At 38.3% G+C, this 144,179-nt stretch overlaps 1 protein-coding gene across 2 annotated transcripts; it reads right to left on the reverse strand.

Moving 5' to 3' along the window:
• Positions 1–12,368: 12,368 nt before the first annotated feature.
• RAB28 (RAB28, member RAS oncogene family) lies at positions 12,369–110,343 on the reverse strand. 2 transcript variants are annotated; one of them, XM_005208311.5, is made up of 8 exons: positions 110,043–110,343; positions 105,468–105,564; positions 100,289–100,377; positions 86,622–86,751; positions 29,884–29,987; positions 23,129–23,206; positions 14,559–14,653; positions 13,220–13,305 (listed from the first exon to the last, which is right to left on the reverse strand). In XM_005208311.5, the coding sequence occupies exons 1-7, from the start codon at positions 110,115–110,117 to the stop codon at positions 14,564–14,566; spliced, it is 663 nt and encodes a 220-aa protein (XP_005208368.1). In that variant the 5' UTR covers positions 110,118–110,343; the 3' UTR covers positions 13,220–13,305; positions 14,559–14,563.
• Positions 110,344–144,179: the final 33,836 nt, after the last annotated feature.

The raw sequence follows: 144,179 nt of genomic DNA on the forward strand, positions 1-144,179 counted from the left end.
AGAGAGCCATTCCAGTAATAACCATGACATTTATTACGCACTTACTTCATGCCAGGAACTGTGCAAAGTGCTGTAAGTATGTCATCTCATTCCATCCTTAAAATTACCCAGCGAGATAAGTTTTGTTATCTGTGTTTTACACATTAAGAGGCAGAGACCCAGAGAAGCTGAGGAATTTGACCAAGTTTGCATAGCCAGAGAGTGGCAGAGACAGGCTGCTAACCCCAATCTGTCAGGCTCTCAAGGTTTCCCTCCGTTCCGGGAGACCATGTTGTTTCATTTCCCTGTGACTTATGATGTTCTGTGTGCTCACACATTCACTGAAGTGCTTAACGATGCGAATAAAAGGCATTCATCATTGTAATCCCTAATGGAGATAACAGAAATATTAGCAAAGGCTGAAGTGAAAACAGTTCAAGTGAGGCCTAATTTTTTACAAGGCCAAGGAATAATTTACTTTATCACGGCAAAGAATTTTATTTGACAAATGCACACTTTATCATCTCTGGTCCGCTGAAAATGTAAGTTTACATTTTTCCTAGCCATAAAATTAAAATAATTTTGGCTCCAAAAACTTAAGATGAAATCCCATTCTAGGTTCAAGCATTTCCCTGGAAATTTAAATGCTAAACATGGAGCACGAATAAGCACCCAATCCCGTCAGGCAGGGCAGACCCTGGAGTCAGTCCCCTGCACAGGGTTCAAACCCCGGTTCTGCCTCCTGCTGATGGGTGAGGTTGGACTAGACTCGTCACTTTTCCAACTCAGCTTTCTCACCAGGAAGGTGAAGATCACAAATCCCACTGCAGGCATGAGACGAGGGCTAAATTAGACACCCTAAAGCCCCTGATGCTGGAAAAGATTGAAGGCAGGAGAAGGGGACGACAGAGGATGAGATGGTTGGATGGCATCACCAACTCAATGGACCTGAGTTTGAGTTAAATCCAGGAGTTGGTGATGGACAGGGAGACCTGGCGTGCCGCGGTCCATGGGGTCGCAAAGAGTCAGACTCGACTGAGCGACTGTGCTGAGCTGAAGGAGACTGTGCACAAAGGAGATGCGCTGTAAAGCTCGGCTGTCATGAAAACCATGCACAGAGTGGCCGAGGATGGGACCCGGGACAGAGTAGCTCCTGAGTGAATCTTTGATGCCTTCGCTCTATCTTCCTTCTCTCGCTTCTCATCAACAACAGTCTTCAGGGGGCAGGCCTTCAGAGAGAGCATGAGAAAAACTATACCGGGTCCCCTCCGTGCCTGGTCACGGGAGAGGTAATGAGATGGTACCCACGTCTTGGTTTACTCAGCTTCTTGTCAGCATTTACAGCATCATCCCTATACCCTGACCCCAACACAGGGCAGCCAGCCAATCTGGAAGTGGGCCACCTGCCAACTTGGAAGACAAATCTGAGAAAGTGTCAGAGGATTGGGATAAGGGACAGAACAGGGGATAGAGGCGGGATGAGAGGGAATGGGTTAGTTAGCTCAGAGCCAAGGCTTTGGGGGAAGCTGGAAACAGACTATCCCCTGCTCTAAAGTGAGAAACAAATGGAGTGGGGGGGGGGGGTGGAGATTTCAAGAGAATCTGGACTCCCAGTGGGACAAGCAACACAGGGGCCTCAGCAAGGCATTACCTAACATAGGGGTTTTTATTGTTGTTTAGTTGGTAAGTCATGTCCAACTCTTTGCAACCCCATGGACTGTAGCCCAGCAGGCTTCTCTGTCCATGGGATTTCCCAGGCAAGAATACTGGAATGGGTTTCCATTTCCTTCTCCAGGGCATCTTCCCAACCCAGGGATCAAACCTGGGTCTCCTGCGTAGCACGCAAATTCTTTTACCATCTGAGCCACTACAGAAGCACCAGGTTTGGCTATCCAAAACCGGACCCCAAGTCACACTGAGAAAAACAGACAGAAGAGGCCAATAGTTCTTGCACATGTTTGGCATTCTTATAAGTTTCTGAGGTCCGTCCCCCTCCTCCATAATTAGAGTCTCTTTTCAGCCCCATGGAGTTAGTTGTCAGGGCACTTTCCGTGGTTATCATCCCCACTTTACAGATCTGTTAACAGAAGCCTCAAAGCTGGCAACATGTTCTTGGTCACATAAGGGAGAAGCAGATACACAGAGAGAAGTGTGTGTCCATGTTCAGTTGCTTGTTGCGACCCCATGGACTGTAGCCCACCAGGCTCCTCTGTCCATGGGATTTTCCAAGCAAGATTACTGGAATGGGTTGCCATTTTCTCTTCCAGGACTCTGCATTGGGGGGGCGGTGGAGCCCCCAAATCAGTATTTTTTTTTAAAAGCTTTCCAGGTGACTCTGATGACAACAGGTTTGGAAACCACTGATCACATCTAACAAATTAACTTCAGATAAAGAAATGGAGCCTGACAGAGGAGAGGAATTAGCCCATGGTCACACAGCCGGTCGGTTGCAGAGACAAAGTCAGTCTCTGGGCCGGCAGTCTCCAGGACAGAGCTCCTCCCAGCTCATCCCCTGGCTTGTTTCGTTGCTCATGACAACCTACAACAGAGAGAGGTTTCATTCATTCAATAAACCTTTATTGAGTGCTTCTTCAGCGCCAGGCGCCAGGGAGATACAAACAACAGGGATCTTGGCCTTAGAATCCTGGGTGGCCTGGGGGTGCCATGAGCTCAGAGCTGGTGCTTCTATCTCAGGGCCTCCAGTGTCGCTGCGGTCAGACAGAGAGCTGGAGGGTTCATGTCCACGTCTGAGCAAAAGGCACAAGACGGCTTGGTAACTGCTGCTTGGCTGGGGGCTAGGAGGGCGGAGGGAGTTGCATGGGGAAGGCATGAGGCTTCAGACAGAGGAAGGGAGAGAAAAATAAGGAAAACAAAGGCTCCTTTTATGGAAGGTGGGTTACTTTTGTTTTAATAAGCTACTTGTGTGCTGTGACTTTATTCAAGTTAGAATAAACGATGGTGAACTCAAGATTTCTAAGGCTATTTACTGGGCATATAAGAAACCATGTGACGTGACTGAAATATGTTAAGACCAAAATAGAGGCACCAGGAAAACAGCCCTGTAGGACAAGTCTTCACGACCACAGAGAGACCACATCTGCCTTGGCTCACGGTTGTTGGTGAAAATCGGTCCACACCAGGGCCAGGCAGAGGGCTGAACAGGTCAGCGAGGTCCCTACATCTGCATGAGGGTCATGAGGGTCATTGCCAAGGTCATAGGGAAGTGAACACTTTCAGTCGCCATCAGCAGGATACGTTGTACAGTATTTCTGAAGTGCGGCTTGGCAAATTTTAAAAAAATATACATAAAATACTTTCAAACTACCCTTTGAACCAGCTATTCTACTTCTAGGAATTTATCTCAAGGATAAATGTATAAAGGAAAACATAGAAAAGGATGTTCAACAAAGCATACATTATAAAAATAGTGAAAATTTTGGGGGAAAATGCCCATAGATTGCAGAAGGACTAGATAATTTAGTCTAATATCCACAATCTATGGCTATTTCCCCTACCCCATGTTTTCACTATTATTAAGGCTTCCCTGGTGGCTCAGATGGTTAAGAATCTGCCTGCAACGTGAGAGACCCGGGTTTAAGGCTCAAATGGTAAAGAATCTGCCTGCAACATGGGAGACCTGGGTTTAACCCCTAGGTTGGGAAGATCCCCTGGAGAAGAGAATGGCTACCCACTTCAGTATTCTTGCCTGGGAAATCCCATGGACAGAGAAGCCTGGTGGGCTACAGTACATAGGGTTGCAAAGAATCAGACACGACTGAACAAGTTCCATTTTCTTCTTTTCTTGAAAACTCTGAAGCCATTAAAAATGACGATGTGCATTTGTTTATGAATTTGGAAAATGTCTGTTATCACTTTCATTGAGAAAAGCAAATTTCAAAGTGAGTTATTTATTATAATGCATTTTAAATATAGCTCCTGGACATGTGTATTCACGCATATTTGGAAGACTATTTTTCATCAAAATGTCAACAATAATGAGCAGGGTGGGGGTGATTTTAGTTTATTTATTTTTCCCTACAGTAAGTATTTTATAGTGCTTCTACAGTAAGAACAACCGGTAGAGCTATTTTCATTTGGAGATTAAAACGTTTGAAGAAACGAGGCTAGTTCCAACTTGATTTAATAGAGATTGCAAATATTCATTCATTCTTTATTTTTACAGGCTCCTCTCCGTTAATATACATTCATGTAATTCATTTATATATTCAGTCATGAAAACAGTTTGTTCATTCACTTGAAACTGTTTAATAAGCACTACTATGAACGGGGGCACAGGGATGGTGTAACACTAAGTGAGGGGGACAACATGATGGCTAAGAAGTCAGGCTGCTGAGCCGGGCAGACCTGGGTTTGCATTGCTGTTCCATAACTCCCCAGGTACACCACCTTAGGATATTAAACTGCCCTGAGTCTCAGTTTCCCTATCAAAGGCAACACCAGTACCCATGGTATTAGTCACCTATTACTATAAAGCAAACTACTCCAAGACTTAATGGCTTAAAACAACAATAATGATTTATTATCTCACAGTTTCTGCAGACCAGGAATTTGGGGGGACCTCGGCTGGGTGCTTCTAGCTGGAGGTATCTGCCAAAGTTGCAGTCAGATAAAGCCAGAGGGTTCGACTGCATGCAAGGGCTGGCAAATTGATGGCAAAGATCATGGGGGCCGTCTTGAAGGCTGAGTAACCCAACCCATTCATCAAAGGAGGAGATGTTTATAAAGGGCTCGGTGTATCTGCACTGCATTCTTTATAAGCCAGAGTGACGATAACACAGACATATAACTACTCACAAAGGAGCCCCATGAACCAGCTCAGAGACGTTAAGCGGTTTGACCAGTCATACAGCCAGTGGGTTTCTGAGCCGAGAGAAGCAGCACATTTTCTAACTTGTCTCTGCTAGGGTTTATAACTCTTTCCCTACAGGAAATCCCAGTGGAGCCACAGCAGTGAGCAACCACTTGCTATAACAGAACAAAGTCGGTTACCAGGGTTGAAGATGAACAGACGTCTCAGAAGGAAGGATAGGGAAGCTGTGAGAGGATTCTGAGTATCTAGCTGAGGAAGTCATTTTCCTTTGATGGAAAAGGTCATGAGGAGCCATGGGGAGTTTGGAACAAGAGTGACTTGATTCAAACCCATGAGTCAAAGTTCAGCAGGCTTTTGGAACATTCCCGGATCAGGGAATGAAGGCAGTGGTGGAAAAGGATGCCCACGAGACACCGTGTCCAGGTGTCCTATCCACATGCCACCTGTGGATGCAGGTTAAGGAAGGATGAAGGAGGCCGGCTGGCAAGGCTGAGGTGAGAGTGGCTTGCCAAGCCAGTGCGTGCACAGCGGCAACAATAAACGCCTCTCTCCCTCATCACCAGCCCTGTGTCTGCTTCAATCTACAGTGTCAGAGGCCTAAAAACATTCAGTGCTTCCAACCCACTTGGAAGCAGGGTTTTAAAGCAAAGAGTCTTTCCTCTCATTTCCGGCTCTCCAATGTGGCAAACTGATGAAATGAAGGGTCAGGCAGGATGGGATGAATGTGGTTCCGAGTTCAGCCCCAAGGCCCTGCTCCACTGAAAGGCTGGCTTCCCAGGGATGGAGGTGCTGATAGAGTTGTCTCCCTCAAGGCCATGAGGCTGAGCATCACTTCCCTGTGCAATCTGTCTGACCACCCCATCACCCCAGCCTGCCTGGAGGAATGGAGCTGCTCTCAGCACCCTGTCCACCATTTACCACGATGGACCCTCTCCTGAGACCAGGGAGGGTGCCCTGCTAAGCTGAGGGCAGAGACCATGTCCCTAGGCATCTCAGTCCCTAGGGCCTGAACACCGCTTCTGCTCTCTGAAAGACCTTGACAAGTAATTTTCTCTCCCAGTTTCATAGGCTTCACATCCAGACACTGAGGGTGTGATCTCAAGGGCAGAATCCCCCCATCAATAGGGCTGCCATTCACATCACAGGTCTTGTAGATTCAATCACCCATTTTCCAGGATAATAAAGTGATCTGTTCTAACAAAACAGTGTGGCAGTCTTCTAAAAGAGGGAAATAAAGTGGTGTGAGAAAGGAAGATTTTTTTCTAGTTGATCCAATGATTCTATACCCACTGGCAGTGGCCTTATCCATACAGAGGTTTCATTTCGCCAGTGGAACTTTAAAAATGGGATTGGGGTGGTTGAACTCCAGGAGTTGGTGACGGACAGGGAGGCCTTCATGGGGTCACAAAGAGTTGAACATGACTGAGCAACTGAACTGAACTGAATTGAGACGGGCACATGCTCTCCAAATTGCAGCCCACTCCCTGCTGTCTTCTATTCTTACCTGCTTTGTATTACTTACCTCCTAGCCCCTGATGCCATATGCGTTTGCAGCCCTGCAGTATGACACAACATTTCATAACGCGTAAAATGGATGTTTGCAAGGTTCTTTCTTGGGCTGGATCAAAATCCTTTCTATAGCTTCTATCTATCTATCCTATATCTAGAGTTCTATAGGTTCCATATTGGAAGTTGAACCTTTTTCTAAAGCAGTTCTTTCATCAATTTGGAAACCATCATCAGAGACTGAGGCCTTCTCTTTTCCATGTTAAGCTCACTGTCTGTCTTCATCTGTTTCTTAGGACACTGTTTCTTAGGACACCATAATCAGAAAGCACCTTCTTAAAAAGGGGCTTCCCAGTGGCGCAGTGGTAAAGAATCCACCTGCCAATCAATGCAAGATGATGCAGGAGACATGGGTTCTATCCCTGGGTTGGAGAGAGCCCCTGGAGAAGGAAATGGCAACCCACTCTAGTATTCTTGCCTGGAAAATTCTGTGGACAGAGGAGCCTGGTGGGCTACAGTCCATGGGGTTGCAAAGTCAGACACAACTGAGCATGCACGCATCTGAAAAGAGGAGCACTCATAAGAGGAAAACAAATAATGCAGGCAGGCTCTAATCTCTTGCAATTCAAAGTGCAATCCAAAAGCCAGCATCAGCACTAGGATCACTTGGCAGCTTGTTACAGATGCAGAGCCTCAAATTCCACCCTAGACTTACTGAATCAATATTCTTCAGCTGATTCGCACAAACCAACTCAGAGAACAGAGCCTCTTTCTGTATTGACATAGCCTAAGATTACATGAGTCAACGTATGGACACCAAGAGGGGAAGGAAGGGTGGGATGAAGTTGGAGATTGGGACTGACATATACTCACTGCTGTGTATAAAACAGGAAACTAATGAGAACCTACTGTACAGCACAGAGAACTCTATCTGCTCAATGCTCTGTGGAGGCCTGAATGGGAACAAAATCCAAAAACAAGGGGATATATGTATACAGACAGCTGATTCACTTTGCTGTACAGAGGAGAGCAACACAACATCGTAAAGCAACTCTACTGCAATAAAAATTAGTAAAAAGATCAGTCCTGAGTGTTCATTGGAAGGACTGATGTTGAAGCTGAAACTCCAATACTTTGGCCACTTGATGCGAAGAGCTAACTCATTTGAAAAGGCTACCTGATGCTGGGAATGATTGAGGAGAAGGGGACAACAGAGGATGAGATGATTGGATGGCATCACTGACTCAATAGATATGAGTTTGGGTAGGCTCCGGGAGTTGGTGATGGACAGGGAGGCCTGGCATGCTGTGGTTTATGGGGTCGCAAAGAGTCAGACACGACTGAGCAACTGAACTGAACTGAAAAAGATTACATGATTCAATCTTTTAAGAGGCAGTTATATTGTTGACCCTGAGTCCTATTATCTGAAATCCATTTTTTCACTCACTAAACCATGCCTTGGAGAAGGCAATGGCAACCCACTCCAGTACTCTTGCCTGGAAAATCCCATGGATGGAGAAGCCTGGTAGGCTGCAGTCCATGGGGTTGCTAAGAGTCAGATACGACTGCGAGTCTTCACTTTCACTTTTCACTTTCCTGCATTGGAGAAGGAAATGGCAACCCACTCCAGTGTTCTTGCCTGGAGAATCCCAGGGACGGGGGAGCCAGGTGGGCTGCCGTCTGTGGGGTCGCACAGAGTCGGACACGACTGAAGCAACTTAGCAGCAGCAGCAGCAAGCCATACCTTCCTATGTATTGAGTTTTATGGAAGCATTTAACAGTCCAATTACATTTTGATGAGTTATACATGTGCCTAGAGGAGGATCTTAAGGACCAAACACAGATCATGTTCATCTTTGTTGTTTTTGTCAGGAAAGTGTATTCTCCTCGGTTGTGTCTCATCTCAACAAAAATTTGAAGCGACAGATAATAAAGCTCTCAGCGCATCAAAGCTCTGGGACAGTATTATAGCTCCCTCAGTTTTATTTAGAAAATAAAGGAAAATACATCCTTGAGGCATGAGGGCATGCCAACCCAAAAGATGCGAAGAGGAGAGAGAGAGCACGCACGCGGGGGAGAGAGAGACCCCTGGCCCTTTGCCTCTTCTATGTTTTTTCCTCCCCCTGGGCCTGCCCTGTGTAAATTGGGCTAGCCAGGAGTGCTGTTTGTTCTACCTGAGGTCCTCACTCCGGTCCTCGGACCTTCCTTTGACCTTCCTTTGTTCTATTTTCACGGACTTTTCCCTTCCTTGTCTTTTAGCCACCACCATTTTGGACTCCAGTTTCCTATTCTAACCACCTAACACTTTTATGTAAGAAGTAACAGAAAAAATGAACTAACATTGCCCCAGGAAGGATAAAGGAAACGATTCATGGCATGCATGACCTGGAGCCGTGTCGGGGACAGGGGCTCTCCCCACTTCTCACCTCCCTCCCTCAGCGTCAACCCTGTACTTGGGCAGGGTTACCCTCAGGGGCTACAGCTTTCTCATTCAAGCCCAGCGGGCAGAGCGTCATCTGCAAACTTCAGGCAATAAGAGCCTTCTTGTTTCTCTTTTTCAGAAACTTCAGCAAAGTCCTCTCCAGTTTCATTAGCTCTGATGGAATTAACCACTCACTTCTTAGCCAATCCCTGAGGCCAAGAGAAATGAAGATCCTAATAGGGTTTTAAGCCAATGAGAACGCACTCCCGAGAGCCCTCGGAGCTGAAAATGGAGGAGGGCTCCACCAGGGAGACGACTGTTGCTGGAAGAAGTAGGCAACGCGACGCTGGGGAGGAGGCCAACAGATGTCGGCCTCAATGCTCCGTGGGTCTGCATTTCCATTTCCTCTGAATCCTGCGAGCGTTTTCTCAGGATGTCCAGCACTGTGGCAATCACCAGCATGGGCTATGGCCAGAAAACTTCTCTATTTTTAAATGACACACACACATTATTATGCCCCATCACATTGTTTCAGTGATCAACTTTAAAGGGCCCTGGCTTACCTCCTCCTGGAATAATAAAGCAGTCACAGGAGGGGTTCTCTGGGCCACTCCAAAAACCACTCCAGAGTGGTTTGCCACACATAATAGAGGGTGCACTTGAAAGGCAGCACCCAATGACCGGTTCTGGCTGAAAACTTGTGTTCTCAGAAAGTTCAATAAGCACCACAAGTGGCCACAATGTGTTTGAAACTTTATAGCATGCGTCTTCAGGAGACAAAGTCCTAAAACCAGATGCAAAGACTTGGAATTTTTTAAATTAAAAAGTGTGGACAGGAGAGGTAACAGTCAAAGTAAAATAAGCATCAATCCAATGTTTCTGTTTCAAAAATAACACCCGAGGTATGGGGAAAATTGTAATATGGAATTCAGAAATCTGCTTTGGCCCTGTCCGCTATGGCATGTTCACTGTGCCTGCTCTCCTTGAGCCAAACGGCTCTCACTGACTGGTCAGGCTTAGAGGGGAGAGACAGAAGACCAAGGAGATCAAATGCAGGGAAGGCATTTTTCCATCCTCACCTCAGTGATCAGAGGGCAAATATACCCATTAGCCTCAAACCAGTCAATCCTAAAGGAAATCAACCTTGACTATTCATTGGAAGGGTTGATGCTAAAGCTGAAGTGCCAATACTCTGGCCATGGATACAAAGAGCCAACTCATTGGAAAAGACCGTGATGCTGGGAAAGATTGAAGGCAAAAGAGGGAGGCAGAGGATAATACGGTTAGATGACATCACCGACTCGATGGACGTGAACTTGAGAGCAAACTTCAGGAGCTGGTGGAGTACGAGGAAGCCTGGCATGCTGCAGTCCATGGGGTGGCAGAGTTGGACACGACTTAGCAACTGATTATCAGCCTCTCTCGACACACACTGCCTGCAGGTCTAGATGGTCAGTGTGAGAAAGTGGGTGGACCAGCGTTAGCCATCACCACTTTTCAAACGAGCAACGTAACACCCAGGCCTAGTCAAGCCCCAGGAAGGCCAGCTTCGTGATCTTTTCTAATGGAAGGTAACCTAGTTCGGTACTCGGCCTGGTCCAACCTACCTCAGAAATGGTTTATGTGGGTCCTGACCCTACCACTTACTGGAGGAGGGGCTTGGTATAATCACTTACTCCCTGCTTCCACATCCCCACGTGCATGAAAGGAACTGTGATATGCCTTCTCGTGACTGGTGTGCACATAAAATAGCTCCTGTGACAAGTTCTTGGATGTGTACCAGACAGAGCAAGCCCATGAAGGCCATTCAGTCCCATTCAGTGCTCTGACTTTAAAACACACAACTCAAGTATTTTGGTCTGATCACAGATCTTTTTGTCTTTTCTGTTTCCTCCAGATGCCTGTACCATCACATATGAGTGGTAAGTCATACATTTTAGTACTACAATAATGAGACTGAAAAAACAAAAAAACTCACTTTTGTAAATCCTCAAAATTTTCACATAGGTATATAAATAACATGAAATGATCAAAAGGGCATGTCCTAACCCCTTATTGAATGTAAAGCCTTGGGCAAGTTTAGTTCAATAGTAGACTTCAATCAGTCGTAGCTTTAAAATAGTAGTAACGACAACAAACATCTCTCGTACTAGATTGTAAGGTCCCTGAGGGTTGAAATCTTTTATCCCACTTTATATTCTCCTAAAGGTCCTAGCAGACTGACTGGGATATATTAGATGTTGAAAGGAAGGATAAATTGAACTATCTTGAAGGGCATGCCACCTTGGAAAAGAGCTTAAAAGATTGCTTAGTTGCTATAAAATGAATACAGAAATTAGGGAAAAAGTGAACTCACTGCCTAATAAATACAGCAGTCACAATTTTTACCTTTCATAAATTTCCAACCACTCTTGAAAAAGTGTCTCCCCAGCTGAGAGACAGAAGATCTCCTATGGGATCTACCTCTGTGATTCCATGACTTCTGGCAAATTCCTTTTCTTCTTCTTAAATATGATTATACTGGAGCAGCCCCTACACAGAGGGCTGGGACGGCAAGAAGAATCAGAAGCAGTCCTGCTCGCCCAGAGCCAGAACCCCTAGGGGCTTCCCCATCTCTGTCAAGTTCCTTTTTCTTTTCAGACTTCAGTTTCTTTAGCCACACAAGATGGAAGTAACAAGCTTTCTAAAATCTTTTAGTTGTAAAATCAGATGCCAAAATTTCTCCACACACCTCTGGCAGGTCTCCTATGAGTAAGGTGCCCTGACAGGCACTCCTGAAGGATGTGAGACCAAAAGAGAGATATGTTCTCCAATAAACTTATGGTCTATGAGCAATAAAACAAAGGACACAAATAACCGTGATCCCAGGCAGGAAGGGGGTAATGGCCAGCCAGGAGGTGCTCATGTGGAATCCGCAGCTGTGGGCACAGCAGAGGTTTTGCAGAGGGGCAGCATTCATCCTGTTTCGATGTGGCCAACACAGAGCACCCACATGCCAGGCACTGTGCCCGAGCACAAAAAAACAAAACTGTTACCAAGCCACCTGCCTTCACAGTGCCTGAAGGCTGATGGCAGGAGGGAGACAGAGAGGGGGCAGGAATTCCAGGCAGAGGGACTTGTGCAGCGCAGACAGGAAGGCAGCGTGTCACAAAGCACCCAGGCACGGCCGTGACTCCGCCGGCACAGCGGGAGGCTGTGTCCAGAAGAGCAGCCTGAGGAAAGGCAGGGGGCAGGATGCGACTGACATGGAGCCCCTGAATGTCAGGCTTTGGGGTCTGGATTTTCATCACTTCAATTAAGCTCCCTAACAGCTCTACCTACCTACCAACTGAACGTGGGTTGTGTGCTCAGTCATATCCGGCGCTCTGCGACTCGTCTGTCCGTGGGCTCTCCAGGCAAGAGCACTGGAGCGGGTTGCCATGGGGATCCTCCCCGGCCCAGAGACCGAACCCCTGTCTCCTGTGTCTCCTGTGTTGCAGCCAGATTCTTTACCCGCTGAGCCACTGGGAAGTCCTAACAACTCTAAGTGACTGAATGTTTATTAAACTTCACACAATCATTGATTTGTATCCAAATATACCTTTTCTGTAATGAAAAGGGATGTGGCTGAAAGAAAATTCTCCCCCAAAGGTAATTTAAATAAATTTATTTGCAGGAGAAAAATATCTGCCCGTCAGGTACAGTCTGATCCACAATGATCCAATAATAGTCACAGCTCATTCTGGGAGGACTCTTACACAGGCTGTAGGAGCAAGTCCGCACGGAGCATCAGAATCACAAAACCATCTAACCAGAGTATTACACAAGACATAATGACCATGATACAATAATAAAAATACACTATCAAATACTCACTACTTTGTGAGCTATAGCTAAAATATAAACAAGTTAGGCTCTTTCTTAAAAAAAATGAAGAAAATATTTCTATTACAGCTTTATTTCAAGCATTTTCAGTTAGATACCGCTTTATATATTTTTACTCACAAGAGATAGCAAAAGAATCCTTTCTTAAGTATCAGTAGATAAAATATATTACTCGTTCGGATGTTTGCACTCTGAAGCGTACTTTGCCAGGTATGAGTTCAGATAAGAGAATGAAACTGTGCTGCTGCAAAATCCTGGCTGATAATCAAGGCCTGGATAGTTTTCATATTTGTTTAAACAAAAATTTACATCACGGAAAAAAGAAGTGAGGCCATAAGACAGCCAACATTATTCTTTCTCAATGGAGCAGTCTGATTCCAGAGAATGGGCTTTCCAAGCCGAATTCAAAGTGTGTGGTCCCGAAGTTGAATTCTTTCCAGTCGGAGGAGCTGCCTGCGGCTGAGGCAACAGGCAATGATGAAGCGAGTTGAGCGGAAAGTGTTAACTGAACTACAGAGATGGTCACTGATAAAACAAGTTCCTAGAGGTCCTCGGGGCCCACACAGAGGCGAAGGGCACTCAGAACTATCAGTACAAAAGAAAAATGTGCTCACTGAACTGCACACATAGAGCTTCTAGGAGGGTTAACAGTTCTTGACATGGGTTCCTGGTTGTAGTTTACAATATCTGCCTTCACCACTCTCTGTCATAAAAGAAAACAGAGTTATTATCAGGACATCAGAACATTTAGAAAGAGCTCCTTAAAGTATATTTTTATTTTCTGAACTTCGTGAACTCCTGATGACAGACATCATAAATGAAGCAGAAGCTGATATTAAAAGAATCAGCCAGAACCAACTCATGTCAAGCTGGGATTTTCTTTTTTGGGGGGGTGGGGGGCTAAGGGGGGGTGGGGAAGGGGTTGGTTTTGTTAAGGATGTAATAGCAATTTTTTAATTCAGTCGTCTCTGGTTTTATGACATCTATGAGGTTATCACAAGTCTAATAAAAAACTGGCAAATCAATATGAAAAACTAAACCCCGGTTATAATTTAAAGCAAAGGATTTAAAATTAATCATTACAAGTTTTGATTCACAGATAAGGCCTCATCATTTCAAAGTAAAAAATATTATTTATTAATATTTCCATATACTATTATACTCAGGCATAACTCTTTTAAAAATGTTTACCAATTTGTGAGTTAGTGAGAGGAAATAAAAATGTTAAAGAGAAGTCACATATAAAGAAGAAATGTTTTGAGCAGAACTTTTCCAATTTTTAAAACTTTTCTCCTAAATCCCTGACTTACTTCCAAATGGCTCCACTACTGGGTCATGAATAATGACTCTAACAAAATATAAAATAATGAGAAATTTATATTACCTCACATTCATGTGTTTAAAACAATTTAAATCAAAAGACACTTTTAACTCTTCCTTCTTTTCCTCTAACACAACTTCAAGGAATATTTTAAACAATGAATTTAGCGACATGCCCTAACATTCTTCTTTAAGTAATAATTTAAGGAAAAACAAATCCTGAACTGTTTTCAACTCCTACTAAGTCTGCACACATAAGCAGACAAAGAAGGGTAATTCAAGGCAAACTTTAAAAATACTCTTTCAATTACTACGCTATTTCAGGAAAAACAGTAAGGAGAGAATAATGAAATAACTGCTTCAATTCTCCATTTCACTGCACATGTAATAAACATGACCATAAAGACAAATACATTTGAAAGTAAATGAAATGTTATTTTAATTTGTTCCCAATTCCTTAAGTCGTAAGTCTGGCAAAGGATCAATCTTTCAAAGTTCCAGAACAGGACTTATGCAATATTAATTCCCAAGAATGTACAATAAATCTTTGAATTTTTTATTCATAAAGAACAAGATAACATTCACCAGTTCTCCCCACCCTCCTCCCACAAATTGCAATAGTTTATCGATTAATACCTGCACTACTGTACTGAACAGATTCTGCTCTGAGCAGAGCTGGTATGTTGGTTATCTTCTTCCGAGTACTTCACTATTTCTGCCCTGACAATACGCTGTCAATTCCGTATAACAGAAACAAGATGCAGAAGAAAGGGGGAAAAAAAGAAAGAAAGAAAAAAATGGAAAGTGTGTTCAATGACTGAAAATAGATGGGAACACCAAAGTAGAAAAAGAAATACGCACATAAATTTAAACAAGCCACAAAAGAAATAGCAGAATATATGCATATAAAAGGAAAGAAAATGAACAAAGATACAAGAAACATTACAATTCTATTTAATTATTGAAATGGACATGTCTACTGAGCCTCCCAGAAAAGCTGTGGGCTCTATTTTTGATATCACAATTACATGTAACGCATATAATGCCCAGTATTTCAGAAGACAACAAAGAATTTGGGGGCTTTTCTCTACTAAAGTGCAGCTGAGGTACTCATTCAATTTCTTTTTACAAACATTACTGAGGATCTACCGTGGGCCAGTCCCTCTACACTGGGAACAAATGGTGAACTGCACAGGATTTGTTCATAAGCTGCTCTGGGAAGGGAACATGCACACAGCTAACTGTCATACCAGATAAGAAATTTACTAGTGGATTTATAACATGTGTGGAGGGAACAAAGAGTGGTTCATTTTCTTTGAAGGTAGAGGATGCATACATCAGAGGAAACTGCATGTCATTTACGGTTTTTACATTTAATCATATTCGTTATTGTCAAAGACCTCCTTTTGATGGTCACTTCCCCGGCTCTCACAGCCCTAACCTCCAAGTTTTGAAATTTCATACAGAAATAAGTAAGATCAAAATACATTTTTTATAGTTAAAAAACATACCATATTTTAAGCATGACAGCTGATGTTTTCAAATGAATTTTGCTAAGTAACAAATCAAAACTAGTCAGATTTTTTGATTACTATAACCCTTAAGATGAGAAGACCACATAAGACAAATATGACAGAGATAACACACTCCCCAAATTTTTTAGACTTGGAACTATATCCACTTTTAATGAGTTCCAATATTTTATTTTGGAAAGATCTTCCTTCACCATAGCATCTATTAATTAGCACATAGAGAAAAACATATTAATCAGGCTGCTGCTTGTGCTAATGTTTATAAAGCCTGGATAAACAACTGAGAGTAAATGAACAGGACACTAAGGTGTATTAGCCTTGCACAGGCTCTGCTCCAGTTCTCCAGCAAGCAGTATTAACTTCTGGACAAGACTCATGATTTACTAGGCACTCAGCCTGATGCTATCACAGGAGCATTGCCAACTGCCACATGACGTATGAGGGGGGCGCATCAGTGACCCGTTGAACATCATCATCTGGCCTCCGCAAACCTAACTGCTTCATGCCAAACTATGGGTTACAATAAAGAGAAGGGATTTTCATAATCAGCAAGCAACTCATTAATCCTCCAAAATGATGGTTTAAATCCTATCTTATAAACACAACCAGGTCACTGACCTATGGTCAAGACATTCTGGTCAAAGTATTGACTAACATAAACGACTTGGATTTTCACCACTAATTCTCATCAAATTAATTAAGAACTAACAAGGCAACATCTTTCTTGAGGGCCTTGGTTGTTTGACATAAAGCTCTATACAAAATTTCTGAACTGGAAGCCAGAATCAAAGTTCTACATATTCAGGACTTTGCTTTCTCTGAGTAAATAAAGCATAATTTCTATGATGTAAACTTTATGGTAGGGGACTTCACAGTAGTTTCTTGTTTACAAATCATTCAATCATTGATGTTTTCAGAGAAAAGTGTTACCTACAAAACACCAGTCTTTATGTTTGGAGCTACAGAGTAAACTCAACTCTGCTATAAACTCTGTTCTCTGCTATTAGTCAAGTGAAGGAAAACAATGCAGTGGCCCTAAGAGAAAGGGAGCTGTGTAGCTGAACACCAGCTTAACCCCTGTTTTGTCAGGGTTGTCCAAGTCAGGTCCTAGAACTGGAAGTGGGAGCTCTCCATTAGGGTAAGCAAGAAAGCAACTTAGGAGTTGAAGTGGTAAGGTATAAGCAGTAGAGATGGACTCGGGAAAGATAAATCTGGTCAATTCTGGAACTGTGCTCTAACCCAGAGAGTACAAACATATTTACCTTACAAAAGTCATAGTTGGTCACCCTCAGGATAGAGAGGAAACATACTCTAACAGCTAAAACACCTGTCACTATCACTCATTCAAAGCAAACCACGGTTCCAGGTACTGGAAACATTCCTGCAAGCAATCATGATCTCTCTTTTTTTTTGAGATGCATTAAGAGTCTAGCAAGGAAAACAAATGCATAAATTATTAAAGAATACCATGATTGATACAAATTCAAAGGGCAAAAAGTTATAGGTTACCACTCAAAGCACAGATATAGCATTTTTTAAAAGCAGGGTACCGTGCACACAGTAGGAGCTTAAAGAAAGCAACTCTCCTTTTCCTTCCATGTAATGGCATACGCATACACTGCATAATATGTCATCACAGGCTGTCAGTAACAGTCACAACTCTGGGCAAGCTACTTTACCTCTTTGGTCTTCACACTCTCCTAATCTATAAAACACAAGGTTTATCTATGTGGCAGCTAAGATCCCATTTGGTTTTGAAACTATATGGAAAAAAAAATTTTTTAAGTGAATAGAAAAAGAAAAAAAATGGAATATGATCTGACATCAGATCAGATCAGATCAGTCGCTCAGTCGTGTCCGACTCTTTGCGACCCCATGAATCGCAGCACACCAGGCCTCCCTGTCCATCACCAACTCCCGGAGTTCACTCAGACTCACGTCCATCGAGTCAGTGATGCCATCCAGCCATCTCATCCTCTGTCGTCCTCTTCTCCTCCTGCCCCCAATCCCTCCCAGCATCAGAGTCTTTTCCAATGAGTCAACTCTTTGCATGAGGTGGCCAAAGTACTGGAGTTTCAGCTTTAGCATCATTCCTTCCAAAGAAATCCCAGGGCTGATCTCCTTCAGAATGGACTGGTTGGATCTCCTTGCAGTCCAAGGGACTCTCAAGAGTCTTCTCCAACACCACAGTTCAAAAGCATCAATTCTTCAGCGCTCAGCCTTCTTCACAGTCCAACTCTCACAATCATACATGGAAAAACCATACAAAAAACATGTATGACCACAGGAAAGACCATAGCCTTGATCTGACATAGGGCTTAACAATATTTTTTTGGAACTTTCTCCTCAGGCAAGGGAACCAACCATCAACAAAATGGGTGATGATTATGAAACCATCAATGAAAGGCCACATTAAATAATCATTAAATAATGAAAAGGCCACTTACTAAATGAGAGAAGACATTTGCAAATGATATCATGAAGTTAATATACAAAATATATAAAGAATTCATACAACTCAATATCAAAAAACAAAACAACAGAAAAACAGAATTAAAAATGTTCAGAGGACTGAAATAGGCATTTTTCCCCACACAAGACATACAGATAGCCAAAAAACACATGAAAAAGATGCTCAACACTTCTAACAGTTAGGAAAATACAAATCACAACCGCAATGAGGTATCACTTCACACTTGTTAGAATAAGTACTGTCAAAAAGACAAGAAATAACATGTGTTGGCAAGAATGTATAGAGAAGGGAGCCCTTCCATACTGCTGTGGGAATGCAAATTGGCACAGCCACTATGGAGAACACTATGGAGGCTCCCCAAAACACTGAAAATAGAAATACTATATAACCCAGTAATCCCATTCCTGAGTATATATCTGAGGAAAACAAAAACACTAATCTGAAAAGATATATGCACCCCAATGTCCACAGCAGCATTAATTGTAATAAACAAGATATGGAAGTCACGTGTGTTCATCAGCCCAAAATGGGTAAGAAATATGTGATACACACACACACACACACACAATGGAATATACTCAGCCATAAAAAGAATGAAATGTTGCCATTTGCAACTACAGGGATGGACTTAGCGGTTATTATGTGTAGGGAAATAAGTCAGACAGAGGAAAAATAAACACTGTGTGTCTTCAGTTACATGCAGAATCTAAAAAATAAAACAAACAAACTAATTATATATAACAAAACAGAAATAGCTTCACAGATACGGAGAACAAACTAGTGGTTTCCAGTAGGTAGAGAGAAGAGGAAAGGGGAAAGATAGGGGACAGGGATTAAGAGGCACAACCTACTAGGGATAAAAATAAATGAAATACATGGAAATAATGTACAGTTACTATTTTCAATAACTTTATATTTAGTATTATCTATAAAAATATAGGATCACTAAAACGAACGCATACCTAGTTCAAAGCAAACAAAGTCATAATTTATTAACTGGCCAGTGAAAATGTCACTAATAGAGAAATAAAAAACGGATCTAGAGCATACTTGACATATCTGTCTGCCCTCATGTAATATGGGAGCTCCCTGAGGATAAGGACTGTGACTTATTCATCTCTGTATCCCCAGATTTCAGTGTTCTTGCATAAAGACCCTCAAAAAACATCTGCTGTCTTAGTAAACTTCATTCCTTCTTTTCTCCATCTTCTCTTCCTTGAACAGCTTGTAAAGTGTGTTTATAACTCATATATAACTCATTTTATATAACTGTCAAATGGGAATAATCTAGGTTAAAACTAAAATAGCAGAATCTCTTTAATCAGTGAATGGAATTAAGACTGAGGCCTTATTATAAATATTTGTCACAAACAAAATTACTATAGCATCAATTTCCATGTGACTGGTGAGTCTACAATCTAAATTCTTCTGTATAAAATAATACAAAACACTTTATCATTCTGTGACACTGAGTTCCTTCAGGACTCTTTCGAATGACATAAAACCACAGAACGCAGGTGCACAAGCTCTTGCTCTCTCCCTTCCTTTCTGCCCTACTCCTCCACTTTCTGTATATAAATTATATATAGAAATGAAGTTCAGATTATCTGAACTTCTTTGCTTTTAAATGAACTTTCAGAGACATCAAATGGCCAATAGGTACATAAAAAGAGGCTCAATATCACTAATCAACAAATTAAAACTACAGTGAGATATCACCTCCCACCTGTTAAAATGGCTGTCCTCAAAATATAAGAGATAAGTGCTAGAGAGGATGTGGAAAAAAAGGAAACCCTGAATGAAGACTGTAAACTGGTACAGCCCCTGGAAAACAGTATGGAGTCTCCTCAAAAAGTTAAAAACAGAACTACCATACCATCCAGCAATTCCATGTCTGAGTATTTATCTGAAGATATATCGACTCCCATGTTCATTACAGTGTTATTTACAATAAGCAAAATATGGAAACAGCAAAGTGCCTGTTGATAGGTGAATAAAGAAAATGTGGAATATAAATATATGTACATATACACACAATGTAATATTATTTAGCCATGAGAAATAACAGTCTGCCATTTGTAAAAACTTGGATGGACTTCGAGTACATTGTGCAAAATGAGATAAATCAGACAGAAAATGGCAAGAATTGTATGATACTACTTACACATGAAATTTTAAAAAGCAAAATTGCAAAAAAAAGAAAAGAATAAAATGGTTGTTCCCGGAGGATGAGGGGATAGGAAAGCTGTCCTCTAAAGGGTACAAACTTACCATTATTAGTAAATAAGTCCTAGAAATAATGCACAGTACAGTCAATACAGAAAGCAATATTGTTTTATAATCATCAAACTTGCTAAGGGATTAGAATTTAATTATTCCAACTACCAACAAAGATATTCATGTAACATGATAGAGGTACTAATTACTACTATAATGGCAAAATCATACTATAATAGATAAAGATATCAAGTTAACATGTTATATACTTTAAATTTACATAATATTTTGTGCCAAGTATATATCAATAAAAAATAATACTGTGCTCAAGATAGCTCGCAAGTATGTTCTTAGAAACATCTTTTAAAAATAATGAACTTTCAAAAATGTTTCCTTCCACTGAGAAAACTTAACTGTGAAATACATAATTTAACTGGCAAAGGCACCAAATTCACTGGTCTAAGGAATGGAGAATGAGGTTTCCCTACACAAAGGCTCTGACAGACCCAGTGAAGGAGGGCTTAGTAGCTTGAATTCATCTTCAAATGAATGCATTCAAAGTAAACACCAACAAGTCGAAAACAGAACTAAACTTCATGGCCTAAGAAGCCGGGGTGCACTTACAAACAAGGTGGAGTGTACAGGGAGGGTGAGGAGCTCTGTAGTGAACACATCTGACACGGGTTTAGCTAAAACGTGCCTAGCTGTTAAGTCGATCTCTAAAAGTTCAAAGAGTAACTTTCTGTCTCTTGTGACCAAGAGTGAGCTAAAAATACGAATCAAGCGTCCCTAGAATTCTGCCTTTTAGCAGTACCCCAGTCACTCCACCTCTCTGGAGATACCCTAGAACCTGAGCATTGCTGGGGGCTCGGGCGAGTACAGACCCCTTGTCCGGGGGGCCGTCAGCGCTGCACCAGCACACCTTCTCCTCTAGAGGGGCTCATCACTGGCTCTCCCGTTTTCCATTCCTCCAGTGATCTGGGATGACTTCTCCCTTTTATCCAGTCATTCCACAAGTCCTACTGATTCTTCTGTGAAATGTCTCTTACATCCATCCCTCCCCTTCCACCCAATTCCGGTCCTTATCACACGAAGGCAGTAACCCAGTCTCCTTGCTTCAACCTCTCTGGCACCCATCCACACACACACACAAATTCCATTAGATTAATCCCATCTAAAAACTGCTTTCGTTTATTTCCCTGCTTAAAATTATTTTCCACTGTCAATATGTGAGATTAAGATTATCAACTTGGCATTCATAAATCTCCATAATCTTTCTTCAAATTTCCTTCACACTCCAACACAAATGGTCATTTATTTTAACCAAACAGCTCTTCTCTTTCCAAAATACCATCTAAACTTTTCAACTTGCTTGTTCCAGCTTCTTTTCAACTCCCCACTCCAAACCACCCAGTGAATCTTCCCCCAGTACGGTAGCGTGGAAACATTAGGGGCACTGCCATCAGAAAGACATGAGTTCAAGTCCTGGGTCCATCACTGCCCAGCTGTGGATAAGCACATCAAGTTACTTAACCTTTCTGCAGTCTCAGTTTTCCAACCATAAAATGATGAAGTGCCACCTGCCCCAGAGTTATTGTAAGGATTAAATGATGTAACAGTAGCTGGCACATTTATTAATTTTCTTCACTGCATCTTAAACTCTTAAATCTCCTCTGGATCCAGCAGTAAACCACACTTATATGATCAATTAATCATTTATGATCGCCTGAAAATCACTGATGGACTACCTAGTTAACCAGGCACAAACATCATTTAGAAAGTGAAGCTACAAAGCAGAGGCATCACGTGACTTCTTGGATCTGCCAAGGTCTGTATAGTCAAGCAAATCACTGATTTCTCTTCTTGTATCCATCCTCCTAGGCCAAAATCAAGTAACTACTTTGGTCTGGGAACAATTTATAAGGCACAAATAGCTAAACACTGTGTCTGGCCACAGTAAGTGTTGAAATGTCTTTTGAATAGTGAGAAGTAAAGGTAGATTTCCAGAGTTCCAAATATTTAAATGAAGCTCTAGAAACAGCCATATCAGCATAACAATTTTCAATTGATATTTGCTTAAATTGTCTAAAAACATGCACACACAAAGACTAACCATGAAAAGAAGACACAGAATTAACTCAAAAAGAATTAAAGAAAAATTTAAGGATGGAGAAAGATCATTATACCTTTGTAGCTTCACAAAGCAGGGAAAAAGTAGAGAGGGTTGAGGGAAAATGTTATTTATCAATATATGTTGCTTCTAAGCAAACCACTTCTGAAGTCTAATTTTAAACTACAGGCTCTGATTTTTTTATTCAATCAAACATGTAAAGTAGTGTGCTACTGTATCTTTAAGCAGCTGACTATTGGTATTCATGTTTATTTCTTAGTCTAAGAGAACTGTCTAGGAAGAGTGGAAGAATTCAGAAATCCTCAATAATTAATACCATTATTAAATTAACAATAAAATAACATCAAGAATTAATATTACAATGCAGGATATTTTACAGAAGAACAGAGAGCAACACTATTTTTTATAGTGTTTCACCAAACCAAACATAGAAGATGCCAAATAGGGTAAACTCTTACTACTTAAGGCTAAACTTTAATAAATAGTTGGGATTTTATATAAAACATAAAAAGGATATTATACAGTAATCATGGAAGAAGAACTTAAATAAAGAAGTACAAAATAATATGGTCAGTTCCTTAGCCATTATTTAACTGCTGATGAAATTTTTATTACATTAATCTCATTTTTCCAACAAAAAAAAGACAAAATGAGGTTTCAAGGTATCATCATTTGGCAAAAACTTAACATCCTCCATCTTCTGCAATAAACAATGACTCATACACACAATCTATTTTTAAGGCTGTTAGGGATATGTACATAGAATGCACAAATGTAAAAGGATTCAGAGAGAAAATTAATGTCTTTTAAGAAATAAATTATTTTTTTTAAGTATACAGTTCAATATAATCACCTGTGACTGTTCTATTTCTGCTTTGTTTAACTTGATTCCAAGGATTTCAGCAGCAACTTTCTGAAAACACAGGAAGACCTGCATAACAAAAACAGGTTTAAATGATTTAAAACAGGCATGTCTAAGTTACCTTCAAACAAATTGAACTTTCTAAAAAATGATAAACAGCAAGAGCTGCAAAAATATGATGTACCGGGTTGTTCCAAAAATACCTTTATTTGTCAAATACAGCAACATTTAAAGTATAATAATTTTTTAAATGATTAAACCATAATTTGAAAATTCATACACTTCACTGAACTGGTCTAAATTTACACACTTATCCTGAAAAACTTACACTTTTAAAGAGTTAACATAATTAATTACAGCTATGACATTAAAAAAAAAAAAAGACTACTAGCCAAATAATAAACTGCTGTAAGTCCTGAAGAAAATGAAAGTAGGGTAAAGTTTTTCACTGCCAATTTTACACTGATCTTTGATATGGCATTAGCCTGCCTTGAAAGGTCTTACTTTCCACTCTTTCATAATCTCTAAGATTCTAATCAATTTTAATAAATTCTCTCTGGAGCAAAAAACTTAGTAAACTTTACTGTATTTTGTCAAACACAAAAGTAGCAGTATATGACTTCCCTGATAGCCTGCAATGCAGAAGACCCCGGTTTGATTCCTGGGTCAGGAAGATCCACTGGAGAAGGGATAGGCTACCCACTCCAGTATTCCTGGGCTTCCCTTGTGGCTCAGCTGGTAAAGAATCTGCCTGCAATACGGGAGACCTTAGTGCGATCCCTCAGTTGGGAAGATCCCCTGGAGAAGGGAGAGGCTACCCACTCCAGTATTCTGGCCTGGAGAATTCCATGGACTGTATAGTCCACGGGGTTGCAGAGTCGGACACCACTGAGTGACTTTCACTTTCACAATCCAGTATCATGAAACAAAAATCTGCAAAGACTTCTATAAACATCCTTTCGTACATAGATAGCTTATATGGGGTCCACTATGATTCCTGGAGCTCCAATAGTCTTTGCTTGTCTGCGTATCTTGTCTTTACCCCCTAAATATCCGAGTTTATTCTGACCCCTACTTACTCACGACTCAGTTCAGCTCAGTTGTCGCTCAGTCGTGTCCGACTCTTTGCAACCCCATGAACTGCAGAACAGCAGGCCTCCCAGTAATCACCAACTGCCAGAGTCTACCCAAACTCATGTCCATTGAGTCGGTGATGCCATCCCACCATCTCCTCCTCTGTCGTCCCCTTCTCCTCCTGCCCTCAATCTTTCCCATCATCAGGTTCTTTTCTAAAGAGTCAGCTCTTCGCATTAGGTGGCCAAAGTATTCGAGTTTCAGCTTCAACGTCAGTCCTTCCAATGAACACCCAGGACTGATCTCCTTGAGGATGGACTGGTTGGATCTCCTTGCAGTCCAAGGGACTCTTCAAGAGTCTTCTCCAACACCACAGTTCAAAAGCATCAATTCTTCACTACTCAGCTTTCTTTATATTCCAATTCTCACATCCATACATGACTACTGGAAAAACCACAGCCTTGACTAGACGGATCTTTGTTGACAAAGTAATGTCTCTGCTCTTCAATATGCTGTCCAGGTTGGTCATAACTTTCCTTCCAAGGAGTAAGCGTCTTTTAATTTCATGGCTGCAATCACCATTTGCAGTGAACTTGGAGCCCCCCAAAATTAAAGTTTGACACTGTTTCCATTGTTTCCCCATCTATTTGCTATGAAGTGATGGGACCAGATGAAATGATCTTAGTTTCCTGAATGTTGGGCTTTAAGCCAACTTTTTCACTCTCCACTTTCACTTTCATCAAGAGGCTTTTTAGTTCCTCTTCACTTTCTGCCATAAGAGTGGTGTCATCTGCATATCTGAGGTTACTGATATGTCTCCCTGCAATCTTGATTCCAGCTTGTGTTTCTTCCAGCCCAGCATTTCTCATGATGTACTCTGCATATAAATTAAATAAGCAGGGTGACAATATACAGCCTTGACCTACTCCTTTTCCTATTTGGGACCAGTCTGTTATTCCATGTCCAGTCCTAACTGTTGCTTCCTGACATGCATATAGGTTTCTCAAGAGGCAGGTCAGGCGGTCTGGTATTCTCATCTCTTTCAGAATTTTCCACAGTTTATTGTGATCCACACAGTCAAAGGCTTTGGCATAGTCAGTAAAGCAGAAATAGATGTTTTTCTAGAACTCTCTTGCTTTTTCCAAGATCCAGCGGATGTTGGCAATTTGATCTCTGGTTCCTCCACCTTTTCTAAAACCAGCTTGAACATCTGGAAGTTCACGGTTCACATATTGCTGAATGAAGCCTGGCTTGGAGAATTTTGAGCATTACTAGCGTGTGAGATGAGTGCAATTGCGCAGTAGTTTGAGCATTCTTTGGCACTGCCTTTCTTTGGAACTGGAATGAAAACTGACCTTTTCCATGCCAGTGGCCACTGCTGAGTTTCCCAAATTTGCTGACATACTGAGTGTAGCACATTCACAGCATCACCTTTTAGGATTTGAAAAAGCTCAACTGGAATTCCATCACCTCCACTAGCTTTGTTCGTAGTGATGCTTCCTAAGGCCCACTTGACTTCACATTCCAAGATGTCTGGCTCTAGGTGAGTGTGTCACACCATCATGATTATCTGGGTCATGAAGAACTTTTTTATACTCATGACTACTTACTGAATATTTATCACAACTTCAATAAGGCTATCCACTCCAGTATTCTGGCCTGGAGAATTCCACAGACTGTACAGTCCATGGCGTTGCAAAGAGTCAGACAGGACTGAATGACTTTCACTTTCAACAACTTAATTTTAACTTCTAATCAAAAAGAGATGATGTCCCCAAAAGGCTTATGTCATTTGTACCCCAAAGAGCATTACATATTATAGTTCACTGATGGTCAAAGTTCAAGGAGAAACAGGAAAGCTAGTGTGGTGAAATGGAGAGAAAAGGAGGACTGTAAAAGAAAAACAGCAGAGTGACTAAGAGCATCAGGTACGCCTAACAAATCAGGTAAGATCTGTTGGGCTATTATGGGGAGGACTTTGGCTTTCATTCACTCTGAATGAAATGGAGGGTGGCTTGATGTGACTTCTGTTTTAACAAGGTCAATCTGGTTGTTGTACTGAATATTCACTATAGAAGATGAAGGGTCAAAAAGAGAACCTGGCAAGAACACTAATGTAAGAGATGATGGAGGCCTGAAACAAAGTGGCAGCAGTGGCAATGGCAAGAAAAGTCACCAGATTATGGGCACATTTTAAAAGCAGAAAAACAGGACTTGGTGAGAGTTGTGGTATGTCAAAGACAGGAGTCAAGGATGACTCCAAAATCTTCGTGGTCTTAGCAACACATAGGAGATCTACCATTTACTGAAGTGGGGAAGACTGGAAAAGATCTGACGAAGAAATATCAAGAGCTCAGTTCTGGACCTGAATCCTGCATTAAACTGGACTGACTCTTAAGACACTTAAGCAGGAGTGCTGGGGTATATGAGTCTGGAGTTCAAAGAGGTTTGGCCAAAGCCATGAGACTAGATGAGGTCACAAAGGGAATAAGTTTAAAAAAGAGAGATATCCAAGGACTGTGCCTAGGGCAATTCAATGAAGGAATCTGCAAAGGTGATAAGAGAGTAGTTGTCAAGGTAGGAGGGAAACCAGAAGATGTAGTATTCTGGAAACTAAGTGAACAAAGTATTCCCAAGAGGAGCAAGTGATCAACTATTTTATATGCTACAACTAAATCAAGTAAGATGAGGACTAAGAACTGGCCATTGAATTGAGCAAAAAGGAGGTCACTGATGACCTTAATAAGAGCATTTTGGGGTAAATATTAGGGGCAAAAGTCTGACTGGAACTGTTGAAGACAAACCGGGAGGAGAGAACTGGAGATAACTCTTTTGAAAACATTCTACTGGTAAGTAGCAAAGAGTAAGAAACAGCTAACAATGTGGGTGATCAAGCGTTTTCTTATATTTAAGGTAAGAGAAGTCATAACATTTCGTGTGCTGATAGAATAATCCAGTAGACGGGAAAAAAAACGATGCAGGAGTGAGAATTTTAAGCCATGTTTGTTACGAGGCAAAGACACATGGGACTAATGCACAAGGGAGGAGTTGAGCCTAGCTACGAGCAGAGACAGGCCAACCCACAGGAATCTCAGAGGAGACAGAGAGGTGGGAATGGACAGTGGGTGGGAAGGAGAGTTGGGGGAGACGAGGTGGCAAGAGTATGTCAAAGTTGTCTTCCCTTTGTTTCAATATTTTTTTTATAAAATAAGAAACAAGGGAATCGGCTAAGAGAATGGATGATGAAGGTTTGAAGATTTGAGAAGAGAAGCTATGAAACACTCATCTAGGTGAAGGAGAGAGACAATGGCCTAAGGACATAAGTACTAAGCAGCATTAAGGTCCACTTGAGGTGAGCTGACTGTGGACTGTAAGTGAAACCTCCAACATGCCTCTAAGCTTTTTTCTCTCGTCATGTTCAAATACATGAGTGCAATCATATAAAGGGGCATAGTCAAGGTTTTGTCAAATAAGTCAGATAAAGTGACTGACGGGAAAGGAAACTGACAGAGTATTGCATGGTAATGATTTTGACTGACTATGAGTAAGGAAGAAAGGAAAATGAGGACATGAAAGGTCAGGGGCAAGTGTTAGGATCAATGTCATGTAGGCCCTGCTGCGGCTGCAGACTGACTGGACTAGCGCATTCAAGCTGGTCAGTGATTAGCATGCCTGATACTGAGATATGAGATAACAGAAGGGCTACAGTAATCTGTAATGACAGAGCATGGGGGTGCATGGATGAGGTGGGGTGGTGAACAAAGATACTGACACCACTAAGAATTATGACAAAGGTAGTATCAGAGAAAGTACAGTAAGACCGGAGATCAACTTCTCAAGCAATGAAGGGAAGTAACCCATGATTGGAGATGACGTAAAGTGACTTCACAAGAACAAACCATTTCAAAGTTGCCTTTAAAAAGAAAACAATGAGGATTTTTAAAAGTACACAAAAAATACTAAGTCGTTAAACACAAGCTAAAATACTGGAAGTTAAAATAATTCTAAAATGACAAGAGACCCCCAGGAAGATAAGTGAGGGTAAAAGCCCAATTCATGGATGGGTTTATCAAGGAATATTCATACTGTATACATTTTTAAAGTAGGTAGGTGTCTCACGTTAGCATTATCCTGGGTAAAGGGTTCTAACACATCACATTTTTAAATGAGTTTGATCCCTCAAAAGATTAAATAACTTTTATATTATTTAATATTTACCCTGAGCATATAAACCATCAGTGAAATCATACAGGGAAAACATGAAGAAGATTAAACCACAGAAAAATTCAAACGTCCTTTGGTTGAAAATGTCAAGAAAATGAACGATCAAACAAAAATCTGGGCAGCGGAAAGAGAATATTTGCAAAAATTATGACAAATGGCTGTTATGTTATCCCTAACACAAAAAGGTCATAGAAAATTTTAAAAAGCAACAAAAATATAATAAACAGGTAATAAGCAGAAAATCAACAATAAATAAATTTATAATAAGTACATAATATTATAAACAGATAATAAGCAGAAAGTAGGCAATAAAATTTTTAAAATTTCAAGCTCAATAGCAGTCAAAGAAATTTAAATAGTAAAATACCTTTTAATCCCTTGTCTGCCAAACTGACAAAGTTTTAAAAATAAATAAATTCTGAATGTTAAAAAAGATTACAGAGATATGGCACTCATACAATGCTGATGGTAGGATAAATTAACTTAGGCTTTCTGGTGGTAATTTGGCAAAAGGTTTCAATTCTCTTCCAAGGAAATAATCAAAACTTACAGACAAAATTTTACAATGTCCTGAACTTGGAAACAATCTATATATCTAACAATAGGGACCTGGTTGAATAAATCTGAACATTTATTTAATGGATTATTAAATCTAGTGAGATTTTAATCTATTTAGTAATATTAAGTGACACAAGAAAATTTTCTACAGATAAACATATTAAATTAAAAAATACAAAATTATTTCTATATTATGATCTCAATTTTTAAAAAAATAAACATTTAGCATGGTTAATATGGTGAACCCTGGAATGTCAATCCCTTAGGTTTACAAATCCTATCTCCACCACTTATTCTGTGTACCCTGAACCCCCACAACATAAGACTATTCTATAAAACAAAGATAATTACTTATGATTTCTAGAAAATAAATCTGACTTACATGTGAAGATATTTTAGACTAATTCAAAAATATTTTAACATCATTCTAAACTTCTTATTTAAATGGTTATGGTGATTTACAGAATAAGCATCCATTCAAATACAATTAATTAATTAACAACTAAATAGAGATAATCAAAGCAGTACATGTCCATCACAAAGTAGGCACTCAGTAAACACAGTCCACTAGCCGTGGTAGCAGCAGCATCAGAAAATGAGACTATCATATGAGGTTATGAATGATCATCTCTGGAGGGTGAGATTATGAGTGATTTATATTCTTTTTAACTTTTGTATTTTTAATTCCCTAAAAGAACCATGAAATTATGTTAAATAAATTATAAGAGGAGTATCAATAGAATAAGCATGTTGTATATAACCTAATGGTATTTTATGTCTTCAATAGGAATTAATCTAAAAGTTAAGTAATGAAAGTATACTTCCTATGAGTATCAGTAAATAAAAGTAAAACATCATTTATAATATTTAGCATTCATTATCTTACTTACAGAGTCTCCTGTCTTTGCTGAGACAAAGTGGCTACTAAAACCATTTTCCTGGCAAAATCTTAAGTGTTTTTCAGGTTTTACTGTTCGCATATGCTCCAAATCAACTAGAAAGGTAAACAAAAACAGAGAACAAAATTCAGTAATAAAGTCAATCAATAAATATTTAATAAGTTTAAATGTGACTTCTTTTCCAAGATTATACCCCAGCTTAGACACTAGTGGTATAATTTGGGGCAATTCTTTTAAACTCTTTATGCTTCAGTCTCTAAATCTAAAACCTGGGAAAAACAAATGGATCTATTATATACAAAGTTCTTTGAGAATTAATCCATGTTTAGTGTACAATGGGGCTTCCCTGGTGGTTCAGCTGGTAAAGAATCCGCTTGCAATGCAGGAGACCTGGGTTCGATCCGATCCCTGGCTTGGGAAGATCCCCTGGAGAAGGGAAAGGCTACCCACTCCAGTATTCTGGCCTGGAGAATTCCACGGACTGTATAGTCAACGGGGTCTCAAAGAGTCAGACACAACTGAGTGACTTTCACTTTTATGCACAATGACCAGCACATGTTAAGTGCCCAGAAAACTAAAAGCTATCATTCCTATTATCTATATAGTTTGAGGCACATTTGATGATACTCAAAAAATACGCATTAGTATAACGCATTTAAACATAGTGATTAATTGTAACATATACTTTCCACAGCATATTTGGTTTGAAAGTTTAATTACCTTAATATATTAATTACAATAGTTCTGTAATCTCTATAAACTTTAATGTTAACACAAGCACATTATTAATTTTCTGCCAAAAGATATCAATATTTCATTGTCTACTTACTTTATTTACAGTTATGGTTTAATTTCACAAAGACATAGCTCATTTGCTTTCCAATTCTAAAAGTGTCCATTCTCAAAGCAGTAATGGGCCAGAATATATTTTCTTGAATAGTGGTAGGTGCTTTAAAGCAAAGCATAGTACTCATATCCAATACTGGTTTTATCCAACACAGTCTAATTTTTTCAAATGTGATCTTTTATTGAACAGTTTCTCTTTTTACAACACTACAAACCCTATAAGGGTGTTGATTCAATGCTGTCAAATTATAAGGCAAATATATTCACAGGATTTAAGGACAACTAGGCTCTTTGAGTCAATATAGGAAAAAAAAACTTAAACTGATTTCCTGAGGAAGGGACCCAACTGACTTGTAAAAACTTGTAAATTTGCAAATCTAGTAAGCTTACATAATAGTGGCAATTGATTATCAACTAAAAAATGCTCTCATAATACGTAAAAGTCTTTATTTGAAATTACATTGAAGGTCTTTAGTTTGTAAGCTCAAGAGATCTTTCTCTAGGAGATTTTTGATCTACTGGGGGATTCCTGAGCCCCATTTATACTGCTTAACTAGGATAATATGCACCTTTTTTCTTTTCTGGCCACAACTTGCTGTTCCTTAAACATCACTGAGACTTTATTTACAAGAAGAGGCCAAAAAATGTCCAGATACCACAGGCATCAATTTGTTGACGACTAAAATACTAAGCTATTAGCACTGACATTTGTACATCTAGTTTACCATAATATTGAAGTTAGAATACTTTCCTAATTCAACAAGAGTAAGAACAAATCATGTCACTAGGAAAATTCCCCAGTGAAATCACTGTCAAATTAAAAAAATAAAGTCTGTCATTCAACATGTATGTACGTTTGTCTTTTCTAATGGAACACAGTCTGCCACGGTTGTGTCTTTCTTCCTTTCTTTCTTCTCTCCCTTCTCCACTTGCCTACCAGATAACTCCTCAACTACTTACACAGATAAACTACTATAAATTTATCTATATAGCACTGGGGGATTTACTAGGCAAAAGTTTTTTCCCTAACAAAGATAATCATTAGAGACTAATAACTATCACTAATCAATTGATACAAAATTATTCAGTAAGTATTTATTATATACCAAGCTCTATGGTAGGCAGTGAGAACCCAAAGAGATACAATCCAGGTCCTAAAAAAATTACCACCAGTATTAGGAATATAAAAGACCATTAAGAAACATAAAAGTTATCTTAAATAACCGAGATTTTGAGAATGACACAGCAGATATAGAAAAGGCCCTCGCAGAATTTGACCATTGTTTTCCTCTGTTGTGTTAGAATTTAGTGAGCAAAATTTAAAAGGCCTTAATTACTAGAGTCTGTTGTTGTTCAGTCACTAAGCTGTGACTCTTGCAACCCCAAGGACTACAGCCACCAGGCTCCTCTGTCCATGGGATTACCCAGGCAACTATACTGGAGTGGGTTGCCATTTCCTTCTCCAGGGGATCTTCCTGACCCAGGGATCAAACCCACGTCTCCTGCATTGGCAGATGGATTCTTTATTGCTAAGCCACCAGGAAAGCCCTAGTTACTAGAATACTTCATTCTAAATAATCCAGAAATAAATTCTGACAATGAAACTACAGTGAGATACTGGTAAATTCTTTCATTTCTTCGATTTCTGAAAGCATCCTTAAAATTATTATCCAGTATTCATCTAGCATACATGTGGTAACCATCTTACTGATATGATTTAATTTCCCTTATATCCTTCAGTGCAGGGGTCCCCAACCATTTTGGCACTAGGGACCAGTTTCTTGAAGACAATTTTTCCATGACCAATTCAAGCGCAGTAGGGTTCTCACTCCTATGAGAATGCCTGTCGCACATCTGACAGGAGGCAATGTGAGCAAAGGGGAATGGCTGTAAAGACAGATGAAGCTTCGCTCGCTCACCGGCTTGCTACTCATCTCCTGCTGTACGGCCCAGTAGCTAACAGGCCAAACACTGGTACCAGTCCATGGCCCAGGGGCTGGGGACCCTACTTCAGTGAACCAGTATTTTATTTTTTTTAATAAAATACTTACTCTTATTATTTTCTTATTTTAATACAGCTAGTTCCTGTATTTTATTTTTGAAAACAGAATTAAAATCTCCCAACAGCATTAATACATAAACATTTCCCAAATATTCAGAAAAACAATTATCAAAAGGATATAAAAAATGTCACTAACTAGAAACAACTACTGTTAAAATTTTGGTGTATATCCTTCCAATATCTAAACAACTGAAAGACATGGGCATTAACATTGTAATATGCAACATTCTTTCAGCTCTACTATACTATACCCTGCTTAAAGTATGCTTAACAATTTCAGTGGATAACCAGTTTACTGATCACTCACTCTACTCATTCAGCAAATATTTGAGTGCCTACTATGGCTAGGCAAAGAGAAGGAAATGGCCACTCCAGTATTCTTGCTTGGAGAATTCCATGGACAGAAGAGCCTGGTGGGCTACAGTCTATGGGGTCGCAAAGAGTCGGACACAACTAAGCAACTAACACAAACACATACATGGCTAGGCACTGTCCTAAGAGCTGCATATGTAACAATGAACTTACATTTTAATTCAGAGAAACAGAGCAACAAGTAAATTACAAAGTATTGCAAATGTTGATATATCTTATTGAAAAAAAATAAAATATACATGAGAGGAATTACTCTTTCAAACACGTAGGTCAAAGACCCTTAAGGTGAAGACCACACTCACCACACTCAAAGAAAAGCCAGGAGGCTAGAGTGACTGATGAGTTAGCAAGAGAGGGAAACAGCAGGAAATGAAGTTTTAAAAGCCAGGAACTATATAGGTCACTAAAAGAGAGATGCAAAGCTACTGGGAGGTTTGTAAGGAAAAAAAAAATTTTTAAGATGTCATCTTACAGTTTAAAAGGCTGGGGCTGCTAAATAAACCACTGTTTGTTGTTTTAGTCACCAAGTCCTGTCTGACTCTTTCACGACCCCATGGACTGCCCATCAGGCTCCTCTGTCCATGGGATTTCTCAGGCTAAAATCTGGAGTGGGTTGCCATTTCCTTCTCCAGGGGATCTTCTCAACCTGCATCTCCTGCATTGCAGGTGGATTCTTTACTGCTGAGCTACTGGGAAATAAACTGTAATTAAATGTAAAGCAGAGAAGACACTGCGTTAGATTACAGTAAAACTCTAGGAAAGAGAAGACCGTAGTTTGGACAAAGGTGGGAGCAAGAGAGATGATAAAAAGTAGGGTAGATTCTCAATATATTTTGGGAATAAAAAGTGAGTAAGAAATACTAATAGATTTGCCATGCATGTAGAAGATAAAGAGAATCACTTGAAGATAGTTTAACCTGGACTTTAAGCGAAACAGTGTATCGTAGGTGTTGTTCCAGGTACACACAGCTGCATGGATGCAGCTGCTGAGCAAATAAAGATTTACAGTTAAGTAGTGATGGAGTTTTCCCAATCATGTACAATTACTGAAAAGAAGGGCAGGTAATTGAAGATAAAAAATGTTAAGGAGTAGATTATATTGAAAAAAGCATGGAATTTAAGTTAGAAAATGAAAAATTGGTAAGATTAAGCAATGTCAAAGTCTTAAGTGGGTTTAAAAATTACTGAAATTGGGTTACCAAAGATGAGAGATAACAGACAAACTGGGACACAAGAAAGTGATAATTGATATTATGGAGAGAGTAAGTCTTCAGAATAACCATGTATACCTATGGCTGATTCATGTTGAGGTGTGACAGAAAACAACAAAATTCGGTAAAGCAATTATCCTTCAACAACAACAACAACAAACACTATGTTAGTGTTGATGGGTGGCAACATTATAGCAGACGATGAATTCAAGGAACTGAGAGACCAAAGTATTAAAAGGAGAATCGGTATGCAACTAAAATTGCTAATCAAGAAAGCAATAGTAATGCAGTGACTGACCCAGGAACCAAAATCCTTAAGAAATTCAAGGCAGTGAGTGATTCAGGGGTTGGCTCATGTATAATCATACAGCTTGATAGTCAAATCTAAGGGTTTTTAGGCAAGATAAAGAAGAAAGATCTGGAAAGAGCAATAACAAGAAGGTCACTACCCACCCTCCAGTACTAGTGATAAGGCAGACACAGGAGGGGACGTCAATATTTGAAAGAGCTTCAGGAGACAGCAGTACTGTCCTTACAGGAGAGCTAAGTGACAGAAGTAGTTTAAAAACTTTGGTTCAAGGAAGATGTTGAGAGTATAGGAATTTTACTGATATCTTATTTGTAAGTTCCTGAAGACCCAATAGAAGAATCTCAGAAGTTAAGAAAGGGCAGAAACAGGGGTCTGAAAAGTGAAGGTCAGAACTGTATAGGATAAGAATGCAGGAAGTAAATCAATAATAACAATGTCAAAGGCTTTCTTGTGTAGCTGACATAAACGGAGATTAAAAAAACACGAGATGAAAAAATTCTAAGATGGTGTTGGACAGACAAGAAAACCCAAATTTTTCACTGTCAAAACCAACTGCGCTCAGCCCCCCAAAAAATCCCTTAGCTCACTCACCCTAACCTGGAAATTAAAATGGAACAAAAGAAAATAAGTTATCAAGATACTAAATCTATCTGCCATATTCTTAAAACTCACATGGTACATGAGATGGAAGTCTTAGAAGCCAATTAACTTTGGCTAACAAGAATAATTTGGATAAGAAGTTGGAAAGCTGTTTGAAAAATTAATATGTACAATTTTTACTATAATTCATGGCAAATAGATGGGGAAACAGTGGAAACAGTGTCAGACTTTATTTTTTTGGGCTCCAACATCACTGCAGATGATGACTGCAGCCATGAAATTAAAAGACGCTTACTCCTTGGAAGGAAAGTTATGACCAACCTAGATAGCATATTAAAAAGCAGAGACATTACTTTGCCAACAAAGGTCCGTCTAGTCAAGGCTACGATTTTTCCAGTAGTCATGTATGGATGTGAGACTTGGACTATGAAGAAAGCTGAGCGCTGAAGAATTGATGCTTTTGAACTGTGGTGTTAGAGAAAACTCTTGGAGAGTCCCTTGGACTGCAAGGAGATCCAACCAGTCCATCCTCAAGGAGATCAGTCCTGGGTGTTCATTGGAAGGACTGACGTTGAAGCTGAAACTCCAATACTTTGGCCAGCTGATGCGAAGAGCTGACTCCTTAGAAAAGACCCCGATGCTAGGAAAGATTGAGGGCAGGAGGAGAAGGGGACGATGGAGGATGAGATGGTTGGATGGCATTACGGACTCAATGGACATGAGTTTGCGTGGGCTCCGGGAGTTGGGGATGGACGGGGGCCTGGCGTGCTGCAGTCCATGGGGTCGCAAAGAGTTGGACATGGACTGAGTGACTCAACTGAACTGAACTGATCACTACTAGGCTTGAACTCTGGTGTGACAGTCCTTACTTTCCTTTTTCACAGTAACCTATGAAGCCATCTATTGAAAATGGCAGTTCCAGAAAAATGGAAGGAGTCTGGGTTTCTGAAAGGGAGATGAGACACTGATAAGCAGTAACAGGGTTTGGTCTTTATATAAGTAAGAAATAAATTGTTATTGTGTTAAGATAGTGAAACTTCAGGGGCTGTCTGTTTATAGCATTTAGCATTGCCTTAACTAATACAGACTGTTGGTGGTGGTGTTTAGTTGCTGAGTCATATCCAACTCTTTTGTGACCCCATGGACTGTAGCCCTCCAGGCTCTTCTGTCCATGGAATTTCCCAGGCAAGAATACTGGAGTGGGTTGCCATTTCCTTCTCCAGGGGATCTTCCCGACTCAGGGATTGAACAGATTCTTTACCACTAATTACCTTAACTAACATAAAATATAGATTTTCATCACTCTTGTTAACAATAAACCTCTTCCTGAGCCTATATAGGGTCTTGAGTTATTAACTAATGAAAACTTGAAGTTATAATTAGTCAGATCATAAAATCCAGCATTACAACCATCTCTTAGATTCTGGTTATGTCATATTCAACAGAACAGTTTAAAAATTACATCAAACTTAATTATAAATTGAAAGGCAATTACATTTTTAGTTACCAGGGAAACAAATACAAACCAAATGTAAACTACTGGAGAAATGTTCTTTATTCTGCCATTAAACAGTTCAAGTAATATGTACATGGAAAACAGTATGAAAACAAAAGTGCATTCTCCTTTTGTTAATTCATTTTGCTAGAAGATACAAAATATGTGAAAAATTATAAAGTCATGACAAATCTTGTTTCATCCATATCCACATTCTTATTTTAAAGCAAATCAAAGCCATGTCATTTCAACCATAAATATTTTATGATATATTCTTAAGATGCTTTTTTTTGGTTTTAATGAAGAACAAAGCTTTGATTTAGAAGCAACACATGAGAATTCTGAATCTAAAGCTGTCACTTTCATCCTTCATTTGGTCCTGCTGATTCCAATGGGACACTAATCCCCTAAACTGATGTGATGGTTCAAACTTTACTTATCTTGATAACTTTCAGGATAAAGTGGCCTTTATATCAGGATATAGAAACAGATTTTGATGAGTAACAGAAAGTGAATGGTGTTTAATAAACAATACACAATCTTGATAAAAATGACATTATGTCAAATATCATCATAAAGTAAGTATCATTACAACAATATTTTTCATATCCCAATAGATGATCTTTGTTACTATTTTACTATCTGGAGTGGTAGATTATATATAAACACTAGTCTCAATAAAAGAAATAACTTTTCTGAACTTCTCAAATGTTTGCATTATGGCAAAAATAGAAGAAACTATGGTTCTTCAATCATTCACTATTTATTTGGAAAGGATGTAGGAGAAGTAGTAAAGAATACAGTCTGCAGAGCCAAACTGCCTGGGCTTGATGCCTTGTGGTTTCTGTTTGTGGAACCTTGAACAACCAACCTCTCTCAGTTTGCTCATGCAATGGGAACAACAATAGTACCTACCACATAATATTAATATGTAATAGATAAAATGACTAAATACATATAAAGCACACAGGACAATGACTGGTACATAGCAAGGTACATAGTATGTGACTGGCATATAATAAGTATTACTGTCATTAATGTATTTATTCATGAACTATTTATCCAGGGTCTTCTAAGTGCTAACTGCTAAGAAGGCTGAGAGGAACACATGTGGAAAGATATTATACAATGAAATTCTAAGACCAAGAGAACAGTGGTCTGTATAAGATAAGGTACAACAGGAGCAATACAGAAAACTTCTAAGACTCCACAGGGGGACAAGAAAGATCTCACAAGAGAAGATGATGCTTCAGCTAACTCCTGAAGGATGAGGAAAAATTATCCAGACAACCTTAGAAACAGAGGAGACACACATTCTTTACCAAGGAAAGTGTGCAAAAGCATCTGAAGAACCTGGCTTCCAAGAGATGGTAAAATCAGCAGGGCTGGTGCATAAGGGTCTTCTATAGGATACTAAGAGGTTCATATACATGTAGATAACAAATACACCACTACACTTTCATTTATCGTACCTCATATATTCCAGTCGACCTGAGCCAAAATATAAGCACTGAAAGGAAATCCTACAGGTGATGATCTACACTGGAAAACCTTCAACTTTCCCTTGCTGGACTCAAAATATTTCTATTAACTACACAGTGACAACTTTTGTTTCTAATTTCAGAGACTATTCAAAAGAAAACTGTAAATGATAAATGTTACACTCCTACAGATTTCAGGAATATGACACATTTCTTTCTGTTCAGGCATCTTGTATACATAAATAGTTGCCACTGTCATGTTATAATTTTAAAAATACAAGATGGCAAGGTTTATACTTATACACAAAGTCATTAGTCATTACACTGCATATTAGTCAACCTAAGATGATTCAGATTAACTATGCAGTTGCAAAAATCACAGGCTACCGAGAAAATAGTTCATGTACTTCTTTAAAAGAAAACACCACCTTAAAATTAGTTTATTAAATAAACACCTATTATGTCAAGTATTATGCTAAGTGTAAGCAATAAATTAGAGAACAAAATAGATACTATCCTTATTCTCACATTAAAGACTGAAACAAGTAAACAAATACATGAACAAGTCAATGTAACAATTATAATCAGAAATTGTGTGTGGGGGAGTTGTTGAGCAGATAGAGAGTAACAGAGTGACCAGAAGCAAGATAGCAACTATGACAATATTTTTTTTAATTTGTTTATTTATTTTACTTTACAATAGTGTATTGGTTTTGCCATACATTGACTTGAATCTGCCATGGCAACTATGGCAATTTTATAAGGTAGCCATGAAAGACCTCTTTGGTCTGAGATCTGAGAGATGAGAATAAGCAACCAGGATAGGAGGAAGTTGGAAGAGAAAAATGTTTCTGTCACTAGGACACAATGTAAAAGGGAAAATGACTGAGTACAACTGAGGAAAACAAAGAAGCATACTGAGCATGTGTGGTAAAACACAAAGATATCACTCAAACATGGCAAAGCAAAGTCCCTGGAGGGCTGTACGCAAGGACACAATGTGATCTTTGCCTTTTGGGAAAATTTACTCTGGCTACTAAGAGGAGAAGGGAGCTGGAAGGGCAGAACAGATGCAGAGAAACCACTTCAAGAGACTTCTGAAGCACCTCAAATCCATTTCAAAATTTACAGAACGCCTAGGGGCCCCATAACAATCTTGACAGACAGGTAAAGCATTAGCTAACTTCACACACAAGACACTGAGGTTCAGAGGGACTGAACCCAAGTTCCATTGCTAGCCACCTGCAGCACGGGAGAGAACCAAACCACCCTGCTCCAAATCCAGCCAGTGGCTCACAACGAAGAAGGAACCTTAGTTTTGGGGATGATCACGTAACAGTCTTTTATTCAGAGTTTTAATTCAAAGAATAAAGATATCAAACTTTAAATGCTCATTACTGTAAAAACGTGAACTATTATATACCTGGTTATTGCTTACTAGTACTTTAAAAACATTCATTAATAACAGTAAATCATAAAACTGGTCCCATCAGCATTACAAAATAAGACACTCTGCCTTAGCACTTGATTATATAAAGTCCTTTACAAAGTACTTGCAGCTGTACATACAAATTGTGAAATTACATAATGTTTAAAAATGATCCATCATGATTAGCCCACACATGACAAGTAAAATACCCTTAATAATTTATTAAATTTGATTTACATGTGCTTAAAATTATGTATATATTTTGACTTCTAATATACACACACTAATGCTAATAAGCCAAGTATATGACAACTTCTCTTTTTTAGTCCTATTTGTTTCCTGGCATCCGGGCATCCATGTTCAGAATCTCCACTGCAGCTACTTACAGGATCGTTGATGCAGTGAACAGAACAGCCTCCCAAGATACAGTCCCAAATGTAATAAATAGCCTAAAAACTATGTATCAAATATATAATAATCAGAGCTACTAATCAAACTAAATATAAAACTTTAAGCAAAATTTTTAAATCACAACAGTTTCTATATTGCTTTATATTGGCCTAAGATATTTCTATTTTCCTAAATATTCACTTTTCGACATCCATTAAGAACATATTCTATAATGAATATGACTTTTTCATTCAAACCAGAATGTATTACTTCATGTTTTTTAAAAAAGCGAAAGTACCGTACGATGCTAACTTATTACATTATTGTCTGTTCCCTGTTAATAGAAAGAAAGCATTAAAAGTATAAACTATTTATGCTTCTTAGTCCATATATAATGGCAAAAACAATAGTCTCTGTGAAGTTACTGCAAAATATGTCGCTGTCTAACTTAAAGAAGCAAAATACAGATATAGTACTTGTATGGATTTTCACAGTAATTTTTAGGTTATCAAGGAAACATCTAGAGTGTTGATCTGGTTATACTCAATTCAAACAAACTACTTGTCACATTAACTACCTCCAGGAAGTTACTCCAAACACAAAATAAACTGTTTATGCCCCTACTCAGATAGATAACATGACAGATTGTTATTAGTTGAAGACAGATGAAATACATTAATTTGATTGTGAGCATATGTTTAATTTTACCCTGCCATGCACACTCTCTAATGCTGTCTTTCTGTGATGACATAGTAAATCATACTGTATTAGAAGAATTGCTAACACAAGAAAATAAAAAATTACCAGAATTTGACTTTGGAGATTCTTAAACCAAACTTCTTAAAAAATGCAACTGCCTGAAACTGGATTCCACAAATACATAAAGAAAAAAGGTGTCATCAAAGAAACTAATTTCTACTATAAATCTTAAAAAAAGACCTCAATGCAGTTTAACATTTTTCTTATATGTTACTTTTTATAATTTCTTTGTGAAATGCTTTTTCCCTCCTTTCCCCATTTCTACTGTTTTTAATGTTTATCCTATTAATGTGTGTTTTCTATAAGAAGGACACCTGCCATATTTCTTCCAGTGTTCGTTTCCCTCAGGTTAGGATTCTCCTTTTCACGATGTATTAGATTCACAGAAATTAAGATTTTATGAAATCAAATACGCCGAGAAAATAAGCTCATTATTACTTAAGCTACGTTTCTTGGTTCTTTTATAAGCAGCTAAAAACAAAAAACAAATTTTTTTAAAAAGCACAAAACTCAATAGCCACTCAAAAATATTTGTTGAATAAAGATAAATATTTGGGGGGCTCCCCTGGTGGTTCAGTGGTAAAGAATCTGCCTGCCAAGGCAGGAGACACAAATCCCATCCCTGATCCAGGAAGATCCTGCATGCAACTAAGCCCATGCACCACAACTGCTGAGCCTGTGCTCCGGAGTCCAGGAGCTGCGACTACTGAGTCCACACGCCACCACCACGGAGCCTGTGTGCCCTCGAGCGCATGCTCCACAACAAGAGAAGCCACCACAGCAAGAAGCTCGTGCGCTGAACCAGGGAGAAGTCCCCGCTCGCCATACCTGGAGACAAGTCTGCACAGCAACAAAGACCCAGCACAACAGAAAATAAACAAATGTTTTTTAAAAAAGAAAGAAAAACATTTTTAGGGTCTTAAAACAAATACAAAATATCAAAGGTGTCTAAACTAATATGTATTCTTTCATTTTACAGGAATACTATACAGGACTGAAAAACTGAGCTAGAGTCTCACACCACAATTAAGAATGAGTATCACAAACCTGTTGAGCAAAACAGAAAGACATTCATTTCTTAATGAAATATGTGAAATTTTAAAACGACAAAATTAACTATCAGTGAAGAATACACAGATGATGAAACTAAGAAGAACAGCAAGGAAAATGTTAGGACAAAAGATAGCAGTTAACTCTGAAGGAAGAGAAAGGACTGATAAAGGCACCTGGTTGGCCTCTGGGGTGCTTGGCAATGCTCTACTTCATGACACAGTAACAGCTATTCTTTAAACTACACATATATTTTATGTACTTTTCTGTATGTATATATCATTATATTAAAAAGTCTAATAAAATTACACTAATATGACAATCTTCTCTTCAAACTGAATTTTTCATATTATCATAAAGAAGGTCACTGCTGCAAAAATATTCATAGTTTTCACAATTTTACCAAGGACTTCTTTAGTCCCTTAATTATCAAATCACACTCTTTCAACTTCTCCATATACATTATGAATCTTGTGGATTTTCTCTTCAATTATTTATTACCTGACTCCTCCAGATCCTTCAGTTCTTAATTACTTTTGATTCTAGTAATTCTCTAATATTTTTATAGATTCTCTATATTGCTGTAAGATTTGCATAATTACTTTGCACTGTATTTCTATTGCATCAGTTCAGTTCAGTTCAGTCGCTCAGTCGTGTCTGACTCTTTGCGACCCCATGAATCGCAGCACGCCAGGCCTCCTTGTCCATCACCAACTCCCGGAGTTCACTCAAACTCACGTCCATCGAGTTGGTGATGTCATCCAGCCATCTCATCTTCTGTTGTCCCCTTCTCCTCCTGCCCCCAATCCCTCCCAGCATCAGGGTCTTTTCCAATGAGTCAACTCTTCACATGAGGTGGCCAAAGTATTAGAGTTTCAGCTTTAGCATCAGTCCTTCCAATGAACACCCAGGACTGATCTCCTTTAGAAAGGATGGACTGGTTGGATCTCCTTGCAGTCCAAGGGACTCTCAAGAGTCTTCTCCAACACCACAGTTCAAAAGCATCAATTCTTCAGCGCTCAGCGTTTACAGTCCAACTCTCACATCCATACATGACCACTGGAAAAACCACAGCCTTGAGTAGACAGACCTTTGTTGGCAAGGTAATATCTCTGCTTTTCAATATACTATCTAGGTTGGTCATAACTTTCCTTCCAAGGAGTAAGCATCTTTTAATTTCATGGCTGCAATCACCACCATCTGCAGTGATTTTGGAGCCAAAAAAAAAAAAAAAAAAAAGTCTAACACTGTTTCCACTGTTTCCCCATCTATTTCCCATGAAGTGATGGGACCAGATACCATGATCTGAGTTTTCTGAATGTTGAGCTTTAAGCCAACTTTTTCACTCTCCTCTTTCTATTGTATAATCACATACGTATCTAAAACCAGACCTACAAGGATTCTTAGGGGATAATGATAAATACCATTTACTCTGTAGAGTCACCAGAATAACATTAACAGCAGGCAGAATCGAGAGGGCAGGAAGGAGAGTATGTAAAAATTCATATTATTTCAACTTATTTAGTACCATTAACTCAATTATCTAAATTCTCTCTGGTGGTAGGTAATGGATAACCACCTCTCCTGTAACTTCACGTTAAAATGTAATAATAGGTCTAAATTGCAACGTAATACCATGGAGTAAGCAACTCATGTTTCAGGCAGTCTCCATAGGAATTCTTACTGGAGAATCTCATACTGGCCAGTATTACATAGGTTTATTTGCAAAGATCAGCATGATAGCTACATAGTATAACAAGGTCCCAGTTCACTTATGTCTTTCATTAAAAAAAAAAAAAAAAAGCACCTCTTTTTTTTGCATGAAAAAAAAAAGAAGTGTATTTGTCTTTCCTAGATACCAGTATAGACTGGGATCTGGCAAGGACCAGAGGCAATAGTTAAGAACTGCTTCAACTGGCAATTATACTATGGTTATTTAATTATTTCTTATATTTTCCTCTCTTTTCTAATTGCCCTCAATGACCATATATTAGATCCACTGGGAGAGGGGGAATGATAAAATATGATTTAAAATCACAACAAAAAGTAAACAGTAAATACAAAACTGCCCAATAGCAACAGAATCCAGAGTAATAAGAATAGTTAACATTTACTGTGAAGAATGCTGAGCGCCGAAGAATTGATGCTTTTGAACTGTGGTGTTGGAGAAGACTCTTGAAAGTCCCTTGGACTGCAAGGAGATCCAACCAGCCCATTCTGAAGGAGATCAGCCCTGGGATTTCTTTGGAAGGAAATGAGGCTAAAGCTGAAACTCCAGTACTTTGGCCACCTCATGTGAAGACTTGACTCATTGGAAAAGACTCTGATGCTGGGAGGGATTGGGGGTGGGAGGAGAAGGGGATGACAGAGGATGAGATGGCTGGATGGCATCACTGACTCGATGGACGTGAGTCTAGGTGAACTCTGGGAGTTGGTGTTGGACAGGGAGGCCTGGTGTGCTGCGATTCATGGGGTCGCAAAGAGTCGGACACGACTGAGCAACTGAACTGAACTGAAAGTATTTTACAGGCACATTATACATATTAAATTATTTAATCCTCACAATAACCACTAGCTGACAGATGAGAAAATAAAGCATAGAGAGGATAAATAACATATAAGGACACATTTCTAGTAAGGAGAGGAGCCAGAACTCAAGGCCCTCGTAGTCCATCTCCAGAGTCTGCGTTCTTAACTCACTCAGCTTTCTCCTCAGGCAGTACAATCTTCTACAACTGTCATTTTCCCCATGATGCTGTTTCATTCATGTTATCCCAAGTGGAATACTTCATTCACTTTCATTTCCATATAACACATCTTTGTATGAATATACCACAATTTATATATCTTTCCTCCAAGTGGACACTTAAATTGCTTCCAATTGTTAGCTATTATCAACAATGAAGCAGCATGACTACTCTTAGTACAGGTCACCTGATACATACGTACAGCAGTCTGTTTAAGATATAAAACTGCTGAATCCTAGGGTCTATGAATGTTAAACCTTACAGAATAATGGCAAATTATTTTCAAAGTCATTATATCAATTTACAATTCACCCAGCAATGAACATGAATTCCTGTAGATTCATACTATATCTCTGTTACTTCTTAGGCTTTTTGATGTGTACATTATTACTTACGGGGGTTCCCTGGTGGCACAAAAGGTAAAAAAAATTTCTTTTTTAAAAAAAATCTTTTGGCTGCAATGTGGGAAACCCAGGTTCAATCCCTGGTTCAGGAAGATCCCCTGGAGAAGGGAATGACAACCCACTCCAGTATTCTTGTCTAGAGAATCCCATGGACAGAGGAGCCTGGCAGGCTACAGTCCACGGGGTTGCAAAGAGTTGGACATGACTTATCGACTGAACTATAACAATCCTTTCAGAAGATCTTCAATATCACTTCCATTATAACATCAAAGTTCCCTTTATATGAGGGTTTGTTTCTAGCATTTCCACTCTATTTTCTTTAGTGAATTCCTCAATGTATTTACTACAAGCTGTTTATAAAAATTTTTATCACTAGCATAGCAAATGGTCCTCACCATTTGCTATGTAATTCAGGAACATATTAACTATCCTTGGCCCTTTTTTCCATCCATACACATATTAGAGTCAGTTAGTTTAAATACCACACGTAAATAGCATTGGGTTTTAAAATTATGCTGAATCAGTAAACCAATTTGAGATGAAATGTTAGTTTTATAATATTGAGTCTTTGTATCCTTGAAAATGGGAGTTATCTTTTATTTGGGTCTTATATTTACACCTTATATTAAACTGTACACTTTTCTCAACACAGGGATTTCTGAAGTAGTTATTCACATCATCTGAGAATTTTGCAGTTTTATTTCTTCCTTTTTAATCTGTATGTCATGTATCTTTCTTCTTACTGTTTTACAATAGCTAGGACTTCAAAAATGATGTTGAATATGGTGAACAGTGAAAGTGAACATCCTTGCCTTGTACCTGGTCTTGGTAGGAAAGCATTCTCACTCATTTGCTATCAAGTATGATGTTAACTGTAGGTTTTTCATAGATGCCATTTATCAGGTTGAAGAAGTCAATCCTCATGCCTAGTTTGTTCAGTTTTTTTTTTAATACCATGAATGGATATTAAATTTTATCAAATGCTTTTTATGTATTTATTGAGATCATCATATGCCTTTTCTTCTTAAGCCTATTGATATAGTAAATTATATTAATTGATTCTGAATGCTAAAACAGCCTTGCATTTCTATGATAAACACCACTCAGTCATGATGTAGTATCCTTTTTATATACTGCTAAATTCAATTCATTAATATTTTATTAAGAATTTTTTATGTCTATATTCATGAGGGATATTAGTCTGTAGTCACTTTGTCTTTTCCTGGGCTTAGTATCAGATTAACACTGCTATCACAACAAAATGAGTTCAGAAGCGTTCCATCCTCTTTGGGATTCTGGAAGGATTTACATACAATTGATATTATTTCTTGCATGTTTGGCAGAATTCACCAGTAAAACCATCTGGGCCTGTAGTTTTCTTTGTAGGAACATTTTAAATTATGGATTCAGTTTTGTTTTGTTTTCCATAAATATCACAGTATTCAGGTTATCTATTTCTTCTTGAGTAAACTCAGGTAGTTTATATCTTTAAAGGGATTTGCTCATTTAATTTAAATTGTTGTTTATGGAAATAAAACTTCTCAGTATATTCCCCATTCTCCTTTTAATATCCACAGGATTTACGACAAATTCTCCTCTTTCATTCCTGATACTATAATTTGTATCTCCTCTCTTTTTTTATGGTCAGTTTGGCTAGAGGTTTATCCAGTTTTATCAATCTTTTCAGAGGATCAGCTTTTGATTTCATTAATTTCTCTACTGTCTTTTATTTCTGGTTTTAGCTTTACATTTTCTTCTTCTGTTTGCTTTAATTTGCCCTTCATTTTCTATTTTCTTGAGATGAACGCTTGGGTTACGGACTATAGGGATTTTTCTTTTTTTCAAATGTAAGCATTCAGTAACACTAAACATTTCTCTCTAAATAACTACTTTAGCTGCATCCCACAAATTTTTATATGCAGTGCTTTCATTTTTATTCAGTTCAAAATGTTTAATTTTCTATTGATTCTTAGGTTATTTAGAAGTGAGTTGTTTAATTTCCAAATAACTAAAGATATTACAAATATCTTTATGTGATTGGTTCCTAATTTAATTCCATTACTGTCAGAGAATATATTCAATTCTTTTCAATTTGTTTTTATTGGTCAGAATACGGCCTTGTTTCATATACACCTGAAAGCAACATGTATTCTGCTGTTGTCAGAGTAAATGTACTGTAAATGTCAGTTAGATCTAGCTGGTTGATGTTGCTCACGTCTCTACATCCTTAACTAATTATTTTCTACTTACCCTATCAGTAATGAGAGGAGCGTTGAAGTCTCAACTGCAATGGTAGATCTGTCTATCACTCTTCTCTGTTCTATCAGTTTCTTTCTGTTGGTGGCTTTATATATGTTTAGGACTGTGATGGCTTTTTATTGAATTGACCCTTTGATCATTACTGTAATAGCCTTCTTTATCCCTGCTAAGTTCCTTGTTTCTGGTATTAACAAAACTACTTCAACTTTCTTTTGATTAGGGTTTATAGAACTTATCTTTTCTCATCCTTTTACTTTTATCCTATCTGAATCTTCATATTTAAAGTGGGTTTCTTATAGACAGGATATGGGTGGGTCTTGCTTTTCTACCCATTCTGACTATCTCTATAATTTAATTGGTGTATTTAGACCAGGTGCTGGCAAACATTCTCTGTAAAGGGCCAGACAGTAAATATTTCAGGCTTTGCAGGTCATATGTTCTTTACAGCAGCTACTCAACTCTGCCGTTGTAGTGAAAAAGCAGGCACAGACAAGATGTAAACAGATGAGTGTGGCTCTGTTCCAATAAAACTATTTATGGACACTAAAATTTGATTTTCATATAATTTTCAGGTGTCAGAAAATATTATCCTTCTTTTGATTTTCTTCCAACCATTTAAAGATGTAAAAACCATTCTCAGGTAGTTGGCCATACAAAAAAGCGGCATAAGCTGCAGTTTCCTGACCCTTGCTCTACACCACTGCTCAAATCATTCTTCTGCTTAAAATCCCTGAGGGGCTTTCTACAGCTCTTAGGAGAAAATCCAAACTCCTTAAAATATAGTCTCCGTTTCTCAACTCTTCCTGCCTTACACCCTAAGCTACAGCTACAACAAAATGTGAAAGAAAGGAAAGTGAAGTCGCTCAGTCATGTCTGACTCTTTGTGACCCCACGGACTGTAGCCTATCAGGTTCCTCCGTCCATGGGATTTTCCAGGCAAGAGTGCTGGAGTGGGTTGCCATTTCCTTCTCCAGGGGATCTTCCCGACCCAGGAATCGAACCAGGTCTCCCACATTGCAGGCAGACGCTTTTACCGTCTGAGCCACCAGGGAAGCTAAATTTCCCTTAATATCTCAGGCTATATCCTAGCTTCTGAGGCTTTATTCATTCTTTTACTTGTTCCTGAACTGTCTGGTGTTTCTTGTCCTTCTCCGTATGGCACACTCCTGCATATCCCTTAAGAGTCTGCTTCTGCACCTGTACATCAAGTCCTCCTGTACACCAAGTACACTATGCTAGGACAGCACTATCACACCAACTGCACTACCACTGTACTTAGAATGTTAAAGGCACTCATTAATGAATGAATGACCGAATGAATACTTTAAAATATTGTAAGAGGAAACTGAATTGCTCACAATAGTAAGAACAAAGTCCAATTCAAACAGGTAGTTATGTTTTCATGATCATCAAAACATATTTTAACCAAACTGATTATAGAAGAAAATTCTTAAATTCTCACAAAAACTTAAAGCATTTTCTTAATTATAAAATATCTCTTAGACTTCAGTATTAAACTGTAATGTAACAAACTCTCAGAAGATGGTGCTAGCCTGATACATCAATAAGCCAATAAATAATAAGACAATGGATTTTAAAAAATGCTTCCTCTTAAAAAAAAAAGGAACTATTTAAGAAAAATCACAAATACAGATAATTCCTAACAAAAAACGTTTCAAAACAGGAAAACATCATTTCTGAACCTAAGACTAAACATAAAAAAACTTCATCAATTTTCACCACTTCTTATTAAAATATAGAATAGCTGTCAGTAATCTTCAGAGGTTAAAAAAAAAGATCTGAAGGAAAGAGTGAGCTTGGGTGCAAGCCCAGAAAACATTCATCTCCACTGATTAAGAATTCAGTTCACAGTTTCTATATATTAGCATATCCAATTATAACTCTCTATATAAATGGCAGGGGTAGGGAAGAAGTAGGAATAAAGAAGAAACTAAAACTATACAACCATTTTTGGTATTCAGTTTTAAGCCAATGTCTTATATTATACAAGTGATAAATTTTAAATAATTCAGTATGCTAATACTTGAATATGAGATATAAATACATGGAAATAAGTGTTTTTTAAAAACCATATCAAGGATAATCTTATACTTTACAAAATTATTTCACCAATATTTAATAATATATTTCTAAAAATAATAATAATATTTTTTAATGTCTCCATTTGGCATAATTTTTTCAACAATTATTTATTTCATAGTCCTTTATATATGTCTCAGAAAAAAATAAAGCATTATAATAAAATCTCATTTGGGGCCGAAGTGGCATCAATTAACCTGAATGGTTAAATAATTCTGTCTCCCTGGTGGCTCAGACGGTAAAGTGTCTGTCTGCAATGCAGGAGACTGGGGTTTGATCCCTGGGTTGGGAAGATCCCCGGAGAAGGAAACAGCAGTCCACTCCAGTACTCTTGGCTGGAAAATCCCATGGACAGAGGAGGCTGATGGGCTACAGTCCATGGGGTCACAAAGAGTCGGACACAACTGAGCGACTTCACTTCACTTCACTTCACTGCCAACAAAAAACGTCAACCTCAGAAATAAAAAATATACTGATAATAAACAAACATGTTGAAAACAAATGATACACAAATCGACTCCAATGGAGAATCATGTCAGTGAAATAGGTGATCAAACTTTAAAGTTGCCAAGAAGAAAAGTGTAAGACCTTACTTCATAATTGATCACATAATATTACATGTCTAGAGCATAATGTGAAAATAGGTCTCAAGGTTGGGTGTCAAACACCTCTCACTGTGCCTCTGCCATAGTGCTGATTTAAACTGACACTGCTGTCTCACTCTAGGCCATTTATATCCAAAAACTTCTTTGGGTTTTTGGTATACTCCCAGCTCACTGTTTTAAGTGGGTCTTTACGGTAAAAAGATTTCAGCTGTTTTTAAAAGACTGTTAACAACAGTTTGCTGCTGCTGCAGCTAAGTCACTTCAGTCGTGTCTGACTCTGTGTGACCCCATAGACGGCAACCCACCAGGCTCCCCCATCCCTGGGGTTCTCCAGGCAAGAACACTGGAGTGGGTTGCCATTTCCTTCTCCAATGCATGAAAGTGAAAAGTGAAAGTGAAGTCACTTAGTTGTGTCCGACTCTTAGCGACCCCATGGACTGCAGCCCAACAGGCTCCTCCATCCATGGGATTTTCCAGGCAAGAGTACTGGAGTGGGGTGCCACCGCCTTCTCCAGTTCAGTTTAGTCGCTCAGTCATGTCCAACTCTGCGACCCCATGAATCGCAGCACGCCAGGCCTCCGTGTCCATCACTAACTCCCAGAGTTCACTCAAACTCATGTCCATCGAGTTGGTGATGCAATCCAGCCATCTCATCTTCTGTCGCCCCCTTCTCCTCCTGCCCCCAATCCCTCCCAGCATCAGGGTCTTTTCCAATGAGTCAACTCTTCACAGGAGGTGGCCAAAGTACTGGAGTTTCAGCTTCAGCATCAGTCCTTCCAATGAACACCCAGGACTGATCTCCTTTAGAAAGGATGGACTGGTTGGATCTCCTTGCAGTCCAAGGGACTCTCAAGAGTCTTCTCCAACACCACAGTTCAAAAGCATCAATTCTTCGGCACTCAGCTTTCTTCACAGTCCAACCCTCACATCCATACATGACCACAGGAAAAACATAGCCTTGACTAGATGGACCTTTGTTGGCAAAGTAATATCTCTGCTTTTCAATATACTATCTAGGTTGGTCATAACTTTCCTTCCAAGGAGTAAGCGTCTTTTAATTTCATGGCTTCTCCGATTACAACTGTTTAAATGTTTTTAAAACTAATACTTAAGCACAATAAGGATTTTTAAATCCAAACTATTAAAGGTTTGAAATGCCACTGATAAGAAGTATTATAAATGAGAATACACAGTAGCATTGGAAACAAAAAATAAAGGAAAGGTGCCAAGAATAGAAGAGAAACAGAAAAATTTCTGGGATAAAATAAACTGGTAGAAATAACTCTCCAAATATGGGATCTAATGTTATAAATTTGTGAACCCTAGAATATCCAAGGTGTATCAATTAGGGTTCAATCAATGAGGCAGAACAGTATAGATGATAAGAAGAAAGATTTATTACAGTGGTCAGACTGCAACACTGTGGGAGCTGCTGAGCAACAGGTACAGGCTGTTGCCCCTGCATCTGGTCTTGAGCCTGAAATCATGCTGTAGTTCAGCCAGACCAGCAGTCAGGAAGGGAACTGGATAAAGAGCAAGGACAAACTGGAACCTGTCAGGATAAGCTGGAACTGATAAGGAGAAATGAAGTCTGCAAGAACTAACTGGAACCTGTGAGGATGACAGTAATGACAAACTGAACTCGCATCTCTCTCACCAACCCAAGCCTGACGCCAAGGGTGACCAAAAGGAGAAACACACAGCTTCTCTAGGGAGCTGCACATGCAGGGCAAATACTCAGAGATGCTGAAGGGGGAAATCTGACAGGTGCTGAAGGACTGCAGGTCCACCTGCCATCCCACACCTACAAGGTGAGCTAGCAAATGAGCGCTACAGTGTGAGAGCTGCCACAGCACCTGGAACACAGCACTGACCCTCAGAGAGCCAGAAAGATGCCTGCCACTTCACTTCTCTCTTTCAGCTTTTCCACAAAATGTCTTTTGTAACCAGTGCTAAATGACCAGTACAGGAAAGGAAATTCTGGAAATATATTTCCAGTTTAGCCAAGCTGACCTAGTACAATGCCACCAGAGAAACAGCAGTAAACCCACTTCTCCTTAAACTGCCATAAGGTATAAAGAGAGAAAGGAAAAACAGTTGTAAAGAGTGGTAAACTCCCCTAAGTCAGTCCAAAATAATTCCTTTCTAACATCTACAATGGACAGGGGTCTCCAATATTACCTGTCTATACACACATGTTAGAAGCCTGATTGTCAATATACTACCAATACTCTAAAGTCAGGGTACAAACCCTGAACGCTGTCCTCACCTTCAAGGTAAGAACTACTAAGAAAATCCAAAAATGACCTTCATCATAAATTTTAAAACCTAGATCAGCTACTGTGTGTGTGCTTAGTTGCTCAGTCAGTCATGTCCGATTCTTTGCAACCCCAAGGACTGTAGCCCGCCAGGCTCCTCTGTCCATGGGATTCTCCAGGCAAGAATACTGGAGTGGGCTGCCATTTCCTCCTCCAGGGGAACTTCTCAACTCTAAGATTGAACCCAGGTCTCCCGCACTGCAGGCAGATTCTTTACCGTCTGAGCCACCAGGGAAGCCCAGATCAGGTACTGCTGCTGCTAAGTCGCTTCAGTCGTATCCGACTCTGTGCGACCCCACAGACGGCAGCCCACCAGGCTCCGCCATCCCTGGGATTCTCCAGGCAAGAACACTGGAATGGGTTGCCATTTCCTTCTCCAATGCATGAAAGTGAGAAGTGAAAGTGAAGTTGCTCAGTCATGTCTGACTCTTAGCGACCCCATGGACTGCAGCCTACCAAGCTCCTCCATCCATGGATTTTCCAGGCAAGAGGACTGGAGTGGGGTGCCATTGCCTTCTCCAAGATCAGGTACTAATACTACTCAATTTTACATTCATATTTAAATAGGAACAAGCAAGAGTCTACAGATCTTAAGAAATCAAGAACATGAATGGGAGGACATAGAGCTGTTAACCCTCAAGAAAACAGCCAATATTGAAAACGAAGGACAGTGAAAACAAATGTGAGCATCCCATTCTTGTCATCACCAATCTCTTCCCACTCTGGCAGTGGAGGGTACAGCAGCGGCAACAGCTGCTGCTGATTCCAATACTTCAGCTTTGTGCTCGTAGCAATGGCTACAGCAGGATGTGGAGGGCAGGGAGGAAAGCTGGGGCTCGTCTGAGATGATAATGTTCAGTATTTTTATAAGGATAAAGGTTATGCAGGGGTGTGACCTGACAAAGTCAACACATGCTACACTTAAGACTTTTTTCATTTCACTGTAAGAAAATTTTACCACACTCCCCGCAAGCTTGACCTCTAAGTAATGATATGTATAATGAAAGTGTTTAGATATAAAAGGTACTATCTACAACTAATTTTGAATGCTTCAAAATACAGATGAACTGCTAGACTGATAGAGGGATGGACAGATGCACAGATATGTGATCAAGCAAACAAAACAGAATATTCATTGCAAACCCCAGATCGGGGTCAATAAACCACATATGGCCTGTGGGTTAAAACTGGTCTGCCACCTGTTCTTAGGACCCATGAGCTAAGAACAGTTTTCATATCTTGAAAAAAGTTGAAAATAAACAAAAAGAATAATTTCTGACTTAAGAAATACAAAATTCAAATTTTAGTGTCTATAAATAAAGCACAATCACATCCATTCATTTGTAAATTCTTCATGGCTAGACAAGCACCACAATGGGACAGTTCAATAGTTTGTGACAGATGCTGTATGTCTTGCCAAGCTTAAAATATTTACTATCTGGCTCTTTTCAGAAAAAGTCTGCCAAACTTTTCCTCTAGACAGTGAGTATATAGGTGTTTACTGTAAAGTTCAACTTCCCTCTATGTTAAAAATTTTTATAAGAATGTTAAAAAGCAAAGACATAATCATAAACTGATTCAACAGAGGCCCATTGGGAGGAGAAGGGTCAATCAGTTCTGAGTGTGGCAATCAGCTTTTCTAAATCCTACCTGCAAGAAGTCACGTGCTTGGAATTGCAAAAAGGTAAGAAAACTACCACCAAGACTGTAGCCTTGAAGACATGCTCTGTCCATTAAAAACTGGCCTAGTAACATTCTAGGCACCAGCCAGTGAAAATGTCAAGGAAGCTTGATATCATTTAAAGTCTTAGGTCAAAGAAAGAAAAGTTTTTTTTTTAAAAATCCATGAGAAATCAAAACATCAAGCCTTCCCCTATTCTCACTCAAAGCTGAAGACTGGTATCAGTTTCCAAGGACTGCTGGAACCAAACCACCACAAAATAGGTGGCTTAAGATAATAGAAATGTATTCTCCTGGAGTTCAGAGGCAAGACGTCATAAATCAAAGTATTGGCAGGACCAAGCTCCCTCTGAAGGCTCTTGGGAAGAATCCTTTCTTGCCCCTCCTTAGCCTCTTATGGTTACTAGCATACCTTGGCAAAGCTTGTAGCTCCCTGACTCCAATCTCTGACTCTATCTTTACATGACTTTCCTCCCTAAGTGTCTCTGTCTCTGTCCGAATTTCTCTGTCCTTGTAAGGATACCAGTCATTGGATTTACAAATAATCCTAATCAAGTACAACTCATCTTAACTTGCTTACATCTGTAAAGACCATATTTTCAAATAAGGTCATACTCACAGATTCTGGAGGTCAAGATTTCAATGTATTTTGTTAGGGGAAAAGAATTTAAACCACCAGGACTGTGCTTCCCATTTCACTGAGAAACTAGTCAAGAGACATTCTACATGTCGCCAGATCTACACATCAAATACAGTATAGGCAGATGTCTATATTCCTGTTGTTGGGTTGCTCAGTCATGCCCACCTCTTTCTGACCCCATGAACTGCAGCATGCCAGACTTTCTTGTCCTTCACTACTTCTTGGAGTTTGCTCAAACTCATGACCATTGAGTCAGTGATGCCATCCAAGCATCTCATCCTCCTTCACCTTCTTCTGCCCTCAATCTTTCTCAGCATCAGGGTCTTTTCTACTGAGTAAGCTCTTTGCATCACACGGCCAAAGTATTGGAGCTTTAGCATCAGTCCTTCCAAAGAATATTCAAGACTGATTCCCTTTAGGATTGACTGGTTTGACCTCCTTGCTGACCAAGGGACTCTCAAGCGTCTAGTACAGCAACACAATTCAAAAGCATCAGCTCTTCAGTGCTCAGCCTTCTTTATGGTTCAACTCTCACAACCATACATGACTACTGGAAAAAAACAGCTTTGACTATAAGGACTTTTGTCAGCAGAGTGATGTCTCTGCTTTTTAAAATGCTCTCTAGGTTTGTTATAGCTTTTTTTGCAAAGAGCAAGTGTCTTTCATTTCATAGCTGCAATCACCATACACAGTGATTTTGGAGGCCAAAAAATAAAATCTGTCACAGATTCCACTTTTCCCCTCTATTTGCCATGAAGTGATGGGACCAGATGTCATGATCTCAGTTCCTTTCAATGTTGAGTTTTAGGCTAGCTTTTTCACTCTCCTTATTTACCCTCATCAAGAGGCTCTTTAGTTCCTCTTCCCTTTCTGCCATTAGAGTGATATCATCCACACATCTGAGATTGTTGCTATTTCTCCTGGCAATCTTGATTCCAGCTTGTGAGTCATCCATCTTGGCATTTCACATGATGTATTCTACATAAAAGTGAAATAAGCAGGGTAACAATATATATCCTTGATGTACTCCTTTCCCAATCTAGAACCAGTCTGTTGTTCCCAAGTCCAGTTCTAATTGCTCCTTCTTATCCTACCTACAGGTTTCTCAGGAGACAGGTAAGGTTGTCTTAGTATGCCCATCTCTGTAAGAATTTTCCACAGTTTGTTATGATCCACACAGTCAAAGGCACTGACCCCAAAGTAGTTAATGAAACAGATGTTTTTTGGGAATTTGCTTTTTCTATGATCCACTGGATGTTGGCAATTTGATCTCTGGTTCCTCTGCCTTTACTAAATCCAGTTCATTTTCCACTGTCATATCTTTTTGTCTTTTCATACTGTGTATGTGGTTCTCCAAGTAAGTGCTGCACTCAATATGCCAGCAAATTTTGAAAACTCAGCAGTGGCCACAGGAGTGGAAAAGGTCAGTTTTCACTCCAATCCCAAAGAAAGGCAATGCCAAAGAACGTTTAAACTACTGCACAACTGTACTCATCTCACACAGTAGCAAAATAACACTCAAAATTCTATATTGAGGCTTCAACAGAATGTGAACCAAGAACCTCCAGATGTTCAAGCTGGATTTAGAAAAGGCAGAGGAACCAGAGATCAAATTGCCAACATCCGCAGGAGCATAGAAAAGCAAGAGAATTCCAGAAAAACATCTACTTCTGTTTCATTGACTACACTAAAGCCTTTGACTGTGTGGATCACAATAAACTGTGGAAAATTCTTAAAGAGATGGGAATCCCAGACCACCTTACCTGCCTCCTGAGAAATCTGTATGCCAATCGAGAAGCAACAGTTAGAATCAGACATGGAACAGAGGACTGGTCCCAAATTGGGAAAGGAGTACAAGGATATATATTGTCACCCTGCTTGTTTAACTTATATGCAGAGTAGATCATGCAAAATGCCAGACTGGATGACTCAAAGCTGGAATCAAGATTGCAGGGAGAAATATCAACAATCTCAGATATACAGAGGACACCACCCTTATGGCAGAAAGTGAAGAGGAACTAAAAAGCCTCTTGATGAAAGTGAAAGAGGAGAGTGAAAAAGCTGGCTTAAAACTCAACATTAAGATCACGGCATCCAGTCCCATCACTTCATGGCAAATAGATGGGGAGACAGTGGAAACAATGACAAACTTTATTTTCTTGGGCTCCAAAATCACTGCAGATGGTGACTGCAGCCATAAAATTAAAAGAAGCTTGCTCCTTGGAAGAAAAACAATGATCAACCTAGACAGCATATTAAAAAGGAGAGACCTTAAATTGTCAACAGAGGTCCATGTAGTCCAAGCAATGGTTTTGCCAGTGGTCATGTATGGATGTGAGAGTTGGACCATAAAGAAAGCTGAGCACCAAAGAACTGATACTTTTGAATTGTGGTGCTGGAGAAGACTTTAGAGACCCTTGGACTGCAAGGAGATTCAATCAGTCCTAAAGGAAATCAGTCCTGAATATTCACTGGAAGGACTGATGCTGAAGCTGAAGCACCAATACTTTGGCCACCTGACTCGAAGAGCTGACTCCTTAGAAAAGACCCTGATGCTGGGAAAGATTGAAAGCAGGAGGAAAATGGGACAACAGAAGATGAGATGGTTGGAGGGCATCACTGACTCGATGGACATGAGTTTGAGGAAGCTCTGGGAGTTGTTGATGGACAGGGAGGCCTGGCGTGCTGCAGTCCATGGGGTCACAAAGAGTCGGACACAGCTGAGCAACTGAACTGAACTGAATGAACTTGCCATTCTGTTCTCCAGTGGACCATGTTTTGTCAGAACTCTCCAACATGACTGGTCCATCTTGGGTGGCACTGCATGGCAAGGCTCATAGCTTCAATGAGTTACATAAGGCTATGACCCATATGATCATTTTGGTTAGCTTTCTGTGATTGTGGTTTTCGTTCTGCCATTTACATTAATACCCCCCAAATAAAACACCCTGGTATAAATCTAACAAATCATGTATATGATCTATATCTTATAGAGGAATTGTACATGTAGAGAAAAACTACAAAACTCTGATAAAAGCAAAGAAAAACTAAATAAATGATGGTATACTCCATGTTCCTGGATAAGAAGAGTCGCTATTTTTAAGCTGTGAGTTCTATCCAACTTGATCTACAGATTCAATGCAATCCCAATCAAAATTCTAACAAGTTATTTTTGGATACTGACAAACTCATTCTAAAGTTTACATGGAGTGGCATGAGGCCCAGAGGAGCCAAAACTATACTGAAAGAGAAAAACAGAGTACTGACACTACCCAACCGCTATCCTATGAAGCTTCAATAATCAAGACCATGTGGTACTGCAAAAGAAAGACAAATATATCAATGGAACAGAGTTGAGAGACCAAAAATAGACCACATAAATACAGTCAACTGATTTCTGAGAAAGAAGTAAAGGTAATACAGTGGAGGTGATAAGTAGTAAGGTAATAAGTCTTTTCAACTACTGGTGCTAGAAAAACTGGATAGCCATATGCAAAGAAAAAAAGAAAAATCAAGACACAGACCTTACACCCTCCACAGAAATTAACCCCCAAAGGATCATAGAACTATGTGTAAAATTCAAAACTATAAAACTCTAGAAGATAACAGAAAAAAACCTAGATGACCTTGGGTATGGTGATACCTTTTTATATACAACACCAAAGACATAATTCATGAGAGAAAAAGCTAATAAAGCTTTGTTAAAATTAAGAACTACCCTGGGAAAGATGATGTGTAAAAAATGAGAAGACAAGCCAGATCTCACCAAAGAAGACACACAAATGGCAAATGGAATATGAAAAGATGTTCTACATCATACTATCAATCAGGGAAATGGAAAAGAAAACAACAATGAAATGACATAACCTACTGTAATGGAATACTGACAATATCAAATTTAAGTGAGGATGCAGAGTGCAAGGAACTCTCAGACAGTGCTGGTAAAAATGCAAACTGGTGCAGCACTTTTGGAAGATAGCATGACAGTATCTCACACAAGTAAATACATTCTTATTATATGATCCAGCAATTGCACTTCTTGGTCATAAATGACTTGAAAATATGTCCACACAAAACTCTGCACACCGATGTTTCAGTCAGTTCAGTCGCTCAATCATGTCCGACTCTTTGCAACCCCATGAATTCCAGCATAATAGGCCTCCCTGTCCATCACCAACAACGGAGTTCACTGAGACTCATGTCCATTGAGTCAGTGATGCCATCCAGCCATCTCATCCTCTGTCGTCCCCTTCTCCTCCTGCCCCCAATCCCTCCCAGCATCAGTCTTTTCCAATGAGTCAACTCTTCGCATGAGGTGTCCAAAGTACTGGAGTTTCAGCTTCAGCATCATTCCTTCCAAAGAACACCCAGGACTGATCTCCTTTAGAATGGACTGGTTGGATCTCCTTGCAGTCCAAGGGACTCTCAAGAGTCTTCTCCAATACCACAGTTCAAAAGCATCAATTCTTCGGCGCTCAGCCTTCTTCACAGTCCAACTCTCACATCCATACATGACCACTGGAAAAACCATAGCCTTGACTAGATGGACCTTTGTTGGCAAAGTAATGTCTCTGCTTTTGAATATGCTATCTAGGTTGGTCATAACTTTCCTTCCAAGGAGTAAGCGTCTTTTAATTTCATGGCTGCAGTCACAGTCTGCATTTATTTTGGAGCCCCAAAAAATAAAGTCTGACATTGTTTCCACTGTTTCCCCATCTATTTCCCATGAAGTGATGGGACCAGATGCCATGATCTTCGTTTTCTGAATGTTGAGCTTTAAGCCAACTTTTTCATTCTCCACTTTCACTTTCATCAAGAGGCTTTTGAGTTCCTCTTCATTTTCTGCCAGAAGGGTGGTGTCATCTGCATATCTGAGGCTACTGATATTTCTCCCGGCAATCTTGATTCCAGCTTGTATTTCTTCCAGTCCAGCGTTTCTCATGATGTACTCTGCATAGAAGTTAAATAAGGAGGGCGATAATATACAGCCTTGACATACTCCTTTTCCTATTTGGAACCAGTCTGTTGTTCCATGTCCAGTTCTAACTGTTGCTTCCTGCATACAGGTTTCTCAAGAGGCAGGTCAGGTGGTCTGGTATTCCCGTCTCTTTCAGAATTTTCCACAGTTTATTGTGATCCACACAGTCAAAGGCTTTGGCATAGTCAATAAAGCAGAAATAGATATTTTTCTGGAACTCTCTTGCTTTTTCCATGATCCAGCGGATGTTGGCAATTTGATCTCTGGTTCCTCTGCCTTCTCTAAAACCAGCTTGAACATCTGGAAGTTCATGGTCCACGTATTGCTGAAGCCTGGCTTGGAGAATTTTGAGCATTACTTTACTAGCGTGTGAAATGAGTGCAATTGTGCGGTAGTTTGAGCATTCTTTGGCATTACCTTTCTTTCGGATTGGAATGAAAACTCACCTTTTCCAGTCCTGTGGCCACTGCTGAGTTTTCCAAATTTGCTGGCATATTGACTGCAGCACTTTCACAGCATCATCTTTCAGGATTTGAAATAGCTCAACTGGAATTCCATCACCTCCACTAGCTTTGTTCGTAGTGATGCTTTCTAAGGCCCACTTGACTTCACATTCCAGGATGTCTGGCTCTAGGTCAGTGATCACACCCTCGTGATTATCTGGGTCGTCAAGATCTTTTTTGTACAGTTCTTCTGTGTATTCTTGCCACCTCTTCTTAATATCTTCTGCTTCTGTTAGGCCCATTACCATTTCTGTCCTTAATCGAGCCCGTCTTTGCATGAAATGTCCCCTTGGTATCTCTAATTTTCTTGAAGAGATCTCTAGTCTTTCCCATTCTGTTGTTTTCCTCTATTTCTTTGCATTGATCGCTGAGGAATGTTTGTAAATGTTTGTAAACATTGGTGTAGTTTTATTTATAACTGCCAAAACTTAGAAGAAACCAAGATGTCCTTTAGTAGGTGAATGAATAAATAAACTGCACTAAAAAGAAATGAGCTATTAAGCCACGAAAAAGCCATGAAGGAGCTATAAATACATATACTAAGTGAAAGAAGAGAATCTGAAAAAGCTACACACTGATGGTAAAGTCGCTTCAGTCATGTCCGACTCTGTGCGACCCCATAGATGGCAGCCCATCAGGCTCCACGGTCCCTGGGATTCTCCAAGCAAGAACACTGGAGCAGGTTGCCATTTCCTTCTCTGATGCATGAAAGTGAAAAGTGAAAGTGAAGTCGCTCAGTCGTGTCTGACTCTTAGCGACCCCATGGACTGCAGCCTACCAGGCTCCTCCATCCATGGGATTTTCCAGGCAAGAGTACTGGAGTGGGGTGCCATTGCCTTCAGAAGACAATCTGAAAAAGCTACACACTACATGATTCAAACTATTAATATATAATATTATGGGAAAGGACCACATGATTCAAACTACTAATATATAATATTACAGAAAAGGCAAACTATGGAGACAGTAAAAAGACCAGTGCCTGCCAGGAGTCGCAGGGAGGAGACAGACACGTGGGGAGCACAGAGGATTTCTAGGACAGTAAAAATACTCGTTATGCTACCATAATGATGGATATATATGCCATCATATACTTGTTCAAACCTTCAGAATGTGTAACAAGAGTGAATCACAATGTAAACTGTGAACTCTGGATGATTATGATGTACCATTACATGTTCATCAACGGTAACAAAAGAACCACTTCCAGGGGCTTATTAATGAGGCAGGACTATGCACGTGTGGGGGTAAGGAGAATATGAGAAATCTCTGTACCTTCCCCTCAATTTTGTTGTGAAACTTAAGCTACTTCAAAAAAATAAAAGTCCCAATACTTTTTTTTTTTAATTTTTAAATATCAGCAAGCAGGCAGTCGGTTTTGGAATTAAGCTCCCTTGGCTACTACTAAAATTAAGGACTGAACCTCATATAAAACAATGTCAACAAATCTGTTTTCCTCAATACTTTAATCCTTCATGGTAATTTAATGCAGATTTTTCTATCTCAGAAACCTCAACACTAGCAAAGTCAATCTCCAGCATCATGAAAAGCACTCAAGATTCTACTTTATAGTGTTCTGCGTGTATGTGTGTGCACCCATGCCTGTGTGTGTGTTTGGAAAAGACCAGGAGGAATTCTGAGAAAAAGCCAAATTTGGTCCATATATATTGTTTTAAGATCTTGATAAATTCAGCATTAGTGGAGAATTAATAGAAACTTTTAACCTCTGACAAAGTTCTTGGCTTTTATAGGTTCTAGCAATTTCAGGAATTCTATTCAACTGTTCTTTTTTAAAAAAAAAAAAAAAACAAACACATGCACACGGAGTTCTATGGCAAGAAAGACAGTAGAGTAGTTATACTATGGAGCGGCATCAGTTCTAAACAACACACAAGTGATTATCCTCGTAGGATTATCACTTTGAGGTACTATTCCTCTTCCATTCCCTTTCAACACTTGCTTGTATTAATACTATAGCAGTGAAATAACGAAGAAAAATAAAAGCTTAAGTTAAACTTAAGATTTGATTTAAAATCTCACATTGACAATTTTAAATTTTATGACTATCATATTACCAATTTATTATCTCTGGGGATTATCTTGAGATAATGTTCAACCTGAACAGTTCAAACAGTGCACCTGATTGCTTAGTTTCAGTCTAGAGAACCCCTCTTAACATTCCTATATTCATTAAACTTGAAAAAAAGTCAACAGAAAACATTAGCTCAAAAAGAGGTAAAACAGCCAATCTTTTGGAATTAAGCCAAATATATTGTTTTTGTTTTTGTTTTAAAGTCAATTCACTTGAATGTTAGATACAGGCAAACCTCATTTCACTGCATTTCACTTTACTGTGCTTTGAGGTACTGCATTTTCTAAAAAATGAAAGTTGTGGGAAAACTGCTGTTGGGAAGCGTAGTACAAAATAGCCGTATTAGGAGAAAGTCCTTGGGAAAATGGCGAAGGGCCAGAAGTACCCCGGCTTTGTGTACTGCGGACAGAAAAACATCTCCTGCCTTTGGTTATGCTCGGCGCCAAGATTTAATAATAAATAGGGATGTTACTTGAGAAAACAGGTGGTGAGATAAGCACATGAGTCACTTAGAGTGCACTGTCCTTGAAATGTTTTTACTGATTATGTGTTAACCCCGTATGCGCTCTGCTGGCCATATAGTCTAAGCTTTTTGTTCCTGCTTCTATAAAAAGGCTTGACTGCAGAAATAAACTTATCAGTCCTTGCAAAAGACGGTCCGAGTGTTATTCTTTCAGGTTTGTTGCTTCCAAATCCTGAAGAAAAAATCCCCAACAAGTGCATTGAGCAAGTCTATTGGTACCATTTATCCAACAGTATTTGTTCACTTTGGATTTTGTGTCACATTTTGGCAATTCTCACAATATTTCAAACTTTTTCATTTTTCTTATGTTAGTGAAAAGTGAAAGTCAAAGTTGCTCAGTTGTGTCTGACTCTTTGCGACCCTATGGGCTATGACAGTCCATGGAATTCTCCAGGCCAGAATGCTGGAGTGGGTAGCCTTTCCCTTCTTCAGGGGATCTTCCCAACCCAGTTATTGAACTGGGGTCTCCTGCATCGCAGGCAGATTTTTTTACCAACTGAGCTATCAGGGAAGCTCGTTATGATGACCCATAATCAGCAATCTTCGATGTCACTATTGTAATTGTTTTGGAGTATCACTGCTGGTTCAGATGATAAATAATCTGCCTCCGTGCAGGAGACCCGGGTTCAATCCCTGGGTTTGGAAGATCTCCTGGAGAAGAGAACGGCAACCCATCCAGTACTCTTGCCTGTAGAATGCCATGGACAGAAGAGCCTGGCAGGCTACCATCCATGGGGTCGCAAAGAGACAGACACGACTGAACAACAGTATCAGTATCACAAATTGAGCCCATATAAGATTGCAAATTACTCTGGTGAATATACAAATGATAAAAAACCAAAACAGCCTCACTGCTAACATGAACAAAGTTTTTTTTTTTTTAATTTCATTAAAGTATAATTGATTTACAATACTGTGTTTAATTTCTACTGCACAACAAAGTGACTCAGTTATATACATATATTCTTTTTCATATTGTTTCCCATTATGGTCTATCACAGGATATTAAATATAGTTCTCTGTGCTATACAGTAGAACTTTGTTGTTTATCCATCCTATAAATAATAGTTTGCAAAAGATCCGTCTAGTCAAGGCTATGGTTTTTCCAGTGGTCATGTATGGATGTGAGAGTTGGACTGTGAAGAAAGCTGAGCACCGAAGAATTGATGCTTTTGAACTGTGGTGTTGCAGAAGACTCTCGAGAGTCCCTTGGACTGCAAGGAGATCCAACCAGTCCATTCTAAAGGAGATCAGCCCTGGGTGTTCTTTGGAAGCAGTGATGCTAAAGCTGAAACTACAGTACTTTGGCCACCTCATGCGAAGAGTTGACTCATTGGAAAAGACTCTGATGCTGGGAGGGATTGGGGGCAGGAGGAGAAGGGGACAACAGAGGATGAGATGGCTGGATGGCATCACTGACTCGATGGATGTGAGTTTGAGTGAACTCCGGGAGATGGTGATGGACAGGGAGGCCTGGCATGCTGCGATTCATGGGGTCACAAAGAGTCGGACACAATTGAGCGACTGAACTGAAATGAACTGAACCCCAAATTCCCAATTCTTTCCTCCCATGGCAACCATAAGTCTGTTCTCCATATATGTAAGTCTGTTTTTATGTTGTAGATATGTTCACTTGTGCCATATTTTAGATTCCATATATAAGAGATATCATATATGGTATGTCTTTCTGGTTTATTTCAGTTAGCATGATAATCTCTAGGTCCATCCATGTTGTTTCAAATGGCATTATTCCATTCTTTTTAATGGCTGAGTAATATTCTATTGTGTGTGTAGAATATACACATATATACTCACATGCATAGCACATCTTCTTTATCCATTCATCTGTCAATGGACATTTAGCTTGTGTCCATGTCACAGTTCAGTTCAGTCACTCAGTCATGTCTGACTCTTTGTAGCCCCATGGATGCAGCACACCAGGCTTTCCTGTCCATCAACAACTCCTGGAACTTGCTCAAACTCATGTCCATTGAGTTGGTGATGCCATCCAACCATTGCATTCTGTCATCCCCTTCTCCTCCTGCCTTCAATCTTTCCCAGTATCAGGGTCTTTTCCAATGACTCAGTTCTCCACATCAGGTAACCAAAGTATTGGAGCTTCAGCTTCAACATCAGTCCTTCCAATGAATATTCAAGGCTGATTTCCTTTAGGATTGACTGGTTTGATCTCCTTGAAGTCCAAGGGTCTTCTTGAAGTCTCAAGAGTCTTCTCCAACACCACAGTTCAAAAGTATCAATTCTTCAGTGCTCAACTTTCTTTATGGTCCAACTCTCACATCCATACATGACTACTGGAAAAACCACAGTTTGGACTATACAGACCTCTGTCGGCAAAGTAAGGTCTCTGCGTTTTAATATGCTGTCTAGGTTGATCATTGTTTTTCTTCCAAGGAGCAAGCTTCTTTTAGTTTTATGGCTGCAGTCACCATCTGCAGTGATTTTGGAGCCCAAGAAAATAAAGTCTGTCACTGTTTCCCCATCTGTTTGCCATGAAGTGATGGGACTAAATGCCATGATCTTAGTTTTTGAATATTGAGTTTTAAGCCAGCTTTTTCACTCTCCTCTTTCACTTTCATCAAGAGGCTCTTTAGTTCCTCTTCACTTTCTGCCATAAGGGTGGTGTCATCTGCATATCTGAGGTTATTGATATTTCTCCAGGCAATCTTGATTCTAGTTTGTGCTTTATCTAGTCTGGCATTTTGCATGATCTACTCTGCATATAAGTTAAAACAAGCAGAGTGACAATATACAGTTTTGTCATACTCCTTTCCCAATTTGGAACCAGTCCTTTGTTCCATGTCTGGTTCTAATTGTTGCTTAGATTAGATTAAATTATATAACAACAATGTATCCTGCTTGAGGATAGTTTCTCCTTCCTGAAAACCTTCTGGCTAATCCTGTTATCTTAAAATGTAAATTCTTGGAGTGGGTCTAGTAAGATCTTTACAACCTTGAGACAGTCATTTGATTTACTGTAATAACTAATTTAAAAAGTATATAACTCCCTTACTTAGACTAGACAGTGGGGCATTCTCCATCCCCCTCTCTGATGTCTATGTCAGAAGCTTTCTCTGGCCCTTTTCATACTTTAGTAAAACTCTGCTACACAAAAGCTCTTGAGTGATCTAGCCTAGTCCCTGATCCCAAAGCTAAATCTTCTTCTTCAAAGATCATGAATCTGACACCATTCACTGTAAGCTATCAGTATGCCCATTTCTGGAAGAATCTTCCAGTGTGTTGTGATCCACACAGTCAAAGGCTTTGGTGTAGTCAATAAAACAGATGCTTTTCTGGAATTCTCTTGCTTTTTCTATGATCCAGTGGATGTTGGCAATTTGATCTCTGGTTCCTCTGCCTTTTCTAAAACCAGCTTGAACATCTGGAAGTTCTCGGTTCATGTACTCTAGAAGCCTAGCTTGGGGATTTTTGAACATTACTTTGCTAGTGTGTGAGACGAGTACAGTTATGTGATAGTTTGAACATTATTTGGCATTGCCTCTCATTGGAATGAAAACTGGTCTTTCCAGTTCTGTGGCCACTGCTGAGTTTTCCATATCTGCTAGCATATTGAGTGCAGCACTTTCACAGCATCATTTTTTAGGATTTGATATAGCTCAGTTGGAATTCCATCAACTCACCTCACTTTGTTCATAGTGATGCTTCCTAAGGCCCACTTGACTTCACACTCCAGGATGTCTAGCTCTAGGTGAGTGATCACACCATCGTGGTAATCTGGGTCATGAAGATCTTTTTTGTATAGGTCTTCTGTGTATTCTTGCCACCTCTTCTTACTATCTTTTGCTTCTGTTAGGTCCATGCCGTTTCTGCCCTTTATTGTGTCCATCTTTGCATGAAATGTTCCCTTGGTATCTCGAATTTTCTTGAAGAGATCTCTGGTCTTTCCCATTGTATTATTTTCCTCTATTTCTTTGCATTGATCATGTCTGGGCTACTGTAAACAGTGCTGCTATGAGCACAGGTGTACATGTATCCTTTCAAACTATAATTCTGAATATATGCTTAGGAGTGAGACTGATGGATCATATAGTAACACTATTATTAGTTTTCTGAGGAACCTCCATACTGTATTCTATGATGGCTGCACCAATTTACATTCCCACCAACAGTGTAAGAGGGTTCCCTTTTCTCTACACCCTGTTCAGCATTTATTATTTGTAGACCTTTTAGTAACGACCATTCTAACTGACAGACATAGTACCTCAAGGTAGCTTTTTAAAATATTTTACTACTTTTTAAAATTCTTATTTTATATACTTGATTTACAATGTTATGTTAGTTTCAGGTGTACAACAAACTGATTCTGTCATACATAAACATATAAATTTTTTTTAGATTCTCTTCCCATTTAGGTTATTACAGAATACAGAGTAGAACTTCCTGTGCTATACAGTATGTCTTTATCTATTTTGTGTATACATATATATGCTGCAAAGTCACTTCAGTTGTGTCCGACTCTGTGCGACCCCATAGATGGCAGCCCACCAGGCTCCCCCATCCCTGGGATTCTCCAGGCAAGAACACTGGAGTGGGTTGCCATTTCCTTCTCCAATGCATGAAAGTGAAAGTGAAATCGCTCAGTCATGTCCGATCCTCAGCGACACCATGGACTGCAGCCTATCAGGCTCCTCCATCCATGGGATTTTCCAGGCAAGAGTACTGGAGTGGGTTGCTATATATACACACACACACACACGTATATATACACACACACACACACACACAAACACACACATATATGCTAAATCTAAACTCCTAATTTATCTGCCCCCCACCCCGTTTTTCCCGTTTCATAACCATAAGTTTGTTTTGTAAGTCTTTGAGTCTGTTTCTGTTTTCTAAGTAAATTCATTTGTGTCATATTTTCAGAGTCCACATATAAGTGACATTATATGATATTTGTCTCTCTCTGTGTGACTTACTTCACTCAGTATAATCATCTCTAGGCCCACCAGTGTTGCTGCATTATGTCACTCCTTTTTATGAACAGCATTATTTCATTCTTTTTTATGGCTGAAGTATTCCACTGTACATCTGTACCTCACTGTAGTTTCGATTTGCATTACTTTAGTAATTAGCAATAATGGGCATCTTTTCACATGCCTACTGGCCATCTCTAAGTCTTCTTTGGAAAAATGTCTATTTAGGTCTTCTGCCTATTTCTCAATTGGGTTTTTTTGTTGTTGTTGTTACTGAATTGTAGGAGTTGCTTGTATATTTTGGAAATTAAGCCCTTGTCAGTCACATCATTTGCAAACATTTTCCTGATGCAGAGAAAGTTTTAGAGGTCAATATAGAAAGTGATCCAGCCATAACATTCCTGTAAGTCAAAGCAAAATCCAAAGCAAGGCACTCTCTTCAACTAACAAAGGCTGAGAGAGGTGAGGAACCTGCAGAAGAAATGTTTGGAGCTAACAAAAGTTGATGAATAAGGTCCAGGGAAAGAAGCCGTCTCCATGGAGATGGAGCCATGCTCCATCAACATGAAAGCACAAGGTGAACCAGCAAGTGCTCATAGAGAAGTTGTGGGAAGTTCCGAGAAGAAGATGGAGCTACGTTAACTGGTGAAGGTGGCTACACTAAACAATCCAATTTGACCAGTGACCTCATAAGAGGAGACTCAAATACAGACATGCACAAAGTAAAGACCATGTGAAGACAAAGCCATTTACAAACCAACCCTGCAGACACCTTGATCTCAGACTTAGAGCCTCTAGAATTGAGAAAATTAATTTCTGTTGTTTAAGCCACCCAGATTGAAGTACTTTGTTATGGCAGCCCTGGCAAGCTAATACAGGCTCTAATATTGTTCAGTAATTTAGATCCTCCTAGCATGGGAACCCAGAGAAGGCAATGGCACGTCACTCAGTACTCTTGCCTGGAAAATCCCATGGACAGAGGAGCCTGGTGGGCTGCAGTCCATGGGGGTCACTGAGGGTCGGACACGACTGAGCGACTTCACTTTCACTTTTCACTTTCATACATTGGAGAAGGAAATGGCAACCCACTCCAGTGTTCTTGCCTGGAGAATCCCAGGGACGGTGGAGCCTGTTGGGCTGCCGTCTATGGGGTCGCACAGAGTAGGACACGACTGAAGTGACTTAGTAGCAGCAGCAGCATGGGAACCAGAGAAGGCAATGGCAACCCACTCCAGTACTCTTGCCTGGAAAATCCCATGGACAGAGGAGCCTGGTAGGCTGCAGTCCATGGGGTTGCTAGGAGTTGGACGCGACTGAGCGACTTCACTTTCACTTTTCATTTCCATGCATTGCAGAAGGAAATGGCAACCCACTCCAGTGTTCTTGCCTGGAGTATCCCAGGGACGGGTGAGCCTGGTGGGCTGGTGTCTACGGGGTCGCACAGAGTCGGACACGACTGAAGTGACTTAGCAGCAGCAGCAGCATGGGAACAAACACCAAATATGGACATGGAACTCATACTGCAAGACACTCGAAAATGAGTTCATAGATTTTTTTTTATTTTATTTTAAAGCCAACATTTAGATCTTATGTCCATTTTCTGAATGGGTTGTTTTTTCCTTTTACATTGAGCTGCATGAGCTCTCTGTATTTTTAGAGATTAATCCTTCGTCAGTAGCTTCATTTGCAGATATTTTCTCCCATTCTGTGGGTTGTCATTTTGTTTTGTTCATGGTTTTGTTTGCCATGCAAAAACTTTTAAGTTTAATTAGGCCCTATTTGTTTCTTTTTGTTTTTATTTCCATTAGTCCAGGAGGTCTCCAAAAAAGACATGCAGAGGGCCAAAAAGCACAAGATGCTCAACATCACTAATTATTAGAAAAATGCATATCAAAACTACAATGAGGTATCACCTCACACTGGTCTGGCCATCATCAAAAAATCTACATACAATAAATGCTGGAGAGGGTGTGGAGAAAGGGAACTCTCCTAAACTGTAAATGGGAATGTAAATTGGTACAGCCACTATGGAGAACAGCATGGAGGTTTCTTAAAAACTAAAAATAGAACTATCATATGATCCAGCGATCCCACTACTGGGCATATATCCAGAGAAAATATTAATTCAAAAAGATACATACACCACAACGTTCACTGCACCATTATTTACAATAGCCAAGACATGAAGCAATCTAAATGTCCATCAACAGAGGAGTGGATAAAGATATAGTACATACAGTAGTATAAAAAATGGAGTATTACTCAGCAATAAAAAAGAGGGAAATAATGCCATTTGCAGCAACACAAATGGACCTGGAGTTGACATACTGAGTGAATTAAGTCAAACAAAGACAAATATCTTATGATACTGCTTATATATGGAATCTTAAAAAAACGGAAAATAGAATCACAGATGTAGAAAACAAACCTATGTTCACCAGGGGAGAAAGAGGGGCTAGGGATAAACTGGGAGACTAGGTCTGACATATACACACTACTACATATAAAACAGATAACTAACAAGGACCTACTGTATAGCTCAGGGAACTCTACTCAACACTCTGCCATGACCTATATGAGAAAAGAATCTTTAAAAATAGTGTGTACACTATTTTATTTTATATATGTGTGGGTACATATATATACATATATATAACTGATTCACTTTGCTATATACCTGAAAATAACACATTGTAAATCAACTATATTCCATTAAAAATAAATTTAAAAAAATTTTTAAGCCAACATTAAATTCCAAATGGAGAGACATCCTTGAATTGGCTCAAGACTTAACCATAACAAGATGTATCCAAACCTAACAGTTTTGCAAAGATTCAATTCCAGTTCCAGATTCCTCTTAATCCTTTCCTGCCCACTGATAAAGTAGAGCTAAGTAATACATTGTTTTTCTTTTGTACTTTTTGCCCATTATGTTAATCTTACTTCCACAACAAGACAAGTTTCCTGAAGGCTGGATTCATGATATATGTGCCCAGGAAGCAGCCCTGTGCTCACAAAAAGAATTTGTTACTTTATAAACTGACTGTACAAAATAGTTTCATTAAGTTTGCTATTATCTTTCAATGCTGCTTAATTTCCAGGTATTTCAAATTAGAAAGAACTCAGAACATGTCTTCAACACATATATAGAATCACACAGATTTTAAAGCATCCTACAAGAATTACTTTGTTGTTGTTGTTGTTTAGTTGCTAAATCATGTCCAATTCTTTTCTGACCTCGTGGACTGCAGTCCTCTGTTCCTCTATCCATGGGATTTCCCAGACAAGAATACTGGAGCGGGCTGCCATTTCCTTCTCCAGGGGATCTTCCTGACCCAGGGATCAAACTCATTTTCTGCACTGGCAGGTAGATTCTTCACCACTGAGCCACCAAGGAAGCCCCACAAGAATTACTTAATTTAGCCTAATTAACCATCTAATTAATCATTTAAAGTAACTATTAGAGCCATACAGACCACAATATTTATTCTTGTTTTTTCCACTGTTAGCCAAATACATCTTTTACAGTATACAGTGGCTAATCTTAACCATTCCCTAAATGATAATGAGAATGTATTTTCACAGTAGCAATTGGTGACATTTCAATAAATCAATGTGCTGCAGTGATACCTAAATAAAAGCTTATTTCACTATAATGATGCTTCCAGGCTTCCCTCAAGTCAGGTGGTTACTTGCAGTTAATGATCTGTGACATGCCACACAAGTAGTCCTAAAAAGACTTATTATCCACCTCATGTGCAACAATATTTGCTTTATGGATGGCTAAATGAATGAAGACATTCAATGCAACTGTAAAAGTAAAATCAAAAGAAAACTTACAAGTAACATGTTTTCTTTAAGTAAAAGGGCTGTGACCATTTTCCATTAATACTTAACCTTTTGCTGGAGCAGTGCAACCCCATATAATACTCAGATCCATGAAGTCCAAGAGCTGTTCTGGGTTAATGCTAATTAACTGCCCCCAACCAAAAGAGCAGTAACTTTCCAAAATTGTGAGATCATCAGCCTTTATTGCTGACGTCAAAGTCACAAAGCTAAAAGGAAACAAATATGCTTTATACATAAATTAACAGTATGTCTTTCAACTGAATTTACATACACCTACATAACACAAACACACCAGGAAAAGAATTGTTATGCTGCACGCAAAATTTGCTAATCTCAAACAATACACTATCTTTTATAGCTGCCAGACTTTGTAAGCATTCAAATGTTTACCATTTATAATTTTATTTCATTTACTAGACTCGGCTTTTGTCCACCATATGTCCACTGTGGATTAACTATTCCCTTAGGCACAATTAGAGCCTTTCCATTTGTTGTAAGAAGAGCTAAGTATGAAGGACACAGCCAGAAATAACATTTATACCTCAACCAAAAACAGAAGAACATTCAAACTCAAACGATGGTTTATGTAGCATCTTTTTTTTATTAGACACATGTCTACAAAGCAAAATAAACTTGAGATAAAAAATCATGGCAACTGTACACCAGCTTTCACCATTCAGATTGAACACCAAAATTATAACATCTCCATCAACTGAATTTAAATATTTTTGCAGAAAAAAATGTACTTCTAAACTACAAGTGAAGGGTGGCTTTCAAACAATAATTATAACCAAAACTTTAATAATCATTTGAAATACATTCAAAGACATTTCACAAAAATTTTGGTATTTTTGATTTTTAAATCCTTAAGTTAAAAATCTACATGGACTGAGCAGTATCTCTTCCCATTACCCATAACTAGAAGACAGGATTCTGAGAGACAGTGGGAATAAAACAACAACTAATACATATAGCACCTATTAAATACCAGGCATGATTCCAGGAGTTTTGTATGTATTTAATTCTTTTAACAACCTCCTTATAAGGTAGGTGGTATTGTCATTTCTGTTTTACAGATGACAAAACTGAGGTACAAGAGGGTGAATAGCTCCCCATGGTCACAGGTTTAAATAAGTGAGCCCATATCTGACCTAAGTGATCTTACTTAGAAGTCTTTGTCCTTGACCACTACTCATACTGCCTTTATAATAAAGATATTAAAGTGCTAGAACACACTACAAAACAAATATCAATAAGGGGAAATAAATACAACTTCTCATCTTTTAAAATTAAAATTTTGAATGTAAATTAAGCGATTAGGGCTCAAGAGTTTAGTTTTCAAAAGAACTATGTGTGTAATATAAAAGAATTTTTACATGATCTTGTGTTACAGTAAGTCATAAGCACCAAGTGAAGCTGTTACTAAATGCCTCTTCCAAATGAAAAACCTAGCCTAGAGTTTTACAAAAGCTAGGGGGAATAAAAAAGTATTATTTTTTCTCTTTATCATCTCAAAAAGTTCCATAATTCCATCCTTTACTGAGATTGAGAATTAATAATTTTGTAGTCATTCATAACAAGTGTTAGTATTTATTGAGCACTTCCTGTGGCCAGGGATTGAACTGGATCCTAGAGAGACAGCAGTGAATAGGACAGTCTCTGCCTTCATGGAGCTTTAGTCACAGAACATCTGCATGATTCCAAAGGGAAAAACTAAACAAACTTTGCTCTAAAAAAAGGTGATACTTTTTCAGAAAAATGGCACAGCTTAAAAAGCATAAAACAGCTAATAAGTATTAAAATCAAGGGAGAAACTATCTAGTATTCTGTCCTACCTAGTCCTTTTCTATTTATTCCCCTCAACCCTCTATAAAAAGAATTGGGAAAGTTCTCACACACACCCTTCACGTTCTACCTTTTCACTTAATGAGAATCAATACAACAAACTGAAGAGTAAAGATGACATTTAAAACTATATCTAAAATCAGAACAAGTTTTTAAAAAAATTGAAACATTCATTTTACATCATCAGGTGTTTGCACAACTCCTTCCCCTCCATGTCTGTCTCTCTCTTTTCCAAGGAACATAAAGCATACAGTACTACCTTCCCTCCGTTAATGTGAGCCCTCACTCACGTCCCCTCCCGCTGCTTCCCCACTCATCACTCAGTGGCATTACATATACATGTTGCCTCCATTCTCTGTCTACAATTCATTTCCTTCCCTTCTCTCTGGAACTCACTCTGCTCAGCTTTCAGTCCCACAACTCCAGTGAACCTGCTTACCAAGGTCACCACCAACTGCCTCTGTACTGCTTAATCTAACCATCCTCAGACCTGCTCTGTTGATCACTCCTTTCTCCTTAAAAATCCTGTACATCTGGCTCCCAGGACACTTCACTCTCCTGATTTTCCTCCTACCTTTACTGGCCACACTTTAATTCCCTTGCTAATCTCTCTTCACTTTCCCAACTTTAAAATATGACTTAACTTCAGGACTAATCTTTTGACCTCTTTTCTTTTTATACTCATTCTATGTAAAGTTCATCCAGTCTCAAGGATTTATGAACAAAGCTAATGCAGGTGATGGAATTCCAGAGCTATTTCAAATCCTGAAAGATGATGCTGTGAAAGTGCTGCAGTCAATATGCCAGCAAATTTGGAAAACTCAGCAGTGGCCACAGGACTGGAAAAGGTGAGTTTTCATTCCAATCCCAAAGAAAGGCAATACCAAAGAATGCTCAAACTACCACACAATTGCACTCATCTCACACGCTAGTAAAGTAATGCTCAAAATTCTCCAAGCCAGGCTTCAGCAATATGTGAACCGTGAACTTCCACATGTTCAAGCTGGTTTTAGAGACGGCAGAGGAACCAGAGATCAAATTGCCAACATCCGCTGGATCATGGAAAAAGCAAGAGAGTTCCAGAAAAACATCTATTTCTGCTTTATTGACTATGCCAAAGCCTTTGACTGTGTGGATCACAATAAACTGTGGAAAATTCTGAAAGAGATGGGAATACCAGACCATCTGATCTGTCTCTTGAGAAACCTGAAGCAACAGTTAGAACTGGACATGGAACAAAAGACTGGTTCCAAATAGGAAAAGGAGTACGTCAAGGCTGTATATTGTCACCCTGCTTATTTAACTTATATGCAGAGTATATGATGGGAAACACTGGGCTGGAGGAAGCACAAGCTGGCATCAAGATTGCCGGGAGAAACATCAATAAGCTCAGATATGCAGATACCACCACCTTTATGGAAGAAAGTGAAGAGGAACTAAAAAGCCTCTTGATTAAAGTGAAGGAGGAGAGTGGAAAAGTTGGCTTAAAGCTCAACATTCAGAAAACTAAGATCATGGCATCTGGTCCCATTATTTCATGGCAAATAGATGGGGAAACAGTGGAAACAGTGTCAGACTTTATTTTGGGGGGCTCCAAAATCACTACAGATGGTGATTGCAGCCAGGAAATTAAAAGACGCTTACTCCTTGGAAGGAAAGTTATGACCAACCTAGATAGCATATTCAAAAGCAGAGACATTACTTTGCCAACAAAGGTCCGTCTAGTCAAGGCTATGGTTTTTCCTGTGGTCATGTATGGATGTGAGAGTTGGACTGTGAAGAAGGCTGAGTGCCAAAGAATTGATGCTTTTGAACTGTGGTGTTGGAGAAGACTCTTGAGAGTCCCTTGGACTGCAAGAAGATCCAACCAGTCCATCCTAAAGGAGATCAGTCCTGGGTGTTCACTGGAAGGACTGATGTTGAAGCTGAAACTCCAATACTTTGGCCACCTCATGCGAAGAATTGACTCATTGGAAAAGACCCTAATGCTGGCAAGGATTGGGGGCAGGAGGAGAAGAGGACAACAGAGGATAAGATGGCTGGATGGCATCACCGACTCAATGGACATGGGTCTGGGTAGACTCCGGGAGCTGGTGATGGACAGGGAGGCCTGGCGTACTTCGATTCATGGGGTTGCAAAGAGTCGGACATGACTGTGTGACTGAACTGAACTTACAGAATATGGTGTTGACTCCCAGACTTTCATCTCTAGTCTTCATCTTGTCACTGAATGATAGACTCATACATCCAACTACTAAACATCTCTACGTAGAGGCTTACTAAGTACACCTAGGGTCACAGAGTCGGACACGACTGAGCGACTGAACTGAACTGAACATGTCCAAGACCAATCTTATCCAAATCTGCTCCACCAACACTCTTCCTCATCTCAGTAAACTAAAGTTTAACCTTCCAGATGCGAAGACCAAAAATCTTGGCATTATACGGCCTCTTCTCCCCTCTATCCATAACCAATCTACGAAAATATCCATCAATACCTTCCAAATATATCCAGAAGCCAACCACTTCTCATGGATGTTAAAGTCACTTTCAGTTCAGTCGCTCAGTTGTGTCTGACTCTTTGAGACCCCATGAATTCCAACACGCCAGGCCTCCCTGTCCATCACCAACTCCCTGAGTTCACTCAGACTCACGTCCATTGAGTCGGTGATGCCATCCAGCCATCTCATCCTCTGTCGTCCCCTTCTCCTCCTGCCCCCAATCCCTCCCAGCATCAGAGTCTTTTCCAATGAGTCAACTCTTCGCATGAGGTGGCCAAAGTACTGGAGTTTCAGCTTTAGCATCACTGCTTCCAAAGAACACCCAGGACTGATCTCCTTTAGAATGGACTGGTTGGATCTCCTTGCAGTCCAAGGGACTTTAATCGTGTCCAACTCTTTGTGACCCTATGGACTATAGCCTGTCAGGCTCTTCTGTCCATAGGATTCTCCAGGCAAGAATAATGAAGTAGGTTGCCATGCCCTCCCCTAGGGGATCTTCCTGACCCAGAGACTGAACCTGTGCCCTTGAGGTCTCCTGCATTGGCAAGTGGGTTCTTTACCGCAAGGGCCACCTGTAGTTCTCACCTGGATTGTGAAAAAGTTTCTATTTACCTTGCTTCCACTTTTACCCACTATGGTATATTCTCAAATAGGAACTGTAGTAATCCTTTCAAGTTAAATCATTTCACTCTCCTCAAACCCCTCAGTGGCTCTTCATCTCGTGCAAATAAAAGTCAGAGTCCTTACAATAGCCAACAGTCCTTCCTGACCTGTCCTCCCCTTCTCTATCATCGTGCTTCAATCCTATGCTAGTCTTTCAGTTACTGTTCCCCATACACAGCTATACACACAGCTACCAACTCTCCCCACTCTCCTGTCTACTTCTCTTTCTCTCCCTCATGTACACACAGACACATGTGTGCCTCCTCCTCTTAGAAAAGAGAAAAAACAACATCCAAATACTTCAGGGAGGCCTTTTCACCTACTCCTTCCCTTTACCTGGATAACTCTTCTGCCAGGTATCTATGTGGCACTCTCTCTCATCTCCTTTATGCCTCTGCTCAAATGTCATCTTCTCAGACTTTCCCTGATGACCATATTTAAAATCTTAACACTCTCTTCTAAGAATTCCTTTTTCTCCTTTCCTGCTCTATCTATCTACACAACACAATGCCATTTAATACATTATGTATTATACTTATTTATTTATTGCCTATCTTCCTCTACGGAGAAGGCAATGGCACCCCACTCCAGTACTCTTGCCTGGAAAATCCCATGGACGGAGAAGCCTGGTAGGCTGCAGTCCATGGGGTCGCTGAGGGTCGGACACGACTGAGCGACTTCACTTTCACTTTTCACTTTCATGCATTGGAGAAGGAAATGGCAACCCACTCCAGTGTTCTTGCCTGGAGAATCCCAGGGACGGGGGAGCCTGGTGGGCTGCCGTCTCTGGGGTCGCACAGAGTCGGACACGACTGAAGTGACTTAGCAGCATCTTCCTCTACTGGAACACCTAGACAGGTATGGGCTCAATGAAAATTTGCTGAATGAATGAAATAAATGAATAAGAAAAGATGTAAGAAAGCACACAAAGAAAATAACCGCTGAATTGCTTTACTTACTGCAGAAACTAGACATTCATATGAAATTTTAAAAAACATGACAGAAAATGAAAACTAAATTCTAAACTCAAGAACAAATTTCAATTAAAAAGAAATGCTTTTTAAAATCAGGCTCCCTGGCTTCAGATTATACTACAAAGCTACAGTAATCAAAACAGCATGGTACAGGCATAAAAAGAGACACACAGATCAATGGAACAAAAGAGACAGAATTCAATACTAAGATTTATCGTTACTGTTATTTTAGGTAAATGCATCTATTCATGTATATGGAAAATGGATATTTAATAACTGAATGATAAAATGAGCCTAAAAAATCATCTCTGCAAGGGTATTTCAATTACATATAAAGTTAAACTCTCTTAAAATTGTACAGCAACAAATACGGTTAGGGTCATCATATTTTAGGAATAGAAGGTGCTTATGACTGTCTGGTAAAATCCCCTCATCTTATACATGAGGATCATCTTAAGTGAATAAATTGCCAAGGTAATGAAGTTAGGAAAAAATGACAATAGCAGTACAAAGTTTTCTGATCCCCACTCTAGTATTCTTTTAATGCATTTTGGATTTATTACATAATCACTGCAAATATAAAGCACACTATTAAAGGGGCTTAAATTACATTGATGAAAATCTCAAATCTCCTTTTCACACACAAAAAATGTTTTTATAGCTGCATTCTTTAATACTTAATTTAATTTTTAGTAATTAAATTTTCTTCTAAAAATTAAATTCCAAGAAATTCATCATAAAAGAAACAAAAGATGGATTATGCTTTCTTTAGCATTTAATAAACTTTCTATATCATGACAATGAAAGATAGAAATTATATAAACAGATTGCTATGCCCAAAATCCTTACACAGCTCCTCCCAAACAAAACAAAACCACATAAGGCAGAAGCCAACCCAATACTGTAAAGCAATTAGCCTCCAATTAAAAAAAAAAAGAAAAAACAAAACCACAAAGTCCTTAAACTTCCCAAGCTAAGTAAACCATAATACTGCCAAAATGGTTTAAAGCAGGCCATCTTAAAAAAAAAAAAAAGTAACTATGAAATGACATAATAACTGTAACAACTGTCAAGTGAAAAATGTTTCTCGATGAGTGTTATGAAAAAGCACTCATATGACATTTTCTCCCCCCCAATATATCAGTGACAATAACAGTCTGAATTTAAGCTTATGCGTTTATTTGAGGAAACTACTCAATCAATTAAACTTGAAATATTATCATAATGTTCTTAAAAGTACAGTAGTAGGGTGAAATAGCACATAAAGGAACAAGTATAAGTGTTTATATTAAATACTCTCACTCAATATACAGAATACTGATGCTACCAGTGTCAGAATAAGATGCTATCATCATCCTCCAGTAAGTACATAATCATAGCTCTATTTTAAAAATTTACATGTAAACAGAGGAGAAAGCAATATACATATAAAGCCACAGAAACAGAAATGTTAGATCCATCTGAAAAAGACACTTGGATTTGATACCTTGGGATTACTATTACTGGAACAAAAAGAACCAAAGTATTAAAATAAATGGATAAGGAGCAGACTTTTAATTTAGACTGTATAAACAGAATGAACTTTTCAAATCCTCAAAAGAGCTTTTGTTTATGCTTTATAAATTGTAAACTCTTACACAAATTTGTAATGACTCATTTGTTCACTGTCATAATATTATAGATGACAATTTTTATAGAAGTTGATATTAATTCTTCAAAACAGGAATCAAAGTAAACGTTACTTACTTCATAGTTTCACATTTCCAATCTCCAGATAAAATAAGAATTTCTGAAGACTCAAAAAAGTCACAGTATAGGCAAGTATTTTCATGTAAATTCCCATGAAGTTCTTAAAGCTGAACTTATAACCTTCTCTTACACTCCTCTATTACTAAGAATAAGGAATAGTCTCTAAAAGCCTTGTGATAATTTTATTGAGAAGATCAGTAAAATTTTCAACTTAAAATTTACTTGTTTTACTAATACATTTCCATGGAGTTCAGGGAACACAACTTACAGGGTACATTAAAATGTAACCTTTGAACCTCACAGTGTAAAACATCACTTCCTGGGCAGAGATAGTACTCCAAGAACAATCAATCACTGTTAAGAAGAATATACACTCAACATTGTTAATTAGTGTAGATGCACTCTTCTCTATGCCCTCATCTGTCATGAAGATTGTTTAAAAATCTGAGTTATTAGTCTTTATTTGGGAAAGGATCTGTTTAATATCTTTAAGAGTAGAAATCATTCATCCATTCACTCTATACTGGAGCGTGATAATTCCTACTACCAATACAAGTTACTGATAGCCACCACCCCTCCACTAACTAAGAAGCTATAAATCAGGAAGGGGGCAGCTCCTATGCAACCCTGTTAATTTCTGTTTACAATCTATCCAACCGAGAATGTTAGCTAGTCAGGGGAGAAACTAGGTGATGGATCAGATAGTAGGAAAACATAACAGCTTAAAGATAGAAAATAACAAAATGACAAATTAAACTGTCATTTGGTTATAACATGGATTGAATATAAAATTAATCTTAAAAAAATTAATATTCCTGATGTTCATTTCAATTTGAACTTTCCCTGAAACACTAAAACTAAAATTGTATTTGAGTGCAGATTATGATTTTTAAATTAAACACACAAATTTTTAATCTGTAAATTAAAAGTTGAAAGTGTACAGTTCTACCAATATGTAAAAGTTTAAAATATGAAGAAAAATCTGAATTTTTTTAACATTTATTTACTCTAAAATCATGACAGAAAATCTATGACATTTTATCTCAAACATGATCCAGCATAATATAACCCCGATGTGTTTCCTAAGAAACTCTGACATTATTAACCAGAGTGGAATTCACTAGGGCAGTTGGGTCTGAAGGCCATCTAACAGATTCCCTGTATCTACATATGTATTTTTCCTCATTAAGAAACCATTTTCCCTGAATAACATATCCCGGGCCATAAACACTTCTAATTTCAACAGAGTCTTCATGAAAAGGCTTTTATTCATTCATTCAGTATTCATTCATTCAGGCACTGTTGTAAGTGATGAGATCCTCAGCTTTCACAGAGTTTAGGCAGACAAGAAACAAACAAGAAATGATACCAGATGACAATGAGACTAGGCAGATAACTGAAACAGAACATCCTGACAGACTTTAGATTTCTTTAGATTTCATTGGTCGAGGAAGGCAACTCTGAAGTGATGACATTTAAGATGAGTTACAAATGACAAAATGGAGCCAGCCAAGCGGAGGCCAGAAGGAAAAGTCTATCAAGCAGAAGAAACCCTAAAGTACAAATTAACTTGGAAGGTTATAGGAACAGAAAAAAAGACAAATGTGCCTTACACACACAGTGGACAAGGGAGCATTTAGTAGAAAATGAGTCTGAGAGGTAAGTAGGAGCCAGATTACCTTGTGCTTGAGAAACTGGATAAGGAGTTTGGATTTCAGTCTAAGTGTGATGAGAAGGCACTAGAGGATTCTAAGCAGAAAAGTCATATAACATGATTTGCCGTTTGGGAGCTGAATTGTAGGAGAACAAAGCAAGGAGCAGGAAGAACAGTTAGGAAGCTAGTGCCATAGTTCACATGAAAGATGGTCAGGTCCACTTGTAACAAGCCTGTAGTAAGTGGAGATAAACTAAAAATCCCTAGGCTCTGCAGTACAGGCTCTGGTCAACTGAGAATGCCCTGATGTTGGGACAGCAAGACCTTCAAGGCCAGGAAACCAGGGTCTAGGCCTGGTGCATTTGGCTCCCCAAATTGTAGAAGCTATCCTAGATGGTAATATAATTGCTTCCAGGTGCTTATGTGGCTATAGTCATTGTAGCCTATGAGGCATCTCACTGCACTTGCAGCTGCAAACATCATCAAACTTCAACCGAACATAAAACACACAGAATAAGTAGATGGCTTACCCTCTTTCCCATTCTGAAAGTTACTACTTCCAAACGAAGTTTTTTAATCTCATTAAGGAAAAGTAAGGCCTTCCATGGAAATTTGAACATAACTACTTATTAATCCCAACAACCAAACAAAGCAAAAGGTCAAATTTCTAGAAAACTTGAGGATGGTATAGAAAAAGAGTAAAATTAAGACCCAGGTTAGCAGGTCCCAAACACTGCTTAAGCATTCTCTTGGGTTCTACTTTTGTGTAAAATAATAATGGCTACCTGAATACACATAGGTGGCACTCGAGAATGTCTGCTGAATGAACTGCCCTACCCAATACACAGTATGAGAACTATCACGGTAAAAAACAAGAAAAAATGGTGACAAAAGAATTCTTTAAGAACCATTTCCTTCAGGCTACTTTTGTAAAATTTCTATTTCAGCTTGTGGCTCAGATGGTAAAGCGTCTGCCTGCAATACAGGAGAACCAGATTCGATCCCCGGGTTGGGAAGATCTCCTGGAGAAGGAAATGGCAACCCACTCCAGTATTCCTGCCTGGAGAATCCCAGGGACAGAGGACCCTGGTAGGCTACAGTCCATGGGATCGCAAAGAGTCAGACACGACTGAGCAACTTCACTTCACTTCACTTCAATCTGTAATTATGGTCTTTCAAGTTGAAGTTATAGTCCATGCTTTTAAAAGGCTACATGATTAATAATAATAATTAATAGTTATCAACACTTACGTATATAGGAAAAGTATTTTTATGTAATAGCCCATTTAATCATTAAATCGACTTTATCACACAGAAACTATGATCCTTATTTCCAGATGAAGAAATTAAAGACATAAAGTAACTTGTATGATATTACACTGCTAGTAGGGGAAAAAACTGGGCTTGTAAGGAAAGTCTGTCTCAATTTAAAACCGTCTGATCTTAACCATGACTCAATACTTCATTTTCTGTCTTAAACAGTACAAAGAAAGAACATTAACTAGTATTTCATAGCCTTTTAGAATTGAATATAAAATAAAAAATTTTATTTTATGTACAGTTGACCATTGATCAACACTGGTTTGAACTGTGCAGATCCACTAACACACAGATTTTTTTCTCGGTAGTAAATACTACAGTACCTCATGATCTGAGATTGGTTCAATCCATGGATGCAGAACCACAGATACAGAGGAACCATTTTTACAGAGGGCTGGCTAAAAGTGAAACGTGAATTTTTGACTGCAGGAAGGAACTATGTCTATAAACCCTGTGATGTTGTTCAAGGGTCAAATGTATTATATACTTTTTAGTATGTACTGAAATAATTAACTTACTAATTAACACTCTATTTCATTAAAGCAAGTCCCTTCCTCTGCTGGCTATATCATCAACCTACTCTAGTTACTCTCTATATTTAACCATAATAAAACACAATTTTTACAAAAATAAACCTGTAATTCACCTTTAGCTAAGACTATCCTCAATCCTCAGCCCAAATTTCTGAGAATTTACCATATTTTAATAAAAAGCAAATGACTTTATAACTTAGTAATATAAGTTCTTACTATGGAGCAAATTCACACACACACTCTGTGCACGGAAATTTTCTCTGTATCTCATCTTTTTGCTCAACTTTGGCTAAAAGTTGGCTCTGCTGTCAGTATTTTCCTAGTCTACACATGCTTCTTTTCAACATATGTTTTCCATTCAAACTGCACAGAATAGGACACGATGATGAATTTTTAAAAGCACAGTTAGGCAGACAATGACTCTAGATAATAATCATCATAATTCAGCTTCAAATGTCTTCCTAAATTCATTGTCAACAGATCTACTTTAAAAGAAATGTTAAAGGAAGTTCTTCAAAGAGAAAGAATCTACTATCAGACTCTTGGATGTATACAGATGAATAAAAGTGTCGGCAACGTAATAAGTAAAGGTAAAATGAAATGTGTGTGTGCTATGTGTGCTAGGCTGTGTCAGTTGTGTCTGACTCTGTGCTACCAGGCTCCTCTGTCCATGGGATTCTCCAAGCAAGGATACTGTGGCGGGTTGCACTGCCCTTCTCCAGGGGATCTCCCTACCCAAGGATGGAACCTGTATCTCTTTTCATCTTTTGCATTGCCAGGCGGGTTCCTTACCACTAGCACTGCCTGAGATGCCAAAATAAAGTGCACCTTTTTCTTATCTGTAATTGTTTTGAAAGCTAAATGACTATTTAAAGCAAAAGTTGTTTACAGAATATTTAAAAATATGTCTGACAATAATAACACAAAGAATTGAGGGGGTATTAAAAAATACTACACATGAAAAGTGATACTATTATTTGAAGGTAGAGTAATTAAGGATATATACTGAAAATTCTGGGCTTCCCTGATAGCTCAGTTGGTAAAGAATTTGCCTGCAGTGCAGGAGACCCCAGTTTGATTCCTGGGTCAGGAAGATCCACTGGAGAAGGGAGAGGCCACCCACTCCAAAATTCTAAAGAAACAACTAAAAACATAATACATGAATATATAATATGTATAATAAGTTAATAAGTGAGATAAAATGGAATAATAATCAATTAAGCAAGGAAGAAAAAGAGGAGAAAAAAGAAGCAACAGACTGAACAAATATGACACTCGTGATGAATGAAAAAGGTGGGACAGAACAATTCTGAGCATCTTTTCATCTGGAACATTCTCTGAATCTGAGAGCTGCTTCCTTGACTTGGAAGACTTTCCAATGTCATGAGGCCCTTGATATAGAAACTCTTAATAAAATCTCTTTAACTAGCTTGCTGCTGCTATTGCTACTAAGTCACTTCAGTCGTGTCCGACTCTGTGCAACCCCATAGACGGCAGCCCACAAGGCTCTGCCGTCCCTGGGATTCTCCAGGCAAGAACACTGGAATGGGCTGCCATTTCCTTCTCCAATGCATTAAAGTGAACAGTGAAAGTGAAGTCGCTCAGTCGTTTGAGCAAAAAAAAAGAAAAAAAAAAAAATCTTTGCTTTTTAATATAATTATACCTCCCCAAAAAGAAAATACTACTATAATGTAATGCCTTATCTCTTAGAAGGGCTTCCTTTATAGCTCAGTTGGTAAAGAATCTGCCTGCAGTGCAGGAGACCCGGGTTCGATTCCTGAGTTGGGAAGATCCCCTGGAGAAGGAAATGGCAATCCACTCCAGCATTCTTGCCTGGAAAATCCCACGGACAGAGGAGCCTGACAGGCTACAGTCCATGGGGTCGCAAGAGTCGGACACGACTTAGCAACTGAACCACTCTCTCTTAGAAACAAATTGTAAGATCATTCACTACATGAACATATTGATCATATGAAACTGGGCCAGTGACAGATAATAGTAAACAATATCCAGATACATGTTCATCTCTAATCACTTAATTTTACATAGATATAATATTCTGTGTGATCACATACTCTATTACATGATCTCATTCTGAAACAGAGTATTAGTAATATAAATACAAGAAAAGGATTACTCCAAAAGTAAAAAAATTCTTTCAATTTTCATGCTATTAAATCTCAAACATAACACTGTAACAATTTTTGGCATAAGTTCATATAACTTATGTAAATGTTTGTTTTTAAAACTCAGAATGGCATCACCAGCACAGTCCAATAGCCCATCTAGTCTGACATCCTGACAGTGACCAATGATGGAGGCCTCACAGGATAGCATAAACACATAACATAATGTATATAATTGTGCACCACCACACCATTACTCCAGATGTAGTTAGATTATATCCTGAAAGAAATGAAAACAAATCCCAACTCCCATCACTTCCGTACTCTGTAATTTCCCAAAAGGTGATGGGAAACCTCCAATAAAGCACAAATTTAACTATAATATATGCCAATGCTTTGGTGACATGACAAATGACTAACAAATGATCTTCTAAAATGAAAAACTATACTCAGAAATAGAACCTAAGCTCATCAAAACTTATGATTTGTAAAATGAGTTTTCAATGAGTTGAAAAGCATCGGATTCACTTAGTTACATCTATAAAACAGATAAGCAAAATTTAATTAAAGCTTAATAGAAATTGTTTTCATCCATTTTGTGATACGTTATACTGTTTTCTCGAAAGTAGTAAAAAAATTTATATTTTTAACTCTTCAGAGAAATTATATTCACACCTGTTTTGTAATGGTTTTAAAGCAAGGCTTGGATTTATTAAATGTTCATCTAAGTGTGTAAAACCACATAATGAAGAAACCATGGTTTGGTCCTTCAGGAAGTACTATTTCCTAAACAATTATAAACCCCCCCAAAAATTCACTATATTTTTACTTCTGGAAGAGATAATTCTCTTGGTAGTAAACTTGGGTATTGATTTAACAACGCTTATAGTTAGGAAACAGTTTCTGACCTGAATCCTCCATGGTATAATTTAAATTCATTTCTCTTTCTCTGACCTCAAATAAGTTGTAGAAGATTGGGTCATATCATATCTATTTGAAAACTCTTATTAAGGTCCCTTTTTCCGGGTAAATGCATTGCAGGACTACAGACCAAGTAACAATCCTGTATTGAAATCAATCTTATAATTTTTACATGCTGTATATCATAGCCCAAGAGACAGATTTGAAAAATTATCCATCATTTCTACAAAGCACCACTCCTTCCCCACAATAATATACTTTCTCAAGGAAAAAAAATAATAATGTAAAAGCAAACCTCAAAAATTTAGAAAAAGAAAGTCAATGAGCGATGAGGGCAAGGAATAATACACACAGAATTCCATGCAGACACTGCTTCCTTCCCCGGAACAGGGTACCATTTAATGAAATGTATCTCTCAAAATCTCTGGGGCAGAGCTAAGGCTGCAGTGCAATATCATAAAAACGTGCAGCTGTGCTGCCATTCTTAATAGTCCACGCTGCATCCTTAGACCACAGGAAGCCAAAACACACACACTGTCAGAACACAACTTACCTTAACAAGGAACCAGCCAAAGCAGCAGAGCAGTTACGACAGGTCAAGCATCAAAATTGTTACTGAAAAGACTGTACACATCTTTATGAATTTTCTCAACTTGCTCACTCCAGAAAAGCTGTTTTTCCAAAAAAGCTACTTACGTTTTCAAACATCATTTCTTTTAAGGATAAAAACTATAAGATAGGCAAATAAATTTACTACATATAAATAAACATTTATAACTTACTTTTATTGCCCACCAAGGCAACCAGGGGCTGAGTTTCTGACTCCTCACTCACTTTCTTCACCACGGAATACCAATCTTCTAAATTCTCAAAGCTTTGATAATTTGTAACATCGTATACCAAGAGGACTCCCTGTCACAAAAGAGTTACACAACATTTGTAATATACTGCTTTAAAAAATATTAATACTAAATACTCATAAGTAATAGATACGTTGAGTATAAAAAATAACAAGCAAGGCCTGTTTGTATCTGCCTTTAATTCTGTTATTAGCAGACAGATAATACTGAATGTTTTCATTCAAGATGTGAAGATACAAAGCAAGATAAAGAATGATTATATCAAATTGTGAGTGAGTTCCCAATAAGATATCTGGGATATGCTTGATAAGTTTCAATAAATGTAAGAAAAATCTTATTATAGAGGTGGAAAAAAGCTGCAAGGTCTACAATTCTGCCTGTCACTTTCATGAGGTCAAAAATTTAAACCTTTTAATAAATAACCATCTGCTGCTGCTCTTTTAAAATATTTTCAAAAATGGAGATACTGTGACATCCCTTGATAGTCAATTTCAGCGTTTAACACAATTTTCTTTAAATGAAATAAGTCGATTTCCTCTTTTGGTCCTCTGTGCATTAGGAGAACAACATGAGAGTATCCTCCTTATAATAACCCTTCATGTACTTGCAGATAGTTAAGTCACTCTTTCACTTGAAGATAGTTAAGTATCCTTTCCAGTATAAACAAACTCAATTCCTTAAACTTGCCTCAAAGGACCTATTTTCTATCCTTCTAATCACAGTTGTTGGTTCTTCCCAAGGCATGATACATATAGTTTTTTGACATCCTCTTTAAAATGAGCAATGTAAAACTGGACATGATACTGTAATAAGAGTCTGAACAAAGCCAAATATAACAGAGGGATTGCTTCCTGTCTCTTATATATCATATTCCTTTTAATACATCCCATTATTTTGTGTGGGAAGGAAAAGTATGTACACACACAAAAATAACACTGCTACATTCTTGATTCTCATCCAATTTGTGGTCAAACACTTAATACAAAGCTCTACATATATAAGTCTGGACCCTAATGGCATTTATGTCTCCTTCTTCTTAAGTTATAATCACAAATGTTGACAACTTCTTACACCTATTATGTACCAGAGAGATATCTGGATCTTTTCATTCCTCCTCACAAAATATCATGCAAGACTGGTATTATCCTCATTTTCACTAATAAACACAAGGTCACAGGGACCCAGAATTTGAATCAAGGACTGACTATAAAGTCCACTCATTTACTCTATAAACATTTGTCAGTCAGCTATATGCCAGGCACTGTGCTGGGTACTAGGGACATAAATTCCAGCTTCAAGGAACTCAGAGCCCTGCAACAAAGACAGGCACACAAACAGACAGGTATATAACACAAAACTCATCAGCAACAGTATGCTGGTAAATATTAATTAACCAGCTTAAGGCATGGTAAGGAGAGGAAAGGATGAGACAGGGTTATTTGTAGCATTTGCCAATTTCTGTAATGTAAATACTCTCCTGTGGTCATTTAAAATCTATCAGTGTCACTTCACGAAACAGAGCTGGGTAGGACATCACCACACAGCATTTCCACTATACAGACACACTTGATACACTAGATACAAAAAACCTTGAGGGCACAAACAACAGAAATATACAGTAAAATAATCAGTAAGTGATACATTTTGATCATATAAATCTTTGTTTTTAATTTATGAGTTTATACATACATATATATTTGTAATCCCAAATATATTCAACAACTGGCTGAAAAAAAATTCCTAAAAATTTAACAATTGACTCTCCCTATCCAGATCTAGCTCACTACTGTTATGACCTTTCGGTCCTATACTCTTTTCCCCCACAGTTTTATCACGAAATGGTTGACATATATCACTGTACAAGTTGAAGGCGTACAGCATGAAGGCTGAACTTACATATATTGCACAGTCATTCGTTAAACTACATTGGCTCCCCCAAGTCATTTAGCTTCTCTGGGTCTCAGGTTATTTGCCTAAACACTCTCTATGATCCTTTTCAGTTTAATGACTCTATAATCTTTATGCAAAATCATGTGTCTGATTTATTTTAGCAACTTACAAACCTATTCCTATATTCCTAAATGCTTTGAAATAATGCTCAGCACAGAATTATTTGAAATAATAAGCATAATCCCACTTTTCTTACTAAAATTAATGTCCTACAAACAGCCTCTGAACAAAGTTACTACTCAATCCATTGACTCCACCTTCAGCTGACAGGAGTGATACAATGTATTATGCTTAAAGAGCTCTGCCCTGGAAGTCAAATCAATTTTGGATTATAGTCCTGGCCCTACCATCTACTGATCTTGGGGAATGCTTCTGTCGTCCACCTTTATAATACCTGTCATGATTAAGTGAAGTAATAAAAACAGACTTATTTAAAAAATAAGATACTATACAATCACTGGGAACTTTTTTATTATTATTCTGAATGAATATGAATCATTTTCAAGGTAACTCTGAGCTAGCTTTCACTCTCATAAATTGAGCTTTGACCTATTTGTTGTACAGTCACTAAGTCCAACTCTTTGTGACCCCATGAACTGAAGTACACCAGGCTTCCCTGCCCTTCACTATCTCCCAGAGTTTTCTCAAATTCATGTGTATTGAGTAGGTGATGCTATCTAACCATCTCATACTCTGTGGCCCCCTTCTCCTCTTGTCCTCAACCTTTCCCAGTGTCAGGGTCTTTTCCAATGAAATGCTCTTCACCTTAGGTGGGGAGCTTCAGCTTCAGCATCAGTCCTTCCAATGAATATTCAGGGTTGATTTCCTTTACAATTGACTGGTTTGATATACATGCAGTCCAAGGGACTCTCAAGAGTCTTCTCCAACACCACATTTCGAAAGCATCAATTCTTTGGCGCTCAGCCTTCTTTACGGTCCAACTCTCACATCTGTACATGACTACTGGAAAAACCACAGCTTTGACTGTATGGACCTTTGTCAGCAAAGTGATGCCTCTGCTTTTTAACACACTGTCTACGTTTGTCAGCTTTCCTTCCGAGGAGCAAGCATCTTTTAATTTCATGGCTGCAGTCACCATCTGCAGTAATTTTGACCTATGGTGCCTCTTCAACCTGAAAATTTTTAGAACTATTCGAAGTAACATATTAAAATAGTCATCACAACATGGGTCAACATCTGAACATAACAGAATATATGCAAATAAAACATGGCCAGCATCTTTTGATAATCAGTACTAGACCAGAGTCAAAGAATAAAAACTATAACTGATCTAGACTAGGAATTGCTAAACTATGGCCCCAAGGTCAAATTCAGCTCATAGCCTATATTTGCAAATAAGTTTTATTGAAGCATAGTCACACTCACTTGTTTAAGTTTTATCAATGGCTGCTTTCGCACTATGATGGCAGAGTTGTGTAGCCACAACAAAGAGAGTCTGATCTGTAAAACCTAAAATATTTTCTATCTAGTTCCTTAAGGAAGTTTGCCAATTTCTCATCTAAACTGATGTATCCTAATATTTTCCAATCAGCAATACCTATGAATTGGTCCAGGACTCATAAGAAAGATAGAAGCATGGGGAGCACATGTATACCTGTGATGGATTCATTCTGATATTTGGCAAAACTAATACAATTATGTCAAGTTTAAAAATAAAATAAAAATTAAAAAAAAAAAAGAAGGATAGAAGCGTAAACACTTTTCCATTAATCTAGCAACCCAAATATCTATCGGTTCATATATTCCTTTTTCAATATCATTCAATGAAAAATTATGATTTTTATCTTTGCTCCTAACATGACAACTTTGCACCAGTTTTGAATTACATCAATGTGGTGAAAAACTGAGAAAGAAAAATGAGAAAGCCAAAGACATTAAAGCAAAAGAAGTTCTAGGACTTTTGGTTTCAGCTCAGACATGTAAAGAGTTTGAAAGTCATCACGTTTGTCCTTACATTAAGAAAAAAGCTGGACAAACGGAAAATCAAAGACTTTTTTTTAGACAAAACAGAGACCTGAGTTTGTAGGGCAAAATGACATCCTGAAATCCGGAGAAAGAGGAGTGAATCCAGAAAGTCACCATCAAAAACCTGCTTACCTGGAACAAAAGTCACTAGAACCAGTAAATAGTAGAAATACTTATATGGTAATGTTGGCAAACTGCTGAAGGCTGAGCATGGTCTAGCCTGAGGATCAGAAACTCCTGGGGATACCCTCATACTTTTGGGATACCCTCATACTTTCATGGGTTTTACCTATGGTGAAGAATCAAGAAAAACACCCTCATAGCTCTGGTAGGAGGAAAGAGAAAGTAACCACTGTAAAATATGCCCAGAGCATTGTCCAAAAAAAGGCATACTCTCCAGGAAAAAACCTTAATCAGAGTCTTCTATCACATGCATTTTCCAACTTCAGCCCCTTCTAGCCCACCTATCTCACATAAATGAGAAAAGCTAAAAGATACCTATTAAAGTCATAGACCAAGGACACAAATCCTGAAGTCATACAAGGCGGTGACTTAATCATAAGAGTACAGAATGTTTCCCTCCCTCTATACTTTGCTGCTGCTGCTGCTAAGTCGCTTCAGCCATGTCCGACTTTGTGCGACCACACAGACAGCAGCCCACCAGGCCCCGCCGTCCCTGGGATTCTCCAGGCAAGAACACTGGAGTGGGTTGCCATTTCCTCCTCCAATGCATGAAAGTGAAAAGTGAAAGTGAAGTCGCTTAGTCATGTCTGACTCTTAGCGACTCCATGGACTGCAGCCTACCAGGCTCCTCCGTCCATGGGATTTTCCAGGCAAGAGTACTGGAGTGGGGCGCCATTACCACACATCAATAGGGCTCCAGGATAAGAGTGGAAGATTACATTTGAAAGAGCTGCAAGACACACACTCCAACTAAGGAAGAGTTCAAGATGCACAAAAAGACAGGGGAGGGAAAAAAACAAGGACACTAAAAGAATTGCATGTCTCTGGCATTTAAAGCTTCAGTAAGCATTAAACACAGACCAACTCCTGGCCAAATTAAGATAAAACCTCAAGTTAATTAAAAGGCTATTTATTTCTGCTCTTATCCTAAAGAAAGGCAATGCCAAAGAATTTTCAAACTACCACACAATTATAGTCATCTCACATGCTAGCAAAGAAATGATCAAAATTCTCCAAGATCGGCTTCAACAGTACGTGAATTGACAACTTCCAGATGTTCAAGCTGGATTTAGAAAAGGCAGAGGAACCAGAAATCAAATTGCCAACATCTGTCGGATCACAAAAAAGGCAAGAGAAGTCCAGAAAAACATCTACTTCTGCTTTATTGACTATGCCAAAGCCTTTGACTGTGTGGATCACAATAAACTGTGGAAAATTATTAAAGAGATGGGAATACCAGACCACCTTACCTGCCTCCTCAGAAATCTGTATGCAGGTCAAGAAGCAACAATTAGAACTGAACATGGAACAACAGACTGGTTCCAAATGGGGAAAGGAGTACATCAAGGCTATATATTATCACCTTGCTTATTTAACTTGTATGCAGAGTACATCATGTGAAATCTTGGGCTGGAGGAAGCACAAGCTAGAATCAAGGTTGCCAGGTCAAGTATCAATAACCTCAGATATGCAGATGATACCACCCTTATGGCAGAAAATGAAGAGGAACTAAAGAGCCTCTTGATGAAAGTGAAAGAGGAGAGTGAAAAAGCTGGCTTAAAACTCAACATTCAAAAAAACTAAGATCATGGCATCTGGTCCCATCACTTCATGGCAAATAGATGGGGAGACAATGGAAACAGTGACAGACTTTATTTTGGGGGGCTCCAAAATCACTGCAGATGGTGACTGCAGCCATGAAATTAAAAGACGCTTACTCCTTGGAAGAAAAGGTATAACAAAGCTAGACAGCATATTAAAAAGCAGAGACATTACTATATCAACAGAGGTCTGTCTAGTCAAAGCTATGGTTTTTCCAGTAGTCATGTATGAATGTGAGTGCTGGAACATAAAGAAAGCTGAGTGCCAAAGAACTGATGCTTTTGAACTGTGGTGTTGGAGAAGACTCTTTAGAGTCCATTGGACTGCAAGGAGATCCAACCAGTCCATCCTAGAAGAAATTGGTCCTGAATATTCATTGAAAGGACTGATGCTGAAGCTGAAACTACAATACTTTGGCCACCAGATACAAAGAACTGACTCACTGGAAAAGACCCTGATGCTGGGAAAGATTGAAGGCAGGAGGAGAAGGGGATGACAGAGGATGAGATGGTTAGATGGCATCACTGACTTGATGGACATGAGTTTGAGCAAGCTCCAGGAGTTGGTGATATACAGGGAAGCTTGGCGTGCTGCGGTCCATGGGTTCGCAAAGAGTAGGACACAAGTGATTGACTGAACTGAACTGAATAGTCCATACATCTTGTCTAGTTTTCAACAAAAAATTAGGAGGAAAACTAAAGGGCAGTTTGAAGAGAAAAGCAAGCATGAGAACCAGAGTCAAACATTAGACAGATTTTGGAATGATCAGACCAGGAATTTAAAATAATTGTGAATAATATTTTAAAGACTCTAATGGAAAAGATAGAAAACTGAAAGAACAGGTGAGTAAAGTACACAAAGAGATGGAAACTCTAAAGAATAATTAAAAGGAAATGCAGATATCAAAAATACTGTAACAGAAATAAGATAACTGATGGGCTCATCAGTAGACGAGACACAACCCAGGAAAGAATCAGCAAATTTGAACATAACAGAAACTTACAAAACTGAAATGAAAAGAGAAAAAAGAATGAATAAAATAGAATATCAAAGAACTGTGGGACAACTCTGAATGTGTATCATATGTGTGACTAGAATATCAGAAAGAGAAGATGGAACTTAAGAAATATGTGAAGTAATAATAGCCAAGAAACTGCCAAAATTAATTAGACACGAAACCACAGATTGAAGAATCTCAGAAAACACCAAGTTGGATAAATACAAAAACATCTACACCTAGGCACATCATATACTTAAGACTCCACAAAACAAAAAACAGAGGGAAAATCTTGAGAAAAGGTAGAAGGCAGAAGCTGAGGGGAGCAAGGGAATACCCTATCTGTAGAAGAACAAGGATAAGAATTATACAGAATTTCTCATTTGAAACCACACAAGTAAGGGAAGAATGAAGTGAAATATTTAAAGCACAGAAAGGAAGAAAAGGACCAATCTAAAATTTCAAATGTAAGATTATCTTTCATAAGTAAGGAAGAAAAAAGACTTACTCAGACAAAAATTGAGAGAATTCACAGCCAAAAGACTTGCCTAGGAAGAAATGTTAAAAGAGGTTCTTCAAGAAGAAGGAAATGATACACATCAGAAACTCAGTTCCATATAAAGAAAGGAAGCATATCAGAGAAGCAACAAGAAAAGGTAAAATAAAATCACTTATTTGTCTTATTCTTAATTAATCTAAAATATAACTATTTAGTAACAGTAATAATGTATTGAGTGATTATATTATAGCATATGAAATGAAAGACACTGATGTCAGGGACAGCAGAGATGAACTGAGAATATTCTTTTATGAAATATTTTATGAACTGTGCAAGAAGCAATGTAATATTGTATGAAAGTGGACTTAGATTAGTTTAAAATGTATATTGTGAATGCCAGAGCAATTACTTAAAAAAGAATGCTTAAATATAATTGACAGGCTAAGAGAAGAGATAAAATGTTCAACTAAAATGAGAAAAGACAGAAAGGAGGGGAGGGAAATAAGCACAAGGTCAGAAAACAAACATGAAAGCTATGAACCCAGCTATGTCAATCAACACTTTAACTGTGAACAGTCTAAATCTACTAATTAAAAGACATTTTCAAGGACACAAACGCTTAAGTCACACAAGGCTGTGACTTAATCATAGGAGTACAGAATGTTTCCCCTCCTCCATACTTCACCACACACCAAAAGGCCTCCAGTATGAGTAGAAGGCTACATTTGAAAGAGCTGCAAGACACAAACTCCAAAAAACCAAGACTCAACTGTATGTTGCCTATAGGAAGCACACTTTAAATACAAAGATACAGGTTAAAAATTAAGGGAGAAAGAAATATTGTGGAACACAAGCAAAAAGAAAGCTGCAGCAGCTATATAAACTTCAGACAAAGCAGACTTCAGAATAAGGGAAATCATGAGGTTTTATAAAGATCAGCATAATGATAAAGGGGTTAATTCTCCAAGAAAACATAATAATCCTTTGTGTATACACACTTAACAACAGAATATCAAAATATGGAGGCCCAAACTGACAGAACTGTATGGAATTCAAAACCCACAGATCCATTAGTACAGTTGGAGATAGCAATACCTCTTTTTCATTAATTGATACACCAAGCAAGCAGAAAGGCAGAAAGTTGACCTGAACAACACTAACAATCAGCTTTATCTAATCGCGTCATTTATAAAACAGTCCATCCAACAGCATTAAAATGTACACTCTTCTCAAGTTTATATGAAACATTCATCAAACATTCACATTCTGGGCCATAAAACATACTTAACAAAATTTATAAGAATAGAAACCATACCAAGCATGTTCTTAGATTACAATGGAATTAAACTAGAAATCAATAATAGAAAGATAGCTGGGAAAACTCAAAATATTTGGAAATTAAACATACTTCTAAATAACACATGGGTCAAAAAAAAGAAGTCCCAGGAGACACTTAAAACATCTTACATAAAATACAATCTATCAAAACTTGAAGATACAGCAAAAACAGTGATTAGAACAAAGTATAGAGCACTGAATGTGATACATATATCTTGTGACATATATATCTCTTGTGATGTATAATCACAAGAAGAAACATCAAAAATCTAAGCTTCCACTTTAGGAAACTAAGGGAAAAGAGGAATTTAAACTTAGCTCAAACAGAAGAAAAAATAATAAAAATTAGAGCAAAGATCAATGAAACTGAAAAGATGAAAACTATAGAGAAAATTAACAAAAGCAAAAGCTGATAACCTCTAGCCAGGCTAACCAAAAAGAGAGAGACTGAGAAAGAGACACAAATTAATGAGGGATCATTACTGATTCCCATAGACATTAAAAGAATAATGAAGGAATAATATGAACAACTTCACAGCCAAAAATTTGAAAACACAGATGAAACGAACCAATCCTTTGAAACACACAAACTGCCAAAACTCATACAAGCTGCCACTGACTCCCAGAGCTTCTACCCACCAGCTTCAGCACACCAAAGCCAGACCTCTAAGTACTCACCTCTTTGGGAGCCTATAATACAAGCACCTCAAAGCCCTGAGTCTCTCACCACATCAATCAATCCAGCCCTCTTCCAGAAAACTATCAGAAAGCACAACTCCCTCAGAAATGTAACACATTTTGGCAACAACTGAAGTCTGAGAAGAATCTCCAGGGAACTGCTGGAAGTAACTGTCTCTTGGCAACCTTGCAGCCATCTAAACCCACCACCATGTCTCATGTCCCTGATACCCTCTTCTATCAAACATCTATCCACCATTTATCCTTCTGCTATTTACGTCTTCATCTCTATCCTGCCCTGTGCTTCCTCTTCCTAATTGACCCTCCAAATGCTCCTCTTCTTTCCAAATCTTTCTGCCATGACTTTTGGAAATCACACTCTTAAGTGATTCTACATCTTAACAAACTCTTGATAAAATCCTTCTACAAACAAACAATCCTTCTACATCTTAACAAACTCTTGATAAAAATTTCCTCTATTTTCCATCTTAACTTCACCATTGTCAAAAAAAAAAAAACAAAAACTCTTCTCTTTATAAACCTTAAGACTTCTGGTAGATAACTACAATAATATTAGATAGCACTTTGTTTTCATGGGCTTCACTTATCACTATACCAAATAAGTATGATGAGTTGGTAAATCAAATGGACACCATTTTCAAAAGAATAATGAATAGCAATCTTGAAATAACAAACACTGTGGCAGCACTTAACAATATTATAAGGTATTTCCAAACTTAGTTCTAAAATTTAACAGATACAATACAAACAACTTAATGAAAGGTTGCTCACTTCCAAAACGCAGGCATTTTTTTCTTGCTTATTTGTACAACAAATAATCTACTTTAGATTTTAAATATAGAAATGAATTAAATCATATAGATTATACAATAGTCATAACGTACAACCTCTAAGAAGGAACACTAACAGCAAAGAGGGCTGTAAATATAATCAGTTACAAGTTGGCAAATATCCAACTGAAAAAAAATTCAAAGTAAAAGACAGCAGAGTCTCAGGGAGTCCAAGTTCGAGATCTGCTGTCTCCCCAGCTGTCATACGAGCACCATATCCTTTTGTTGGTGGTTAACAAGGTGGCTCATCTGCATGGGGCAGTGGCACACAATAGTAGTTATGTTCTCCTACCTCACAAATGACTACACTTCATTGAGTTTATACTCAGTAGAGCAGTGTTTGCAAACCACTTAGATTCCAGGGCGGAAAGAGCTACAAAAACGAAACATCCAGTCCTTCTGTGAGGTTTGTTATTAGCCTCTGTTAGCCACAGGTTACACGGCACTAAACACTATGTGCTGTGTGTTTGCTTGCAACCACTATGAAAAATAGCCTATAACATCTTTCTGAAGACTCCTAGAAAATTTTAAGTTAATTTAAAATCAGGGAATTTAACTGGGACATACAATTCTTAGAACTAGTTTTTGACAAAACACCTCACGAGTTCTTTCTTGGATGTCAATTCGATTTTGTTTTAACCAACACTATTCAATACACTATCACTAAAATTCAATGCTACTGGTTGAGAAAAAGTGAAGACGGTAAAAAGTGAAGAAGGTAAAACAATCGGTTTGATTTGAATCTAAGTTAGTTCCTAGCCTACAAAGAAACTTCTTCCTGGATGATAAAAAATGCTTTAAAAAAAACAGATTCATAGCTTAATAACCCAATTATGTTTAATTCTTTCCATACACATTACATAAGTTAGAGAACCTAGAACATAAACCTAAATAATACATTATACTGATGCCCTCAAAATAGCTTGTCAAAACATTTCTCAAAGATTTCTACCCTTTAGCATGTGCAAAAAAATCTGAAGTATTCATTAGATGCACAATATACAGGATCCACAATGATTCTAAACACAAATCTACTTTGAAGACTAGTTATATAATTATATAACATTATTAAACACTATTAAAATGTTTATGAAAGCATTGTTTTTAAAAGTAACATTTCCCCCAATTTATAGTAAAGAACTATAGTCAGAGCTTCTCTGGTCTGGGTAAAAAAGTTTACATATATTTTAACAAAAGAAACTACTGTACTTTATTGTATTTTTATATAGCATTTAACTTAGAATCTCTGGAAAGCAGAAAACATTTATGACAATTCATTTTATCATCTCAGAATTCCTACTTTCCTGGAATGATTTCATGAAAATGTTCATGTACTTCCTAGAAATACTTTACTGCATTGTTTTAATAAACCAAGGTATATGCTTTACAGAGATTATAATATATAAACAATGTAAGGCACTGTCAAAAAAGAAAATCAACAAGTACCTTCAAAATAGAAATCTCATGTAACATTCTCTTTCTCCCAAAATATGAATTACATTAGAAATGAATACAGACATTTTATTAAACTCAACTATTCTCGAAGATGATGGAGTTTTTAAAATTTCTACAAATTTGCCCATTAATGTCTGCTGACTTTAAACAGCTACCTGATAGCATAAAACACACACTATAAAGAACTATAAAGATTTGAGGGGATGGTCACACAGCATCGTACATGTACTAAATATCACTGGTTATACACTTTGAAAATGTTTGTTTTTATACTACGTGAATTTCATACCAATATTGATTTTATATAATAATTTTATAATATTAATAAACTTTAAATTCCTATAAATCAAATTACAAATTTGATAAATTTTGTTTTAACCAACACTAAATACATCAAATTTTTTAATGATTTGGAGTAAGGTAAAATTAAGAGAGTCTAATCCACACACATTATATTCCCCTAATTTTTAAATGAAAAAAAATTTATTAATTGAATGTTATATTATTTACTCTGAGATGCATAAAAACTTCCCATTCTCCACTAACTCTGGATATATCTATGAACCATAAAAAGTTATTCTATTTTACATTCAAATATCATTAGAAGCTTAACTAATCTAGTTCTCATTTTTTTAAATCAAATATGTATCTATGTAGATAGATTTTAATGGATCAAAGAGAAAAGAAACTGTCATTTTTCAAATCCTAGTTTACCAACTAGGTGAATGAAACAAGGACTGTGGCTTTCCACAAACCTCTTCCCAATAATTTTTCTTTACCTTACTATCTACTTTAAATATAACCAGTTTAAAATAGAAAGAAACAACAATAAAAAAAGCCAGACACAAAAACTTGAGACATATTTTTTAAGAGGAAAATGAACAGGCATAAAATATTAAGTCACATGGTCACAGGCGAAATTTTTTCCAGGAGACAAAGAACATGTAGAAGAGAAGGTGAAGAGGAGTCCTAAAAGCCTAATCTATATGTCAACAACGCAAACACACAGCTCGAGGGCCTTCAGACATCGTCAAGAACCATGCGAGCCTCAGCCTTCTCTGCATATTTCAGAAAATAACTCAGAATCTATTTTCCACCCAAAATTAAGGCAATGGTATTTGTTAAGGACCAACTTCATACAGAAGAGTGCTTAAAACTCTGCCTTCATTTTCTAGATTCATTTTTTTATGAGCAACACAGTTCCTCAAAACCAAGTTATGATTCTCCACATAAAGCATCAAACTCCAACAAGGAACTAAATGAGGATCATGAATATTACCCCCAACACCTCACGATGAAATGAAAGATACACACCAACTCAAAGTGGAGAAAGAGCAAAAAACAGAATGCCAATAATTAAGTACATTAATTACTATGCATATTTCTATTAGCATAATTTAATTTTAAAATCTATATATCTATATAAGCTCATGTTGCCAATGATTTTTTGTTATATAATTATTCAAGTAGTTTTCCTTACTCTACATAGACTTTCTTCTGAAAACACACTACACATGACTATCATGTTAAAAAACTGTATGTGCTTCATATATAGTCATACTTAGTTTCCTGATATATCTATTAAATCTGAGCACTTATAAATATTTAATAAATTAATTCATAGCATAAAAAATATATACATATATATGTTTTTGTCCTTACAATTTAAAATGAAATTAAATTTTCCTAATAATTTTCATTCAATTTATATATTCTGTAAGTGGTGAATGTGACCAAAATCAGTTACTACGTATCAAAATATCATTTATTACTACATGTATTAAACTTCTGACAGTAATATTAGTAATACAAGTAGCATATGAAAGCTATTAAGATATACCCAGTTCCCTGACCCAAATCATTCCAAACACGACTTTGAGGGAGGATGAAATAAAAGGATTAGCACAAATGTAAAATCCGGCCCCCTACATATGATATAAAAATCAAGGTAGAAAGAGCCTATGTGTGTGTGGTCTGTGTATGTACCTGTCTATGCACTTGTAAGCTGAGTATATTCAGTATTGGAATAATCATAAAATTCATTTCATACCTGTGCTCCATAGATATATTTATCCAACATCTTGCCTCCTATTGTCTGCCCTCCTATGTCCCAAACTTGAAGAGTAACATTCAAGCTTCCTAGAATATAAAATGGAATATAAAAATAAGAAAAACAGGAACAATTTAACAACTCAATACAGTTTCACAGAACATTAAGTCACAGTGATAAACTCTGAACCTAATGTGCATGTTTATTCCGCATGTTCACATAAGTGGGATTGTGAAATAATGCTGTCAAAAGAGATTAACAGTGGGGAATTTAGGTTTACACTTTACCCCAGTTCCATGCAACCACATTTATAATCACCTTCAAAACAAAAGAAAATAAATAAAGTTTTAATTCACAAACATCTTTTTTTTTCTTTTTTCACAAACATCTTAAACCTTAAATTTTTTTTCTTATACAGAGACTAAAACAATAAAGCACTTGAGTGTGGAGTAAGATATATAATTTAAAAATTAAAATTGAACTTTACCTTATTGCATATAATGAATTTTGCTGTAACTTCTAAACTCTACAGGTTCTAAATAAAACTCACAAATTACCAACACACTACAAAAATGGTCTCAAGGTTTCAATTCGAATGAAGTTTTAAATTTGAATGTCAGTTACTATATATGATAGTGAACATAATTTTAAAATTACATGTTTTCAAATTTAACTTATAAAATATAAATATTTTGACAGCCATATTCAGTACTGATGTAGGATACATACCCAAGATATCACAAATTATTATGATGCATTTATATCTGTTCAAAGCATTACACTGAAACTAATTATAATATGTGCTTCAAAGCCCTCATAAAATAGAGTAAATCTATTTGATGATTTCACAAATCTCTTCCCCATACAAACATTATAAAAGCATTCTAAATTACTAAAAGGCAATCTTTAAAATTCTTTCATCCATTTTGCAAAATATTTACTGGATAAAAAATTTATAAGACGTTATTCTCTATTATCAATGCAATTAGTGACTAGACAAAATTTAAAGACCAAGTTCAATATGCTTTGTATTTTAACATTTCAGACTGTTTCTCCTAATAAAATTACGCTGTTTTCTCCAAAGGTGGACAGAATTTTAATCAGCATCTCCCACACCAAAAACGTATCTTTCTGAATGATTTGCCAATCAGGAAAACTCAAAATCTTAGATACTAAAAGACTAGTCTCACTTCAAAAACAAACCAAAAAATGTTATATAGATATGAATTTTTATACCAATGCAAAACACTAAAATTGGAGAATGTTAGTCACACCATTCAACTTAGCAACTGGAAAGAAAGTACAACACTAGATTAACCAGTCAACTTTTACCCTTAACTCTAAGTTTTGTAGGGTCTGTATTACAATCTTTCCATTATCTGGATGTAGTTCTGTTCCATCTGCCAACCTGCAGGATTTACATGAGGAACTTCCACTAGCATTAATGAGAGCTACTGAAGTTTATCACCCGTCATCTTCCCACATATACACACTTCCAACACTCACAGCGTACTGACTGAAGTGTTCTTAGAGCTCTACAAATACAAAAACCAAATGTTACAGACGAAGACTCACCCAACAACTTGTATAAAGCCAGTATCTTAAAAATCTAAATTTTTAAGGAATTTAAGAAAATTTAATTGAGAAAATTAAATTCTAGAAAATTAAGAAATCTAAATTCAAAATTCACTGTCCTACAATGCTGTCTCAAATTAAGCAGGGGAGAAAGGGCTAGCTGACACCAGAAGAATGTCATATAGTTTCAGGAGTCTCTAAATAAACAGGCAGTACTCTATTCATTTTACTAACAAGACTCTTTAGTTAAATGTTTACTTCAAAAACCAGTCCTCAAACAGTGTTAACTTTTTAAAGATTTTAGGCAAACTTAATAAAGGGCATTTAATACCATTTTATTCAAGGTCAATAAACCTAACTTCATATCAAGAAATATGAAGCTTTTTTCTTTACATTCTGATATTTAGACCCTATCCTATCTATAACTTTAGAAGTATCATCTTCACTACATACTCAAAATTCTGACAACATAATTTCAAGACTTAAAATCATTTATTCAACTCTCTCCCACCTGAGAGGTTTATATTCCTGTATTGAAGGAATATTTGTTAAATCCATACCTTTCCAAATAAACACTATTTGTTGTTCTTGGCTTGTTTTTCTTTAATATACATATTCTAGTGCCTCAGATAAAAATAGCTGTGTATTACTAATAACCCACTAATATACAATGTTAACCAAAAAACAAACAACTTTTCTTGTTACAGCTTCAACAAATGATATTAACTTCATGGTTATTTCATGTATCAAGAAATGTATTTTCAACTTCCACATTTGAATTTTAGGCTTATTAACACATAAAAATAAATCAGAGTTCCTCCTATTTGGGAAACAAAATAATACAGAATTCAAATTAATATTCCCTTTAGTTCTAACAAGCAAAAACATATTAAGTCTTCTAGTATACTTTCAAAGTGACAAGCCTATAAAACTATTTAAGAATTTGCAAATAATCAGCATTGCAAAATTTTTAAAAACCAAGAATCCATTAAAATAAATTTCTAACTAATAAAGAATGTTAAGGAGGAAACTGTCAGCAATCTAATCCTAAATGCAAAATGCTACTCCTGCTCCTCTGTAAGAAATGACATTTAACTAGGGAAAAAAATAAATAAATGAGGTGACAAAATACAGGTAAGTTGCTTTTGGTATGAATCAAAGCCACCAAGAGGATTCAACAGTGACCTTGTAGAAGTACACTTGGTGCCTTGGTTAACCTTACTTAAAGTGCTGCACAGTCAAGATGGAACTAAAAACACAAGTCTGCCCACTTCTTGTACTAAAGACTTAGAAATCCTTTTCACAGTAGAACGCTGTTTACTGGACTGTACCCACAAGCTTCCTGAAAGTATTTTGACTAAGGCTCTTAAGAAGCTCTATCAGCAGAATCTCTGACTAACAGATACACTATTTTAAGCAGTAAAATCTGCACAGTGGTTGCATCCAGACTATACAGCATACCAGATCATGAAATATACTAACACGGATGAGTATTTGCAAAGTAATGACCTTGAAAACTTGCATGAAGAGAATGTCAATAGATGGACAGGAGGTATTATACCTCTAACGAACCGAATGGATAGAAGACTCACTAGAATACTAACAAATACTAGATTTGCCTCCTGTGCTGCTATACCATAAATTTAATAATGCTGCCTATAATGTTTCAGTAAATGATACAAATATTAATCACTGGGCACAATGAATTAAAATTAAACTATACAAAGGGTATACTATAAACCTTTATTCATCTTATTTCTTAATATACCTATAATATCAAATCAAGCCAAACTTTTTCCTACTAATATTTATAGAATAATTTTAAATCCACTAAACAGAATAAAACCAACTGCTTTTATATAAAAAAAAATTTTTTTCTGGAACTCTGCCCATCAAAATAAAAGCTAAAATCAGGAAAATTAAAACATATATTCAATAAGAGTAAGTACTTTCTACTCTAAAATATATTATAAATTTGGATTTCAAAAATAACAAATACTTTTTACAAAGTCATCAAAATTCAAAAATGGCTGGTATTGTGCAAAGAACTAGAAATCATCAACATGTATTACACATATAAAATGTTTAGAATCAGCATTAAAATGTTTTTAATGTCTGAATAGGTGCTTGCTCCTTTACTTAAGTCTTTGAACTCAAAAATCAGAAAAATTAAACAATATTCATAATACAGAAAGTTACTGCTTCTGCTAGTTAGCACTGAAACAAAACAGTAATTAAATACATACTGAGGTTCTCTGTGTACAGCTGGCATCTCTGAAGAAACTGTTGTAAAGTAAGTTTTCAGTAAATATATTACCTGATTTCTACATGTATTCTGCTAGTGATTGGGGTAAATATTCTATTTATATCAGCATTAACCTATCCATAAGCTAATAATAAAAAGGAGATTTTCAGTTTTTAATACATACAAAAATGCAAATGAAACAAAATACACACGTTTCTCATTAAACCTCTTTCTGAACAATAACTTAGTAATGGATAATTGGAATTTGCTTCTGAAGCTATATCTTCTTCTTATTTATTTTTCATTGGTAGTCGAGTAACAACCATCAAAATATAAGAGTATATTACTAGTGAGATATGCAGAATATGTTCAATTACCAAGAGTTTTCATTAGCTGTTCTAAAACATTCATAGAGAGTTGTCTGATGGATGGAGTATTTGAGAGACTAATATATTTCAATAATATTAGAATTTATTAAACCCCTTCCCACTATATCACTCACGTTCCAGTATATGAATCTGACACTACACTTGCAACTGTTTTTATTCACATGTGTTTCCTCAGAGAGGAGAGAGATGGACTGGTTTATGAAGTCAATCAAGACAAACTGCTTTTAATAAAATACTTTAAACACATAATTTAAGCACAAGTGAATGGACAGAGCATTTTAAAGCCCCAATTGTTCAGAAACTAACTTAAAACAGAAACCACTCTTTTTTGTTATTATTTCCCTGTATTTCCCACAAAATGTGCTGCAACTGGCATCTAAATAGTTTCTTTGCATGGTGAACTGAAACATCTTGAATGCTCAAACTGTATTTTTATGAGTGCCTAGGGACCCTAAATTTTAGTGGTCTATTAAATGCCAGCAATTTCATGCTGCCTTGCATAAAACAGCATTCACATATTAGAGCACAGAAGTTCCATAGCTACATTATACTTCTGTTCCAACTTTCTCTCAAACAAAAAACTGAAGCAGAGGCTAATCAAAATAACATTTAAAAAAATAATCCTTTCCAGTCTTCTCACATTTAGTTTGTACAATATCTGTTGATAATTATATGGCATTTGATTTTGTTTTTAAGGTTAGAATTTTATAAGCAACTATTGTTTATCCTCAAAAAACGTGCAACAGTCAAAAACAGTGTAGAGTGGGGAGTATATAAACTTTTTCCTTACACACATGAACAGTATGTCTTCACGATAGATGCTGATGAAAGAACCTCCCTAAGACACATTTACTGATTACATATATTTTCACACAGAAACAGTACCCAAATGTTACACATTTCTGCTTATGTCTCTTATCGTCAGATGTGAACGAACAACTTTCTATGTTAAGACATTTTAGTCTCTTACCTGGCAATGTTATTCTTCTCAAAAAGAAATCCAATCCTATAGTTTGTTTGTACTGTTTCCCAAAAGTTTCTTGAGCAAAACAGGTAGCTAAGGAGGTCTAAAAAATTGATGCACAGAATATCAAAATTAATGTCTTTGGCTTTAGAAATGTAAACAAAATCACTACTATATCTTATTAAGTAATCTTAATATTTATACTCCAATTATACCAACAAGCAACTTTAAGCAGTTCTAATCAACTACAAGGGGAAGAGGGACTTTTCATTCCACCAAGTACATTTCACTTGCCAACCAGCTATCAGTGGCAACAACACACTAATCAGCTAAATCTCTTTAAATCTCCTTATATCTCCTGACTGTCAACCTCCTATTCCTTGCTAGAAATTAGAATTTCTATTTATCAACAGAAAAAACTAAAACAACATGAGTACAGATCTGAATTTTATATGCCCCTATATATCAGCTCAACACAGCTTTCACAGATGTTTCATTTCTGAGGTCAAACATCTGAGTAGTTTGTATCCTCAGCTAATAAGAAGTAAAGCTAATTAAGGAAAGGAGAACCTGTTTATACAATTTCTTCTTTCCCCCTAAGAAATGTGTCTAATTTTTTTCTGCATTAAAAATGGTAAATGAAAATGATTCTATAGAACTCATAGTATTTATCTTTTAAATTAAGAAATTGAAATTTTTAAGATTAATATTAAGCAGGCAAAAATATATTCAAGAAGTAGAAAGCTTAACAGTCACAAGAATATTATAACTAGAACAAATATATATCTACATTTTTAAAATAATAATCAAAGTTACACTCAAAACTCTAGTTTCTTTACAGAACCATTTCTTACCAATGCAAACAAATAATTAATCATTCTAGTGAAATAACTCAAAAGCTCCTTAAACATTTGTAATGCACTATTTATTTATAAACATCCCCTAAAAGAAGAGAAAGGGAGCGTCATTAAGCTTTTCTGCTCTTCAAGACAGATTCTCAAAGAATAACTCTTTTTTATTTTAAAAGTAATATTAGATGTCAACTCCTAAAATAATGAAATCTAAAATTTGCAAGATAGCTTATTATAATTATGACATAAGTGCAAAAGAAAACTGGGCCAAACTTTCTTTCAAAAAAACCCTAAAATTCCTTTGACATAAGAATCATATTTTTCAGATAAATGACAATTTGCACACACTAATTCCAATTCATCTAATATTTAAATAATCAGCATTTGTAAGAAACTGCTAAAATATTTGGTCAAATATATATTGAGCACCATAAGAAAGATGTTCTGCTACACTCTGAGAAATAAACTCACTACACCAAAATGAAAATTCATTTGGCTTCCTTGATAACATAAAAACTGAGAGATAAGAAGAAAAAAAAAGTAAGCATTCCTTTTTAAAGCCTTTTTTTATTTAGCCTTGTTTATGCCAGAGAACTCATTTAACTTAGAGCACAAAACTATCTATGAAGAGGCTAAGGGTTCTAAAGAAAAATAATTAACACTACTTATACTATTACAGATATTTCAAAATGTTTAATATATGGATGGTTGAAACACTTTCATAAGTCTAAGAGAAATCCAAAGCACATGTAACTTCAGCAGAGTGTTTCTTTTCCTAAAAATAGGACTTCTGGATTTTGAAAGCCCTACCCTCACACTTTTGAGACATATAAAATTAGAATTTTCAATTGGAATAAAGTATGACTTGTCAAAAGTATAGCTCATTAGGAACAACGAATATTAAAATGGGTTCTTACATCATCTCCAGACATCTTACTACAAAAATTAAAGAGGAGCATCTGAATCAGCAGGAAAAAGGCAATTTCTCTCCAATTATCTAGATATTATGCTATCTGTCTCATTTGATAATTTCTCATAAGTCATTGTAGAAATACCTTTCTTAAACAATTATGAAGTGAGCAACCATCTATCAAATCTGATTCTTTATAGTTTTTTTTTTGTTTGTTTGGTGAACTTTTGCTAACAATTTTTAACCATACTACCTTTACTAATACTGAAAAGACACCATAAAAGGATATTTTGCCTCAAAAAAAAATCTTAATATATAATAAAATTCAAAGTATGAATCAAAGGAATCAAAACAGGAAAGAAATAGAAAAATGTGTTAATGGAAGGAGGTGCTAAACTTCTCTTGCATAAACTGTTAGTGGTCATCGCAATACTCTATTGCTTTTGTAAGGATATATAAATATGTCCTGATTAGAACTAGGCAAAAAAAAAACAACTGATGCCTAAAAACGGACTGGAGTTAAATCAGGATACAAGTAAGAATGAAAGAGAGGCTGAATTCATAAAAGAAAATGATGGTAAAAGAAACAGAATGGGAATCAGTAGCTGCCAATAATCTGAAAACTGAATATGGCATGGAAAAAAATAGCAGCTTGACATAAGAACAATGAAAAAAAGATAAGATGTCTGATGCTGGCATCCAGAAATTTCTGGGAGAAAAAACATCTTTACAATTTTAAAACAGATGAGTCAACATGACAAAGACTTAAAGAACACCAGTATCCCTTGGAGCAGAATAGTATCCCTAATTCCATAATATAGAATGAAAAAAATACACTTTGTCACATATTAGACAGAATTTTAGATATGAAAAGTCATAATTATTCACACTAAATTAGCAAAAAGAGGACAATACATGACAGGCTAGAGGAAAAACCTAGGTAGAAAGTTATGAACAGATTTCAACTGAGAAATACATGCATGATAACAAATGAGTACTGGGAGAAAAAATAAATAAAAATTTAAAGAATTATGACAGAATATAGGATAATGGACAACTTTCATCTTTTTTTTGAGGTGTATTAGTATTATAGTCATTATCATTTTAAACAGGAAATAAATTTTTATGTGTGGAGGATAAAAAGATTTAGAAAGTGAAAAATCAGAAGGCATTCAAAAGAAAATACGAATGATGAGAAAAACTATAAAAATAGAACTTAAAGTTTTTATTGTGTTAGAGACAATGTTGACTTATTTAAAATAATTCATCCACTCAAAAAGTTGTTATAAACGTACAAAAAGTCATATAATTAATACTTGACTAAGAAAAGTGATCCCAAGTTCTTTTCTTCCTCAAAACCGTTTAAAAGTAATCAGAGAATATTGAATTGTTTCTCCTCAACAGTAAAAATCAGTAACAAAATATCACGGATGGCAAGAAAGAAATGAACAGAATTCTCCAAACTCTGCCTATGAATGACACCTTTCCCTAGGAACTGAAATCTCAGCACGAAAGAAGCGAACAGCTGTGCAGTGCCAACTGCCAAGGGAAGAGGTATCGAGCAATGGTTACCACAGAAACCAGCATCCAAACTACACCAGGCACACGGAAACATCGAGTGGAAAACAGAACACTGGTAACAATAATAAACCCGCGTTTCTGGAGCTTCTGGTTGGGAAAAGGGACGGGAGAAGCAAGGAGACAAACTTTAGCAGTATGACCAGACAGCGTTGGCGCCACTGACAGAAGCGACAGGTGTGAAGGCTCCCTGGGCAGAGGCTCTGCTCCTTGTTTGGGGGGCGGGGCGGATCCAGAATCCTTCAAGATCTTACCAATGGTCTTCAAAGAGCCAGGACCGGGCAATGTTTGCTCCATTTCAGGAGCTCCACAACCCTGGGTTAAAGACCCTTGCCTCGGAGGTAAAGGGGACTGGCGGCCAGATATTCTCACGCACTCGCTTCATTCAATCAACTGTCGTCACAGGACAGATTTTAAGGCAAGGATGCCATCTGTCATGCCAGCAGCCCTGCCCTCAGCACCCAGGCTATAAGAGGAGCTCGAGAGATATTTATTGAATGAATGTTTGCGTTGACAGGTGCTGTGCTGGGGAACAGAGATGAACAGGTATGATGCTCTAACACAGAAACTAACGTTTAGTCCGTCCACTCGGTGTCCTGCAAGCTGCATGTAGATGTTTACATTTACTGTGGATTCGCACACATTACCCCTCCGAAACGACCCCTATCAACATACCCACCCTGCAGATGAAGCACAAATAGGGACAGCAATTTGCCCTCCAGTGACTCGACCAGTAAAGTGATGGGAGCCCCAACTGTCTCACCCAGGGAGCCTGATTCCAGAATCAAGCTCTTGGGAGCTCCCAGTGCAGCGGAGGCATCAGAAACGGTAAACGGGGTTGGGGGAAGGCGCAAAGTGTGACCTGGACTAAAGGAAAAACAGGTAAGATGTTTTGGCAAATCATTGCTAGTCCTCAGAGGCGAGAAGCTGGAAAGCTTCCCAGGGAGGCGATGCTGGCTCAGGTCTTGAAGAGAAGCAGGAGTTCGCGATCCAGGCAGGGATTAGGAAATGACTTTTTTTTTTTTTTTTAAAGGGAGCTGGACAGCTCTCGTCGGACTTCAAGCGTCTAATTTGTGTCGGGCCCCAAGCCACCTCCTGGCGGGCCTGAGCCCAGACTCCCAGGCACTCGCGGAAATACGGCGACGCCCGGGGGGACGGGGAGGAGGAGGAGGTTCGAAGGGCGCCGGGGCCGCGCCGGGATTCCTTGCAGGCCTGGCACGGCGGGCGCACCAGAGGACTGACCTTCCCGGAGGTGCCGTCCCCCAGCACGACGATTTTCAGTTGCCGGTCCAGGCTCTCCTCCTCAGAGTCCGACATGGTGTCCCAGGAACGAGGCCCGCCTACCCTCCCTCCCACCGACCCCACCCCCGCGAAATAGAAGAAGGAAGGGAAGGAGGGGGATCTCCGGGGGCGGGGGAGAGGAGGAACGCCGGCAGCGGGGACAGGACTCCCCCCACCCCCGGCCCCGGTGTCTCAGAGGCCACTGGAAGTATCCGGGAAGAATCACTCGCCGGCCGCCATCTTGCCCGCCGCCCCGCCCCTTGAGCCCGGCCCCGCCCCCACAGCACCGCGCGCTAAGTCGGGCGCACAGCCCCGCCTCCACCGCGCGCTACGTCGGGCGCGCGGCCCCGCCTCTGCGCCAACCCGCGCAGACCGCGAGCCTCCCTGGCGGGCCGGCCCAAGTCCCGGCCTGAGCCGAGGGGGCTCTTTGAACCGAGCGGGCGAGACGCGACACTACCCCTCGCACGGACCGTTAGCGAGATGAAGAGGGAAAAAAAAGAGTATAATTTAAACTAGGTAGAAAAAACAGGGGCAAAGTAGCGCGTAGACGTTCTGTGAAATCCCCCTGTTTCCATCATCTCCCCCTGTGGAGATCCCTGAAGCGAATGGTTTAGCCTGACTAGGCGGGTGGGCGGGGTGACACCGAGGCTGCGCTCCGCGGTTGCCAAGGGAGTTCGGACCCGGAGATGAGGCAGCGGGGCGGGGCCTGTCTCTGGGCGCCCGGGACGCCAGTTGCCAGGAGGAGCGCGCGCAGGGGAGGAGGGGCCTCGCGGCTGCATGGGTCCTGAGGGTCGCGCGCCCGGAAGAACTGCAGTACCGCCGAGGAGCAAGAGATGGCTAAGAAAGTTTAACTGCCGCGGGGCGATGCCGCGAGAGTGAAATGTTGGCTTGGCGCAGCCTTCTCGTTTTTTACTCCTCTCAGATCCTGCGTTTTCTTAGCCAAACGGCGGAATCCCATGGTTCCTTCACGAAGTGCTTAAGCTGGAGCCACAGTTCTCAAAGTGTGGTCCGGGTTACCCTGCAGGGTCCCAATAAAGACGAAACTACTTTCCTAATAATTCATTTTTCTTTCCTTTTTCACGTTCATGCGCTCACAAATATACCTAGAAGTTTTCCAGAGGATGCATAATCTGTATGGCATCACCAGTGAGAGCTAAAGGGGCAAACGTTTCTTGGTACCCATTTCAATGGAATAATGAGAATTATAACAACATAAAAACTTTGGGGGTCCACAATAATTCTTAAGAGTGTAAAGGGAGGCCTTGAACCCTAAAATTTTGAGAACTGCTATTATGGATGATCTCAGTCCAGTAGGGTAGGTAAAAAACATTATTGAACTTTTCAACATAGTCAGATAAATTACACAATATTAATGCCGGCCTACTATGTCTCCTTGTTAATTACTTTTAATGGATTATCAGGTTCACTCCTCATGGGAGCCCTATAAATTGGGTAGAATTATCTCATTTTACAAATTAGGAAGCTTAAGTCACAAAAAGCTTAGCTCAGAGGCAGTAGTTCTCAAAGAATATGGGAATTCAAATGGGAAAGCAGTAAAGAGTAAGCAAGTACTCATGCTGGCAGCCAAACTGAAGTTCTAATTACAGACCCTCACTCACTAGAGGTGTGACCTTGAGCCTCAATTTCCTTATCTATAAAAGAGAGGCACCGCTTTTTTCATAGGGTTGAGAATTAAAGTAACCACTGCAAAGTAAAACAGTACAATGGCTTGCATATAATAAGCACTCAGTACTAGTGGGTATCACCTCCTGGACATCATTAGATATGGTCCGTATTGATGTGTCACTGCTTTCTACTCACGTTACCTGAAACCCAGGGCTCCAGTGTAGAGTCTCAGTCCCTTCACCTGTAGATAGAGCCGTCCACAATAGTCACTACCCAGTTGCTATTAGTCCCCAAGCCTTTCCCTTCTCTGCTCCACCACCATCACTACGAACTGTCTACATCACTAGATGTGATCATAAAAATTAGGAGAAAAAGTTAAGTGCCATGCCATACAGGCATGGCATGAAGCTCAGTCAAAAAATTAAATACTTAGGTGTACATAAAATTTTAAATACTCATGTGGCAAAAAATACCATTAGGATCATATAAGCTTCCACAAAAAAAATAGATGAGGAAAATTAGAAAAGTTATACATATTTTAAATCTATTTGATAATATCAGAGAATTACCAAGTTATGACATGGGTAATTATGGAGCTCAGAGGAAGGAAGCTCAAAAATTAAAAACAAGCATTGAGGCCCACTCTCCCCAGGAGGTACCTGCTGATTCAAGACTAGAGTCAAGAGAGAGAATAAATAGCCCTTTAACAGTCTCATAGAGCTGGGAGAAGGGGCAGACAATGAAGGTCAGGACTTCCCTGGTGGTCCAGGAGTTAAAATCCACCTTCCAATACAGAGGACCTGGGTTCAATCCCTGGTCAGGGAACTACGATCCCACATGCCACAGTGCAACTAAGTGTACCACAACCACTGAGTCTGCATGCTCTAGAGCCTGTGCTCCACAAGAGAAGCCAGCACGCCACAACTAGAGAAAAGCCCGTAACGAAGAGACAGCACACTGCAATGAAGACTCAGCACAGCCAAATTTTAAAAAAATAAACAATGAGGACTTCCCTCGTGGCAAAACTGATTAAGAATCTACCTGCCAATGCAGAGGACATGGGTTCAGTCCCTGGGGCAAGAAGACTCCACATGCCTCAGAGCAGCTAAGCCTGTGCACCACAGCTACTGAAGCCCACCACGTATAGTCAGTGAGCCGCAACTATCGAGCCCAAGTGCTACATCTACTAAAGTGCAAGCACCCAGAGCCTGTGCTCCACAAGAGAAGCCACCTCAGTGAGAAGCCCTTGCATGACAAGAAGAGTAGACCCCACTCACCAACAAATAGAGAAAGCCCTCACAAAGCAATGAAGACCCCGTGCAACCAAAACTAAATAAATTAATTAAAATTATAAAACAGAAACAGTGAAGCTCAAGGCATATCAAAAGGAGGAACATTTGTAAACCAGTCCCAATTTTTCAAATTAAGTTCCTGAAAAGCTATATCTTAAGAGTTAGGGTGGATGAAGTGGAAATAGATCACCTCCACAGAAACTGAAGCCAATTTTTGTGTCACCTCAATTCCTCATTTGGAGAAGGCAATGGCAAGCCACTCCAGTACTCTTGCCTGGAAAATCCCATGGACAGAGGAGCCTGGTAGGCTGCAGTCCATGGGGTCACAAAGAGTTAGACACGACTGAGCCGCTTCACTTTCATTTTTCAGTTTCATGCACTGGAGAAGGAAATAGCAACCCACTCCAGTGTTCTTGCCTGGAGAATCCTGGGGACGGGGTAGCCTGGTGGGCTTCTGTCTATGGGGTTGCATAGAGTCAGACACTACTGAAGTGACTTAGCAGCAGCAGCAATTCCTCATTGAACTGAGATGCTGAGTATTAGAAACAAAGCTCTATTCTCTCTGTGTGTGTTAGTTGCTTAGTCCTGTCTGACTCTGCAACCCCATAGACTGCAGCCCCACCAGGCCCCTCTGTCCATGGGATTCACCAGGCAAGAACACTGGAGTGAGTTGCCATTTCTTTCTCCAAAAGGAACTATAGAAAGAAAGAAAGTGAAGTCCCTCAGTCTTGTCTGACTCTTTGCGATCCCATGGACTGTAGTCTACCAGGCTCCTCCATCCATGGAATTTTCCAGGCAAGAGTACTGGAGTGGGTTGCCATTTCCTTCTCCATTCGCTCTGTAGGAGGGTCAAATTATCTGTACAGTTTCTCACTATCAATATCTAGCAATCAATCCAAAATTTTGTAACCAAAAATCAAGAGAAACTGTGAACAACAGAAGTAACCCACAGACATCCAGATAATGGACATAATGGTTGTTAAATAACTGAAATGTAAAAGGATTTATATAACAAGATAGGGAATTTGGCCAGGGAAGTTGAAAATGTAAAGGAGAACCAAGTGGAAAGTAGCAATAAAAAATATAATAACAGAAATAATCCCAGTGAGTAAATTTAATAGAAGATTAGTGATAGTGATAGTGAAGTCGCTCAGTCGTGTCGGACGTTTTTCGACCCCCTGGACAGTAGCCAACCAAGCTCCTCCGTCCATGGGGTTTTCCAGGCAAGAATACTGGAGTGGGTTGCCATTTCCTTCTCCAGGGGATCTTCCCGACCCAGGGATCGAAGCTGGGTCTCCCGCATTGTAGGCAGATGCTTTACCATCTGAGCCACCAGGGAAGGCTAGACACAGTTGAAGAGATAAATAATAAGGCAAAAGATAACTCAGAAGAAAATAAATGAAGGACACAAACACAGTGGGGAAGAAATTACAGAAAAGACCATAGAAGATATACAGAATATTTTTAAAATATATAACTGGAGTTCCAAGAGATCATTTTTTTCCTTGCTGCATCACAAAGGTGGCACCCCAGAGCAACGAAAAATGGACTCTCTTTTCAGTGAATTATCTTGGGTCAGCTGGATATTTATATAGAACAAAAATGAACCCTAGCTTGTATTCTACACCATATTCACATAGCAATTCCAGGCATTTTATAAAGCTAAGTTTAAAAATAAGAAAGGTTTTAAAAGATAACTTAGAAAAACTATTTTCATAATCTTGAGGTAGGCAAAGACTTCTTAAAGAAAATCCAAAAGAAACCAATCAACTGTTAAGGGAAAGGCTGATTAAATGAGTTATACTAAAATTTTAAAACTCTGCTCATCAAAAAACATCTTTAAGGAAATGAAAAATTAAAACCCTACAGTGGAAGAAGATATTTTCATTTCATATAACTCATAAGGGAATTGTATCTAGAATTGAAAATGTTTACACAAAAGAGTCAGACATCATCACTTAGGAACTAAGCAACAATAAATGAGTTAAAAAAGAAAGAGACACAAATAAATCAACAGAATATTAGACACGAGGCTTGAATAGACATTTCAAAAAATAGCCAATAACATTTAAAAAGTCTTAACTTCATTAATAATCAGATAAATGTAAAGGAAAACCACAATGAGCTACCACTATACCCTCACCAGAATAAAATTGCAAAGACTGACATTGCCAAGTGTTGAAAATGTGGAGCATTCTATGCACTGCTGGTTTAAGCATAAATTTCTGTAACTCCTTCAGCAACTTGTTAGGCATCAGGTACTAAAGTTGGACATATATGACCTTCTGGTTGTTGATGTTCAGTCATTCAGTCATGTCCAACTCTTTGTGACCCCATGGACTGCAACATGCCAGGCTTCATATCCTTCAGTATCTCCCAGAGTTTGCTTAAACTTCTGTCCATTTAGTCGACGATGCCATCCAACCATCTCATCCTCTGTTGCCCCATTCTCCTCCTGCCTTAAATCTTTCCCAGCATCAGGGTCTTTTCCAATGAGTCAGCTCTTTGCATCAGGTGTCCAAAGTATTGGAGCTTCAGATTGAGCATCAGTCCTTCCGATGAATATTTGGGATTGATTTCCTTTAGGATTGATTGGTTTGATCTCCTTGCAGCCCAAGAGACTCTCAAGAGTCTTCTCCAGCACCATGATTCAACACATCACTTCTTCGGCACTCAACCTTCTTTATTGTCCAACTCTCACATTCATATAGGACTACTGGAAAAACCATAGCTTTGACTATACGGATCTTTGTTGGCAAAGTGATGTCTCTGCTTTTTAATACACTGACTAGGTTTGGGGTGACAGAGGATAAGATGGTTGGATAGCATCACTGACTCAATGGATACGAGTTTGAGCAAACTCCAGGAGATAGTGAAGGACAAGGAAGCCTGGTGTGCTACAGTCCATGGGCTCTCAAAGAATGAGACACAACTTAGCAACCAAACAACAATTAGGTTTGTCATAGCTTTCCTTCCAAAGAGTAAGTGTCTTTTGATTTCATGGTTACAGTCACCATCTGCAGTGATTTTGAAGCCCAAGAAAATGAAATCTGTCACTTTTTCAACTTTCTCCCCTTCTTTTTGCCGTGAAGTGGTCAGACTGGATGCCACGATCTTAGTTTTTCAAATGTTGAGTTTTAAGCCAGTTTTTCCACTCTCCTCATTCATCGTCACTAAGAGACTTCACTTATAGTCCAATAACTTCATTTCTTAGTATCTGTCCAATCAGTTCAGTTCAGTCAGTCAGTTGTGTCCAATTCTTTGTGACTCCATGGACTGCAGCACACCAGGCTTCCCTGTCCATCACCAACTCCTGGAGCTTGCTCAGACTCATGTCCAGTGAGTCAGTGATGCCATCCAACCATCTCATCTTCTGTCATCCCCTTCTCTATGCAGTCAAAATGCATCTAAAGACATGCACAAGAATGTTCAGTATTCACAGTACTCCAAAACTGGAAGATATCCAGATGTCCATCAGCCATTGAATTGTGACATATCCACATAATGAGATATCATGCAGCAATGAAAATGAATAAATTGCTACATTACAATATGGAAGAATTTCATCAATACAATGTGGAATGAAAGAATCCAGACACAAATGAGTACATCCTCCATGGTTCCATTTACATAAAGTTGAAGAAAACCCCTGTGGTATTAAAAGTCAAAATAATGGTTACCTCTGGGGAGAAAGAAGTGGGTAATGATGAAGACCAAGGCACGAAAGAAGCATTTAGAGTACTGGTATCACTCTCTTCTTTTTTACTTGGCTGGTGGGTTGCTTACTGGTTTGTCCACTTTCTCATACTTCACTTAGGTATATTCTTAAAAATTACTACAATTTTTTGTATGTCATTCTGAAACTAAAATGATAAAGACACTGGGGAATTCCCCAGTGGTCCAGAGGTTAGGGCTTCAAACTCTCACTGCCTAGGGCCCAGGTTCCATCCTTGGTCAGGACACTAAACTCTCATAAGCTGCATGGCCCAGGCAAAAAAAATTATAAAGATACACATATATGGTTGATAGCAAATGCACAGTAAAACTAAATCTGGAAGACTCTAAGCCAAGTTATTTATAGCCATTAATAGTAGCAAGATTATAGAAAACTATCATTTTCCATGTAATATATTTCTGTATTTTATGAATTTTTTATAGTAAACATGAATGTATGTTGCAGTCAGAAAAACAACATGCAAAAATACATCAATAACAACAAAAGACTAGTTACCTACAACCCTTTTCACAGTGCGCAGATGAGAACTTTATTGTGTGGCAAGAAGATTCCACTAATATAGAAAAGCTGTTGGTTTCATAATCATCTAAGAGCCTTTGTTTGAAAAGAAAAAAAAAAATCTTGTTTGTAAGAGAACCCCAGGCTGGTGTGTGAGCTGCAGATTCCCAGCTGTCCACAGTTCTGCCTCATTGCTTGGGGATGTGCTTCATTGATTGCTAAAGCAAAGCTCCAGACAAAACCCAAAATTTGTAAAGCAGGAGAGTTCTCAAATCACCTCCACAGCTGTGAAAACCAGACCTATCACAACCTACCAGTGAGTCTGACACAGTTAAATAAGCTAATACGTGTCAAAACATCCTCCAAAAATTAAAAGTTGCAGTAGAAATGCAAAATACTACCTGGAACATGTCCGTGGGAGCTTTGGGGATGGGCATTTCCCCAGCCATCAAGAACTAGCATAGAGAACTCCGTGAGTATTAACGAAAATCTGAATTTCCAGATTCCATGCACTGGCAGCACTACAGATATTCTCCAAGACATAATATCCTTTGCTTTGATCCCTTCAGAAACCTTGTTTTCTGCAGCTCTCCTCTATATAGCATAACTGCTTTACCTGTAATCATCCCTTAGCTGAATCATCTGGATTTCCAGTTTACCTATGTTTTTAAAATTAGGTTTCAGACATTCAGACAAGTAAGATGGTGTTAGGAAACACCATCTTGCCTTCAGGATAGCATTTTCCAAAGGCAAGTCCTTTGGGACACTAGTCCCATGAATTGCTTTTCAAATAAAGTTTGCCAACAGCTATAGCTACCCCACTGTTGGAACACGATGATGCACTTGAGCCTAACAGACTCTGAGAATATTGCAAAGAGCACTCTTTTGGACTTTTTTAACCCAAATTTCCCAAACTTATTTGACCAAAGTTCTATTGTACTGAGATGGCATAGAATTAATGTTGTATACAACATTATTTCAGAAACTCTACAACTGTGGACTACCCTGATGGTCCAGTGGTTAAGACTTCGCCTTCTAATGCAGGTGGTGCAGGTTCAATACCTGGCTGCTGCTGCTGCTGCTAAGTCGCTTCAGTCGTGTTCAACTCTGTGTGACCCCATAGACGGCAGCCCACCAGGCTCCCCCGTCCCTGGGATTCTCCAGGCAAGAACACTGGAGTGGGGTGCCATTGCCTTCTCCAGTGCATGAAAATGAAAAATGAAAGTGAAGTTGCTCAGTCGTGTCTGACTCTTAGCGACCCCATGGACTGCAGCCTGCCAGGCTCCTCCGTCCATGGGATTTTCCAGGCAAGAGCACTGGAGTGGGTTGCCATTGCCTTCTCCGCAATACCTGGTTGAAGAGCTAAGATCCCACATGCCTCATGGCCAAAATCCAAAACATAAAACAGAAGCAATATTGTAATGAATTCAATAAAGATTTTTAAAACTGTACACATCAAACAAAATCCAAAACTAAAAAATTCCAATAGAGAAAGAAATATTAAAAGCAGTTAAGCAAGTGATTTTCAATACTTAAATCTCCATTATACAAAATTCATATGAAAAAGATTTCAATTTCTCCTTACATATGTGAAGACTTCAATTTACTGATAAATGTCTTGATTCAGAATGTATTTAAAGTTTTCTCAGTGCCTTTGCAATTATAACTCAGATAAATTCGTATCGTAAGAACATGAAGATCTACTCAAGCAGAGTAGTTAAAGGACTTGCCTAGAGTCAAAGAAATTTAATTTTCATTTGTGGTCAAGTTTACGGGCTTAAACAAGTAATTTAAATTCTATGAGTTTCGGTTTCCTCATCTATAAAACAGAGATTATAGTAATATTCTTTCTTTATAGGGTTTGTCAATATTATATATACATACATTATAGGTAGGTATACAATGCAATATATGTATGTATACAATGGACCTAAAATTGGGCGAACTCTGGGAGATGGTGAGGGACAGGGAGGCCTGGGGTACTGCAGTCCATGGAGTCACAAAGAGTTGGACACGACTTAGCGACTGAACAACAATGCTTAGTACAACTGTGTTAGTAAATCTGTGTTAGACCCTATTATTAAAGTTTTTTATTTTGATATTTTTTATTTACTGGGCTTCCCTGGTGGCTCAGGCAGTAAAGAACCTGACTGCAATGCAGGAGACCTGGATTCAGTCCCTGGGTCCGGAAGATTCCCTGGAGAAGGGAATGGTTACCCACTCCAGTCTTCTTGCCTGGAGAATTCCATGGACACAGGAGCCTGGCAGGCTACCATCCTTGGGGTCGCAAAGAGCTGGACACGACTGAGCAGCTAATAGTTTCACTTTAAGCACATTAGAATATAAATATTCAAATGAGTTTTGCTGATAAATCAAAGTTAAGTTATACGGTTAAACCAGTGATGGTAATATTTTTAAAATATCCTTTTAGGAAGCTGAGTAAACAGAGGATAAACTTTCTGACTAAATATGGATAAATTAAAGTTTGGGGTGATACATGAGAAACATGTTTCTAAAAATACAAATGAATTCAATAAAATGTGATAGAGTCCCTAATATGTGAAAAGCCATGGGTTAATACTACATGCTGTGTGACTGTCAAATTTTGAAGAACTAGTTTCCTGGAGAAGAGATTCTACCTCAAGCTTGAAATGTAGAAATCCTGCCTGAGTGTCCAGTCTGCTTTGTTGTTGCTGTTGTTCAGTCACTAAATCATGTCCGACTCTTTGTGACCCCATGGACTGCAGCATGCCTGGCTCCTCTGTCCTCCACCATCTCCCGGAGTTTGCTCAGACTCCTATCTATTGAGTCGGTGATGCCATCCAACCATCTTGTCCTCTGTCACTGCTTTCTCCTCCTACCCTCAATCTTTCCCAGCATCAGAGTCTTTTCCAATGAGTCGGCTCTTCGCATCAGGTGGCCAAAGTATTGGAGCTTCAGCTTCAGCATCTGTCCTTCCAATGAATATTCAGGGTGATTTCCTTTCAGATTGACTGGTTTGATCTCCTTGCAGTCCAAGGGACTCTCAAGAATCTTCTCTACCACCACAATTTGAAAGCATCAATTCTTCAATGCACAGCCTTCTTTATGATCCAACTCTCAAATCCATACATGACTACTGTAAAACCCTAGCTTTGACTTTACAGACCTTTGTTGGCAAAGTGATATCTCTGCTTTTTAATACACTGTCTAGGTTTGTCACAACTTTTCTTTCAAGGAACCCATCTGAAAAATTTCAGACATGCCAGTCTCACACAATCAGGTGGACCAATTCCATAAAGTTCCTCTCTCTCTGTCTCTCTGTCTCTTTACACATACACATATACACACTCTCTAATGGTTCTGTTTTTCTGCAGAAACCCTGACATGTGATGGAATTATGACTTCATTGGATTACTCATTTTTTAATTTATTTTTTAATTGAAGGATAATTGCTTTACAGAATTTTGTTGCTTTCTGCCAAATATCAACATGAATCAGCCATAGGTATACATACGTCCCCTCCCTCTTAAACCTCCCTCCCATCTCCCTCCCCATCCCACACCAGAGGTTGTTACAGAGACCTTGTTTGAGTTCCCTGAGTCATACAGCAAATTCCCATTGGCTATCTATTTTACACATGGTATTGTAAGTTTCCATGTTACTCTCTCCATGCATCTCACCCTCTCCTTCGTCCCCCCGCCCAACATGTCCATAGGTGTGTTCTCTATGTCTGTTTCTCCATTGCTGCCCTGCAAATAAATTAATCAGAACCATCTTTCTAGAGTCCATATATATGCATTAGTATATAATATTTTTTAAAAAGTATATAATATTTATCTTTCTCTTTTTGACTTACATCACTCTGTATAATAGGCTCTATGGTTTACTCTTTATGCTACCTTTGCATATAAAAGAATTTCTCTTTTTTTGAGTGCCTGTTATGAACCAGATACCTTATGAGGAACGTGAATATACATGATCTAATTTCATCCTCATAATGATCTAGCAAGCTAAAACATAGTAGATCTTAAATTATTATGGGCTTCCCCTTGTGGCTCAGGTGGTAAACAGTCTGTTTGAAATCAGGGAGACCCAGTTCTATCCCTGGGTCAGGAAGATCCCCTGGAGAAGGGGATGGCTACCAACTCCAGTATTCTTGCCTGGAGAATCCCGTGGACAGAGAAGCCTGGCAGGCTACAGTCTCTGGGGTTGCAAAGAGTCAGACATAGCTGAGTGACTTTCACTTTCTTTCACTTTAAATTTTTATAAATTGCAAATTATAAATTGCTTTATAGAATATAAGACCCTTAAGAGAGGGGGTAGAAACATTGAAAAGCAAAGTAGGAAGTAAGGAAATTTAAAAAAAAAAAAAGGGAAAAAAATTATTCTGAAACTCATTGTCATTTACTCAGGAAACATTTTGAGTTACCTTGGGCTGAGCTTAAGTAGGTTTTTTCAGAGAAAGTTTAATTGTGTCATAGTGAAATATAATGCACCTTTACCTACTTACTCAACACTCTAATAACCCGTGGCATAAATGTAAAAATAGTTTAAGGATAAATACTGGAAGAAATATAGAATAAAATGAGAGTCATAAAACATGAGTTTAATTTCAGCTCTACTTATTACTAGCTTGGAGGCCTTGGGTAAGTCTCAGTTTTGTTACCCATAAAATGGAAATAAGAATAAGCACCTCACAAGAGTACTTTGACTAAATTAAATGCTGATATTCTGAAGAACTCTTCATACTATACCAGGAGGTACTCATTTTTGTTCGTTTGAGCTTCCTAGCTATTATATCTTCATTTTTCCTACAGTTTACTTAATATGGCAGAAATAGACTTGAAAAAAGGCATAAATATTTGCTCCTAACAGCTTTGCAAAGTGCATAAAGTCCTCACAACATAAAACTAAAACTTTCAAAAAATTACATTGCTTTTCTTTAAAATGGAACTTTAAGAAATTAAAATTACAATCACTGAAATGGCAAAACCAATACAATACTGTGAAGTAATTAGCCTCTAATTAAAATAAACAAATTTAAACTAAAAAAAAAAAAAAAGAAAATCTTAGTGAATGGATTATGTTAGTAGTAGCGGTCCAAACTCAAGTCCAGTTGAAACAGCTCAGTAACTGGAAGATAGATATAATGAAATTACCCAGAATGTAACTCAAATATATCAGGAGATTTTTTTTTTAATGAAAGAAGGATTAAGAAACATAGAAGATAAAAAAAAAAAAGGTGTAATACAGAGTTAGAGAAAGAAGAGAAGATGTGGAAGAATTCTACAAAGTTAAGCCTGAGCATTTTCCAAATTAATAAAAAAACATTTAAAATGCAGATAGGAAAACACAATATACTAAGTGGAATAATAGAAAGTGACACCTAGACGTATTGTGATAACACTTCATAATCTGACAAAAACCAAAAGAATTTTTTTCATATTTTATATACTAATCACAGACTCAAATTAGTTTATTTTCCTGTAATCAGGAAAGCACAAAATAATGCTGTGTTACAATGACGCATTTAATTGTTACTTTGAAAGCTTTTGGAGTTTTTCTTGTGTTTTGTTACCTCTCTCCATCTCTGTATCAGGCCAATTCACGACTTGCTGGAACTCATACCACAAAGCATTTTTGCCAACTATTTATATTCTTTCCTTACTTAGGTAAAGTAAATCCCACACTTTCTCAGTGGGGTTAAGGTCAAGACTCAGAGGGGAGCCACTCCTTCCTAATTAGTTCCCCAGACTCCTCTTTTTTTCCCTTTTTAAATGGCCACAACAGTTTAGAAAAATGTTTGGAGTCATAATCCTCCTGATAAATGAATCCCTGATCAAGCAGCTGGTTTCCAGAAGGGACTCCTTGCTGTGCTGCAATTAAGTTGAAGCTGAACTCCAGTAGTTCAGGTCAAGCTGAAGTACTTGAGGGGACCATACCTGTCTCTGAGCTCTACTGTATAATATGCAAAGCTACAAGACTCCAGCTTCTTCTCTCCAAAGCCCTCACCCAAAATATCAATTTTCTTAGTCAATGAGAAGAATACTTATTGTTGGGAATGCATGGGAAGGTCCTCTACTGGTGATCTAAGGTAGCAGAAGATCCATGCTTTCAGAGAGTAATGACAATTTAATACCATCCTAGGAATCTTGAAAGTAATTTTCTACTTACACATAGTGTACTTAATTTCTGAGTTGATGAATAGTCACGTGTTAATAGTGGTACCATATTATCTGTCCGAGATTTTGCAGATTTAAGTCATTTTAAAGGGAAATATTCATTAAAAAAAAAAAACAAAGATATATCTCAGACTTAAAAAGGTAATGTACAGGAAATTACAAAAGGCTACATCCTGAATAAACAATCACACTTTAAAACACACACACACATGAACACACACAGAACTGTTCACCTGAGCCCATGCTCAATGTAGAAACTTCAGCTACTTTTATAGATTTATTTTCCCTCTCTGATTCTTCTAGGTTAATAAAAATTTTGCCCACATATGCCATGTGAAAGTACAGTCCTTTGTCTTGGTTTCTGGGACAAATATTAATAACCTCAGAAATGCAGATAACACCATCCTAATGGTAGACAGCAAAAAATAACTAAGGAGCCTCTGGATGTAGGTGAAAGAGAAGAGTGAAAAAGCTGGCTTAAAACTCAACATTCAAAAAACTAAGATCATGACAAAAAATGGGGAGAAAATGGAAAGAGTAACAGAGTTTATTTTCTAGGGCTCCAAAATCACTGAGGATGGTGATTGCAGCCATGAAATTGAAAGACAGTTGCTCCTTGGAATTAAAGCTAGGACAAACCTAGATGACACTAAAAAGCAGAGACATCACTTTGCCAACAAAGGCCCATGTAGTCAAAACTAGGGTTTTTTTCAGTAGTCATGTGCAGACGTGAGAGTCGGACCATAAAGAAAGCTGAGCACTGAAGAATTGATGCTTTTGATCTGTGGTGTTGGAGAAGACTCTTAAGAGTCCCTTGGACAACGAGGAGATCAAGCCAATCAATCCTAAAGAAAATCAATGCTGAATATTCATTGGAAGGACTGATGCTGAAGCTGAAGCTCCAATACTCTGGCCACCTAATGTGAAGAGCCAACTCATTGGAAAAGACCCTGATGCTGGGAACGATTGAAGGCATGAACGGGTGGCAGAGGATGAAGTGGTTGGATGGTTTCATCAACTCAATGGATGTGAGTTTGAGCAAACTCCAGGAGAAAGTGAAGGGAAGTGCGAAGGGTGTGCTGCATGCAATCCATCGGGTTGCAAGAAGTTGGAAATGACCGAACGACTGGACGACAACTGTCGATAATGTTCTATCAACTACGAAACTGATTTGTATTTTTGTCAGGACACAACTTAACTTCCTTGCTGTCAGTGCCTATAAGAAGAAACAGACCTTTCCATGTCACCACTGTGATGCCTTTACCTTAATTTCAGAACAAAATTTTTCAAATCTTTCCAGAAAAAAAAAAAAAAAACCCCAACTCAGGAGACATTTTGGAAGACAATGAGATTCACTGTGTGGAAAAAGATGATGATCACCCATATTCCACTAAAGGACAAGAGACAGGCTCATAGAAGAGGTTTGCAAAAAAGAAAATAGAAAAAGAATTAATAACCAGAATATTATGAGTTTTCTAGAAGTGTTATAACAAATTGCCCCATAGAAATGTATTAGTTCACAGTTCTGGAGGTCAGAAGTCCAAAATCAAAGTGTCCATAGAGCCATACTCCTTCTGAAGACTAGTGAAGAAACCTTCTTTGCCTCCTCTAGCTTCTGGTGGCTCTAAGCACTCCTTGACTTGTGACTATCTGATACAGACAAGGAGGAGAAGACCTCTGTATGTCTCTTAGAAGGACTATTGTCATTGCATTGAGAGTTTTCTAGTTAATCTAGGATTATCTTGTCTTGAGATGCCTAATGTAATTACATCTGTAAGGACAGCTTTTCCTGTGTGGTTTCACTGGCACGTTTCAGAGCTTAGGACATAGACCCACAACATCTATCAATCAAGCTCCTAGTTAAAATAGTTCTATAAGCTTTTTATCGGAGGCAAGTTCCTCTACTATGTACATATAAGACTGAATAGATAGCATATAAAATAGAATTCAAGACACAAATCATGGTGAATCAGAAGGTTAAAGCAGTAGGTAGAAGTCAAAATATGGGCATAAATGACTTCAGGTCTTGAAAAGACAAAAGAGGTTAACTTTTTTATGATTACAGAGAACAAAAGCACAATCCAAGAGTTCATATTTATTTATGATTTAGAAAAAAAAATAAACCCTCTTATAAAATGAGGAATAGAAGGGAACTTTCTTACTTTGAGGCAAAATTACTCTGAAACATTACAATAACATTAAAAATTTACAGTCAATTTATAATATATTAATTTCAGGTATATAGCCTTGTGATTCAGTATTTTCACAGATTATACTCCATTAAAAGTTATTACAAGATAAAGGCTGTAATTCCCTGTGCTGCTAATTTATTTTATACATAGTATAGTAGTTTTCATCTCTTAATCCCAAGCCCCTATTTGTTCCTGCCCCTTTCTGTCTTCCTCTTTGGTAGCCACTAGTTTGCTTCCTATTTCTGTGAGTTTGTTCCTGTTTTGCACATACTTCATTTGTATTATCTGTTTGAGTCCATGTATAAGTGATATCATATAGTATTTGTCTTTTTCTGACTTATTTCACAAAACATATTATTCTCTAGGTCCATCTATAATGCTGCAAATGGCAGGATTTTATTCTTTTAATGGCTGAATAATATTCCACTGTGTATATCTTCTTTATTCATTCATCAGTTGATGGGCACTTGGGTTGTTTCCATATCTTGCCTGTTATAAATAATGCTGCCATGAACACTAGGGTGTATGTATCTTTTCAAATTAGTGGGTTTTTTTTTTTTTTTTTCTGGATATGTACTCAGGAGTGGCATCGCTGGATCACATGGTAGTTCTATTTTCAACTTTATGAGGAAGCTCCATACCATTTCCCATGATGACTTTACCAATTTACATTCCTCAGTCAGTCAATTCAGTCACTCAGTCGTGTCCAACTGTTTGTGACCCCATGAACTGCAGTATGCCAGGCTTCCCTGTCCATCACCAACTCCTGGAGCTTGCTCAAACCCATGTCCTACCAACATTCCTATCAACAGTATATTTGGGTTCCCTTTTCTCCATACCTTCTCCAGTATTTTTTACTCGTAGATGTTTGATGATAGCCATTCTGACAGGCGGAGAAGGCAATGGCACCCCACTCCAGTCCTCTTGCCTGGAAAGTCTCATGGATGGAGGAGCCTGGTAGGCTGCAGTCCATGGGGTCACGGAGAGTCGGACATGACTGAGCGACTTCACTTTCACTTTTCACTTTCATGCATTGGAAAAGGCAATGGCAACCCACTCCAGTGTTCTTGCCTGGAGAATCCCAGGGACGGGGGAGCCTGGTGGGCTGCTGTCTATGGGGTCGCATAGAGTCAAACATGACTGACGTGACTTAGCCGCAGCAGCAGCATTCTGACAGGTGTGAGGTGACATCTCACTGTTGTTTTGATTTCTCTGATAATTGCATTATTGAGCAGCTTTTAATGTGCTCATTAGTCATCCATATGCCTTCTTTGAAAAAATGTCTATTCAGGTCTTCCACCCATTTTTGATTGATTCTTTGTTTTTTGATGTTGGGTTGTATGAGCTGTTTATATATTTTGGACATTAACCCCTAATAGATCATATCCTTTGCTAATATTTTCTGCCACTCCATGTGTTGTCTTTTCATTTTGTCATTGATTTCCTTTGCTGCGCCAGAGCTTTTAATTAGGTTACATTTGTTATTTTTGTTATGTCTTTTGCCTCAAGGGACAGATCCAGAAAAATATTGCTATGATATGTCAAAGCATATGTCAAAGAATGTTTTGCCTATGTTTTCTTAAAGGAGTTTACAGTTTCAAGTCTTAAATTTAGGTCTTTAATCCACTTTAAGTCTATTTTATGTATATTTTAAGTTTATTTTGAGTATATGGTGTGAGAAAATGTTCTAACCTCATTGTTTTGCAGGAAGCAGTCTAATTTTTCCCAGTATCACTTGTTAAAGAAACTGTCTTTTCTGCACTGTATGTTCTTGCCTCCTTTGTCTTAATTGACTATAGATGTGTGGGTTTATTTCTGGGCTCTCTGTTCTGTCCCGCTGGTCTTGTTGTTGTTCATTCACTAATTTGTGTCTGACTCTTTGTGACCCCACGAGTCCATGTGTCTCTATTTTGTGCCAGTACCATGCTGTATTGATTCCTGTAACTTTGTAGTATAGTCTGAGGTCTGGGAGCACAATACCTCCAGCTTCGTTCTTTTTTCTCAAGATTGCTTTGGCAATTAGTGGTCTTTTGTGTTTTATGGTGTTCAGAGTATAGGTCTTTCACATCTTTGATTAAGTTTATTCCTAGGTATTTTATTCTTTTAAATGTGATTTTAAATGGAATTTTTTTTTTTTTACTTTCTATTTCTGATAGTGTGTAGAATAGCAACAGATTTCTGTATCTTTCTGTATAATTCTGCATCCTGCAACTTTGCTGAATTCACTTCTAGTAGTTTTGGGGTGGAGACTTTGAGAGTTCCAGTACAAAGTATTATGGCAGCTTTTGTAGCATAATTAGTGACAGTTTTACTTCTCTTCAAATTTAGATGACCTTTTTCTTTTCTGATTACTGTGGTTAAGGCTTCCGATACTGTGTTAACATAGAAGTGGTATAAGTGGGAATCCTTGTCCTTTTTCCTGAATTTAGAGGAAAGACTTTCAGCTTTTCATCATTGAATATGATGTTACTTTGAGTTTGTCACAAATGGCCATTATTATGTTGATATATGTTCCCTTGATACCCACTTTGATTAACATTTTTATCACTTGGTATCTTTATAAATTTTAAAAAGGAAATACAAAATTGTCTTTGCAGATGACATGATCAACTAGATAGAAAAGCAAAGTTAATCTTCTAGTAAACTCATAATACTAAAAAGTTCATTAAGGTTGCTGGAACATTAACACACACACACACAAAATAATGGTATTTCTAAGCCAACTAAATCAACTAGAAATTATAAAGAAAAAAACCATTCACAAAGAAACACAAAAACTATGAGGTAATGAGACACGGAAAATATTCAAAAATTTTGTTGAGAAAATTGTAACACATCATTGAAGAAATAAATGAAGATATATATATACACACACACTATATTCAGAGGTGAAAGGCAATATTTTTAAAGTTATTACTGTAAAATAGCCCCAAGTCTACATAAATACTGTGCTGTGCTGTGCCTAGTCACTCAGTCATATCCAACTCTTTTGCAACCCCATGGACTATAAGCCCCCAAATACTTTTCAATTAAATTTGAAACAAGTATTAATGTGGTACTTGACAAGATAATCCTGAATTTCCAAGTACTTTTGAAAAAGATGAACAAGGCATGCAGACATTGTAGAGGTAAAGACACTACTAGAATAGTGTGTCTTTAGGCACACTAGAATAGAATGGAGAATCCAGAAACAGACTTATACATAAATGGAAATGTAGTATTTTAAATCAGAGAAGAAAGGATGAACTATTAGGTAAATCATGCTTGGACTACTGGATATTCATTTGAAAAAAAAATTTACACCCTACACTATAAATTAAAATAATCTAGGGACTTCCCTGGTAGTCCAGTAGCCTTCCAATGCAGAGGACATGGGTTCAATCCCTGGTTAGGGAGCTAAGATTCCACATGCCACAGAGCAACTAAGCTCCGATGTCACGACTACTGAACCTGCATGCTCCGGAGTCCAGGTGCCACAGTGAAAGATCCCCCATGACACAACCAAGATTCAACACAGCCAAATAAGTAAATTTAAATAAATATTTTAAAAATAATATATAGTTGGGAAAATCAAAACTTTGTATTGTTTTAGATAAAAATATACAACATACGACTTGGGGTAGGAAAGGAGCTGTTAAGGAATAAAAACAAAACTATAAAAAATGTGTATAATGATCCCCTTAAGATTAAAAAAAAAAAACTTTAGTTTAAAAAGGAAAAACACTGTAAACAAAGTTAAAAGGCAAGCTATCAGAAAAAACATATACCATTTATATAACTGATAAAATTCAAACCATAAATTTAGCTTAAAATGAGTCTCAAGCCCTAGTGCTCCTAGGCACAGGGAAAAAAACAAAAATGAATCATCCCTGGAAGAAAGCACCCTTATCCTATGCTACAAAGCATCACCACAACTGATTTTGCATGAAATGAGCAGTTCACAAAGATAATTAGGACAGAAGGAAATAAGGCACTGAGAATGACAATCACCAGAAATAACAGACAGCATAGACCCAAGATAACTAATAGAATGGAGTTATTAATACAAATTGGGAAAAAACAGGCTCAGTATGTTTAAAGACATAAAAGGTAAGTCTGAAAACTGGAATATTTTTGCAGGTAAAAGGAATTTATTAAAAAAATAACAAGGCATACATTCAGAAATCCAGTAATAGTTCTTAAATGAAATTTAAAATAATTGAGATTAAAAACACGACAAACACATTTGACACAAATGAAAAAAGAATGTGTGAATAAGATAGTCCCGATGATAGTATCCAGAATGCAGAACAGAAAGAAAAAAAGGTGAAAAGTATAAACTAAACATTGAGAAACATAGGATAAAGTGATGGTTTATCAACCATCCAGCTTGAACTCCAGAACACAATGAAATAGAGCACAGGGCAGGTGTAATGTTTTTATTGATAAGGGATGAGGTTTTCCAAAAATTTATGAAAGACATTCATCCACAGCTTCAAGAATTGCAATGAATCACAAACAAGATAAATAAAAACAAATCCATATCCAGATACACCCTGTGGATGTGCAGTTCAAAGACAAAGAAAGTGTCTTTTTTTTTTTTAGGTTATTACAGAATACTGAGCAGAATTGTCTATGCTGTACAATAGGTTCTTGTTGGTAGTCTATTTTAAATACGGCAGTGCGTATATGCCAATCCCAAATTCTCAATCACGAAAACAGTGTGACCAAAAGTGTGTTAAAATGAGGTTATCATTAAAAGAGTGGCATATGGACTCTTGATTTCTCAACAGCCATAGAAGTCAAAAGACTAACAAATGGGTCCTTGAATGTTCTACAAGAAAATAACTGTTATGCTAGATTTCTATACACAGAAAGAGTACAAAGAGATAAATTAGGCAAACAAAAATGATTTACCACCATTAGACTCACTCTAAAGAAAATTTTAAAGGATGCACATGAGGCAGGAAAAACTATTTCATAAGGACTAACATGTAAGAAGAAAGAAAGTGATCAACATGTGGGTAAACAAAGGAATACTGAGTTTATAAGTTATTAATAATAATAATATTCTATATTGTTTAAAAGGGTAGAACTAAAATACACTACAATAATAGCAAATAAATCTGGGAGACAAAGGAATAAATGGAGCAAAATGGTCTAAAGTCAAGATGAAGTAGGGCTTATCCAAGAATGTAAGGATAGTTTGACACTATAAAATTAAACAATATAATATACTACAGTTAAAGATTAAAGAATAAAAATTATGACCACTCAGGAAATAAAGGAAGAGATTATAATTCAGTAGAATGCAGCATTCTTTCATGATTTAAAAAAAAAATTATTTTAACAAATAGGAAATAGAAAGAAACTCCCTTATTTTGATAAAGAAATATGGCTCCGATGGTAAAGAATCCACCTGTAACATGGAAGACCTAGGTTTGATCCCTGGGTTGGGAAAATCCCCTGGGGAAGGGAAAGGTTACCCACTCCAGTATTCTTCCCTGGAGAATTCCATAGACAGAGGAGCCTGGCAGGCTACAGTCCATGGGGTTGCAAAGGGTCAGACATGACTGAGCAACTTTCACCACCAGCAGTTGTAGGAAACACTACACTTTGTGTTAAATAATTCAAAGCTCCATGTGAGCCTAGAAAGAGGAGTCCCACTGTCACGGATATTACTTACTGATGTACTGGCCATCCTAGTTGGCACCATAACTTAGGAAGTAATTATAGTGATCAGACATGAAGAAACAACAGTCATTATCTGACATTGATACGACTGCGTACAGTCGAAAATCCGAAAGAATCACAGATAAATTGTTAGTTCCCAGAGCCCATCTATATTCCCTCTTGTTTGGTTTCCTCCACTCCAAAGCCCGCAACTAGGAACCTCCCTTGCATCAAATCTCTTGCTTCATATTTCTTGCTATAGGAAGAGCCCTTGTGAGTGTTCACCTGATTAGGTCAGACCAACTCAGGACAATATATTCTTTAAGTCACCTGTCTATTCTTTAATAGAAAAGATAATCTGCTCTTTAAGTCACCTGGAGAAGACTCTTGAGAGTCCCTTGGGCTGCAAGGAGATCCAACCAGTCCATCCTAAAGGAAATCAGTCCTGAATATTCATTGGAAAGACTGATGCTGAAGCTGAAACTCCAATACTTTGGCCACCTGATGCGAAGAACTGACTAACTTGAAAAGACCCTGATGTTGGGAAAGATTGAAGGCAGGAGGAGAAGGGGACAGCAGAGGATGAGATGGTTGGATGGCATCACTGACTCAATGGACATGCGTTTGAGTAAACTCTGGGAGCTGGCGATGGACAGGAAGGCCTGGCGTGCTGCAGTTCATGGGTCGCAGAGTCGGACACAATTGAGTGACTGAACTGAACTGAAGTCACCTGTGCCACATAATCTAATCAGGCATGGGATCGACTATCCCATCATAGACACATACAAGCTGCATCCATCCGGAGGTAGATATCTTGAGGACCATCCTAGAATTCTGTCTACCATACCAACTAACTCCTCAATTACTCAGAGCTAAGCCAGAGTATTGAATTTTCTGGTTCTTATTTATCTATTTGAGCTCGTTTTATGGACTAGACTCTTTGTTAGGTGATGCACATTAACTTATGTAATTTCTTAACAACTCTGTGAAGTAGGTATTATATAATCTCCATTTTACAGATGAGAAGACTGAATTCCAGATGCATGATATAATTTTCCTAGGATTGTTCAGTCACTAGGTTTTGTCAGACTCTCCGTGACTCCATGGACTGAGTATGCCCATCTCCTCTGTCCTCTACTATCTCCCAGAGTTTTCTCCAATTCAGGTTCACTGGGTCAGTGATGCTATCTAATTGCCTCATCCTCTATGCCCTATTCCCCTTTTGCTTTCAATCTTTCCCAGCATCAGGGTCTTTTCCAACGAGTCGTCTAGAGTGGTGAAGGCACGCTAAGTTGCTTCAGTTGTGTCCGACTCTTTGCAACCCTATGGACCAAAGCCCACCAGGGTCCTCTGTCCATGGGATTCTCCAGGCAAGAACACTAGAATGAGTTGCCATTTCTTCCTCCAGGGGATCTTCCAGACTCAGGGATGGAACCCCTGTCTCATCTCCTGCATTGGCAGGTAGATGCTTTTAGCAGAGGGAATGAATTATACTCAATATTATGTAATAACTTATAAGGGGAAAAAATCTGGAAAAGTGTTTATACATAGTTTCACAGTTTCAGATGTTACTGTGCTGTACACCTGAAACTAAAATTTTAAAATTTTTGAAAAGTTAAAAAGAAAAAGAAATCATTCCTCTTATCCTCTAGCTGCCCATGCAAACTGGAGTTATGGGTTTGCTTGTATAATTAACATTTATTTTTCTTTCTATTTTTTCCATTGTCAAAAGTTCTCTTTCACACATTTATCCCTGAGTTCGTAGATTTTTCAGCACATCTTTCCTGCTGGCTATTACATTTGAATAACTGTGGCTCAGTGGTAAAGAGTCTGCCTGCAATGCAGGACATGCAGGTTCAATCCCTGGGTCAGGAAGATCCCCCAGGAAGGAAATGGCAACCCACTCCTGTATTCCTGCTTCAGTTCAGTTCAGTTCAGTCACTCAGTTGTGTCCAGTTCTTTGCAACTCCATGGACTGCAGCATGCCAGGCTTCCCTGTCCACCACCAACTCCCTGAGCTTGTTCAAACTCATATCCATCAAGTTGGTAATGCCATCCAACCATCTCATCCTCTGTTATCCCCTTCTCCTCCTACCATCAGGGTCTTTTCCAAAGAGTCAGTTCTTCACATCAGGTGACCAAAGTATTGGAGTTTCAGCTCACCATCAGTCCTTCCAATGAATATTCAGGACCGATTTCCTTTAGGATTGACAGTTTTGATCTCCTTGCAGTCCAAGGGACTCTCAAGAGTCTTCTCCAACATGACACTTCAAAAGTCTGGAACATCCCACAGAGAGAGGAGCCTGGCAGGCTAGAGTACATGGGGTCACAAAGAGTCAGACACAACTTGGTGACTAAACAACAATAATCTTTCTAACACAGCCTTCCAAACCACAGAGAAAAAATGCAGTCACTTTTAACAGAAATTTTATATTTTCATTTTAAAATAAAAATCTCAAGGTATAGAATATAAAATTTTTAACTTTTAGTTTAATTTTGGTACCCCACTAAATTCATTTTACAACACACTAATGAGTTGTGACCCACTATTCCAATTACTATTGCAGCAGAACAAGTTACCACATACTAGAGATATAAAACAGTCACCATTTTATTATGCTCGGGGATTCTGTTTATCAGGAATTTGGACAGGGCATAGCAGGAGTGTCTTGTCTGTGTTTTACAATAGCTGGAGCTACGGCTGGGAAGACTCAAATGACTGGGAGTGACATAAACTCCTTGGGTCTGGAGTGATCTGAAGCATTCTTCACTCAATGTCTGGATCTTGTGCTAGGACAGCTTGAAGACTTGGCTTGGGTGAGACTGTCAACAGGAACATCTATATGTGGCCTCTCAATGTCTTGGGCTTCCCACAGGACGTGGCTGTGTTCCGAGTGGGATTACCCTAAAAAGGTGTGACTAGAAACATGCATTCCCAAGTCCGAGGCAGAAGCTGCAAAAAATATTTCCTGATGGAGCCTCAGTAGTCATGTGATGACACTTCTCCTTCGTTATCTTGGTTATTGCAACTCACCAAGGCTAGCTGGATTCCATGGGAGGGGAATTACACTCCCTCTACCAGTGGGAGAGAGTGGTAAAGAATACTGCAGAAGGGTACCTAGGATGGGAAGCATTGTTGTAGCCCTCTTTTTGAAGATATGATTTACAATAGCCCCAGACTGAAAAAAAACTGTCTACTGAATAATAAAAGATACATTTATACACTATCTGTTTTGTGTTGAATTCAGTTCAGTTCAGTTCAGTCACTCAGTCATGTTCGACTCTTTTCGACCCCATGCACTGCAGCACGCCAGGCCTCCCTGTCCATCACCAACTCCCGGAGCTTACCCAAACTCATGTCCATTGAGTCAGTGATGCCATCCAACCATCTCATCCTCTGTCATCCCCTTCTCTTCCCGCCTTCAATCTTTCCCAGAATGAGGGTATTTTTTTTTAACTTTACAATATTGTATTAGTTTTGCCAAATATAGAAATGAATCCACCACAGGTATACATGTGTTCCCCATCCTGAACCCTCCTCCCTCCTCCCTCCCCATACCATCCCTCTGGGTCGTCCCAGAGCACCAGCCCCAAGCATCCAGTATCGTGCATCGAACCTGGACTGGCAACTCGTTTCATACATGATATTATACATGTTTCAATGCCATTCTCCCAAATCTTCCCACCCTCTCCCTCTCCAACAGAGTCCATAAGACTGTTCTATACATCAGTGTCTCTTTTGCTGTCTCGTACACAGGGTTATTGTAACCATCTTTCTAAATCCCATATATACGCGTTAGTATACTGTATTGGTGTTTTTCTTTCTGGCTTACTTCACTCTGTATAATAGGCTCCAGTTTCATCCACCTCATTAGAACTGATTCAAATGTACTCTTTTTAATGGCTGAGTAATACTCCATTGTGTATATGTACCGAAGCTGAATCAGTTCTTCGCATCAGGTGGCCAAATAATAAAAAAAAGATATATTTGTATACAATCTGTTTGGTGTTGAATTGTCCCCCTCCAAAAAGATATGAGGAAATCCTATCCCCCAGCATTTATGAATGTGATATGACTTGGAAATAGCCTTTACAGTTTTAACTGAGTTAAGACAAGGTCTTTTTCATGAGCTTTGAATTCAGTAAAACCACCATCCTTATTAGAAGAGGAAGCAAACACAGAGAGGAATACCTTATGAAAACACAGAGAGAAGAAAGCCATGTGAAGAAGAAGGCAGAGATTACAGTGATGCTGCCACAAGCCAAGGAGTGCCTAGAGCCACCAAAAGATGAAAAAGACAAAGAAAGATTCTCCTTTGGAGCCTTTACTAGAAGCATGGCCCTGGAGACACCTTGATTTTGGACTTCCAATTTCAGAACCATGAAAGAATAAATTTCTGTTGTCTTAAGCCACTCAGTCTGTGGTACTTTGTCATTGCACCCCTGGGAAAAAAATACACAATGCTTCCATTTTTTATATTATACACACCATGCTACATTTTATGTTTTTCATTTATAAGTGCTCATACTTAATCATATTTGAATGTAAAATTTGCTTTACTTCTACCTAGGATTTTCTTCATCTGAAGACAAAAATTGTTGTCAGTTCACTCCTGAATACTTTTTCCTGACAAACACTGGATCTTCCTGTCCATATCTAGTTCTTTTCTCCAGTGATCTCTATGGGATTTTGTTGAATGGTTTTCTCTTGGCATTTTTAATCTTCCCACTCTAACTGTGATTAGGTTGCAAGTAACAAAATCAAGCTATATTCCTGTCCCACTCTGAAGAAAACTTGATATTCATCCCATTTTATAGCACTTCAACTGAGCCAATTCTACAGTTCTCTTCCCCAAAGGGCTAGTATTTGCAATCCAACTTCTGACACCAATGTTCTTAGTTAAAACTCTTTTAATTGAGATATAACTGGCATATAACATCAAATTAATTTCAAGTGTACCACATAGTGATTCAATATTGTACATATTATGAAATGATCACCCAGGTAAGTCTAGCTTACATCCATCATCACAGTTAAATTTTTTTTTCTTGCGATGAGAAGCTTTAGATCTACTCTCTTCAGTTCAGTTCAGTTGCTCAGCTGTGTCCGATTCTTTGCAATCCCATGGACTGCAGCAAGCCAGGCTTCCCTGTCCATCATCAACTCCCAGAGCTTGCTCAGACTCACGTCCATCAAGTCGGTGATGCCACCCAACCATCTCATCCTCTGTCGTCCCCTCCTCCTCCTGCCTTCAATCTTTCCCAGCATCAGGGTCTTTTCCATCGAGTCAGTTTTTTGCATCAGGTGGCCAAAGTATTGGATCTCCAGCTTCAGTGACAGTTCTTCCAATTAATATTCAGGACTGATTTCCTTTAAGATTGACTGATTTGATCTCCTTGCAGTTCAAGGGACTCTCATGAGTCTTATCCAACACCATAGTTCAGAAGCATTGATTCTTTTGCACTCAATTTTCACATCCATACATGACTACTGGGAAAACCATAGCTATGACTAGACGGACCTTTGTCAGCAAAGTAATGTCTCTGCTTTTTAATATCCTGTCTAGGTTGGTCATAGCTTTCCTTCTAAGGAGCAAGCATCTTTTAAGTTCATGGCTGCCATCACCATCTGCAGTGATCTTAGCAATTTTCAGGTAAACAACATAATATTATTAACTGTAGTCACCATACTGTGTATTAAATCTCTAGGATTTATTGAGTTTATAACTGGAAATATGTTCCTTTGGACCCCCTTCACTCATTTCATCCACCCACTTGTCAACTTTGGCAACCGCCAATCTGTATCTCTTCTTCATGGATCATCAACCTTGGTGTGGCAAACGAGCTTCCATAATATAATGAAACTATGAGCATTGTTGCGCAGGGCCACCCAAGATGGACGGGTCACAGTGGAGAGTTCTGACAAAACGTGGTCCAGTGGAGGAGGGAATGGCAAACCACTCCAGTATTATTGCTGTGAGAACACCATGAACAGTATGAAAAGGCAAAAATATACGACACCAAAAAATGAGTCCCCCAGGTCCCTCCAGTATGTTACTGGAGAAGAGCAGAGGGCAATTACTAATAGCTCCAGAAAAAGTGAAGCGGCTGGGCCAAAGCAGACATGAATTTGAGCAAATTCCAGGAGATAGTGAAGGACAGGGAAGCTTGGCATGCTGTAGTCCATGGGGTCACAAAAAATCAGACACGACTTAGCGACCAAACAACAAAAACAACAATCTGTACCTTTGAGCTCTGTTCTTTTTTATTTATTCATTTTTTTAAGATTCCACATATAAGTGATATCTTCAGTCTTTACTCACTCTTTCAGACTTGTTTCACTTATCATAAAGCTTTCAATTTCCATTCATGTTGTCAGAAGTGGCAAAATTTCCTTTTTTGTATGGCTGAATAATATTCCATTATGTATGCATATACATATATATATATATATATATATATACACACACATGGATATATACACACACACACATATCCACCTCACATCTTTTTTACCTATTCATCCCTTGGACTAGACACAGGTGGTTTCCATGTCTTGTTATGTTAAACAATGCTGCAGTGAACACAGGGATGTACATTTCTTCTCAAGTTAGTGCTTTTGCTGTCTTTGAATAAATTCTCAGAAGTGGAAAACTCTTTCGGTTAAACTAGTAGACAGTAACTTGAACTAGGCTTAGTCATTTTTGTTATTGGGATACAGGAGTATCCTATAGAACCAAAGGACAAGAATGGAATTAAGTTCCACAGGAGGACTCTTAAGCAAGACCAAAAATCCATAAGGAGGAGAGAGAGAGACTATCTCTTGTATTTATTTCTCTCTTGGCATATAATTTATTCCACTCCATTTAGCCTGGTATTCTCTGCATTCTTGCCCCATCCTGGAAGACAGCCATGCCTCAGCCTTCAGGCTTGCGTGACTGTAATTCTAATTACACACAGAAATGAATTCTCTGTCTCTGAATCCCAATTCGAAATTACTGAGAGCATCTGACTGCTTTGGTTCGGTTCAGGGGTCCATTCCAGGTCTAACCAACAGGAGCTGGAGGGCAGGGTCGCAGCAGGGTCTTTGGGAGGGAAGGACATTCATCTAAGAAAGGGTGAGGGGAAGATGGCTAAAATTGTGTACCTTATAGGAAACAACAGATCTCCCTTTAGACCTTCTTGTTCTTCAAATGTTATGTTTCAGCCTTCTTTCTACCCAGGCCACTCCTCTAACCTCTTTCTTCTAGGCAGCCCCCAGCTACCCTGGCTTCTTTTTCCTTCTTCCAAATTTCCCTTAGGACTTCAGATTTCTCCTCCTTTCTCTTCATGCTCTTTGTGCCAGCCTACATCTGCATATTGGGGTTGAGCGTGGGGCAAGAGGGGGGTTTGGAAATGAGTGCTTCATACTAATCATTGTATTGTCCTCTCATATACCTGAAACTAATTCTGATGAACAAAATTCCTGCATCCTTATTCATCTATTTATTTATCAACATTTATCTTCTTCCCCCAAACGACCTGAAACAGCTCTCCTCTTCTCTACACCTTCCCCTTCATCCTTTCTGTGCCTTTTCTTCTTGTATTAACTGCATGTAGGGCTTAGCCCTGAATGTTTAGACTGAGTCCTTGAGCCTATAGGAATTATGGATTCCATTGACATAATCCCCAGTTCTAAACAACTGAATCATCTCAGAATTGAATCCTCAGTTCTGAATCATTTCCTGTTCTGCCTCTGAACTTCCACTATGTACGCACATAAAGGAATATTGCTCAGCCATTAAAAAGAAGGAGATCTTGCCAGTTGTGACAACATGGAAGGACCTTGAGGGCATTATGCTAAATGAAATAAGTCAGACAGAGTGAGCAAAGACTGTATGATATCACCTATGGTGGAAGTGGAAGTCAAAGTCGCTCAGTCATGTCTGACTCTTTGTGACCCCATGGGCCCTATGGTTCATGGAATTCTCCAGGCCAGAATACTGGAGTGGGTAGCCTTTCTCTTCTCCAGAGGATCTTCCTAACCCAGGGATCGAACCCAGGTCTCCCACATTGCAGGTGGATTCTTTACCAGCTGAGCCACAAGGGAAGCCCAACATCACTTATAGGTGGAATCTAAAAAAAAAAAAAAGAAAGAAACCAGATCTCATTGATTAATATTAGTAGTTGCCAAAGTTGGTTGCCATATTATTCACATTTAGGGAAGATACACATGATTTGCATGTTCCCTGGAAATAGATTTTGAACCAGAGAACTGCATGCAGGTTTCTTGGCAAGTGTTCTGGTGGAACACTTCTGTAAGAAACTCTGGATTGGGTGGAGTGAGAAGCTGACCCTGAATGCAGCTCCTACTGAGGCTTCAGCCCAACCTACAAAGTGCTCTTCAGAGTTTTCTCAACTTGAAACAAGGGAGTCAAGTCTTAGCATCAAATATTTCTGAATCAGTCAATCAGGTACTTACTCTAGAGCAATAAGTCCCCCATTTATATAAAAAGGGTCAAGGGACCTGGTTATAAAAATGAAATAATCAACAGTTGGGAGGTGCTTCATAGTATGGATTTACAAGCCCCAATTTAAAAGAATTAGGTATATCTATATGTACAAATGTGGAAAGCTCCTTAGATAATATTACAAGGTGAAAAAAAGCATATGGTATAGTGATGTGGTGTGATTCCAATTATGTTTGAAATACATCACACAAAACAAAATTATGTGTGAAAATGCATTTGTGTTTGGAAGGAACAATACCAAAGTAATATAAGTAATTATCACTGGGAGGGTTCTAGGATTGGGGGAAGCAAAATAGAGGTGGGGCTTCCCTGGTAGCTCAGCTGGTAAAGAATCCACCTGCAATGAAGGAGACCGGGTTAGATCCCTGAGTTGGGAAGATCCCCTTGAGGACAGCATGCCAATCCACTCCAGTATTCTTGCCTGGAGAATCCCCATGGACAGAGTAGCCTGACAGGCTACAGTCCATGGGGTCACAAAGAGTCGGAAACCACTCAGCGACCAAGCACAGCACACAAGATAGAGGAGAAAAGATAGTAAATTCTTTTACTTTATCCAGTCTATATATTTTAAATAGACACATATCCCATATGTAAAATAAAAAGAAAAAAACCCATGAAGTGGACTAAGATGTGAGCAGGCTACATGTGAGCTCCTACATTCCAAACTCTGAAATTCCATGATTTTAAGGCCACACCTCTATTTTTATTTCCTCTCCCTCCCTCGGACAGCCACCTATACACCAAAATGTATAGGTGTATAGAGAGGGAGTTGACCTTAACAGCAGAAGGGGAAGATAAGAAAACAGAAATAGAAATATTCTTGAGAGTGATTACCTCTCAAATTTAAACGTATTAGCTAAGGAAGCCATAAGAACCATTCAACTACTATGTACTCTATACTCAGCTCTCGTGATTCAGTGAATACAGCAGCGGAAAGAGGCATTAAAACTGAAACAGCTTCAAAGACATGTTAGCTGATCCACACAGGTCTTTGAGAAAGGACTTTGCCTTTTAACATAGAAAGAAAAATTAACCCCACAAAATGTGATTACTATCCTGGTAATTATAATTTTTTAAATTAATTAATTTTTTACTTTACAATATTGTATTGCTTTTGCCATACATCAACATGCAGCCACCACGGGTGTACACGTGTTCCCCACCCTGAACCCCGCTCCCACCTCCCTCCCCATACCATCTTTACATACATTATGAACTATGATAAAGCATTCTTGATTTCCACCATTTCAAAGATAAGCTGTTGAAACTCAGGTTAACAAAACCGCTTTACATCATCTGTCAAAGTACTCTAAAAGTAATAAAATCTTTTGAAGAAAGATTCTATGAACGCAGCAAATAATATTTATATTCCATAAATGCTAAAGCCCACTAACGGGGGCTTCCCCTGGGGTTAAGCAGTGAAGAACCGCCTGCCAATGCAGAAGACGCAGACTGGATCCCTGGGTGGGGAAGATCCCCAGGAGGAGGAAATGGCAACCCACTCTAGTATTCTTGCCTGGAAAATCCCATGGACAGAGGAGCCTGGTGGGCTACAGTCCTGTGAAGTTGCAGAGTCAGACACGATTGAGAGAGTAATCAACAACAAACCCCTCTAATACGTACACAGGCACTGCTGAAATTCATCTTTAACTACTTTGATAATGCAGAGAACATTGTGATACTCTCCAGAAATTTAGACAAAGAAGGATGACTGTCTCCTCTCTTTCTGCCAGAAGGAGAATGTTTACGGGCGAAGGCTCCTTAGAGTGAAGAAAAGAGTCAGACCCAATTAAAACTGCAAAGGCAACTTCGAAAGGACGAATGCCATTAGCTCAAACTGGAATGTGGCCAAAACACAAGGTAATACTTCAACTCTTACAAAAAGTGCCAGGGGGATATTTAACAACCACAGGTGGCCAAATGCTTTCTCCTAAGTCTCATCAGAAAAGTCATTTATAGCAATAATATTCACTAAGGTAAAATAATATTACTTGACAAACTGCATATTCAATTACTGTGTTTAAATTCTGATATTGGTCAGGTATCAATTGAGACTACTTCTCCATAGGACAATAACAGAGAAATGAAATGCTCCTGTCATTACGTTTAGAACATAGCAAACAATTGTTATTTAAATCTAGCTTCGGGCTTTCCTTAAGTGAAACACCGGTTATCACTTTGTCCAATAAAGTGAGCCTTAAAATATGTGTGTTTTTTCACTTTCTTTCTAGGTTTTAGAAATCTTTAGGAAATCTTAACCAAGATTTTATTCCCCATTATATTGTCTCACTATATGCTTATTTTACATGAGCGTTTATATTTTCCATTATCTCTGTGAGAATGAGCTTGACCAGTTCATTCATATTATTTGATACACTTTCTTATTTTTCTTATTTTTGTTTTTAATTTCTTTTTAATTGGAGGATAATTGCTTTAATGTTTTCTTTTAAATCTCTGTGACTTATTTCTTTCAAATCTGTCACTCTCTCTCCTCTTGGGTTGTAAGAGAAACATTTTGTGAACTGTGATATAAAGGAGATGGAAAATGTGGGCCTGTTAGTGACATAACACATCCATTCTTGAATCCTGCAAAGGATATTATGTGAGCAAATGCACACAGTGAAACCTAAAAAAGGTTCAAAATGCTGAATGCTTGAGAACTCTGCTTTTACCTGCTGTGATTTAAAAGGCTAGAGGCCTCATTTTGAGCCACTAAAATTCAAAGTGACAGAAACCTACAAATTTTTATTGCTGTGCATTTAATAAAATTTACATTTACAAGCTGTCAGTTTGAAATGTTGAATAACTGGTACTTTAGCATTGAGACGAGCAGATTTGGTTGTATTGGGGGTTCATTACTACCTACTTACACGTTCCTTAAATACTCAGAATAATCCTTCAATCTATGACTTTTGATATCTCTTAATACAACACTGCACAAAAACACCATTGAGTGTGCAGTAAGGTCAACAAAAGGAATTTATTGTGCTCCCATAAAGCAAGGCATAATTAAGAGCCCCCTTTCTGCTTGTTTTAATGTGCTAATACGAGAACATTAGAACCAAGGAACAGGCAGTTGCTAGGTGTCTGCAGCAGCTGCCTAGGTTTTTGGTAATTTACTTACTCAATTATGTCGACTCTCTTAAATCCACAAGGCTGGTGGGTGGTAAGGGAGAGGGATAATAAAAAAACATAGAGTAGGAAACGCCTTTAATGCATGTTTTATGTGCATCTTGGGTAACATTTTTTTGTTTGTTTGCTTTTGAGAACAAGAATTAAAGATTGTAACTTTAGGAAATTCAGCATTGGAATAAAGGTGCATGGGTTTAAGACAACCTCTAAAAATTATGAGATGCCTAATAATCCCATGATTATGTGGTCTGTTCTGAAAAAAAGAATACTAAACCAAATGTTTGACTCAGTATTACAAAAACAGATTATCTAATGGCTTCCAGGGGGGAAATATGAGAAAGGCCATTCATAAAGTTCCTTAATAGTAATAAATTATATATGCTTCCTTATTCTCCACGTAAATGGAAAGACAAAGGGTAACTCAGAGAGAGAGGACATTTTAATAAAATCTCTTTAAAGTGTTTGTATCAATATGAATCCAATACTCTTTTCAAATGAATACCAGAAAAGTGCTCACTACACTCATAAAATATCTCATTTTTCTTAATATTCAAAGAAGCTTTGAATGCCAACCACAAAGTCTTAATTTTTGGAATGCATTTGTTTTGTAGGCAAGTCAAAATACAAACTAGAAGAAAAAAGGCCCAATGTGGAAAGTTCATCATTAGTCAAATATGAAATATTACATTATTGAACAAAATGCAAATTACTGACTTAACCCTGAAAATTAAATTACCTCATTTTAAATTTCATTTACATTATCTCTATAATTGCAGCATTCATATAAAAGGGTACACTGTAACCTATAGATATAAACAGAGACTTGGAGAAAGAGGTTAAGTAATTTTCTTCAAATACCAAAATTTATGTAGCATTCGCCATCCATTTTCTTTTTAAGTCCCACAAAATGTCACTGATAAATCAAATGATTTCCATTTTACAACTCAAAACTTACAAAAGAATTTACAAATATCAACCTACTAGTTTTGATTGCAAATTAGGTATCCTTAAACTTTCCTCCTTGGAAATTTTCATCCTGTCTTAGACAAGGTGACATAATTAAAAAATAAGAGAGAATGTAAGTACCTTATTTATATAATTACCTTTTAGTTGCATTTAAAATCATTTTTATTTTTTGTCCTTTAGAGAAGATGTTTCTTTTTTTGGTCTCAAGGGAATTTAAGGTATAAAATATTAATATTATATCCAATTAAGTCCCATGCAATATTATGTTCAATCCTAGAGGTACCCTTCTAAGTTTTCAAAAGCAACTTATTTCTTTTTAGTTGCCAGAAG

This window comes from Bos taurus, chromosome 6 (assembly GCF_002263795.3).
Source record: "Bos taurus isolate L1 Dominette 01449 registration number 42190680 breed Hereford chromosome 6, ARS-UCD2.0, whole genome shotgun sequence".
Taxonomy (NCBI): Eukaryota; Metazoa; Chordata; class Mammalia; order Artiodactyla; family Bovidae; genus Bos; species Bos taurus.

Excerpts from the sequence above, each read along its gene's own strand:
- RAB28 (XM_005208311.5), bottom strand. The coding sequence starts at position 110,117 with ATGTCGGACTCTGAGGAGGAGAGCCTGGACCGGCAACTGAAAATCGTC. Across the intron at positions 100,378-105,467 it reads GAGAAGAATAACATTGCCAG|GAAGCTTGAATGTTACTCTT; the intron begins GTAAGAGACTAA and ends TTTATATTCTAG. Across the intron at positions 23,207-29,883 it reads CAGCAAAGACAGGAGACTCT|GTCTTCCTGTGTTTTCAGAA; the intron begins GTAAGTAAGATA and ends TTTGTTATGCAG.